The sequence below is a fragment of the Dendrobates tinctorius genome, unplaced genomic scaffold, assembly GCF_039654945.1.
Source record: "Dendrobates tinctorius isolate UK_male_01 unplaced genomic scaffold, ASM3965494v1 ptg000008l, whole genome shotgun sequence".
NCBI classification, from domain to species: Eukaryota; Metazoa; Chordata; class Amphibia; order Anura; family Dendrobatidae; genus Dendrobates; species Dendrobates tinctorius.
Genome location: NW_027361676.1, coordinates 14,222,965 through 14,367,143, shown reverse-complemented (window position 1 = coordinate 14,367,143; position 144,179 = coordinate 14,222,965). Strand labels below are relative to the sequence as shown.

Below are 144,179 nucleotides of genomic sequence, written 5' to 3'. Positions count from 1 at the left end.
CAGTTACAAACGGATTCGCTTTCCGCCATTTTGGCCGATTTTAACTGACAAGAAAAAACGGAAGTGTGAAAGAGGCCTAAGGTGTGGTACCCCACCATCCAGGTAGGATGGGAACTCCCTTTCACATTCCAACACCTGCACCCCACACACAGGATAGTTCAGCAGGGACCCATCTATGCTTTATGCTGGAAAGGTCATAGGGTGCATTTTGTGGTCCCTGGCTTCGTAACACGAGAGGTGCTGGGGAGGCGGGTGGAGTTAGATATAAAAGAGAGGGAAGGTGTAGGATTTCAGGTCAGTCTGCAGAAGAGGGCAGTCGGAGTAGAGAGACAGCCACTCGGTGAGGAGTGGGGATCCCTGGAAGGAGGGATGGAGCAAGGAGTGCTGCAGCTGCCTCAGTGACCTGAGCCAGCTGGCACGGGAAAGGAACAGAAGGAAGGAGACATAGACTGGAGACTACAGATTCCATAAGAGAGATAGAACAGATCGGAACGAAGGAGAATAGAAGGACGGTGGGAAGCAGGTTGAGAAAGAGAGAGAACCCTTCCAGTCCAGAGCGCAAAGGCTGGGGCCCAGTCCCCAAGGTTGATTGGATCTATATGTCCAGCAACAGACACCGGAGGAGTAGTGAGCCACTAACGCCTTACTCCCATCAAAGACTTGGGACACAACAGCAACTGAATAGAGAGCCGGGACGCAGTGAGGAGTCCCTGAAGAGGTAGTGGCCATCTGTGCACCTGAAGCAGAGGATTTAGCCGGACTTCCCTTGCCAGATGTCTTAGGGGAAAGAGCTCAGTTTAAAACATGGGACCAGGTACACTTGGGTGAAGACTTAGGCCCCCGGGAGAGACAGCAGGCGGAGGCGTTGTTGAGGCTGCGACAGAGGATGTTTTCAGAGAGACCGGGGTACACTCGCCTGGCACAACACAAGGTTGAGACCCAGGATCAGACCCCCCTACGACAAAACCCCTTCCGCGTCCCTGAGTATGTACGAGAGGGGATGCGACAAGAGATACAAGAGATGCTGCGTTTAGGGGTCATTGAAGAGTCAGATAGTCCCTGGGCATCCCCCATAGTGTTAGTGCCCAAGAAAGATGGGACTACACGGTTTTGTGTAGACTATCGTAAGCTCAAATGAGAAAACAGTGACGGATGCATACCCCATGCCGCGTGTGGATGAGTTGTTAGACCGGCTGGCGGGGGCAAAGTATTTGACCACCATCGATCTATGCAAAGGCTACTGGCAGATTCCCCTCAGTCCTGACGCTATTCCCAAGTCGGCATTTGTCACCCCGTTCGGCTTCTTCCAGTTTCGAGTTATGCCATTCGGGATGAAGAATGCCCCGGCGACCTTCCAAAGGCTGGCTGACCGGCTTCTGGATGGTCTCCAGGACTATGCTTGTGCCTACCTGGACAACATCGCCACCTACAGTGCGACATGGGAAGAGCATCTAAATCACCTAGAGACAGTATTGGACAGGATCCACCAGGCCGGAATCACCCTGACCCCAAACAAGTGTCACGTGGGCAAAGCAGAGGTTCAGTATTTAGGGCATTGGGTGGGAAGTGGGAAACAGCGACCAGAACCAGCCAAGATTGAGGCCATAGCCAAATGGCCCATCCCACGCACTAAAACCCAGGTCATGGCGTTTCTAGGGACAGCGTGGTATTACAGGAAATTCGTTCCCAATTACAGCAGCGTAGCCAAGCCCCTCACTGATCTGACCCGTAAGAACCAACCCCGCCAGGTAACCTGGACCTCAGAGTGTGAGGAAGCCTTCCGCCAACTAAAGGACGCCCTCACCAATACCCCTGTATTGGCCGCACCCGATCCAACTAAACGTTTCCTGGTTCACACAGATGCTTCTATGTTTGGATTGGGGGCAGTACTGAGCCAAGTCGGGCCGGACGTCCAAGAACACCCGGTAGCTTACCTGAGTCGGAAACTACTGCCCCGTGAAGTAAGCTATGCGGCCATCGAGAAGGAGTGCCTGGCGGTAGTATGGGCACTCAAGAAGTTGCAACCATATTTGTATGGACGACAGTTTTCCCTCCTAACGGACCATAATCCCCTAGTCTGGCTTAATCGGGTCTCCAGAGACAACGCCAGATTGCTGTGGTGGAGTTTAGCCCTACAACCTCTGGACTTCACCATCCACCCCAGACCCGGCAAACAAAACGGTAACGCCGATGGACTAAGTCGACAAACGGAACTTGTACCAACCCCATAAACTTTGGTCATCCCCAAACCGATCCGTTGAGGATCAGACTGTGTATGCCGATCGCGTCGCTGAAAAGGGGGAGCCGTGTTACGTGCTACAGAACCACTCAGCACCCAGAATATGTTGTGCAGTTATATGTATGTATAATAGGTTCTATGTGAGATGCATGTTCCTAATGCATCAGCTCACAGGCTGCGCCCCTGGGCAGAGGGGACACGATATTCTCCTTTGGCCGCCCTCCTCCCACCTTTGTAATTCCCACGGTAAACATCGGCAGGCTCCGGCCACCTGCGGCTTTTGTAATGCATGTCTGGCCTGCTGCTTTTCTATTGGCCTGCCCTCTGTATCTGTGTGATATATTCTGTGTCCTGTGAGTAAAGTGTTGTCAGACTGGAAATACGTGGAGAAGCAGTGGTCTTTAGTATGCGCCCATGTAACCAAGGAATTCCAGCCAGCGTCATTCATTCAGACTCCAGGGAATGCAGAGCGGACCTCCAAAATCATGGGATGGTACTGAAAGAGGTACTCCAGCTTGGTAGACCCCGTTACATCCGGGAGAACCATTTGTATGCTAAGCTGGAGAAGTGCTCATTTTTTATGCAAGAACTGTCTTTTCTGGGTGTAATTGTATCCGGGGAGGGATTCCGCATGGATCCAGGGAAGGTTCAGGCCATTACCGATTGGGTGCAGCCTCATGACCTGAAGGGGTTGCAGCGATTTCTGGGCTTCGCTAATTATTATAGGAAGTTCATTAAAGGGTTCTCGCAGGTGGTGAAACCCTTGACGGACCCCACTCTTAAAGTGGCAGATGTAAAAAATTGGTCCATGGCCGCAAAAAATTCCTTCCTTACACTAAAGAAGTGTTTTACCACAGCCCCTGTGTTGGTACAAGCTGATTCGTCAAGACCCTTTATCGTCGAGGTCGACGATTCAGAGGTGGGGGTGGGGGCACAGGGCCCATCTACCCTGACTAACCTCAAACCCTGTGCCTTTTTCTCTAAGAAGTTCTCTTCGGCCGAGAGAAACTATGATGTCGGTAACAGGGAATGGTTAGCGGTTAAATTGGCCTTCAAAGAATGGAGGCATTTTTTGGAGGGGGCCGCTCATCCCATTACGGTCATCACTGATCATAAAAACCTGGCCTATATCGAGCCTGCTAAGAGATTGACCCTCAGACAGGCTTGGTGGGCATTTTTTTTTTCTCGATTTCATTTTAGCATCACGTTCCGACCAGGGTCTAAAAATGTAAAGGCAGATGCCTTATTCCGAAGTTTTGATTCTGTGTCCCCTCCAGAACCTCCTTCCTCCATTCTTCAACCGGGAGTGGTTGTAGCTGAAATTTCCTCTGAGTTACAGAGAGAGATTCTGGAAGCACAAGCACAAGCTCCCAGAAATAAACCCCCAGGTAAATTGTTTGTACCCGAACAATTCCGTCTCACACTCCTTCAAGAATTTCATGATTCTGTGTTAAGTGCACACCCTGGTATTGCAGCTACCTGGGGGGCATTAGCTAGGAGTTTTTGGTGGCCCTTTATGGGTACTGATATAAAAAGGTTTGTAAATTCTTGTGGGGTGTGCGCATGCTCTAAAAGCTCTCAGGTCCGGCCGGCCGGGGAATTGGTGCCTTTGCCAATTCCGAATAAACCATGGACACACCTGTCCATGGACTTTATCACTAATCTTCCATCTTCCAAGGGCAACTCAGTGGTATGGATAGTGGTTGATAGATTTTCTAAGCAAGCTCACTTTGTGCCATTACCTGCGTTACCATCTGCTGAAACCTTGGCCCGCTTGTTTATACAGCACATTGTTTGATTGCATAGAGTGCCCGTGAACGTGGTGTCGGACAGGGGTGTGCAATTTGTGGCCAGGTTTTGGAGAGCGTTTTGTATGAAGTTGGGGGTCACGTTGTCATTCTCCTCTGCCTATAACCCGGAAGCCAATGGACAGACTGAACACACCAACCAGTCATTGGAGCAGATTCTGAGATGCCAGGCCTCCTCCAGACAGGAAGACTGGTGTGAGGTATTGCCCATGGCAGAATTTGCATTCAACTGTCGTATTAATCAGTCTACCGGAAAGTCTCCCTTTCAGGTGAATTATGGGTTCGTTCCGCAGTTTGGGGAATTTTTTCCGTATGGATTCGGATTGCCCTGGTGCCGAGGGGATGGTACAACAGTTAAAAACCCTCTGGAGGGAGGTGCAGGGGAACATCTCCAAAGCCCAGAAGAAGTATAAACATTTTGCGGACAGGAGGAGGGGGATGGGTCCTGCGTTAACAGTGGGGGAAAAAGTCTTGTTGTCCACCCGCAACATCAAACTTAAAATACCCTCTACGAAGTTGGGCCCAAAATTTATTGGCCCATACAAGATTGTAGAGGTGATCAACCCGGTGGCATACAGATTACAGTTGCCCACCTCCTTCAAAATATCTAACGTCTTCCACAGGTCCCTACTAAAACCTGTGGGGACAGTTAGAGAAGATCCCTCATCTGTGGCTCCACCAGTGTTGGTAGAGGGTCAACTGGAGTATGAGGTAGGGCGCATCGTTGATTCGAGGTGGGTGCGCCGGAGACTTCAGTATCTTATTCATTGGAAGGGATATTCCGTGGAGGACCGGTCATGGGTTCCGGCCAGTTCGGTGCACGCTGATTGACTGGTGCGGGCTTTTCATGCCAGATACCCTGAGAAACCTGGGGGTCCAGTGGCCCCCCATTAAGAGGGGGGTACTGTCATGGTTAATGTCCTGTTCTCACAGGGTTATCTTTTGCCGGCCTCTCTTTGGATCTGGGAGGGGTATTTATACTCACTCCAGACTAGCATTCTCTGTCAGCTATACTGTTATTCTGGCTGTGTGTCTGACCGACCCCCCTGGTGTGCGTGTATTCTGCATTGCTTGTTTGTTTCCCGTGTATGACCCGGCCTGTTCCCTCACTCTGTACTACGTCTCTCGTTTTGGTACTATTGTCTTCTCCGGTTCTGACCCTCTGGCTGGGCTATTGTTACTCCGTTGCAGTTTGTCCCTATTGTACCGTCCATTGCCCGTTCTGGTTTTCTGATCTATTGCTACGTCCTGACTATTCGCTCTGTCTAACCCTTTGGTACTGTCCTGCTATCTCGTGCTTTGATCCGGCTTGATCTGGTTTCTGTCTCTGTCTATGCCCCTTGGTAACATTGTCCTGTAGTTGCCTTTCTAGGAGTTTCCCTGCAGGTCCTAGCTCTGTGGAGCTTAGGCCACGCCCCCAGCAGTCACATGCTTCAGGTCCTGGAGCATGCATCGTCTCCACAGCTGCACCGCTCCACAGGTATCTTTGGCCCCATCTAGTCTCTCCTGACTCCAGTCACTCCTGACTTCGGTTGCTCCTGATTCCGGTCGCTCCTGACTCCAGTCGCTCCTGACTCCAGTCGCTCCTGACTCCAGTCGCTCCTGACTCCAGTCGCTCCTGACTCCTCTCACTCCTGACTCCTCTCACTCCTGACTCCTCTCGCTCCTGACTCCTCTCGCTCCTGACTCCTCTCGCTCCTGACTCCTCTCGCTCCTGACTCCTCTCGCTCCTGACTCCTCTCGCTCCTGACTCCTCTCGCTCCTGACTCCTCTCGCTCCTGACTCCTCTCGCTCCTGACTCCTCTCGCTCCTGACCCTCTGCCTTGGTTGTCTCATCCACACCTGAGCCACCCCTCTTGGTATCAGCTGTCACGGTATTCAACTCCTACAGGCCTGCTCCTAACGGTCCCTGTATAGGGGTCGGCACCACCTGGCCAGCTCGTCCCAGGGATCCCAGTACCGTGACCCAGAGGGTCCACTTTTGCTACTCGTTACAGTCAGCTGTTTGGTGCCACAGCTGCATGTGTCACGGCTGTGTGACAGTGTGTGGGTAGCCTGTTTGTTGGGAAATCCATGCATGTGTTGTGACTGTCACACAGCCACGACACATGCAGCTGCCGTGCCGAACAGCTGATTATCGGGAGCGCTTCTGGTAACCGATGCAGCTATTCAGATAAGCTCTTATCCAAAGTTATTCATTCAACCCTAGAACTACAACAGATGACATGGCTCCCCAAACCATCACTGATTGTGGAAACTTCACATTAGATCTCAACAGCTTGGATTGTGTGCCTCCTCACTCTTCCTTCAGACTCTGGGACCGTGACTTCCAAATTAAATGCAAAATTTACTTTCATCTGAAAACAACACCTTGGACCACTGAGCCCCAGTCCAGTTCTTTTTCTCCTTGGCCCAGATAAGACACTTCTGGCGTTGTCTATTGGTCATGATTGGCTTGACAGAAGGAATTGTCATGATCCAAGGTGGATCTGACAAGTAAATGGACAAAGTGAACTTTTTTTCCTTTGGCTTGGTGCCAAAGTGGGTTAATTGCCCCCGGTGGCCATTAGAATTATTACACGTGGTGTTGTTCATTCTAAGTTGCCCCGGTGGTGGTGATCGGTAGTGCAGTTTAGTTTCTTTGGTTTAATGTGCACTTAATTACAAATCATGTGTGAGGCTCTATAAAAGAGTTCAGGTGTGTTTGTTCACTGTTGGTGATATTGTGAGTTGGTCATTCTCAAGGAAGCCTGGGTGAAAGAAGGAGCTGAATGAGAGTCCTGGGCAGCCCAGCCAGACAGGTTGAGTCAGCTATGGAGTCTGCATGGAGGGCTGGCATGGCGTGGTGGAGTCGCAGTTTATGGTGTCAGCAGGAGGTGCTTGCATGGCTTGGTGGAGTGGCGACGATGGTGAGAGTTGCACTCAGCATGCTGGACTTGGTTGCTGAAAACTGGACTCAAGCATGCTGGACTTTTTGGCAGAAGCTGGACTCATCTTTGGGACTCTGTTTACTGGGCAGCTGCAACTGGTGGTGGTCTCTGCTCCAAGGCTGCACTATGGTGATGGATCCGGTTATGGTGATGGATCCGGGTGGAGGAGAAGATGCACACAGGTGGTGTGCTCTGTTGCTAGGAGTGCACGCAGCAGAGCAAAGCTAAATGGTGTTCCCCCTGTATTGTCATTTTCCCTTGTGTGTGTTTAGTGCAGTGGTGGGATTAGTTTCCGCACCGACCAATTCCCTAGTGAGGGTTTAGGGTCTGGGTGAGTCAGGGTTTTAAGGTTCCTGTGCATCGCCCGGTGCGGAACCGGCATAGGGAATGTTAGGAGTGCAGGGACTCTGGCTCAGGGGAGTGCAGGAGGTCTCCATGTCCCTATTCCCTATCGCAGGGCCCACCATTGTTAATGTTACCCAGGTTCCTCATTATTATTTACATTCGCCTTACTGGAGGCAAGGTTTCCAGACTGTTGTATAAATACGTGTAATACCTAAATTCGCCAGTTGGAGGCGGTGTATCCAGGGTCACGTGTGTCATGACCATGACAGGAATGCAACACTTGTCATGGATACATCTGTTTGTGGTGGCTCTTGAAGCAATGACTCCAGGAGCAGCCCACTCCTAATATTTGAATGGCCTTTTCTTAACAATCCTTTCAAGGCTGCGGTTATCCCGGTTGCTTGTGCACCTTTTTCTACTACTCAACTTTCCATTAATGTGCTTGGATGCAGCACTCTGTGACAGCCAGCTAAAGAGCAATGACCTTTTGCGGCTTATCCTACTTGTGGAATGTGTCAATGACTGCCTTCTGGACATCTGTCAAGTCAGCAGTCTTCCCCATGATTGTGGAGCCTACTGAAACAGGGACCTTGTTAAATGCTTAGGAAGCCTTTGCAGGCTCTGTGACGTCACTGCTAGATACTGAGCATGCATCGGCTGCTTCCATTCATTCCCCAGTAGTTTAAAGTTGGAGCGGTCGCATTAGCAGCGCTCCGCCTGTAAACTGATTAACCACCCCCCCCCCCGAGACGGATTTACGCCGTGGGATCGCCAGACAGGTATGGATATTGTTGGTTTATTACTTTAGAATTTTTTACAGAAGAACGATGGCATCGATATGGAATTAGGAGTATAATAAAGCTTTAAACACTATGTGTAGTGTATTCTTTCATTAAAATACTTTGTTCTTATTGTGTGTTTATTTAACCCTTGAATAACTCTATTATTAGCAATGGATAGGTGTCTTATTGACAATTACAATAGAAAGGTGACATTAACCCCTTATGACCCCACTTGCCACCTCTACAGGGCAAGTGGGAAAAACCCGACAAAGCTCCAGTATAGACGCATCTAATAGGTGCGCCTTTTCTGGGCAGCTGGGGGGGCCAAGATCAATGGCCCCTTACCAGCCTCAGAATAGCAGCCCCCAGCTGTGAGCTTTGCCGGGTTCGTTCACAAACAGAGGGGGACCCCACTTCGGGTTTTCATTAATTCTTTCTCTCCTGCTCGCTGTTGCCAGCAGAGCAGGAGAGAAGAATGACAGTGGCGTTCAGCACCAGCCACCAGGGAACAGCGCTTATTGTAGCGCTTCTTCCCCGGTGGCCGTCTGTGTGGTCCTGATGCAACACACGTGCGGCACACGGTTGCCATATGTGTGCCACATGGATCTACCATGTATCCACATGGACAAGGATAGCTCTGGTACCATTTTTTCCGGTATTGGAATTATCTGGACGAGTGAGACTGCCCTAAGTTGGTATGCATACAAAATTTAGGAGCTTATTCAGACTGGTCATTAATGAAACAGACAAAACTAGACCTAGAAACCAAATGGACATATACCCTGCTATAAGTAATTAAGTAAAAGCCCTAGTGCATATAAATGACATAGGGGACTTAGGGGTAAACAGTTTTTGATAAAAAAAAAAAAAAAGGGTAAAAGCCATCCACCAGTGTCAAGGTGTACCCAAATCAGGATGGTCCTAGCAGGACCGAGTCCCGAATTTGGACACCCAACAAATGGGAAGCTATATAAATCTAATGTCCAGCTCAAAGAAAGGAAGGCCACTCACCCTTACCAGTACTGAGTGCAGCAACCCGAAACTTAACTGAAAAAATAGAAAAAAAAATAAACTGGAGTATTAGTTGGTATGCATGCAAAAAAAAGCATGTTCACACTGACCATTAAACAGAGACACAACATGAACATATACCCTGCTGTAATTAAAAGCAATAGTGCATATAAATAACATGGGATACTTCGTAGACACAATTTTTTTAATAAAAAAATTACGTAAAAGCAATGGCACGAATGTTTTGATAAAAAACTGGAGTTTACCAAGTACTCCATGTTATTCGTATGCACTATTGCTTTTACCTACAGCAGGGCTATATGTACATTTTGCTTCTATCTTAGGTTTTATATGAAGAAGCAGATATATGTCACATGGCAGTGATTTAGGTCCCTGTAACACAATTTTTATGCAAGTCCTCTGCCCCGATTCATCATTACCTTTGCCCGTTTTTTGTTTAGTTTTGTACGTTTTGTACTCACTATTTCATTATTCTATGTGGGGTTTTTTAATCTATTTCATATGTGCTCGTATTTTTTTGTGATTTGTGGGTGAAGTTTAGCGATTCCAGATGTTTTTACCCGATTAATTAGATTTGTAAAAAAAAATGGTAAATTTTGTTGCAACTCTACTACAATCCTCCCCTTGGTGCATTTCTAATTATACTAAAATCTTGTCGAAATTTTTGTGATTTTTGGCTGCTTGTCACAAAAATTTCGACAAGATTTTGGTATAATTAGAAAAAAGCCTGTTTTTGACTTTGCAACAAAATGAATTACGTTCGCCATTTTAAGTAATTTTGCAAAAAAAAATAAAAAAATCAGCAACTAATAAAACAAGACAAACTTGAAAGGTGGTGCAGACCATGATCACACGTTCAATATTTGGTCAGTTTTTACCTCAGTATATGTAAGCCAAAACCAGGTTTGGAACAATCAGTACAGTAGTAAAATAGAAACACATCACCACTTCTGTATTTATCACCCACTCCTGGTCTTGGCTTATAAATACTAAAGGCAAAAATCTCACCAAATACTCAATGCGAGTATGTGGCCTTAAAAAAAAACCCTGCAAATGATAAATCAAGGCTGGAGAGCTTCAAATTAGGTCTGTGACTGCAGAGAATGCTTCCCAGGACACAATGCTTTGTGTATCTATTCATCACATCAAAAAGGTATGCCAGCAAAAAAATAAAATAAAATTAAAAAGTACAGGAAAAAATCTTACAAGCAATGCTGTAAATATGTGCAACGCCCTATTCCCAGCAATGCCAGCTTAGTGTTTATTAATACTTTATTATAAGTAACAAAAAATATACAAATAGTTTTACAATAAAGTCTCTATTAATAATCTTAGGCTGGACTCGCACAAATGTTTCATGAACTGTGATCCATATGTCATCCGATTTGAATGTGAGGATGCGATTTTCTCGCATCTAAGCATCCGTGTTACATCCGTATGGCATCCGTATGACGAGATTTTCTCACCGGCTTGCAAAATGGACATAAATTGGAGCCCAATGACAGGTTAAAACACAAACGAAAGAATAGATATATACACATAGAATACATACATATGTATATATATATATATATATATATATATATATATATACATATACACACACACACACAGTACAGACCAAAAGTTTGGACACACCTACTCATTCAAAGAGTTTTCTTTATTTTCATGACTATGAAAATTTTAGATTCACTCTGAAGGCATCAAAACAATGAATTAACACATGTGGAATTATATAATTAACAAAAAAGTGTGAAACAACTGAAAATATGTCTTATATTCTAGGTTCTCCAAAGTAGCCACCTTTTGCTTTGATTACTGCTTTGCACACTCTTGGCATTCTCTTGATGAGCTTCAAGAGGTAGTCACCGGAAATGGTCTTCCAACAGTCTTGAAGGAGTTCCCAGAGATGCTTAGCACTTGTTGGCCCTTTTGCCTTCACTCTGCAGCTCACCCCAAACCATCTCGATTGGGTTCAGGTCTGGTGACTGTGGAGGCCAGGTCATCTGGCGTAGCACCCCATCACTCTCCTTCTTGGTCAAATAGCACTTACAGAGCCTGGAGGTGTGATTGGGGTCATTGTCCTGTTGAAAAATAAATGATGGTCCAACTAAATGCAAACCGGATTCAATAGCATGCTGCTGCAAAATGCAGTGTAAATCCCCAACATTGTCACCAGCAAAGCACCCCCACACCATCACACCTCCTCCTCCATGCTTGACGGTGGGAACCAGGCATGTAGAGTCCATCCGTTCACCTTTTCTGAGTCGCACAAAGACACGGTGGTTGGAACCAAAGATCTCAAATTTGGACTCATCAGACCAAAGCACAGATTTCCACTGATCTAATGTCCATTCCTTGTGTTGTTTAGCCCAAACACGTCTCTTCTGCTTGTTGCCTGTCCTTAGCAGTGGTTTCCTAGCAGCTATTTTACCATGAAGGCCTGCTGCACAAAGTTTCCTCTTAACAATTGTTGTAGAGATGTGTCTGCTGCTAGAACTCTGTGTGGCATTGACCTGGTCTGTATTCTGAGCTGCTGTTAACCTGCGATTTCTGAGGCTGGTAACTCGGATGAATTTATCCTCCGCAGCAGAGGTCACTCTTGTCTTCCTTTCCTGGGGCGGTCCTCATGTGAGCCAGTTTCTTTGTAGCGCTTGATGGTTTTGCCACTGCACTTGGGGACACTTTCAAAGTTTTCCCAATTTTTCGCACTGATTGACCTTCATTTCTTAAAGTAATGATGGCCACTAGAGATAAGCGACTTTGCCTTTTTTAGGGTCGAGTCGGGTTTCATGAAACCCGACTTTCTCAAAAGTCGAGTCGAACGAAATCGGCCGACTATCAGGAAAAGTCGAAGGTCCAACTGAAACACGAAACCCAATGCAAGTCAATGGGGAAGCAAAGTCAGCAGGGAGTGGAGGACAGTAAACACACCTCCCATATGTGGGAGAAAACTACTGTATGGGCACACGTCAGGGCTAGGAAGGGAAGTAGTGATGTTTTTGAATGCAGACTTTGATGGAATGGTCTGCGGGTGTCATGTTGCCTTTGGAGAGCCCCTAATGTACCTAAACAGTAGAAACTCCCCACAAATGACACCATTTTGGAAACTAGACTCCCTAAGGAACTTGTCTAGGTGTGTGGTGAGCACTTTGAACTCCCCCAGTGCTTCTCAGAAGGTTATATCGCCCGGGTGTGAAAATAAAAAAATCGTATTTTTTCCACAAACATGATCATTTAGTCCCCAATTTTTTTATTTTCCCAAGGGTACCAGGAGAAAATGGACCCCAAAAGTTGTTGTCCAATTTGTCCTGAGTACCCGGATACCCCATATGTGGGAGAAAACTATTGTATGGGCACACGTCGGGGCTCGGAAGGGAAGTAGTGACGTTTTGGAATGCGGACTTTGATGGAATGCTCTGCGGGTGTCATGTTGCCTTTGGAGAGCCCCTGATGTACCTAAACAGTGGAAACCCCCCACAAATTACACCATTTTGGAAACTAGACCCCCTAAGGAACTTATCTAGATGTGTGATGAGCACTTTGAACCCCCAAGGGCTTCACAGAAGGGTGCCGGGTGTCAGCTGTGATAATCAACTGACACCCGGCCGCGATCAGCGGTGCTCACCACGTGGGCGCCACTGATCGCGCTAGACGTACTATCCCGTCCATGGGCATAGGGGCCCGGGTCCCATGGATGGGATAGTACGTCTGATGTCAGAAAGGGGTTAACAGTCTTATTTTATAACGTCATCTCCACTGAAACTGATTTATGTATTTTAAACGTGTTTAATAAAGTTGATTAATTTTAATTTTACTTGACATAAGCTTCCGATTTTTTCTCCATTGGATTTATATGTCTTATCCTGATGTGTTTCTTCATCGTTCTCCTGCGTAAGAGCCTAGTACTGGTTCCTGAGCAGTATGGGCGCTGACTGCCTCCCGATCCTCCTGCTTCTCTGGGTCACATGTTTCCATTCCTCCCTTTAAGGCTTTGTGCACACGTTGCGGATTTGTTGCGGTCCGCAGCAGATTTTCTGCGCGGAATTGCAGCAAACCCACAAATGATTGCTCAAGCAAGATTAATCAATGGGAATCCATAATTGATGTGCACATGCTGCGGAAAATTACGTCTTGATTCGCAGCGTTTTATTTTCCGCAGCACGTCAATTTTTTTCGGATTTGCAGCGTTTTTCCCCCCGTTGACTTTCATTGAGGCACTCAAATCCGCAACAAATCCGCAGGTGTAAAATTGATCAGTTTGTTTATCTTTTGAAGGGTTACACAGACAAATGGTTTGGGGGCACAGAAGATTCTGACAGGTTCCCTTGAGCTATCCACATTAATGTGTTAATCCCAGATAGTAATTTATCATCCAAAAGATGGGGGTAAAGTACTCATTGCTAGAGGCCCCCCGTGACCTCGAGAATGGCACATGCCTGACCACCATTTCATTTATTGTCTATGGAATGATGTCAGACAAAGCCAAACAGATACCGTATTTTTCGGACTGTAAGACACACTTTTTTCCTCCAAAAATGTGGAGGAAAATGAGGGTGCGTCTTATAGTCTGTATGTACCTGACCTGGCTGTGGTGGGGAGGTGGGGGAGCGGCAGCAGCGGTCACAAGAGGCAGGAGCCGGCGGCTGCGGCTAACCCCTGTGCCCACTGCTAAAGCGAAATCAATACTCACTGCATTCCACGCCCATGGGTGTGGTGGGCAGTGAATATTAATTTCTCTTTAATAGCGGAAACGCTTGTTTGCCGCAGTAGCCGGCTTTCTCCCGCTGTCGGGCTTTCGCATGTGCCCGCTACTTAAGAGAATAAATATTCAGTGCTCTCCACTCCCATAGGAATGGATTACCAGCAAACTAGAAAATGAACGTCCGTCTCTCTTCCGGCCATGTCACAATAGTCTGCTGGTAAAGGAATTGCCAAACAGCACTCCCCTACCTTGCCCTTTCTCAGTACCTACCTACGAAAACCACGTGAAGGTGAACAAGACCACATGGGATGTACAGTCTTCCACAGGACAAAGGAACATGACAAGGTAGCAATGTCCATAGAAGATAGGATGTTCTTGGACATCATGGATAGACAAATGGTCAAAGACAAATCGAACAGTTGGGTCGCACCTTTACCATTTTGACCTCAGAGAAGGCGTCTACCCAACAACAGGGAACTGGTCTACTGCCGATTCATCTCCCTCAGGCATAAGCTTCAAAAGTCACCTGAGACAAATGAACACTTCTTTACCTTCATGGGGAAGATATTCCAGAACAACCATGCAGAGATTGCGCCTGCACTTCAGCCCTCAGAGGAGTATTGGTACCTGCCCATCTTCGGAGTATACCTGTCAGGAGCCCCGCACTGCACTGGCTCACTGAGCCAGTGCGGGTGTCCTGAGTACAAAAACGGTGCTCAAAGATACCTGTGGAGCAGGGCAGCAGCGGTGACGATGCGTGCTTCAGAGTATCAGGACCTGAAGCACATGACTGCTGGGGGTGTGGCCTAAGCTCCACAGAGCTAGGAGCTGCAGGGAAACTCCTAGAAAGGTAACTACAGGACAATGTTACCAAGGGGCATAGACAGAGACAGAAACCAGATGAAGCCAGGGTCAAAGCACAAGATAGCAATACAGTACCAAAGGGTTAGACAGAATGGATAGTCAGGACATAGCAATAGATCAGAAAACCAGAACGGGCAATAGACGGTACAATAGGGACAAACTGTAATGGAGTAACGATAGCCAAGCTAGGAGGTCAGAACCGGAGAAGAAAATAGTACCAAAGCGAGAGATGGAGTACATACTGAGGGAACAGATCGGGTCATACACGGGAAGCAAACAAGCAACGCAGAATACAGGCACACCAGGGTTCAGACACACCAGAACAACAGTATAGCTGACAGAGAACCATGGTAAAGAGTGAGTATAAATACCCCTCCCAGATCCAGAAAGAGGCCACAAACACTTAACCCTGTGAGTGCAGGGCAAGAACCCTGTTCAAACCATGACAGTACCCCCTCTTAACGGGGGGCCACTGGACCCCCAGGCTTGTCTGGGTATCTGGCGTGGAAAGCCCGCACCAGACGATTGGCATGTACCGAACTGGCCGGAACCCATGACCGATCCTCCAGAGAGTACCCCTTCCAGTGTATCAGATACTGGAGTCTCCGGCGCACCCACCGGGAGTCAACAATGCGCCCTACTTCATACTCCAGCTGCCCCTCTACCAGCACTGGTGGAGCATTTGATGAGGGATCCTCTCTCACCATCCCCACAGGCTTTAACAGGGACCTGTGGAAGACATTACAAATTTTAAAGGAGGTGGGCAGCTGCAGTCGGTAGGCTACTGGGTTAACAACCTCCACAACTTTGTATGGGCCAATAAACTTGGGGCCCAGCTTTATAGATGGTATCTTAAGCTTGATATTGCGGGTGGATAGCCACACCTTCTCCCCTACTGCAAATGCTGGACCTGGCCCCCTCCTCCTGTCAGCAAACTGCTTATAGTTTTCCTGGGCCTTGGAAATATTCCTCTGAACCTCCCTCCAAAGAATTCTAAGACGTTGTGTCACACCCTCAGCTCCAGGACAACCTGAATCCATGCGGGAAACCTCTCCAAAATGTGGATTAAACCCATAGTTGATCTGAAAGGGAGATTTCCCAGTAGATTGACTCACACAACCGTTGAATGCAAACTCTGCCATGGGCAATACCTCACACCAGTCCTCCTGCCTGGAAGAGGCCAAGCATCTCAGAATCTGCTCCAACGATTGGTTCGTGCACTCCGTCTGTCCATTAGACTCTAGGTGGTAGGCAGAGGAGAAGGACAACGAAATCCCCAGCTTTTTGCAAAAAGCCCTCCAGAACCTGGCTACAAACTGTACCCCTCTGTCTGACACCACATTCATAGGCACTCCATGCAACCTAATGCTGTATAAATAAGCGGGCCAGGGTTTCAGCAGATGGTAACGCGGGGAGAGGTACAAAGTGGGCTTGTTTTGAAAACCTATCCACCACCACCCATATCACCGAGTTGCCCCTGGAAGGAGGAAGATTTGTGATAAAATCCATGGACAAATATGTCCATGGTCCATCCGGAATTGGCAAAGGCACCGACTCCCCGGCCGGCCGGACCTGAGAACTTTTAGAACGAGCGCACACCCCACATGCAGTCACAATCTTTTTAATATCGGTTACCATAGAGGGCCACCAGAAACCCCTCGCAATTGCCCCCCGGGTAGCTGCAATCCCAGGATGAGCACTCAACATAGAATCGTGAAATTCCTGCATAAGTCTGAGACGGAAACGTTCCGGTACAAACAATTTACCCCGGGGTTTACCACCTGGAGCCCGAGCCTGGGCCTCCAAAATCCCTCTCTGTAACTCAGATGAGATTTCGGCCACCACTACTCCTGGCTGAAGAATGGAGGAGGGAGGTTCTGGAGGGGACACCGAATCAAAGCTTCGGGATAAGGCATCAGCCTTGATGTTTTTAGATCCCGGGCGGAATGTGATGGTAAACTGAAATCGAAAAAAAAAAAAAGCGCTCACCGAGCCTGTCTGGGGGTCAATCTCTTGGCAGACTCGATATAGGACAAATTTTTGTCATCAGTGATGACTGTAATGGGATGAACAGCCCCCTCCAGGAAATGCCTCCATTCTTCAAGAGCCAACTTTACCGCCAACAACTCTCTATTGCCGACATCGTAATTTTTCTCGGCAGAGGAAAATTTTTTAGAGAAGAAGGCGCAAGGCCTCAGATTAGTAAGGGTAGGAGGGCCCTGAGACAAAACTGCCCCCACCCCTACTTCCGAGGTGTCAACCTCCAGGACAAAAGGTCTTGACGGGTCGGGTTGTACCAATACAGGGGCTGAAGAAAAGCACTTTTTTAATGTCATGAAAGAATTTTTTACAGCTACAGAGCAATTTTTTACATCAGCTCCCTTGAGAGTGAGGTCTGTTAGAGGCTTTACCACCTGCGAGAAGCCCTTAATAAATTTCCTATAAAAGTTGGCAAAGCCCAAAAATCGCTGCAACCCTTTCAAGTCATGAGGCTGCACCCACTCCGTAACAGCCTGGACCTTCTTAGGATCCATGCGGAACCCCTCCCCTGACACAAACAACCCCAGAAAGGATGCTTCTTGCATGAAAAATGAGCATTTTTCCAACTTGGCATACAAATGATTCTCCCTCAGTTTCATGAGAACCATCCGCAAATGGTGCAAGTGAGATTGACTGTCCACCGAATACACCAGAATGTCATCCAAATAGATAACCACAAAACGACCAATTAAATCAGAGAAAATTGCATTAATAAAATTCTGAAAAACAAAGGGCATAACCAAGTTTTCGAACAGCCCTTCAGTCGTCAGGAATGCTGTTTTCCATTCGTCCCCTTCCCGGACTCTTATAAGGTTATATGCCCCACGTAAATCCAGTTTAGAGAACCACTTGGCCCCGGTGAGTTGGTTACATAGATCAGGAATTAGGGGGAGAGGGTATGTATTTTTCACGGTAATTTTGTTTAATTCCCGAAAGTCGAGGCACGGCCGCAAACCACCATCTTTTTTCTTAAAAAAAAAGAAGCCCGCTGCCACAGGTGAAACAGAAGGCTGTTGTGAGTTCATTTTCCCCTTCACCTTTGATGTCTGATGAACTCCCTCTGCTGGTGAAGAGAGGTAGTGAAATTGATTGGGATGGGAAGAACCTGTTATCTGAACAGGCGGAGTGTGATTGGACATCTGGAATTTCTGAGTGGATATAAGGCAGCCGATGCCCTGCAGGGTTTGCTGGTGATCCTTTCTGCTCTGAGCTCTTGCATCCAGCTTAGTTCCTGTCTACTAAAAGCTAAGTTTTTGCCCTGCTATTATTCCATGAGATTTTGTCTGGTTTCCTTAGTGTTTGTATTCAGCCAGTCTTGGTTGGGACTGGCTGAATTCCATTTTTGTCTCTGATCAGATGATCTCTTTGCTCTGTTTTCAGAATATACCTGAGTGCTGATATAGTGATTTTGAAGTCTAGCGACTTCAGGGCCTTTTTTCCTATCAGACGGTTGGGACATTTTTGTAGGGTTTTTTGCGGATTGCAGCCAGCATCTTTTCTGTCCTGTCCTATCTAGTTAGTTGGGCTCCATCGTTTGCTCAGCCTGTCTTTCTGTCTGTGTTTGTGTTTTCATCTGTTTTTCACCGACAATACATGTTGGGGGCTGTCTATTGCTTTGGGGTCTGCTCTGAGGCAGTATAGATTTCCCCTTTCCTTCTTTAGGCTTGTGTAGTTCTCCGGCTGTGACGAGGGGTCTAGGGCACCCCCCACGGCTACTGTTAGTTGTGGTGAATAGGATCAGGGGTTTGCAATCCGATAGCTACCAACCTCTCCGGTTTTCTGGACTTAGCTTGTATTTTTGTTTTCTCCTCCTCCGGTGACTCATTCATAACAGAAGGCCTAATATGCCCTTTGCGGAGACTCTCGGTAATGTACTCCTTCATGGGTAGACGTTCGGGCCCGGACAAATTGAACAGGCGAGCCTTGGGTAACTTTGCTCCAGGGACTAGATTAATGGCACAATCAAAGGGTCTATGTGGTGGTAGCGCCTCAGCCTCACTTTCAGAAAATACGTCTTCAAAATCTTTCAGGTACTCCAGAATACCTTCCAGATCGACAGACGACACTGACACAGATTTTACTGGGGTGACAAGAGTTGTCACGTTACAACATAGACCGTTAGCCATACAACCCCACTGAATGATCTACCCCGTGACCCAGTCAATAGTAGGATTGTGACGTTGAAGCCAAGGCATACCCAGTACCAGTCCAGCCGGCAGATTATTTAGAACAAAACACCTTAATTTTTCCACGTGAGTGGAACCCACTTTCAGAGAAAAGGTATCAGTCATGAAACAAATTCCCTCCTGGGTGATAGGAGAAGAATCAATTGCCACGATTTTAACAGGATCTTTTAACCTGACTGTCCCTATCTTATGAAAAGTCATAACTTTGGTATCGATCAGATTAATAGAAGAACCACAGTCAACAAAGGCAGTAGTCACAACCGGACCGCCTGTAAGTTCTAGTTCCACCGGAAGCAGAATTTTAATAAGTGAGGAAAAGGGTACCTGGAAGTCTGGGCAACCTCCTCGATTGTTACCCAGACTCAGTCGTTTTCCTGACGGCTTCACTGAAGAAGGGCAAGAAGGACAGTTCCTTCTCCAATGTCCAGCGGATCCACAGTAAAAGCACAATTGGTTGCTTCTTCGGTGTCTCCTCTCTTTTTCCTTCAATGACGTGGCACCAACCTCCATGGGCTCAGGACTAGATGCAGAGTCTCTCAGATTGGAAAATAAAGGTGTCTCCTGCAGCATGACCCCTCTTGCCCGCAGCCTACGGTCCATGCGGACAGCCTGGATCATAACGTCCTCCAAAGAATCCGGTGGAGGATGAAGGGCTAGGGCATCTTTCAAACATTCGGACAGGCCTCTACAGAACAAACCCAGGAGGGCAGCATCATCCCAGGAGACCTCTGCTGCCCAGCGTCTGAACTCAGAGCAGAACCATTCAGCAGAGTGCCTCCCGTATGTCACACTCATCACCATATCCTCTGCCAGACGCACTCTATCAGGCTCATCATAAATGTGCCCCAGAGCCTCAAAGAACAAATTCACAGACATACATTCAGGAGCAGAGGAAGATAGAGAGAAAGCCCATGCCTGTGGAGCCCCCCGAAGTAGGGAAATGACGACCCCCACCCTCTGGAACTCATCCCCGGAGGAGAGGGGCATCAGAGAAAAAAAAAGCTTGCATCCTTCTCTGAACGACCTGAACTCCCTTTTTTTCCCCTGAGAAAAGGTCTGGCAATTTGACCGGAGATTCGGGGGATGCCAATGACACATCTCTATCCCTAGCACTAGGAGCCCCTGCAGCGACAGCCCCCTGCACAGTATCCACCAACTGTTGCTGGGTCTGGGCCATCGCGCGCTGTTCCACATTAAGTTTGTGGAACATTTGGGTCAGGTGCTTGACCTGATCAGCCAAAGCTTGTATGGGATCCATGAGGATAACGCTTTTTTTTTTTTTTTCCTTTAGAGGAAAAAAAAAACTGAAATGGTCAGCTATAATGTCAGAAGCCCTGCACTGCACTTGCTCACTGAGCCAGTGCGGGTGTCCTGAGTACAACAACAGTGCTCAAAGATACCTGTGGAGCAGGGCAGCAGCGGTGACGATGCGTGCTTCTGAGTATCAGGACCTGAAGCACATGACTGCTGGGGGCATGGCCTAAGCTCCACAGAGCTAGGAGCTGCAGGGAAACACCTAGAAAGGTAACTACAGGACAATGTTACCAAGGGGCATAAAGAGACAGAAACCAGATGAAGCGAGGGGCAAAGCACAAGATAGCAATACAGTACCAAAGGGTTAGACAGAATGGATAGTCAGGACGTACCAATAGATCAGAAATCCAGAACGGGCAATAGACGGTACAATAGGGACAAACTGTAACGGAGTAATGATAGCCAAGCCAGGAGGTCAGAACCGGAGAAGACAATAGTACCAAAGCGAGAGATGGAGTACAGAGTGAGGGAACAGACCGGGTCATACACGGGAAGCAAACAAGCAACGCAGAATACACGCACACCAGGGGTCAGACACACCAGAACAACAGTATAGCTGACAGAGAACCCTGGTAAAGAGTGAGTATAAATACCCCTCCCAGATCCAGAAAGAGGCCACGATCACTTAACCCTGTGAGTGCAGGGCAAGAACCCTGTTCAAACCATGACAATACCATACTAAGAAGCCAGGTCAAATAAGAGTAGTATTCGACTCAAGCGCCAAATGTGAAGATGTTTCATTGAATGATGTCCTACTGTCGGGTCCAGGCCTCAACAACAGACTTGTTCTGTTTAGAACCGCTTTTTCAGTTTTCCCAGGGCAAGGGAAGTTGTTGCCATTTTATTCCCGGATCTCTGAGTTACATGTGTCCTGCTCTCTGCAAATCATTGCTTCTGTCAAGCAGATTCCGGTGAGGGTTTAATGCAGTTATGTGTTTGTGCAATGTATCGGTGTTAGCTAGGCATTATGCAGCCCCTGTGATATGTGCAATATATTTCCAGCTAGTTGTAATGCTCTTGCACTGCATGTTAGATAGATGCATCTCTGTTTAGGGTAGTGCAATGCTGCAGCCTAAGTTTGCTTGGATATCCCTCTTAACTGCATTATGTGTTGCATTGTGCAACCTCTGTAATACCCATTTTACTGATGTCATAGCACCCTGTATTACTGCTGTTGCTGTTATCTGCCAGTACAATACTGTCTGTTTCTTTGTAGTTTTTACCCGATATCATCCACCATTGTGTTCACCGATCTCATTCACTCTATCATCCGTTATCATCTACCATTGTTGTTCTCCATTACTAAGTTCATCATCATCTCAATAAACATAGACTTAAGCACCCATAGTCTTTTTACTGGGAGTGGATGAAGGGTTTTGCCGTATGCTGTAATCCACACAGCGTCATATGTGGAAGAAGGCAGAACAACACTGCTTGCACAAAATTGAGAAATCCCTGACTACGCCTTATCACCCTCAGGGAAATGCAGCCTGTGAATGGTTCAATCGAACCTTGATCCAGATATTGAGGATGTTAGAGGAAGATAGAAAAGTACGATGGCCTGAGTTTGCGGCTTAACTGGTTTGGGAGTACAATAATCAAGTACATTGTACCACGGGGTATACACCCTACACCATGTTATTCGGCCGATTGGGACAAGAGATCGCTGAGCTGGAATTGGACCCAGAGGAGGAATACCCACGAACGGGGTTGTCTACCTGGTCCGAGAACATAGTCACTGTTTGCAAACACTACATTGACTTGTGCAGACCAAGTTCCGGGAGCTAGAACACTCGGAAACAGCTCCTCTACGAGGGACAGGTCTTAAGGTCGGAGATCGTGTGCTAGTCATAGATAAACAACCCCAAGACATGTTGGAGTACTGGTTGGAGAAGACCCCGTAGCGGGTGAAGCGAAGAATTAGCTCTGAGGGTCCCATTTATGATTCAGCTTGAAGGTGAAGAAGACGCCCCAACTCGGGTGGTACATCGGAACATGCTACGCCCATGCTTCTCAAAGGATCCTGACCAAATAGAAGAATCACCAAGTGCCCCTGAAACACTTCCGCCTGTAGTTGTTGATTCTGATGAAGAATTTCTAGATTTACTCCATGCTGATCCAGAAGAGGAACGGGGGCTGAAGCTCCTGAAAAGGCTGTACCACCGGATTTGGGCGCATCCCAGCCTTCGCCCATTCTACCTGACCCCACCACTCAAGATTATGTTGCTCATTCTGACTGACTTGGTTCTGCTGTTGCTGCATCTAGGCTTGCACCAGTTGTTTCACCAGGACCTCCATGCTGTCTGACATTATTTGCTGGTTTATAGCTGCCTTCACCCAGAACATGCATTACCTCTGTAGCCATCACATGTGTTCCCTGAAAACGCTGCCCACATTCTCCACCAATTGTGGGATTGCTACTTACTTGGGTATGTTGTGAGACAACACAGGAAGCGTTTCCATTTAAATGTCCATACTGGTTTATTGGTGCTTCATAGACCAGCCACAAGCAAATGAAAGACAAACATCCTTTTATTGCAGGTAAAACAAAATAAACATTTCTTGACAAAGTCTCTTTAGAGACAGTCCTGGTCGCACAGACTGGATAGCATCTAGTATACCAGCTCAGTCTGGAGATAACACACAGGAGAGCTTCTTCATCCATACACACAGACCATGTGTCAAACAACAGACTCCATTTTAACATCTGAACCACACTCAGAGGTGTGGGCAGCCAGACCCGCCCATCTCCAGGCTGCCTGTAAAACCTGACCTAGATGCGCCAAACAAGCCTCAAGCCTCTGGTTTATATTACAGATGACAACCATCTATCTGATACATACCTTCCATAAACAAAGTATCTGGTAGCCACCTTAAAATACATGATACTCTATGTAAACTTAAAAGCGATTTTGAAAAAAATAATAAAGCAATCATAAAGATATAGATAGATGATAGAAATATATTATATACCATAGATAATAGATAGACAGAAAAATATATAGATAGATACAGTGGCATGTGTAAACTTTGGACACCCCTGGTTAAAATTACTGCTATTGTGAACAGCTAAGCAAATTGAAGACAAAATGAACTCTAAAAGGCCAAATGTTAAAGATGACACATTTCCTTTACATTTTAGACAAAAAATGTATATATTGTAATTTTTTTTTACATTTTAAAACGACAAAAAAAATTGGCCAGTGCAAAAGTTTGGGCACCCTGCATGGTTAGTACCTAGTAGCACTTCCTTTTGACAGTATCACAGCTCGTAAACACTTTCTGTAGTCAGCCAAAAGTCTTTCAATTCTTGTTTGAGAGATTTTCATCCATTCTTCCTTGGAAAATTCTTCCAGTTCTGTGAGATTTCTGGGTCGTCTTCCATGCACTGCTATTTTGAAGTCTAGCCACAGATTTTCAATGATGTTCAGGTCAGGGGACTGTGAGGGCTATTGTGAAACCTTCAGCTTGTGCATTTTGAGGTTGTCTATTATGGATTTTGATGTGAGTTTAGGATCATTATCCATTTGTAGAAGCCATCGTCTTTTCAACTTCAGTTATTTTACAGATGGTGTTATGTTTACATCCAAGAATTTGTTGAAATTTCATTGAATCCATTCTTCCACCTACCCGAGAAATGTTTCCCATGCCATTGGCTTCAACACAACCCCAAAGTATAATTGATCTGCCCCCATGCTTAATGGTTGATGAGATGCTCTTTTCCTGAAATTCTGTGCCCTTTTTTTCCACACAAACCTTTGATCATTCTAGCCAAATAGTTCTATTTTAGCCTCATCGGTCCACAGGACTGGTTTACAAAGTTCATCAAGTTTGTTTAGATGTTCTTTTGCATACTTCTGACACTCAATTTTATGGTGAGGATGCAAGGGAGGGTTTTTTTTCGCTGCGTTTGTGCAGGCGCCTCCGAACACTAGAGCAATGTACCACAACTCCAGACTCTACTAAATCTTTTTGAATGTCTATTCAGTCAAGTGGGGATTCTGATTTCCCTCTCTAGCAATTCTACAAGCATCTGTCACTGAAATTTTGCTTGGTCTTCCATACCTAATCTTGACCTCCACTGTTCCTGTTAACTGCCATTTCTTAATTACATTTTGAACTGAGGAAAGAGCAACTTGAAAATGCTTTGCTATCTTCTTATAGCCTTCTCCTTCTTTGTGGGCCTCCAACATTTTCATTTTCAGAGTGCTAGGCAGCTGCTTAGAACCTATGGCTGCTGTTTTTGTCACAAGGTTGGAGGAGGCTGGATTTTTATAAATCTGGTTAATTTGCAGTACCTGGCCTTCCCTAACGATAATAGTGAACAAGTCATAATGCTAACTGGGTAATTAAGGTCTGAAACCTTGATCAAAGGTTTCTGAGCTCACAAATCTCTATGGCTTTGTTGCCACGATCCGGAAGTAGCAGCGCTTTGGACGCTGCGTATGTTTTCTGTGTCCATAGCGCTGCCTTGTACTGAACGCAGGTAAATCCCCATTCAACACATTTCTATTAATGTAATTTCTGTTGCGGAAACTAGTGTCTCCGCAAGAGAAATTGACTTGGTGCAGTCTTGAAAGACACACTACATGTCAGTGACCACGGGTGATCTGCATGCTTAGTGGACATGGGATTAGTAGAAATCCCATGCACTACGCTGTCACAGCAGGCTGCTGCGGGTTTGATGTTGCTTAAGTATGCAGAGTCAAACCCGCATCAGTTACTGATCATGGGCACACACCTCAAGAATGCCCAAACTTTTGCACTGTCCTATGTTTCTTTTTCTAATTATTAAAATGTAAAAGATGAAAATATGTATTTTTTTTGCCTAAAATACAAAGTAAATGTGTCATCTTTAACTTTAGGCCTTCTAGAGATCATTTCATCTTCAAGTTGCTTAACTCTTAACAATAATTTTGACCAGGGGTGCCCAAACTTTTCCATGCCACTGTATATAGGTTTCTTTCTATTTACCAATTATCTGTTGCCTAACAAATTAATATCAGACGTTATGTCCTCAATAGCACGCTATGTAGATAGTATTACAAGGTATCTTCTGTATGTGGATGGCCGGTTTTCCTATAGAATTTTGATTGCAGACACAGCTTTGCTGGATTGATTCCTCAACAATGAGTCTATTCTGCTTCCTAGTGCATTACAAGTCTGCCAGTGTCCTTTACTTCAACTGTACTTCGTCAGTCCCTGTGGTTCCAGCTCTGCTCCTTCAGTTGCCATTACTTCCATCTGGCAACATCTGCCTCTGTTGTTCCAACCGGATCACCTGCTGCACCAACGCCATCTGTCTGTGAACTGGTCATCTGGGCCAAAGGCTTTGAGGATCCACCTTTCCAGGTCAGACATAACACTGATTTGGTCCCCAATGAAAACACAGAAAAATCAGATAAACATTATCCTACATATTGTTCCAATGTGTTTCCTCCGGTGATACAGAGGGGTCAACAGGGAACCATGATCCTAAAGAATAAATAACCATCCCCCCTCTAAAAATAAATAAATAAAAATTGGAAAATAATGGTCAAACGGCTGTTAGATCATTATTACAATGTCTTATCAGTCCATCAAACAATAAGTTGAGGCAGGTATATGGAAGATAGTTAGATTCATGGCCTTTTACCCCACAGTCATGAGCCAGATACTCCCAGATAAAAGATAAGGCGCAGTAAACCTGGCGCTGGTGCACAAAACTACAGACAGATATCATGCAGGGGTGGCATTTATGCACATGTAATCGAAGTACATGTATCAAAGTACTTCTGGCAGTTATAACGTGGATGAATGTGACACGCATCTCTATTCTCTTCATACAGGTAACCAGCTTTTCAAATCTCTGCTCTGAATCCACTCCTGTGTCTCCATTCAATGTAACCAGCTTTTCCAATCTCTGCTCTGAATCCACTCCTGTGTCTCCATTCAATGTCAGCAAGCAGTTAATCCTGAATGCTATGTGTTTTCAACTCTGCAAACTTATATCTGGTAACCAGCTTTTCCAAGCTCTGCTCTGAATCCACTCCTGTGTCTCCATTCAATGTCAGCAAGCAGTTAATCCTGAATGCTATCTATGTGTTTTCAACTCTGCAAACTTATATCTGGTAACCAGCTTTTCCAATCTCTGCTCTGAATCCACTCCTGTGTCTCCATTCAATGTCAGCAAGCAGTTAATCCTGAATGCTATCTATGTGTTTTCAACTCTGCAAACTTATATCTGGTATATAGTTTTTTTCAACTTACTCTGCTTGTCCCCTTATGTTGTGAGGTCAAGAAACTTTTCAAAGTGCTTTATGATCCATGTAGTGCTGGACATGTGTTTATTTGACCACAACATTTTATTGGGTCCTGGTGTCTCAATTTAGTGTGATTGATTAACGAGAAGAGAGAGCCAAAAAAAAACAAAAACTTAGCCTTAACCTCCTATATATTCAGACATAGCTAGGGGGAGCATTTATGCAGGGGTGGCATTTATGCACATGTAATTGAAGTACATGTATCAAAGTACTTCTGGCAGTTAGACAGGGCAGGAGACAGGTAAGACATTTATATACATCTACTCCCTGTACATTTGGAGTACAACAAATATATACCATATGCATTTGTGTAATGTATATCCTTGCCGCTGCATTCACACACATCCACCGCCCTGGCATTAACTCTCCACACTCCATCCATATTGGCCCCTCGCTTCTTTCCTCTCCTATGTATAGCACTCACGCTCTTTTCACATTGTTAAATTGCACAGATCCAGGCAGTCCCACCATTCAACACCAGAGACGCTCTCACAAATCACTTAACCATCTGCTCACTCTTTCTATCCTCCTTCTCCTAGTCGCAGGAGACATTGCTCCCAACCCTGGTCCCCCATGTTATAGAAAGTCAAACCCCCCCACTGCTACACTCAGAAACCCCTCTAATCTTATTAATATTCCCTGCATGCCATCTGTCTCTCTTAATTGTGCACTTTGGAATTCTCGCTCAGTGTGTAACAAACTCTCCTTCATTCATGACTTCTTCCTTTCTAATTCTCTTAACCTCCTGGCTCTTACTGAAACCTGGATCCAGCAGTCAGATACTACCGCTGCTGCTGCTCTTTCATACGGGGGGCTACACTTCTCTCATACCCCAAGATCAGACAATAGAGCTGGTGGAGGCGTTGGTCTGCTCCTATCACCAAAATGTACCTTTCAGGTTATCCCTCAAGTACCCTCACTTGTCTTCCCTTCTTTTGAGGTCCATGCTGTCAGACTCTACACCCCCTTCTCCATGCAAGTGGCGGTGGTGTATCGTCCTCCCGGCCCCTCCCATCAGTTCCTGGATCATTTTGCCACTTGGCTTCCACATTTTCTCTCCTGTGACATCCCTACCCTCATCATGGGAGATTTCAACATCCCCATTGCTCTTCCCCTCTCCCCATCTGCTACTCACCTTTTATCTCTAACCTCCTCATTTGGCCTTTCGCAGCTTACTAATTCTCCAACGCATGAAGACGGAAACTCCCTCGACTTGGTCTTCTCTCGGCTTTGTGCAGTGGATGATTTTGCAAACTCCCCTCTCCCGCTCTCTGACCACAATCTTCTTTCATTCTCTATAAAGAACTGCCAGGCTGCTCAGGTCACCCCCACTGTCCAGACTTATAGAAACATACAGGCCATTAACACCCAGAAACTTCTGAAGAACTTGCAGTCTTCATTGGCCCCTATCTCCTCCCTCTCATGTCCTGATTCTGCATTGAAGCATTACAATGAAACACTTCAAAGTGCCCTGGATGAATTTGCACCCCCTATAAATAGAACACCACAACACAGACGGCGACAACCCTGGCACACGGTGCAAACACGTTTCCTGCAGCGGTGCTCCAGGTGCGTCGAACGTCTGTGGAGAAAATACAATCTACACGAAGATTTCATCCATTTTAAGTTTATGCTTAGAACATACAACACTGCCCTTCACCTCTCCAAACAAACCTATTTCAACACCCTCATCACCTCACTGTCCAACAACCCGAAATGTCTCTTTGACACTTTTCATTCTCTACTCAATCCAAGAGTACAGGCCCCAACCACGGAGCTCTGAGCTGATGATCTGGCCAATTACTTCAAAGAAAAAATTGACCAGATCCGACAGGAAATTATCTCCAAATCCCCTCATACCATGCACTGTCCTCCCTCCCCCACTGCATCTAACTCACTCTCTTATTTTGAACCAGTCACAGAAGAAGAAGTAAGCAGGCTCCTTGCATCTTCTCGCCCAACTACTTGCACCAGTGACCCATTTCCGTCACATCTCCTCCAGTCCCTTTCCCCTGCTGTCACCCCTCACCTAACTAAAATATTTAACCTCTCTCTCTCTTCTGGTATTTTTCCCTCCTCATTTAAGCATGCCATCATACATCCACTACTTAAAAAACCATCCCTCGACCAAAACTGTGCCGCTAACTATAGACCTGTCTCTAATCTTCCCTTCATCTCTAAACTCCTGGAACGCCTGGTCCACTCCCGTCTTATCTGCTATCTCTCAGAAAACTCTGTTCTCGACCCTCTCCAATCCGGTTTCCGCTCTTTACACTCCACCGAAACTGCCCTCACTAAAGTCTCTAATGATCTGCTAACAGCTAAATCAAATGGTCATTACTCCATGCTAATTCTCTTGGATCTCTCTGCAGCATTCGACACTGTGGATCATCAGCTCCTCCTCACTATGCTCCATTCCATTGGCCTCAAGGACACCGTTCTCTCCTGGTTCTCCTCCTATCTCTCCGACCGCTCCTTTACTGTTTCTTTTGCCGGTTCCTCCTCCTCTCACCTTCCCCTTACTGTTGAGGTTCCTCAAGGATCGGTTCTAGGCCCCCTCCTCTTCTCCTTGTACACTGCCCCTATTGGTCAAACAATCAGTAGATTTGGTTTCCAGTACCATCTCTATGCTGATGACACCCAATTATACGCTTCTTCTCCTGACATCACGCCAGCCTTTCTAGAAAACACTGGCGATTGTCTAAACGCTGTGTCTAATATCATGTCCTCACTATATCTGAAACTGAACCTGTCAAAGACTGAACTCCTGGTGTTTCCTCCCGCTACTAATGTACCTATACCCGACATTGCTATTTCTGTGTGTGGTTCCACTATTACTCCCCAGCAACATGCCCGCTGTCTTGGGGTCATACTTGATTCCGAGCTTTCCTTTGCCCCCCACATTCGATCACTGGCTCGCTCTTGTCATCTGCACCTCAAAAACATTTCTAGAATTCGACCTTTTCTTACTTTTGACTCTGCAAAAACTCTTACTGTTTCTCTTATTCATTCTCGTCTCGACTATTGTAACTCTCTTCTAATCGGTCTCCCTCTTACCAAACTCTCCCCTCTCCAATCTGTCTTGAATGCTGCAGCCAGGATCATATTCCTCACCAATCGTTACACCGATGCCTCTACCTTGTGCCAGTCATTACACTGGCTACCCATCCACTCCAGAATTCAGTATAAACTTATTACCCTCACCCACAAAGCCCTCCATGGCTCAGCACCACCCTACATCTCCTCCCTTGTTTCAGTATACCACCCTACCCGCGCCCTCCGTTCTGCTGATGACCTGAGGTTAGTATCCTCAATAGTCAGAACCTCCCACTCCCGTCTCCAAGACTTTACATGTGCCGCGCCAATTCTTTGGAATGCACTTCCCAGGTCAATACGATTAGTCCCCAATCCCCACAATTTTAAGCGTGTCCTGAAAACGCATTTATTCAGACTGGCCTATCGCCTCAACACATTAACCTAACCTATCCCTGTGTGGCAGAGCCAAAAGTTTTACCATAACCAGGTTCCCAGCATCATGTTCCCACATGCTTTATGCATCCATTAGCCCTCTGTGTCTGTACTGTTACACACTTAACATTATGGCTGGTCCATACAATCAGAGCAACTGTTACCACCCACCTTTCGTGTCTACCTCTTTCCTCATAGACTGTAAGCTTGCGAGCAGGGCCCTCACTCCTCTTGTTATTTGTTATAATCTACTGTATGTGATTATTGTTATGCTGTAATGTCTATTGTCTGTACAAATCCCCTCTGAAATGTAAAGTGCTGCGGAATATGTCGGCGCTATAAAAATAAAATGTATTATTATTATTATTATCATTTACATGTTGTTGATTTCAAAATGCTATATGACATATATGCTACTTCTTTACTTACATCTTCAGTTTTCAGGCTATAATACGATCTGTCCAGATGGTGTCACTGCAACAACAGTGTACACAGCATTAGTTACTATGGCACAGGTCCACACTGTGCATCTAATTGTAGCATTGCAGCCATTGGAATCTCATCTTGGCATCATAAATTACAAATCAGCTTCAAATATAACCTGGGCTATTTTTACTATAAATTCAGCTATTATTTAATTAATTTGCTTTTGTCTTTATTACTTTTAGGGTGTAACACAATAAAAATTGTCTGTTCTCTTTATATTGAGATTAAGGGTGCCTTTACACTAGACAATTGCTATGAATGAGCTAGGTTCCTGATAATAGTGTAATATACACAGGCTGTCAATCACCTGAGGAATAAGCAAAACACTCATTCATTGAGTGTAATAATGTTTAACCTTGCTTAAATTGTAACCAACATATTAAACTTTTCATAAACTAATAATACACATTAAAACAGGAAACATTGTAATATGTTTTGTCAGAGAAATCTGCTTCTCTCTCCTACAGGGTTAATCTTTCATTCTCAGTTTCCTCAATTCACAGGTAAAATTTGCCTTCAGAGAACAGAGACTTTCCTATTACGGAGATTGGAGATGACAGTTGGTGCTCATCATTTTCTATGGAGAAGAGATTGGGAGCAGTAGGCAGGAGTTAGGAGCAGAAGCAGACTTTCTGCTGCTAATTTTACTAAAAGGGCAATTAAACTAGCTACCACAATCATGTGATGTAAACACACCTTATATCTTCCTTCTATCATCCCCATAATTGTTTTCCTTTGGTTTTGTCATAGTATCAATGATGTCTTTTTTGTTGATTTCAGTAAAGTTTAAAAGTATTTAGGAAAAAAGCATTTGTAATAAGACAATAGAATGTGCAACCAATGGTAGCAGAAGGCTCTGTCAAAGCTGGCAATATTCTTTAGATGCCCACTTCCACTACAATTCTTAATGGGTGGTGGGGTAAGGGATGAAGCTGCTACCAGTCACCCGTGCTGGTGGCTTATCTGCCCTAAAAAGAAAATGATCGGGCATATTGAAATCCCACCCTCCAGGGGCCCCAGCCAGTGGCATGCCGATAAAAGCATTATAGATGCCGATACAGTTGAAAGCAGTGATGGAGGAGAGAGCGTCAGATGACACTCTCTCCCATCACTCCCCCTCTGCTTGTGACTCAGCAGGCATGTGATGATGTCACTCATTGTTCGCCATGCTGTGCTGTGCCATCAGTGGAGCAGATGAGACCAGCAGGGCCGCCATCAGGGCATTACTGCCCTGACTGGCGTATGGGGCCCGTTGGACAGAGGGGGCCCAGTCTCCTCTGTTCACCGAGTCCCTACCGGCAAGTAAACCATTACCGGGCCCTCGGCGCTGCTGCAGCCGAAATGCTATTGACAATGCGGGCCCGCACGTCAATAGTTATCAGCCGCCAGCCAATCGGCCTCGCCGGCGTCTGACGTTAGTGTCAGTCGCCGGCTAGAGCGTGCTGCAGCATGGAGGGATGCCCGGAGCTTCGCCACTGGACCGCGGCCAGGTAATTAGAACTTGTTTTTTTTTTTGTTTGTTTGTTTCTTTTGACAGCGGCGATCCGGGGGGCCCGGGGCAGACTGGGAGACGAGGCAGAATGCTGGACTGGGGCTGACTGGGAGACGGGGCAGAATGCTGGAGACTGGGGCAGAATGCTGGAGACTGGGGCAGAACTGAACATGGGGCAGAATGCTGGACTGGGGCAGAATGCTGGAGACTGGGGCAGAACTTAACATGGGGCAGAATGCTGGACTGGGGCAGAATACTGGACACTGGGGCAGAATGCTAGACACTGGGGCAGAATGCTGGACATGGGGGCAGAATGCTGGACATGGGGGCAGAATGCTGGACATGGGGGCAGAATGCTGGAGACTGGGGCAGAATGCTGGAGACCGGGGCAGAATGCTGGATATGGGGCAAAATGCTGGACTGGGGCAGAATGCTGGAGACTGGGGCAGAGTGCTGGACATGGGGCAGAATGCTGAACATGGGGCATTTGATGCTGGACATGGGGCAGAATGCTGGAGACTTGGGCAGAATGCTGGAGACTGGGGCAGAATGCTGGAGACTGGGGCAGAATGCTGGAGACTGGTGCAGTGATGCTGGACATGAGGCAGAATGCTGGAGACTGGGGCAGAATGCTGGACATGGGGCAGTGATGCTGGACATGGGTCAGAATGCTGGACATGGGGCAGTGATGCTGGACACAGAGCAGTGATGCTGGGTGTTGGGGCAGAATGCTGGGTATTGGGGCAGAATGCTGGAGACGGGGGCAGAATGCGAGACACTGATCAAAATGGAGAAACGGGGCATGATTGGAGACAGATCGCACAGGATCATGGGGCAGGATGGATATGATGGAGATCACATGGGGAAGAATGGATACTCATGAGGGCGGGATGGTAGAACATATGGCTAAAGCCAGGAATGAGACACACGGGGGTCAGGATGGGGGATATTAGTACCATAGGGGCTAATTAAGGGATATTATTACTGCAGTGATGTATTTAATTTTTTGAGTATACTTTTTTAAATGGGGGGGTTGGTCCTGTTACTGTGTAGAGTGACACTATGTCACCTTTCTTTCTTCATGTGGTGTAATGTAGAAGTTGGGAAAAAATAAGTAATGTGTTCTGCAAGCGGAGCTCTAGATAACTGTTATTTCCTGCAGAGACAAGCCCTGGCTGGAAGACGTGATGGCGATCTGTGCTGGATGAAAGATGAAAAGCAAGGATGAAGGACTTCACCTAGAGACATCACTGGTGAGTTAGTGTGTTACCTATACACTGACACTATACATTGTATACTATATACAGAGGTCCTGTGTATAATGTCACCAGTGATCACTGTGTTACCTGTACATTATATACAGAGCTCCAGTGTATAATGTCATTGATCAATATATTACCTGTACACAGACACTGCATACTAAATACAGATCTCCTGTGTATAATGCCACGTATGGTGATAGTATGTTTTTTTATTATTAATCAGTATTGTAGTATTCAGTCACCATGTGGTGGTAATATGTGGTCTGGGCATGGTGCGGTGGTATTTGTCCCTTGTATGTGCTATTATTTGGTCACTTTGTGGTGGTAATATGTGGTCTGGTCATGGTGTGGTGGTATTTGCTCCTTGTATGTGGTATTATAGGTCACTATGTGGTGGTAATATGTGGTCTGGACATGGTGTAGCGGTATTTGTTCCTTGTATGTGATATTATTGGTCATTTTAAAAATTGAAAAATGAAAATATACCTAAAGTGTATTGCATATTTTAACAAATATTTAATAGGTTACAGTAGAGTAGAGCCCGGTAAAAAGTGTCTACCCTGTTATGGTGGCGGCTTAAAAACAATCCTTTGTCCAAAGCAAAAGCTGCCGGCTATATGTGTGATCTGATGATGGGAACTGTTAATGTGTGATAAGTGAGAAGTGGAGTTTTTCCAAGAGAGAACGGTGGGACTGTGGACAGTTTGAGGGGTGGAGCCTGGGCGGAGTCTCAAGGGGGCCCCGAAAATTTTGCCAGTATGGGGCCCTGAAATTCCTAGTGGCAGTCCTGGAGATCAGATCAGTGCCTGGAGCAGCGTGGGGAATGAAGAGGAGACGTGAGGGGTGTGTGAGTGTTTATGTGTTGCATTATACTGTGTGGGAGGGGCTGCATTATACTGTGTGTGTATGCATGTGTATATATGGGTATGCATTATACTGTGTGTGTGTGTGTCGGGGAAGCTGCATTATACTTTGTTGTAGGGGGCTACATTATACTGTGATGTGGATACATTATACTGTATGAGGGGGTCACATTATATTCTTATGAGGGGGGCTGCATTATACTCAGAGAGGACTGCAGTATACTCTGAGTGGGCTGCATTATACTCTGAGGGGACTACATTATACTGTGTGTTTGTGGGGCTGAATAATACTCTCTGGGGGGCTGCATTATACTCTCTGAGAGGGCTGTATTATACTCTGAGGGGGCTGCAGTATACTCTGATGGGGGCTGTAGTATACTCTGAGGGGGCTGCAGTATACTCTGAGGGGAGCTGCACCATACGCTGACCGGGGTTGCAGTTTACTCTGATGGGGGCTACAGTATACTCTATAGGGGGGCTGCAGTATACCCTATCAAGGACATCGAGGACTATCTGTCCCCATCATTCTTCCTCAGCCGGTGTAAAGAAACTCAGTAACTATCAACACGTTCATTTAACTGCCTGAACTCAGCGCATGTAAATACAACCAAAATGTTTGAGTGATGGTGCAATAAGTTAGCATTTGGGGCCCCACTTTAAACTTTTGCCCAAGGGCCCCACTTTGTCTAAAACTGGCTCTGTTTACAGCACACTTTTATGGATCCATATCAGTACTTTATACCCAAAGTTGTCAACCTATTATACGTGTACTTCAAGGGGTATACACTTTGCAGGGAGTATAGAAACTGTCTTCATGCTGTGCTATTACTGTGTAGACCACTATGATCATACACTTTTGGTGTGCTTTGTAGTATATTGTTCAGATAGGTGGTACTTAGATTTGGGAATCCTGCACTATACAGCAGGTACAAGGGATCAGATCCTGGTATAGGTACTGTATGTACGGCATATTGCAACACCTTATGACAGAGGTGTGCAAATAATTTTCCAATTGGGCAACATGAGAGACCGTAACTGTGGCTGAAATTTATTCTGCTAAATACTAATATTAATATATTAATTATATTTTACATTAAATATTGATTGTATCTCTTAATATTGAGCAGAATTAAGCTGACATCCGCCTATATATCGCTTGAGCCTACACACAGTCCCCTGTATAAAGTATGAGCCTCCACATAGCCTCCAATATAAAGCAGGAGCCCAACGTAGCCTCCCATATACAGTGTAAGCCCATCCCAGACTCCCATATACATCGTGAGCCCCACTTAGTCTCCCATATACAGCACGAGCCCCACATCCTCCCGTATACATGAACCACACATAGCCTCCTATACACAGTATGAGCCCAACATATCCTTTCATATACAGTATGAACCCCACATAACCTAATATATACAGTATGAGCCCCATATAGCCACTGTATATACAGTATGAGCCCCATATAGCATCTCTATACACAGCATAAGCCCCACATAGCCTCCAATTTACAGTATGATCCCCACATAGCTTTCTTTATGCAGCATGAGCTCCACATAGCCTCCCAAATACAGTATGAGCCCCACGTAGCCTCCCTATATACAGCATGAGCCCCCACATAGCCTCCTATATACAGTTTGAGCCTCACATAGCCTCTTATATAGAGCCCCAAATAGCCCCCATATATATAATATGAGCCCCACATAGCCTGGTGTATACTGTGTGAGCCCCATATAGCCTCCTATATACAAAAAAAATCTTTCACATGAAAAAAATACCACATAAAATACCACATAAAAAAATGACGTCATCGCGTCAGCTGTCTCACACGCTGATTTGTGGAAGAATCAATGTATTCACACCTGTCTTCATCCCGAGGATCCAAATAGAATTGACAGCAGGTCTTGGTGGATGGATGGAAGGCGGCAGAGGGCAGGGTGCGGCTCGTGGACCACTGTTTCAGCCCTTTGGCTGTTTTGGTCCGCAGGCCACATTGGAACAGCCAGTGGGATGGATGTGGCCTGTGGGCAACACTTTGCTCGGGTTTATGACATACATTACTTTCTAATGATTTTCTGGCAGAGGAGCCAGAAGCTGCAATGAAAGTTATCTGTTTTCCTAGTCAATTTTGAGCTAATTTTAAAAGTATAATTATGACACAATTTCTTTTTCAAAATTTCCCACAAAAAGAAATTGAAGAAGGTGAATTTTTGAAACTGTGCTCCAAAGTGGGCTTTTCTGGGAGACTTTGTGTGCATTTGTTGCAGGATTGAGTGGGTCTTAAAATGTCCCATAAAGTGGGAATCAGAAGTTGAGGGGTATGCTTTGGGATATTCTCTTATTTGAAAGCTATCCGCTATCCATTTTTTACCACTTCCATCTATAGCCGGTGTCTTACCCTATTTGCTTACACAGTTGATAGCATTGGTGGCTTCTGTCTTGGAAAAGTATTATATTTTGTAACGTTAAACCATTAAAGAACAACACAATAAAACAGCTTTCTCTTTGGAATTGTGCTCAGATTGAATGTGATCTAAGGAAGGTCTGTGAACACAATAAATTATGGTAATATGTTACTACAGTATTTAAGTCATCTGTGCATTTGATACAATTACCTCATTTATAGGATTATGAAAGAGTCTGATGGTCTCCAAGTATGATGTAAGTGGCTACATGAGGACAGCACACACCAGATGAGTCACTGCTATCTCCAAGCAAAGAGCAGTAGCAAATAAAACAAGCAGTGCAAAAGTGAAATGATGTAGGCGTATGTACAGTACGATTGCCAAACAAGCTCATTTATGAATGGGAAGAAAGCATGTAGCAGATAAGTGACCGTAAGGAGAGTTTCGGAAGTATGAATAATTATGAGATAACAATCCCGCAGCACCTTTTTTTTTTTAGTGTTAATAATAATTTAACAATAATTTTTGTTTTTATAACACCAACATATTCCGCAGCACTTTATAGTGTTGTGCCGTTCCATAACGACTTCTCCTAGAAATGTAATAGTACACTCCCAACTTTGAAATTGTAACACCAGGAAGGAAAAGTTGTGGAATTATGAAAATCACAAGATGGATGGATATATTAGTAATATGTAAATGATAAAACAATGGAAACAAAATTTCAAAACAACTTGAATTAGTTAGTATCTGGTATGAGCACCACACGAAAAAAAATACACACACCCTTGGCATTAATGGTTGTCTGAGGAAAGTTCTGCCACCTTGCACTTGAGCACACAAATCAAGTTCCTCTGCTGGCAGCTCCCTTTGCAATTGCTAACGACAGATGTGCTCAATAAAACACAAGTCCAGAGATGCTATGAACCATGGTAGCATATTTAGGTCATGTAGGCTGATCATAGCAGTACAAGTAACATGTACCTGCTCCTGGGGCACTTTGTGGAACTGGCTGCACAACTGATTCCACAACCAAATCAATGTAGCGTCATGCTGTTAATGTACCTCGACTGGAATCTAACGAGGTCTGGATTCCGTGCATTATGTCACATTTTCATAATTGTAGAAATATTGAAATGACAATGCAATGCAGTTTTGGTCCAAACATGTGCAGATTTTATTGCATTCATTGCACCAACATAACAAAATCGTAAACATAAAAATCTAGCCTTGTCCCTGCGCTAACTAAACAGAACCTGAATACTTGAGATAGTGTGTATATATATATATATATATATATATATATATATATATATATATGCGCTATGTTATAATTTTTTAATGGTATAAAATATGAAAGATAATCATAAAAACACTTGATGTTTGCCATGACAGTTTGTCAGCACAATTTAAAAATCATCACAGTCAAATTAAATCATTCATTTACGCGTTTCAAGTGAGTACACCCTTAGTCATGATGGTGACTGCAAAGTAATACTGACATGTGGATAGTGTCACCATGGATGGATGGCAGCGCTGGTTCTGTAAGTTGGCGCTGCACGGCTCCCTGTATCACACATAATAGGATTAGCTATATGGCCTGTCATACAATAGAATTATAGACATGGCTCAGAAGACTATGTAACACATGAAGGGCTTAGATACATGGCTCTGCAGAGTGCATCACACATGACAGGTTTAGCTTCATGTCTCAGCGGACTGCATCATGCATGATGGGCTTAGATATGTGGCTGCATCACACATAATGGGCTTAGATATGTAAGGGGGATGACGAGACCGCGGGTACCTGAGTATCGGGTCCAGAAATAGAAATGCTGCATCACCTGTTCCCTGGGGGAAGCTTTAGTGAGGTGGACCTTCCCCTTTAGCCTGGGGGAAGTTTGAGCGAGGCAGACCTTCCTCCTGACTGAAGGGGGCGGGGGGATAAAGGAGAAAAGCGCATACAGCAGAGGAGTTTGGTGCGATCGGAGGGCAGCGCGCAGTCAGGTGAGCGTCTCGCGCTCCGCTTCCCCTCCCCACAGAGTACCAGCGCTGCCACCGTCCCAACCGTCCAGAGAGAGACCGCTACCAGGAAAGAGGCCCAGCGTTCAGCAGTCCAGAGAGGGACCGCTGCCAGGAGAGGAGCCCAGTGTTCAGCAGCAGCCAGGCAGAGGAGTGGTCCTTCCTGGGAGCATCAGCGGCGTTCAGGCCATTGTCCGCTGTCTCCCGCCGCCAGCAGCGGAGACCAAAGATGGAGAGGAACGTGCAGTGTGTGCCCGGTGACTAGAGAGAGAGGTGCAGTGTGCCAGTGACTACCAGAAAGCAAGGCGCCAAACATTCCGTGTCTGTGAGTACAGCACACCTGCCCCATAAGGCTATGTGCACACGGTGTGGATTCTGCTGTGGAATTTTCAGCGCAGATTTTGCTAAATCTGCAGGTAAAATGACCTGCGTTTTACCTGCAGTTTTAGTGCAGTTTTTGTGCGGATTTCCCCTGCAGTTTTCACCTGCAGATTTCTATAATGGAGCAGGTGGAAAACTGCAGCAAAACCGCACAAAAGAAGCGATACGTTTCTTCTTTTATTATTCCGCACCAAATCTGCACAGAAAAATCTGCAGCATGTGCACAGCGTTTTTTGTTTTACATAGCCTTAGGCTATGTCCACACGTGGGAAAAGTGGTGCAGAATTTTCTGCACAAAATCCGCATCTCCTGGCAGATTCCGCAGCCGCGGATTTGCTGCTTTTTTTAAGCGGATTTGCCGCGGAATTGATGCAGATTTTTTGCAGATTTTCTGCAGTTTTTGCCACTGCGGATTTCTATCATGGAGGGGTCCAGAAATGCTGCAGATCTGCACAGAAGAAGTAACATGCACTTTTTAAATCCGCAGCAATTCCGCACAGCTTTTTTTTTTCCATTGATTTACATTGTACTGTAAATCACAGCGCGGATCTGCAGCGTTTCTGCGCTTAAAAATCCGCTGCGGATCAGCAGCAAATCTGCATCGTGTGGACATAGCCTTAAGGCAAAGTCCACACGTAGATTTTCCTCCTGCGGATTTTTCCGCGCAGATTTGAAGAAATCCACAGGTCAAATGACCTGCATTTTTCCTGCAGATTTCTTCCTTTTTTATTGCGGTTTTCCACTGCGGTTTTCCCCCTGCGGATTTGGAGAATGGAGCAGGTGGAAAACCACACAAAAGAAGTGACATGCTGCATTTTTTGTACCGCACAAAAACCGCAGCGTCTGCACAGCGGGGTTTTTTTGCATTGATTTACATTGTACTGTAAATCACTTTGCGGATCTGCAGTGTTTCTGCGCGGTAAAATCCGCTGCGGATCCGCAGGAAAAATGCATCGTGTGCAAATGGCCTTAATGGTACTGTACATCACGTGCAGTTCTGCAGGGCCAAATCTGCTGCAGAACTGCACAAAATCTGCACCGTGTGCACAGGGCCTTAGAGTGACAGGGGACAGGACAGACACTTGCACCCTGACTGTGCCAGTAAATATTTGCCGAGCCACGTTGGGCTTGTACAGGACTGTGCCCCGTACCCTTGTCAGACACTGCAGCAGTGACCAGTGAGTGCTTCGGTGCCAGAGCATCCGTACAGGGTAGGCCCGCACCCAAGCACCGCTGACAGACTGTGAGGAGATTTGCCGTGGCCCACGCTCCGGCCACAACAGTATATGGACTAGGGCTCAGCGGAAGGTCCCAGGAACCGACTGCTGCTGCCAGAAGGGACAGTGACACTCACAGGACCCCTTTGGAAAAAACACCACGTCAGCCATTGTCGGCGCTGTACATTTCATGGACTTAGGAATCACTGACTCTCAACAGAACTGCCGTTATCTGAACCGTAGTTCTTCAACTCACAATATCCTTTGCCATTGAACTTAGTCCCCTGTTTAACCCTTTACCTCCCTGCATGGAGTATTCCCTTGTTATTAAACTTGTTAACCCTTGCTCTGCCTCCTGTCCGTCACTGCATCCCACAACTTGCTCACAGATATGTCAGTAAAAACCCTCATTCAGATGTCTGTAATGGAGGGATGTCTGAATGAGTCTTTCCACTGGCTGAGCAGAGCTAAGTCAATATTCAGAGCAAAGAATTGTGCTGATTACATTGCTGTGCTCTAACACTGTGGTGACAGCAGCGGTGAGCACAGGCCAGCAGCCTGAAATTGTACTATAAATACCAGGCTATCAAACTGTTCTCACCACTGTAAGAAGTCACCTTCGAAGTCACCACTCAGAGCAGCCCGGCGATGGTAAGGACTTCCAGCGGTGAGAACAAATCAGTAGCCTGGTTTAGTGGTGCAATTGCAGGCTGCTTACCTGCGCTCCCACCGCTGTCCGCCATTTCCTGTCATTGTTTGACGCTGAACTCTGATCAGCAGGGGAAAACTGTAGCTCGGAGCACAGCTCTGGGCTATGAACAATGGCACCTGGCACCTCCCAAAACTATGGACTGGACAACCCACGTGGCATGCCCAGTTGTCAGGGATGGCAACCACAGTGTAGGACATCATCCATGCTGTTGGATACTGACTGCAGTCTCCTGTGGCTGTGTTATATGTGGTGTCGTACTCAGTCACTTACCCATCAGCAAATAAAAATTACAGCCTCCATTGATTGCAAAAAAATTGAATGAATACACGATTCAATACATTTTTTACCATTTTTATTTTATAAATTGTAGTGCCACGGTAGCACACTTACGCAGTGATGAGGCAGTGACCCACAAAGTTCAAACACAAAACTCCTTTAATGCGTTACTTCATGGCATTAAAAGTCCAAATCACACACAAGTGCATATGATATTAGTGTCATTCCACAGCATTACATACTACACGGCATCCTTTAGACCACAGTCACTAAACACACTGGACCTCCCTTTGACCTGATGCCGTGGGCGACTGCAACACCATCAATGTCTCTTTACTCACAGCATAACACAGTCCATGATATCCTCCGTGTCGCTAACGGGAACCATATCCTCCTGTTTTCAGGCACTAAACACGCCAGTCCTTTTTTGGCCGGTTGCTGTGGGCATCTGCACAGCTGTGTATGTTGTGGGTGCCAGACCTTCCAGCTGCCTTGGTTGATCGGCTCTGCTTGCCTGTGTTGCTTCACACACAGCAAGAGCTATGCAGGGCTTCCTGCTCTGCACTCCCGCCGAACACCAGACTCACATTGACATTACATCTGACACACCCACACCCTTTCAGGCAGGGCTTTTAACAGAGAAACTTGTGGTCTTCAGCCATATGGAAAATCCGTGCCTGGAATGAAACGGACTGCACTACTATCATCCTGCATTCTGTTTCACAACATAACATCCCAGAACAGGTTTTCCCTACATCTGCCTTGGACACTAGCATGTCCAAGACTAACACTTACTTTTATTATTTCTAGTCTGCATTGCAGCCACGGCTACGCCCGTGACTGCCATGCACTCCTATGGCCTTCATATGCCTCCAAGCACATCCTGGGGAGAACACACAGTGACCCCTACCTGTGACATCGATCAGTTTTACCATTGCAATTACAGCTACACCTGCGACTGCAGTATCCCCACATGACACCCGTCAATGCCTCACAAAATGATTATATAATTAAGAATGATTATTGCAAAAATCAAAATCGTGACACATTTCCTTTAAGCACAGCAGAATTTCTACACAGAAGGCAGCAGAAAATACACAAAGTTTACGCTCCAAAGGAATATGACCTTATAGAGCAACTCTCTGTTCTGGCTAATGATAGGGTGGATTTTGAGCTATAGACCCTCTCTTTGATGTTTACATTAGATAATCCCTATAAAATGTTTATACACATTGTGAAATGATTTATTAAAACATTTCCATTTCTGGAATAAAAACGTAGAAATAAAATGCTATGTTATACATACATAAACACACGGCGTCAGAAGGCTACAGCTCTTGCATCCATAACAATGACCAATAGTAATATTTAGCCATTATGTGGTCATCTAAGGTGAAATTACATTAGGGAATGTTTTTCTCCCGTGGGTTGTGCACGATGGACAAATGCAGCCCCTCATCTACTGGGATCCATCACTGCCTCTGTACAAGGAGCAAGCTTTCTTCTGTGCAGAATGTATAAAATATAGTTTCCAGAAACTGAAGTTATTTTAGCAAAAAAAAACCTCTATGAGCAAATATTCTTTGTGCTGCTGCTTTGAAAACCATAAATGCAAATATACTTTGTTGGCGTTTAACCTTCTCAAGACAAACACCTTATATAATGCCCTGACTGGTATCTCGATGGCACAGTAATTACAGAGTAACTGACGGAAACTATCAGAGGGAAATAGATCTTTGACTAATATCACCTCATTGTGTTCGCTGATAGGGAGTGACGTCTGTGTCATGAAAGTTTGGCATCTGAGCTTAGATCATAGGGTGAGTCATTTAACCCTGAACACTCATCTAATGATATGATGAAATAAGATATATCTTTTATTATTTAATGAGGTATACATTTCTATGGCCAGGTATTATTAAAGCTAGGCAATGACATTTACTGGAAAGCAATGTCTGTGTAGTGAAATTGCATCTTCTTTACACAAATTTACAACATAGGCAACAGTGCTCTAAGCATGGAGTGCACCCATAGCGTCACATTTCTGTCTGCTGAATATACCGCTGCAGGGACTTGGATCAGGGACCATGCCAGTTACAGCTGTCGTATAGTTTATATGCTGAGGTCAGAAGTGACTGTGGCACCTAACTGGTGGGAGGAGATCATTCCGATTGCTGGTCGGGCAACCGTGTGGCTAACAAAGCTCCACAGACAAGTCTTTATGAATATTGGAATCTGCTTATTACCATGAGAACAACTTTATTTTGATCGTGTAAATATCCTAGTGGTCCTCATCACTCAATTTTATGTTTGATATAAGCTTTGTTCTTTCAATCTCCAGGTTGTGAGTTGCACCCAAGCTATATCCAGGCCATTTGGACTGTGCTTTGTGAGTAGATGTTTGACTGGTAAAATCTTCCGGTAATCACCCCTGCAGCAGCAACTGAATCTATGTCCTCTTGGGCCAAACTAGAACTATTAGAAGCAAAATGCTTGTCCTTTCTTCTACCCGGGAAATCATTAGAAGATGAATACTTAAGCTAGTTATAAAATCTTACAACACTGAAATGACATCTGTGATCCATGGCTTGTCTTGCTTATGCCGTGAACCCAACAATGAAAGCTTTGTGTTTGCCCTGCACAAGCAGACTAACAGAATTCGGCCTTGTGTAAGTACAATATATGGGCCTTTTACAGTTCAATAGCTCATCATAATGCACAATTCCACCTGCTTTGGATGTGGAAGTGGACCCCCTTACCTCTTTGGCCCCTCTATGCCTGTACTGGTTGCACCAATAATATGTACACCCGGGTATATCCATCCTGCTTGCCCCCTTATATCCATCCTGGTCCTTTTTTCCTGCCCACATATATCCATCCTGCTTGCCCCCCTTATATCCATCCTGGTCCTTTTTTCCTGCCCACCATATATCCATCCCGGTTCTTTTTTCCTGCCCCCCATATATGTTAGTACCCTACCTCGGCTTGTCTCTAGTCCGGCACAGAGATCGCTGCTGAGTCACAAGTTTTGTGACGTAATAGCGATCTCACCAGCGAGATCGCTGCGTATGACAGCGATCAGCCCTCCTGCCGGTATCGCTGATCGCTGTAGGAAAGCCCTGGACATTTTTTTGGTCGCTGGTCTCCTGCTGGCCAGCACGCATTGCTGCGTGTGACATGCGGGAGACCAGCGATCAGCTGGTAACTAAGGTAAACGCAGGGTTTCTAAGCACTGCGCTGTGCTTAGAAACCCTCTGTGTACCTTAGTTACCAGCGCGCTGACGCAGGGAGCTGGTAACTAAGGTACACATCAGGTTTCTAAGTGACGCATGTCCCTTAGATACCCTCTGTGTATCTTAGTTACCAGCTCCCTGCATCAGCGTGCTGGTAACTAAAGTACACAGCGACGCCGCGTGCTCGGCGTCGCTGGTCCTGATCGCTGGTGAAGCTGTTTGACAGCTCACCAGCAATCATGTAACGACTCACCAGCGATCCTGACACAATGATATCGTTGTCGGGATCGCTGGTGAGTCGCTATGTGTGACGGGGCCTTTATTGTAGCACTTTTCCAGCCGGAAGCAGAACTGCAGGGCGTGCGGCGTGATGTCATTTTTACCAGACGCGGCTGAGGCAGTGTCTCTGTCTGCTAGCTGTGAGCCTGTAACGCTGCTGTGCGTGCAACCCCAGCTGTTCTCCTGCTCCCTGGCCCTGCTCTCCTCTGTATAGGCATCCCGGCTGTCAAGCTGCGTGTGTGCGCCCTCGTGCTTTTAAAGGGCCCGCAACATTTTTTTTTTTTTTTTTTTTAATAAATTATCTCCGCTCTCCTGCAAGGGCCCACTGGGTATTTCCCTGGCACCCTGCCAGGCCAGACCAACCCTGCTCATCAGACTAAACATCAGAATAGATCATCCCACCCAGTATGTTTTGTGTGCACTTTTAATTTGTATTCTGTTTTGTACAGAAAAAAAAAACAACATATGAAATGAAAAAGTGTTATGTGCTATAAGAAATAATACAGATGTACACAAGTGCTATGGGATGGGAATTATTAAACATGTATAAAAATTACCTGGTGTGGTGCCAAGTAATGTCCCAGTTATAGAACAAATACATAAATCCACCAAATGATCCACTAAACCAGTGGTCCCCAACCTTTCTGACCTTGAGAGACACATTCAGCTTACAGAGAGGGTCACGAGCCACATTCAGCACAGAGAGGATCACAAGCCACATCCAGCGCCCAACCCCTTCAAAGTAGTGTCAACCAAAGCCCCCATTAGAGGTATAATGATAACCAAAGCTTTTCCACAGAAATCACTCCAAAGCAGTACACTGAGATCCAGGGGTTCCCACAATACCCCCATTCAGTATTCCCCCAACACACTGTCACATCCAGCTTTGAGCACCTCCTCTAACAGGTAGTACCATCCTCCAGCGTTCCATACCTAAAACATCTCTAAACCCCTAAGACCAGTAAATGTGCATCCAGGTCAGAATTTACCATTTTGAGATGTGCTCTTCATACCTGTTTGCTAGACTTGGACCTATTGCACCAAGCTGGCAGACAGTTGTGAGCCACAACTCATGGGACCGCGAGCCACATGTGGCTCCCAAGCTACAGGTTGGGTACCCCTGCATTAAACAATACATTGTGATGATAGTTCTGGGTAATTTGTCCATGATTAGTACACAATAACAATCAATGTAGCTCAAGTAAGAGAAGTGCCAGTGGTGTGAAATTCTGGATTTTAGTGCTCAAACATTTACATGCTATAGCAACAGTTTCAGACATTGTTCTGTTCCAATATCATACGTTCCTTATACACAATGAGACTGGGAAATGCTCTAGAAATACAGTGTGCCTGTAAAGTTATAGTGCACTTTTGACGTATCACAGAAAAGTATACAGTATACAATAAATCCCCGAATCTGACGCCCTTAGCCTTTTGGGGTTACGTGAAGCAACATGTGTACATTGAACGTATCAACGACATTAATCACAGATGTTATTCACTCTGTTACACCAGACGTCTTTACCCGTGTGTGGCAAGAACTTCACTATCGTTTGGATGTGTGTAGGGCAACAAATGGGGCCCACATCGAACTGCACTGAATAGGTATGACACTGGGAGAGTTTTTTATTTGGAGCAGATTTCACATTTCTATTGTCTTTTGTTGCTTTCCAATGACTGGTCAAAAGTGCACCATGACTTCACGGACACACTGTACTGTGGAAACTATATAGTCATCTTAAAAATGCTTAGTATGTTATATTATACTTTGACTATAAAGGCAGGGTCGGACTTGGACAAAAAAAGCAGCTATGGCACACAAACCCAAACAGCCTGAGTACTATAACACTCCCTCACCCATCAAGACACAATGCAAAGTTCAGTAAAATTTGCATTACTTAGTCATTCCCCTCATCACTCCCTTGAAGGAATTGTGTCAAGTTTAGAAATTATATCCTATCCGAGGTATAGGGGATAACTTCTCGTTCGCTGGGACCCCCACCAATCCTGAGACTGAGGCCGGGTGAATCAAGTGGAATTTTATATAATCGACTATAGCTCCATTCACATGGGCTTTTCAGATTCTCAGAATTGGTGGGGTCCATCCAACGATCGGAAGTTATTGCCTCTCATGAATAAGGGACAACTTCCAAACTTTAGATATCTCCTTTAAAACAACTTGTCCAGGATTAATTTATATTCATCCACAGGCTTGTACAGTGAAGGAAATAAGTATTTGATCCCTTGCTGATTTTGTAAGTTTGCTCACTGACAAAGAGATGATCAGTCTATAATTTTAAGGGTAGGGTAATTTTAACATTGAGAGAGAGAATATCAAAAATAAAAACCAGAAAATCACATTGTATACATCACATAAAATTTATTTGCATTTTGCAGTGAGAAATAAGTATTTGATCCCATTGGCAAACAAGACGTAATACTTGGAGGCAAAACCCTTGTTGGCAAGCACAGCAGTCAGACGTTTTTTGTAGTTGATAGAGGTTTGTGCACATGTCAAGAGGAATTTTGGTCCACTCCTCTTTGCAGATCATCTCTAAATCATTAAGATTTTGAGGCTGTCACTTGGCAACTCGGAGTTTCAACTCCCTCCATAAGTTTTCTATGGGATTAAGGTCTGGAGACTGGCTAAGGCCACTCCATGACCTTAATGTGCTTCTTTTTGAGCCAATCCTTTGTTGCCTTGGCTGTATGTTTTGGGTTATTGTCTTGCTGGAAGACCCAGCCACGATCCATTTTTAATGTCCTGGAGGAGGGAAGGAGGTTGTCACTCAGGATTTTACGATACATGGCTCCATCCATTCTCCCATTGATGCGGTGAAGTAGTCCCTTAGCAGAGAAACACCCCCAAAATATAATATTTCCACCTCCATGCTTGACAGTGGGGACAGTGTTCTTTGGTTCATAGGCAGTATTTCTCTTCCTCCAAACACGGCAAGTTGAGTTATTGCCAAAGACCTCAACTTTTGTCTCATCTGACCACAGCACCTTCTCCCAATTACTCACAATCATCCAGGTGTTCATTGGCAAACTTGAGACGGGCCTGCACATATGCCTTCTCGAGCAGGGGGACCTTGCAGGTGTAAGGTTCAGCCAGGACCTTACTCGTGGCCAAGGACTCCGGAGTGATGGAGTCCTGGCCTCCCCTCACATAGACATGACAGTTTTCTGTCTGCATACCTGTTGCTTTCTCCAGCTCTCTCTCAGGGCCTTCTGTTATGCGCTGCACATTCTCCTCAGATGATGTGGAACAAACAGAGTCACAGTCCTGTTCAATTCTTGAACAATCAACTTTACTGTTTCCTTTACACAGCATATACATATTCACATTAGCATCAGGGTTGGTTGGCAATGGACATTTTCTCCTCTGTCCCTGTCTTTCCCTCTGTCCCACTAAGCTCGCTTCCGGGACGGACCGTGCTCTCTGGTCTTCCAGCATCAACTCTGCTCAGTCTTATACTCCAATAGGGGACCCTCTTAACCGTTTAGCCCCGTTCTCAAGAATATCCACAGTTGAAATAAGCCGCCACATTCTGAGTGACCTGCTCGTACTGCTTAGTCTTCTTCTGGCAACTGCAGAACCACAAATTCTGCACTCTCAGCACTTCTCTTAGTATTACTCCCCGATGAGATACTGACCCGAATTCTGTATGACTGGGCTCTTGACTTTAACTTTACCGAGCCAACAGCCCTGTCAGGGTGTTCCCGCCCAACTGATTCAAATTCCAGATGCTCCCTGGTTTAACAGCTGTAAGCCCCTCCTACTTTAACTATTTACAAGCTGAACATCTCTATCCCCATCTAGTGGGCAAACTAGTGTACTACACTTTCCCTATCTATATAACAGTGTCCAATGTTAAATACATATAACAGATGCAATAAATAGACATTTACATGGCATGTACAATAAATACGAATAACGTTAAAGAGAAAGGGTACATAACATCCGACATTAAAGATATATATATATATATACACGTATATATCTGTACACTTACGGACACTCCTTTGTGTCCCTTACACAGGCACTGCAGGATTTTAAACCTTTACGTCGTAATGTGCTACCAATGGTTTTCTTAGTGACTGTGGTCCCAGCTGCCCCAGATCGATGTCGATTGACAGTCATTTTGTATTTCTTCCAATTTCTTACTATTGCACCAACAGTTGTCTCCTTCTCAACCCGCGTCTTATGTATGGTTTTGTAGCCCATTTCAGCTTTCCGCAGGTCTCTTGATCTTGTTCCTGACATCCTTAGAAAGGTCTTTGGTCTTGCCCATGTTGTAGAGGTTAGAGTCTGACTGATTGAGTCTGTGGACAGGAGTAATTTATAAAGGTGACTCTGTAAGGCCTGTTTCACACTTCCGTTTGTCACCATCAGTCAAAATCCGCCATTTTGCAGAAAAAACGGATCCGCCATTTTGCTTGGTGGATCCGTTTTTTTCCCCCATTGAATTGCATTACCAGCGGATCTTGACGGATGGCCATCCGTTGCATCCGTTTTTTTGCGCATCCGCCATTTTTTTTGGCATCCACCGACATGCCCGGATGGACCATACAACGTTTTTTTGTGCTGCAGGATCCGCATTTCATAATGCGCATGCCCGGGGGAAAAGAAGTCAGCCGGAAATTTAACCCTGAAATCATTTCTGGCGGTCGAAAAAATTCTCTCTCTCCCCCAGATGCGGTTCCTTTAAATTTTTTCCATCGGCGGATCCGTACATCCGCCATCCCCCGTTTCTGTCAATCCACCTGCGGATCCGTTTTCGGCTATTTTGGCTGATTTAGACTGACAGAAAAAAACTGAAGTGTGAAACAGGCCTTAGACAGCTGTCTTTAATGCAGGTAATGAGTTGATTAGGAGCATCTAACTGGTCTGTAGGAGCCAGAACTCTTAATGGTTGGTAGGGGATCAAATACTTATTTCTCAAAGCAAAATGCATATATATATATATATATATATATATATATATATATATATATATATATATACACACACACATACAGTTATGGCCAAAAGTATTGACACCCCTGCAATTCTGTCAAATACTCAGTTTCTTCCTGAAAATGATTGCAAACACAAATTCTTTGGTATTATTATCTTCATTTAATTTGTCTTAAATGAAAAAACACAAAAAGAATTGTCCTAAAGCCAAATTGGATATAATTCCACACCAAACATAAAAAAGAGGATGGACAAAAGTATTGGCACTGTTCGAAAAATCATATGATGCTTCTCTAATTTGTGTAATTAACAGCACCTGTAACTTACCTGTGGCACCTAACAGGTGTTGGCAATAACTAAATCACACTTGCAGCCAGTTGACATGGATTAAAGTTGACTCAACCTCTGTCATGTGTCCTTGTGTGTACCACATTGAGCATGGAGAAAAGAAAGAAGACCAAAGAACTGTCTGAGGACTTGAGAAACCAAATTGTGAGGAAGCATGAGCAATCTCAAGGCTACAAGTCCATCTCCAAAGGCCTGAATGTTCCTGTGTCTACCGTGCGCAGTGTCATCAAGAAGTTTAAAGCCGATGACACTGTGGCTAACCTCCCTAGATGTGGACGGAAAAGAAAAATTGACAAGAGATTTCAAAGCAAGATTGTGCAGATGTTGGATAAAGAACCTCGACTAACATCCAAACAAGTTCAAGCTGCCCTGCAGTCCGAGGGTACAACAGTGTCAACCCGTACTATCCGTCGGCGTCTGAATGAAAAGGGACTGTATGGTAGGAGACCCAGGAAGACCCCACTTCTTACCCCAAGACATAAAAAAAGCCAGGCTGGAGTTTGCCAAAACTTACCTGAAAAAGCCTAAAACGTTTTGGAAGAATGTTCTCTGGTCAGAGGAGACAAAAGTAGAGCTTTTTGGGCAAAGGCATCAACATAGAGTTTACAGGAGAAAAAAAGAGGCATTCAAAGAAAAGAACACGGGCCCTACAGTCAAACATGGAGGTTCCCTGATGTTTTGGGGTTGCTTTGCTGCCTCTGGCACTGGACTGCTTGACTGTGTGCATGGCATTATGAAGTCTGAAGACTACCAACAAATTTTGCAGCATAATGTAGGGCCCAGTGTGAGAAAGCTGGATCTCCCTCAGAGGTCATGGGTCTTCCAGCAGGACAATGACCCAAAACACACTTCAAAAAGCACTAGAAAATGGTTTGAGAGAAAACACTGGAGACTTCTAAAGGTGGCCAGCAATGAGTCCAGACCTGAATCCCATAGAACACCTGTGGAGAGATCTAAAAATGGCAGTTTGGAGAAGGCACCCTTCAAATATCAGGGACCTGGAGCAGTTTGCCAAAGTAGAATGGTCTAAAATTCCAGCAGAAGGTGAGAAACTCATTGATGGTTACCGGAAACGGTTGGTCGCAGATATTTTGGCTAAAGGTTGTGCAGCCAAGTATTAGGCTGAGGGTGCCAATACTTTTGTCTGGCCCATTTTTGGAGTTTTGTGTGAAATGATCAATGTTTTGCTTTTTGATTCATTCTCTTTTGTGTTTTTTCATTTAAGACAAATTAAATGAAGATAATAATACCAAAGAATTTGTGTTTGCAATCATTTTCAGGAAGAAACTGAGTATTATCTGACAGAATTGCAGGGGTGTCAATACTTTTGGCCACAACTGTGTATATATATATATATATATATATATATATATTTTTTTTAAACAATTTGATTTTCTGGATTTTATTTTTGATATTCTATCTCTCAATGTTAAAATTACCCTACCCTTAAAATTATATCACTTTGTCAGTGGGCAAACTTAGAAAGTCAGCAAGGGATCAGATTATTTCCTTCATTGTATATACATCTTAGACAGTATATTATACACACATACACAGAGTGATTAATACAGATACTGAGCATTACACCCAAATATTGGGTATCTAAAGAAAGAGGAAGTGACATCTGTGCATTAGAAAAATCTAAAGAAATTTTTTTTCCTCCCCTCCTTGAAAATATTAATACTTTATGGAGTGTGCCATTTCGATAGATATACATAAGATGTGATCTAATATTTATTCCTTTTGGAGTCAATGGATCTAAATTAAAGATGCAGGAAGCCTCTCGGTTTTTAAATATGTGATATACCTCCTTGAGGGTTAATGCCATCGAAAAAGTATACACACCCAAAGTACCAACATCCCCTTTGTGAGCATGTAGGAGACATTGAGAGGGACTCGAGAGACTTTGTGTGCTTTTATTTTGAGCATCATATATGTGTTCTGATAAGCGATATCTAAGTGGGTGCGTAGTACACCACACATATTGTAATTTGCAGAATTCACATGTATTAACAAATATTGTGAGTAGTACTACAATTAATGAAGGAATTAGCTTTACATTCTTTATTAGCAGAAGTGGAAGTGCAGGGCTTTGTGTTGGCCATATAAGTACATAAATATCAAGCTTCTTTGCCACATTCGTAGGAACCATACGTGGATGACCAGTTTTTAGAAGTTTTGTTTTTATTTATATTTTTATTACTATGATCACTTGGAGATACAATGTCACCTATAGTGGTTCCACATTTATACACAAATTTGTAACCTGTTTAAAGAATTTTCAGTGTTCAAAATAGGTACATATTCAGGATTGAGAGTCCTCAGTAGTTGATACCTTTTAATGGCTAACTGAAAAGATGGTAATACATTGCAAGCTTTCGAGACTACTCAGGTCTCTTCATCAGGCTAGACTAATACAAAATCTGAAGTCACATATTTATGCACAATACAGCCTAGAAAAAATGCAATAGATAAGACAAGTGACGTGAAGCAGAACTATCAATATGGGAGAGGGAGAAACATAAATATAAACATTGGACCAGTTCATAGATAAGGAGTCTGGATGTTTTATGGTCCTCTGATTGGGGTCTAGTTCTGTGTTGCCCCGCAAGGTTTTAAAAGGAAATTCCTTAATTGATGTAAAAAGACATAAATCCATAAATCCATAAATCCAAAATAGGTACATGTTTTTTAATAATGTTGGTAATTTGAGGGGAAAAAATTACAGGATTATTTTCTGTACATTTTGTCTTATTATTGTATTTGTTCAAGATATTGAATTCGGGATTTGAAATTAGCCATCTTTTTGCCCGGGTTAAAGTTTGTTCAGAATATCGTGTTTTCAAAATGTATCTATAATAGAATATTTATAAGAATATTGTCTATATATATATATATATATATATATATATATATATATATATATATACGGTCTTGTGCAATATATATCTGTGTATATTCAGTCATGGCCGACAGCAGGGCTGCCACTAGGAATTTCGGGGCCCCATACTGGCAAAATTTATGGGGCCCCCCTTGAGACTCCGCCCAGGCTCCACCCCCAGCTCCGCCTCCACCCTAGCTCCTCCTCCACCTTGCGAACCTTCCAAAATCCCTCCGCCCTTTCTTGGAAAAACTTCACTTCTACACCACACCCTCACCAATCTCACATCAACTCCATATCACATACATAGCCATCAGCTTTAGTTTTGACCAAAAGATTTTTTAAGGCTGCCACCATGACAAGGTAGACTCTATTGACAGGGCCCTACTCTACTCTAACCTATTAAACATTTGGTAACTTTTTTTAACCATTATTGTGCATCCATCTTCAGACAATGACCAGATGATACTGAGTCAGTGCCCATCTAACTCTAACATACTCCAGCAAGGTGGCAAAGGCAGTACCTTATATTAGGTTGGTCACATATTAAGTCAATGTAATTGTACCCCCCATGAGACCCCCAGATTCTGTTCCCTCTCCCGTCATGGCTCTTTGGGCACCGCCACCATGCCACCGGAGACGGAGACATCGGAGAGAGTCAGAGACAGACAGTCTACTCACCCTGCTCGCTCGCCGCCTCGTGACTGGTCTGCCAGTGCCTACCATCTGCGCCTCGCCATCCACCGTCCCGCTGCCGTCCACGGTCACCATCTTCTGCTCCCAGCCTGGTCCCACCACGTGGTGCGCTGGCACAGCCTATGGGTGATGGTCACACAAAATCCCTCATGCTCCATTCAAACATGGCTTTAGGACCCCAACTTCTCAGAAAAGGGCTTTTGGCTGCCAGCTATGTAAGGTGTATGTGCACCCCAAAACATGAGATCGCAGATATCAGCACTTCAGACCAGACATTCTTCTGTAGACACGGACTGTGCTAACAAATCGCCAGTGATCAGCACTGACACTGGTATCCGAGGTCCCAGCAGTCAAAGATGACAAGATGAGAATGGAGGGGCTGCCATGTCCCTGACTAATATGTCCCCACTGCTACAGATCTGATAGTGAACTGCCAATCAGATCAATTTACCTGAATGACATTGACATAGGGGAACTGGAAAATCCCCAATGTTCAGCCCTAGACCTGTAGTGAGGGTCAGCCCTAAGAGTAAGCGCACGAGCAGCACATTCAATGTGGACTTTCCTCAACAAAATCATGTGGCACGTGTGGATCTTGTCACATACAAGTGACACACTGTGGATTTTAAAATGCACATTTGAGTGGGAATCTCCCACTCATTTGTATTTCCTCACACATTTCCTGGAGGAATAGAAATGCATATTTATAAGTATCTAATGGTCCCAGGACTGCGCTTTATGTTACATTACCATCAAAAATCTGTTCTGTCAAAACCCTGCAAAAGAGCCCTGACCCTAAAAATGGCACAGAGTGGACTGAGAACCAGTGGGGCTATAAATCCCCCAGTCAATTTTACACTGCAGACTTCTCCGCTGCCTTGCACATTGTGAGAATACAGCAGGTGACTTTATAAGAGTTGTCAAAAGGTGACCCCAAAAAATCCCTGAGGTAAGAAAAGACTAGATAATATTACCCCCTCCCCTATGTCTGACTCTGAACCCTTCAGCTAGTGCAGGGGAGGGAGAGGACTGGGGGGCTTTATTTACTGTATTGGGAGTCATCTGGGGACAAGTGAAAGACCCCTAGAAGATGACATCTCATGCACATAGGGCAACCTGAAACAGTAGGGTAAGTGGGAAGAAGCCGGCTCTGCAGCAGAGAATATAGGGCAGGTGGGTGGGAGTCTGCCCCTGTGGGGTACAACACGGGGATGTACCCTAAGGCTCCCAACCCCACAATGGCACTGCAGCCCCTCAGGGGGAGACAGGTTTATTGAGCTGGTCGGAACCGCTGCCCCACAGAGCCTTGCTCTCCCAGCATGAGAGCCGCAGTCATATCGCAGCTGCTGCAGAACTCCTATCTGAAGCGCGGTTTCCCTTATCCCCTTCACACGGCCATAAGCGCCCGCCGCCGACGTTGCATAACAACTTTCTAATGGGCCCCCCAATGCCAAAATGCACAAGCGGCTCTGTACACCTCGTACACACGGCTCCGCTCCGTACACCTCGCACACACGCGGCTCCGCTCCGTACACCGTGACCTCGTACACACGGCTCCGCTCCGTACACCTCGTACAGACACTGCTCCGCTCCGTACACCTCGTACACACACAGCTCCGCTCCGTACTCCTCGTACACGCACGGCTCCTCTCCGCTCACCTCGTACACATGCGGCTCCGCTCCGTACACCTCATACACGCGATGCTCCGCTCCGTACACCTCGTACACACACAGCTCCGCACTCCTCGTACACGCACGGCTCCTCTCCGCTCACCTCGTACACATGCGGCTCCGCTCCGTACACCTCATACACGCGATGCTCCGCACACCTCGTACACGCACGGCTCCTCTCCGTACTCGTCGTACACGCACAGCTCCTCTCCGCACAACTCATACACACGGCTCCTCTCCTTACACCTCGTACACGCTCGGCTCTTCTCCATACTCGTCGTACACGCACGAGTCCTCTCCGTACACGAACGGCTCCTCTCTGTACTCGTCTTACACGCACGGCTCCGCTCCGTACACCTCGTACACGCACGGCTCCTCTCCGTACACCTCGTACACGCGCGGCTCCGCTCCGTACACCTCGTACACGCGCGGCTCCGCTCCGTACACCTCGTACACGTGCGGCTCCGCTCCGTACTCCTCGTACACACACGGCTCCGCTCCGTACACCTCACACACACAGCTCTGCTACATCCACCCTGTAAACCCCTCCTGAACCCACACAGAAACTTTACCTCATCCAGCAGTACACCATGACAACCAGCACAGCAGAGTCCTGCAGACATGAGGCCCCTGATCATGTGACCCCTGACTCCACCCCTCCTGTGACCTCATCACAGGTCCTGTGCGCACACAGCAGACGGAGCTGGAGGAGCCTGAACAAAATGTAGGGGGGCCCGGGCCGAGCGTGGACCGGGCTGCCATTGTTCTCAGGCGCCGGGCGGGCATCGGGCCCCCCTAATCACCAGGGTCCCCGCACAGAAACTGTACCTCATCCAGCAGTAGACAACAAGCACAGCAGAGTCCTGAATACGTCCAGGGCCCTGATCATGTGACACCGGACTCCTCCCATCTTGTGACCTCATCACAGGTCCTGTGCGCACACAGCAGACAGAGCTCGGGCTGCCAGTGTGCTCGGGCGCCGGGCGGGCCCCCCCTAATCACTGGGGCCCCATACACTTGTAAGGGCTGTCATGCCCTGATGGCGGCCCTGGCCGACAGTGTTGGGACCCTTGAAATTGTTCGAGAAAATGAAGTATTTCTCCAAGAAAATTATTGCAATTATACATGTTTGGTATACACATTTATTTTCTGTGTGTGTATTGGAATGACACACAAAAAAAAAAAAAAAAAAAAAAGGGGAAAAAAAAAAAGGCAAAATGGACATAATTTTACAGAAAACCCCAAAAATGGGCTGGATAAAATTGCGGGTAAATTGTGATGCTCACTCAAACTCACCTGAAGCCAGAAAAGGGGAGAAGTTGACTCAATCTTTGCATGTTTGTGTGTCTGTGTGTGCCAAACTAAGCATGGAGAACAGAAAGAGGAGAAGAAAACTGTTGAGTACTTGAAAGACAAAATTGTTGAAAAATATCATCAATCTCAAGGTTATAAGTCCATCTACAGAGATCTTGATATACCTTTGTCCACGGTGTGTAACAGTCAAAAAACTTGATGAAAAATTGATGAAAAGTTGGAACACAGGGGAATCCGAATGATGGATCAGCAGCCCCAATCATGTTCCAAAGAAATTCAAGCTGTCCCGCAGGCTCAGGGTGCATCAGTGTTAGCGCGAAATATAAATCGACATTTGAATTAAATGAAACGCTATGACAAGAGACCGAGGACGACCCCACTGCTGAAACAGAGACATAAACTGCATGAGACCAGGATAGAGCTTTTTGGTAAAGAACATCATTCTACTGTTCATCAAAAATGGAATGAGGCCTATAAAGAAAAGAACACAATACCTACAGTCAAATAAGGTGGAAGTTCAAAGATATTTTGGGGTTGATTTGCTGCCTTTGGCACTGGGTACCTTGACTGTATACAAAACATCATGAAATCTGAAGATTACCAAAGGATTTTGAGTTGCAATGTATTGTCTAGTGTTAGAAAGCTGGGTTTGCATCCTAGATTATGGGTTTTCCAGCAGGACAATGACCCCCAAACATAATTCAAGCAGCACCCAGAAATGGATGGAAACAAAGAGCTGGAGAGTTCTGAAGTGGCTAGCAATGAGTCAGGGTGCCAACAATTTTGTCCAGCCCTTTTTGTAATTTTTGTGAAATCATGTCCAATTTGCCTTTTTCTTTGTTTTGTGTTGTTCCAATGCACACAAAGGAAATAAACATCTGTACAACAAAACATGTGTAATTGCAATAATTTTCTGGAACAATTTCATGGGTGCCAACATTTTCAACCATGACTGTATGTATGTATATATTAGACACACAAATACACAGAATAGGAGCATATACTGAGAATTAAACTCAGCATAAACTACACAGCTCCACATCCTACACTATTTGTGTGGCTTATACCAATACGTTAACAATATTATAGTAGGTAAAGGATAGTAAAAGGAGCACTCACCACTTAGCATTAAAAATTTCTTTATTTTTGGTTCTACATAGATAACCAACCTTGTCTCAGCAATATGTTACCAGCTGTTTCACATGGAGTTCACGCTTCCACTGAGCCTTTACTCACAAGGGGACTGCTTTCTCTTGTAAGCATCACCTGAGCTATATTGTCGCTAGGAAGGGCATGATGTAGTCTATGGCTACCACCTTGTTGTGAATCAAGGGAACGGTGAGCAGTTTCAGATCCCTTTTCTAGTTGCATTGGAAATACTATATTATATACTGTGTATATATTATACTAGATGGTGGCTCGATTCTATCGCATCGGGTATTCTAGAGTCTCTGTTAAAATAAAAATAGTGATATACTCACCTTCCAATGGCCCCCGGACTCTGTCCCTCCTCTCACCACGCACCCGACATCTTCAGGTCCCAGTAATGCTTTGCGCGAAACACAGCTGATGTCGCGCTCTCGCGAGAGTGACGTCATATCCGGCCCCTCTCGCTAAGCATTACCGGGACCGGAAGATGTCAGGCGCGTGGTGAGAGGAGGGACAGAGTCCGGGGGCCGTCAGAAGGTGAGTATATCACTTTTTTATTTTAACAGAAACTCTAAAATACCAGATGCGATAGAATCAGGCCACCATCTAGTGTATTATACTCCTGTTACACTGTTCTGCTGTTACCTAATGTATTTTAATCCAGTTACAGCCATAGCTGCAATCACTGTTCTGCTCTTACCTAATGTATTGTACTCCAGTTACACCCAGAGCTGCAGTCACTGCTCTGCGGTTATCTAATGTAGTGTACTCCAGTTACACCCAGAGCTGCAGAAAAGGTTCTGCTCTTACCTAATGTATTGTACTCCAGTTATACCCAAAGCTGCAGTCACTGTTCTGCTCTTACCTAATGTAATGTAATCCAGTTACACCCAGATCTGCTGTCACTGTTCTGCTCTTACCTAATGTAATGCACTTCAGTTACACCCAGAGCAGCAGTCACTGTTCTGCTGTTACCTAATGTATTGTGCTCCAGTTACACCCAGAGCTGCAGAAAAGGTTCTGCTCTTACCTAATGTATTGTACTCCAGTTACACCCAGAGCTGCAGTAACTGTTCTGCTCTTACCTAATCTAATGTACTCCAGTTACACCCAGAGCTGCAGTCACTGTTCTGCTGTTACCTAAGGTATTGTACTCCAGTTACACCCAGAGCTGCAGTCACTGTGCTGCTGTTACCTAAAGTATGGTACTCCAGTTACACCCAAAGCTGCAGTCACTGTTCTGCTGTTACCTAATGTATGGTACTCCAGTTACACCCAAAGCTGCAGTCACTGTTCTGCTCTTACCTAATGTACTCCTGTTACACCCATAATATTAAAAAATAAAAAAGTCTTAGTTAATCACCGGTTAACAGTATTTTTCGGAGTCCATGACAGCACCACCTGAGAGAGGGGATCCGCCCTTTACGAACAGGAAACCTACAGATACAAAAAGGGCGGCACCTCTCCCACGCATCAGTTGGATTACAGAGCACAGAGGACCATCATGGTTAATAGCATAACTTATCCATAATACTATACACAATTTAAATTACCCGTGTACGTATATAAGAGGAAGAAGTGCACACCCAAATTAAACTAAAGGGAGGGAATATACGGGTGCTGTCATGGACTCCGAAAAATACCGTTAACCGGTGAGTAACTAAGACTTTATTCGGTCGTCCATGACAGCACCACCTGAGAGAATTACAGAGAGTAATAACTACTTTAGGGAGGGACTACAGCCTGCAGCACCCTTATCCCAAAAGAGAGGTCTGTGGAAGCACCCAAGTCTAGCCTATAATGACTATAAAAGGTGTTCGGAGAGGACCAAGTAGCCGCCTTACATATCTGGTCGATGGAGACTTCTGATCTCTCGGCCCACGAGGTCGCCATGGCTCTGGTGGAATGTGCCCCCTCAGCTTCCCAGGTGGCGACCTGCCTTTTGAGGTGTATGCTAAGGCAATCGCTTCTCTAATCCACCTGGCTAGTGTATTCTTTGATACTCTATAACCTTTCCTAGGGCCTTGGTAGGAAATAAACAGGGCATCATCTTTCTTCCAAGGATCGGTAGCTGCCACATATTCTATAAGGCACTTCCTAACATCCAGGGTATGTAGTTTCTCTTCCTTCTTATTAGCCGGATTAGGGAGGAAGGATGGAAGGACTACTTCCTGAGTCCTATGAAAGTTAGAAACCACCTTAGGTAAATACGCTGGATCAGGTGTGAGTATTACCGTTTCATTTTTAATCTGTATATAAGGAGGACTCCTAGATAATGCCTGGATGTCGCTAACTCTGCGAGCTGAGGTTAGAGCTACTTTGAGGGACAGGTTTTTTATGGAAGCTGATGAAATAGGTTCGACTGGAGCTTCCGTCATGGCCGTGAGGACTAGATTCAAGTCCCATGGCATGAATCTATCCTTCACTACCGGCCTGGATCTTCCTGATCCAGTAATTACCCGCGATGCTGCAGCTAAAGAGGGCCCCTAAGGCTGCTACTTGTACTTTAAGGGTACTAGTGGAAAGCCCCATGTCCAGACCTTTCTGAAGAAATTCTAAGTTCTGATTTATAGGTGTTGAACCCCCAGCGATTATTCCCGAGCTCTGAAGGAATTTTTTCCAAATTCTAACATAGATTTTGGTAGTAATGGCCTTTCTACTTTTAAGAAGGGTATTAATTAAGTCTGGGGAGAAGCCTTTATCTTTTAAGAGTGCCCGCTCAAACTCCACGCCGTCAGATGTAGGCCAGCCACCTGAGGATGGAAGACTGGGCCCTGGGATAGGAGATCCGGGATGTCCGGAAGAACCCAAGGATCGGATACCGACATGGTCCTGAGGCAAGAAAACCAAGCCCTCCTGGGCCAAAATGGGGCGATGACTATAACCCTTGCTCTGTCTTTCCTGATCTTTCTCAACACCAAGGGTAGTAGCGATAGGGGAGGGAAGGCGTATGCTAGCCTGAAGTCCCACTTTATCAGAAAGGCATCTACCGCCAGGGGGTTCTCTCTGGGATTTAGGAAGCAGAATAGTCTCAATTTTCTGTTTTCTTTGGTGGCGAAGAGGTCTACCTCTGGCTGTCCCCACCTTTGCACAATCAGGTGGAAGATCGAAATGTTTAGGGACCATTCTCCTTGCCTTAGCAGATTGCGGTTTAAGAAATCTGCCATAATGTTTTCTTTCCCTTTTATGTGTAGCGCTGTCAAAGATAGAAAATGCTGCTCTGCTAGTTGGAACAACCGTTCTGCCACATTCATCAGGGGTTTGGAACGAGTCCCGCCTTGGTGGTTGATATAAGCCACGGTGACCTGATTGTCAGAGAGCAATCGGACATGATGGCCCTGCAGATACATAAGTAGCTTCTTAGCTGCCTGTTCTACTGCTGACAATTCTTTTAAATTAGATGACATATTTATCTGGTGCTGGTCCCATAGGCCCTGGACCACGACCTCACCCATATGAGCCCCCCAGCCAGAAGGGCAAGCATCCGTAGTGACTATGCGGGATATGTCGAATTCCCAGGGAACTCCTCTGGATAAATTATCCTTGTCCAGCCACCACCCTAGGGACTCCCTTGTGTTTCGGGACAAGGTTAGCTGGCCTTCTAAGTAGCCTCCGAGGATTCTTTGATGCAGTAAAACCTCGCCCTGAAGTGTTCTTGAATGAAACTGGGCCCACTGCACTGCTGGGATACAGGAGGAAAGGGAACCCAGAAGGGACATGGCTTTCCTGAGGGACATGGTGGGGTTATTGGAAGCATTTAGGACCCGATAGTGTAAGCGAACAAGCTTCTCCGGAGGCAGACGGCATTCCTGTTTCTCAGAATCTAGAATCAGGCCTAAAAACTGCTGGATTTTCATCGGCTGTAACCGAGATTTTTTGATATTCAGCAGCCATCCTAACCGCTCCAGGGCAGACATTGCTCTCTGTAGCTGTTCCGTACAATGTTTTGCCGTTTTTCCTATAATCAGGAAGTCATCTAAGTAGGGTACTACTAGAATGTCAGATTCACGTAGATGGGCCATAACTTCCGCTACTACTTTGGTAAACACACGGGGAGCGACTGCCACCCCAAAGGGGAGGGCCGCATATTGGAAATGTTCAACTGATCCATTTAACTGAACCGCCACTCTGAGGAAGCGCTGATGAGCTGCATGAATGGGTATATGGTAGTAAGCATCTTTTAAATCCAACACCACCATAAAGCAGTTTTGAAACAATTTTATTGTTGAATTAATTGTTTCCATTTTAAACGGGCGTATAACCAAGAATTCATTGAGGGACTTAAGATTAATTATAGTTCTAAAGGAACTGTCTGGCTTGCGGACCAGGAACAGAGGGGAGTAGAAACCTTTCCCCCTTTCTCCTTCTGGAACCACAGTTAGGACCTTCTTAAGGCAAAGATCATGAACCTCGGCCTCCCGGGCAGCTTGTTCTGATGTGGAGGACCTGATTGGGGTGACCCTAAATCGATCATGGGGAACCCGGGTGAATTCCAGTTGTAGACCCGTAGCTATCACCCCCCGTATCCAATTACTATCCGAAATCATGGACCAGGTTGGGTAGAAGGCAGCTAGTCTCCCCCCTACCGGGGCCTCTAGTCATTGGGGCGGCTTTTTAGTGTCCCGTGCTGGACCTTCCTGGCGCCCCTCTCCTCCGAACATGAAACCTGTACCTCTCCTTCTTTTATCATCCCATCTGCCCTGATCTCTGGACGACCTTCTACGGAAATATCCTCTCCTGGTAAAGGGGCGTCTATAAGAAGGATTCGGGAGGTTCGGAAACTTCTTTTTATCATCCCCGGCTTTCTCTAACAGTTCATCCAGGGCAGAGCCAAATAGATATTCCCCCTCGCAAGGGATGGAGCAGAGTCGTGACCTGGCCTGGATATCCCCTGGCCAGCATTTTAACCATAGGGCCCTTTGAGCTGCGTTAGATAACCCTGCAGATCTAGCCGCCATCCTTGCAGAGTCTGCTGAGGCATCAGCCAGGAAAGCAGCGGCACTCTGGATGATTGGTAGGGTTTTCCGAATGGATGCTCTCGAGGCTCCGTCTCTCAGATGGGAATCCAGTTGATCTAGCCAGACCATCATGGATCTGGCTGTACAAGTGGCAGCTATCGCTGGTCTTAGGGTGCCTGCTGACATCTCCCATGTTCCTTTTAGAAAGGAATCCGCTTTTTTATCCAGCGGGTCTTTTAGGGAAGCCATGTCATCGAAAGGGATGGAAGATTTTCTGGAGGCTTTGGCTACTGCCGCATCCAGCTTAGGGGCCTTATCCCATCTGTTCACCACTGGGTCATCAAATGGGTCGGTGGCAAGGAGCCTCTTTTTTCGGGTTTTTTCCACTCCCTATCTATTAAGCTCTGGACCTTATCATTTAAAGGGAAGGCCCTGCGCTTCCTGGGATCTAGACCTCCGAACATCACGTCCTGTGCCGAAAGTTCTGATTTTGAGTCCGTTACTCCCATGGTGGACCTTATTGTTTTAACTAGTTTGTCCATCTGGTCTAATGGGAAGCAGAAACGGCTCGAGTCTTCCTCCGAAGAAGACGAAGTGGAGGCCGGGGAATCCGAGGAGTCATTGTTCCTAGGAGCAACCGAGGACTCCGAACCTGAGAAGCTAACTTCTCTCCCCCTAGAAGAATCCCTTTTTGACAGGGCTTTCATTTCTGTCCTGATTATTTCTCTCAGGCTTGTGGTGAAATCCGGCGTTTCTTCTGCTACCTGTAAGGATGGGGGAGAATGTAAGGGCCTGTCAGTCTATCCCTGGCCCTCGTTCCCTTCCAACCCCTACCGTTTGTCGCACACATGGCTGACAATCTTTTGGGGTGGCCGTCTGGCAAGGGGCAACTACAGAGGGCACATTCCCTGTGCTTCTGTTTTCCCGTAGCTTTCCTCCCCTGCGAAAAAAAATACATAAGGGAACACTGCATCAGGGTACAATCACGAAGATCTCTTACCCATGCAGATGAGGCAGGTACCGGATCACGGAGGGAGGCAGGAGGGTCCTTTAGCTGGGAGGAACTTCCGCGGCTCTGTTCACTCGATTGTTTTTTCTTCTGCTGGCCACTCGCATGAGGCTTCGCCACGGCCTCCTTCTGTGGCCGCTCCTGTATCTCGTCCTGCTGCTCTATGGGGGCTTCTGTCGTATCCATCGCTGGGCCTTCAGAAGCACCCCCGCAGCGTTGCCTCTTGCCTTTTAAGGCCTCCCTGTACCCGGGTCAGCAGGGTTCTGGCACGGCACCTCCCCAGCATCCGAGACCCCCCCCGCATGCTCCGCCTACCCCCCCGCCACGGGCACAGTGCGTCCCCCCGGACAGCCGCGCACACGCGGCGCACACTGGAAAGCCGGCCGGCACCCGACTTCCGGTTTTGGCGTCCCCCGCCCCGCCCCTTCCGCCGCGTCACTTCCGCCATGCGTCAGAGACCGTGGGAGCGCGCGGAACGGAGCCGGCAGGGCGCCCCCGGCTCCGGTGTGCCCGCCGCCCCCATATGCGCCCGCCTGTGCCCGCCGACCGGGCGCGACCGCCGACCCGGACGCGGGAGGATGACCGGACCCCGGGGGGAGACTCAGGAGGGGCCTGCATACGTACCTGGTGCCCGCACTTTGGAGACGGCTGTCCACCGGACCCTATGCTCCACCTGCTCCAACCACAGCCGTGGTGACCTACCCGGCCCCACCGTGGTGCTTCCAGGGACCCCGAACTGGACCGAGGTAGGAGATCCCCCCGCTACCTGAGTCGGTCAGCCGGCCTGGGAATCCCTCGTCGACTCCATGATGGACGATCTGTAAGGAGTCCTGTCCTCTAGGAACAGGAAACCAACTGATGCGTGGGAGAGGTGCCACCCTTTTTGTATCTGTAGGTTTCCTGTTCCTAAAGGGCGGATCCCCTCTCTCAGGTGGTGCTGTCATGGACGACCGAATAAAAAGGTTATACTCACCTCCGATCTTCTTTCCACGCGCCCAACCTCGCGTAATGAGCGACGCAGCAGTGATGCCTTTAACGGCTGTAATGTGCCTGTACAATAAGCAATGCGGCTGTGTTGCCGCGACGACTAAGCAACTGTCGGATTGGTCGCGGCAGTTAGGCCGCGACCAATCAGAGAGACGGGATTTCCATTACAGAGACAGAATTAGACAAGTAGATATAGATGGTGTATATACAGTGAGTACAGAAAGTATTCTGACCCCTTTAAATTTTTCACTCTGTTTCATTGCAGCCATTTGGTAAATTCAAAAAAGTTAATTTTTCTCATTAATGTACATTCTGCACCCCATCTTGACTGAAAAAAAAAAAAAACGGAAATGTAGAAATTTTTGCAAATTTATTAAAAAAGAAAAACTGAAATATCACATGGTCATAAGTACTCAAACCCTTTGCTCAGTATTGAGTAGAAGCACCCTTGTGAGCTAGTACAGCCATGAGTCTTCTTGTAAATGATACAAGTTTTTCACACCAGGATTTGGGGATCCTCTGCTATTCTTCCTTGCAGATCCTCTCTAGTTCCATCAGGTTGGATGGTGAACAGCCATTTTTGGGTCTCTCCAGAGATGTTCAATTTGGTTTAGGTCAGGGCTCTGGTTGGGCCAGACAAAAATGGTCAGAGTTGTTCTGAAGCCACTCCTTTGCTATTTCAGCTGTGTACTTAGGGTCATTGTCTTGTTAGAAGGTGAACCTTCAGCCAAGTCTGAGGTTCAGAGCATTCTAGAAGAGGTTTTCATCCAAGATATCTCTGTACTTGGCCGCATTTATGTTTCCTTCAACTCCAACCAGTCACTGCAGCTGAAAAACACCCCCATAGCATGATGCTGCCACCACCATGTTTCACTGTTGGGATTGTGTTGGGCAGGTGATGAGTATGCCTGGTTTTCTGCACACATACCTCTTAGAATTATCACCAAAATGTTCTCTCTTCGTCTCATCAGACCAGAGAATCTTATTTCTCATAGTCTGGGAGTCCTTCATGTGTTTTTTAGCAAACTCTATGCAGGCTTTCATATGTCTTGCACTGAGGAGAGGCTTCCGTCGGGACACTCTGCCATAAAGGCCTGACTGGTAGACGGCTGCAGTGATAGTCGACTTTGTGGAATTTCTTCCATTTAAAGATTATGGAAGTCACTGTGCTCTTGGGAACCTTTAGTACTGCAGAAATTCTTTTGTAATCTTGGCCAGATCTGTGCCTTGACACAATTCTGTCTCTGAGCTCTTTTGTCAGTTCCTTTGATCTCATGATACTCATTTGGTCTGACATGTAAGCTGTGAGGTCTAAGGGTACTGTCACACTTAGCGATGTACCAGCGATCCCGACTAGCGATATGACGTGGTCAGGTTCGCTGGGACATCGCTAAGTGGTCGCTAGTGAGCTGCCACACAGGTAGATCTCACCAGCGACATCGCAGGGGTCGCTACTTACCTGTCAGACGAGGCGATCCTGACGTCCTCCCTCCCGCATCCACACGTCGCTCGTCATCACAGCAGGAAGCCCAGCAGGAAGCAGAAGACGAGAAATGGCCCAGGACGTTCTCGCGCGATCAGCAATAACCAGCGGGGGAGCCGGTCGGAGGTAAGTATCAGACATAGCGATATCGCTATAACGTCACAAAAACCAGTGACGTTATAGCGATATCTCTTAGTGTGACAGGCCCTTTATACAGACAGGTGTGTGCCTTTACAAATCAAGTCCTATCAGTTTAATTAAACACAGCTGGACTCCAATAAAGGAGTAGAACCATCTCAAGGAAGATCACAAGGAAATGGACAGCATGTGACTTAAATATGAGTGTCTGAGCAAAGGGTCTGAGCGCGGTCATCTGCTGATACTCCCCTATATTGACAATTAGGGTGCACCACGTACCTGTAGTCAGGATTACCTGTTTAGGGACCCACTCCAATTTTTCGCCCCCCCCCATGTCTCTGCTATGCACTTTAGTGTGTCTATAATGTTTAGATATTGTATACCCGTCCATCTTACATCCGCTTTCTTGCAAGAGTGGTTCTAATCTATCGGATTAGATCTGTTATTGGCTGTAATGTTTATTTCACATTAACAGTAAAAGTAGAATTGCTCCAATGAACGTGTGTTCAGGTCTTTGTGCCCTTTAGAAAACCAACAAGATCTCTTTAAAGTCGTGCTCCTATTTCTATACCTTTGGCTGAAACTCTGCTTCCTATAGAAGGGGTGTAGCTGCCAAATGCACTGCTCAGTCCAAATATCCAGACAGGAGCGGGAGGAGTAGGAAGCGACTTGGCGCATTATCTTCTCATACAGATCACACCCTCAGCAGTCTTGTTTGAACAGGCCTTTACATTGTCAGTTTTATTGAATGTAATTCAGCAACAAACAGCTACCTGTATCTGAACAAGGGTTCCTGAGTATTGATGTCCAATCTCCCGACGCTGCAGTGAACAAAGCACAGACAGCTATCTCATCTAGTGAAAATATAAGTTCTTTATGGCATCTAAGTATTGCCAGAATAAAGTAAATTCACAAGGTAACTACACATACTGAAATGGTAAGAGAGGCTTATATAATGCTGTACTTAAAGGGTTAGTCAGATTTATTTATTTTAAATTTTTTTTTTTTAACTCAACAGGCTTGCACTAACTAAAAAACAAGTCAATGACCATTACTTACCCACTGCTGCCCCACATCGTTGTTGACACAGCTGCAGTCATGACATCAAGAACAGTGCAGTACTTGGCATTCAAGCTACCCTATGTGCTTTGAATTGTGACACCCCCTACTGGTAAGTCAGACTAAAAAGTAGCCATACCATTTCTATAGTAGTTAAGGTTCTAATACACATTAGCCTAACGTCAGCCGAAGTTAATGTTATCTACAGGTTTGGCCAGCAGAATAATGCATAAGGGAGCCCCTGACTGATGATTGTTGGGGAATTTAAGGATCCGGGGTGACCGATTTTGGACTGCAGATCCATTTATTATGTAAAAGATAAGCCGTTCTATCATAGAGAACACAGGGGTGCTTGGCAGATTGAGTGGTTCTGTGTATGGGAGAGTCGGGCGAGATAGTTGCCGGTTGAACAATAGTTTGGCCAACAGCTCTCTAAAGTGTATGGGGGTCTTTAATAAAACACTTGTTCAGCTGACATGTATGGTCACATTCAGATGGCTGTATTTTCAGTCTTTGCGTTGTTCATGTGCTTAATGGACAGCACACAGACCCTAAAATTATCTATTAACAAGTTTGACAAAGGATTACTTCATCTACAGTAATACAGCACCAGAACCACCTTGAGTACCTGATTTCAGCAAGAATCAATAGTATAGGAATACATAATCAGAATCACAATCAGTAAAATAATATATCAACAGAACCACCATCAGCAAATGAGTAAATCACCTGAACAATCATTAGTATGTGAATACAACATCACAACGATCTTCAGTACATGAATAAAGCATCAAGCTTAGTACAACAATTAATTGCACTGTCAGGTCAGCCTCTGCCATATTCAATTGTATTGTATAAAATCAGAGCTGTGGAGTCGGTAAGTTAAACCACCAATTCTGACTCCTCAATTTTCCTGACTCCCAACTCTGATTTCACAGCACTGCCTCACTACTAAGCATGTACATACACACAGATTCAGGCTTACATCATCATGTATAAAGAAGAGAACCAGTGAAAAAAAAAAATCTATATTTATAATAATAATATCAATCTTTATTTTTATATAGCGCCAACTTATTCGGCATCGCTTTACAGTTTCCAGGTGCGTCAGAAGAAGTGACGGTGAAACGTGCGTTGGGTTGAGGGGGAAGAGCCTATCCATCCGCTTGTGTTCCTACTCATAACCAAAGTATTATACACCAAACTTGCAAATAATTATCAGCTTAGCACCTTTAAAGTCTTTACCATTGCTCAGGTCTCTTGTTGTGCCTGTCCCTTATTGCTTGTAGAGTTTTCTTGAGTGCACATCTATACTTTACTCTGAGGTATTAGACAAACAAATATAGAGAGGTTGTCCTCGTTATGGACTCCTTGTAAGGATTCTGGATGTTCCTTCAAGCCTGTTTTATCCTTGTACAAAATGGAGTCAGGTACTTTGCCCTGCTCTTGAATTTCCTGTCTGTCCTGCTATTTTAGTCCGGATCAGGAGATCCTCCTTGCCTGAGTATTTTGTTGCTGTTGGCTCCTGAGCTTCTGCCTGTTTCTTCTGGACTCCTTGCTGCTGCTGCGCATTACTAGGTGCTCTTCCTCTCCATGTTCTCCTTCCTTCAGTCCTCTGTGCTGCTCCTTGATCCTGACTGGAATTACCTATTGCCTCTGGAATTGCTGTGGTCAGTAAGAAATTCTGACACCATTAATTCTTCCTGGACTGTGTCTGTTGTGCTGCAGTGCTGGACTTGAGCGGGACTTTTCAGTCCAAAAGGTACATTTAGAGACCTTCTCCTGCTAACGCTCCACCTATGTATTGCTGGACTTCCATGTTTAAGTGCTGTGCGCATTCTCACTCATATTATTGCTGGACTTCCATGTTTAAGTGCCATGTGCACTCCTGAATCAGACTACTGCTGGACTGGTTCGTATTAGCAGCCACGCCCCTCTATTCAGTTGTTGAACATTTCTATATTGTGCTGTGCACTTCGTTACAATTGCAGGAAGATCTCCGTTTTTGTTTCCACTTCTTACTTTCCGGAACTGCTGGGGCCGAACCTCCTGTTTCTGGGGGGAACGAGATTGCAGCCGGAGCAAGCCAGTAACCAGGCCAGTCAGTGTGAGGTAAAATGGGTTGTGTGACAATGGAAGAGGTTTTCCCACCAGCACGCTGATGAGGTACAGACCCACAAATGCTGATAGGGGAGCGACAGGCCACGGAATGAAAAGAAAGGGCGGCACAGTGAGGGACTCACCGAAATCAGCGGGTGCACAGTGGAGCGTTTGACCTACGGAGCATCGCAGCTCTAACATCCAGAGAGGCGCATGTCAAGCAGAGCATTGCTTCGCAGCCCTTCAGGTGACGCCGGCTGCTCAAAGAGACACGCACTGAGAGGAATCCTGCAGAGAGCTCTATTATCTTATTTCACAGATATATGGACTAGGGGCTCAGCGGGCAAAACCGGAGACCGCCTGCTGCCACCAGAAGTAGGACCGTGTGCTCGGCGAAGACTCCACACCGACCGCCGCCAGTATCCTGCTACTCACGGGGGTTTCAGCGAGTGGCAGGTTGCGAACCCACGATAAGTGAACTGTTAACCAGAGACTGTTAAACAACCAAATATTCAGTTTAGTTTTGTACTCTTTTACCCTGCTATCTCCCTGCCCGAAGTTCCCTACTGTTGATTAATTAAATATAGTTAACCCCTGTTCTGCAGTATTTGTGTTACTGCGTCCCAGCACCTGCATATTATATGTACATAGATTAATCTCAACTAAAAGTCTAGATCTGGAATAGAACAGACATTTATAGGACATTTTATAACTCAACCTAATTATGAAAACATGTACAGCAGAACCTGCACTGAACTACGGAACCCAATTTATTCTATATTTTAGGAGTCGTGGTCAGTCCATTTTATACCGACTCCACTGCCCTGGCTACAAACCTGCAACTTCCAGTATATCCTTAACAACAGAGTGGTGTGGAGATGATAGGAGTGGCTGTAAGCAGCCATCACCAGACTGCCGACTATACAGGAGCCATAGTACTAATTACAGTACATTCAGCCAGTGGCACTATTAAACATTTAAAAGATACCTTATATTTTTTTAGGCCCTTTATTTATAAGCAGATTTAAGCTATAGTTAGGAGTCGCAGGAACCAGACCAGGCCAAGTCCATAGCAATAATGCCTTCATCATGCAGGAACTGCTGACACTTCAGCCACATGAGGCCTAGCATTGTCATGCATCAAAAGGAATCCAGGGCACAACTGCACCTACATATGGTCTCACAATGTATCTGATGATCTCATCCCGGTACCCAAGGTGAGTCAGGGTACTTCTTGCTTATTACAATGTATAAATATATGTGGGGACAATACAAAGACCTTTCTAATGATCTTTGTACTCAGACGTGTGACGGGGACAAGGGGGGCATCCTCTACGTCTGGAGGAAAGAAGGTTTAAGCATACTCACAGACGCGGATTCTTTACTGTAAGAGCAGTGAGACTATGGAACTCTCTGGTATATGATGTTGTAATGAGTGATTCCCTAATAAAATTTAAGAAGGGACTGGATGCTTTTCTTGAAAAGTATAATATTACAGGGTATATACACTAGTTTCCTTAATATTGCGTTGATCCAGGGAGCTAGTCTGATTGCCGTATGTGGAGTCGGGAAGGAATTTTTTTTCCCCCCCAATGTAAAGCTTACTGTTTTTGCCACATGGGTTTTTTTGCCTTCCTCTGGATCAACATGTTAGGGCAAGTTAGGATAGGATATGGGTTGAACTAGATGGACTTAAAGTCTTCCTTCAACCTTAATAACTATGTTACTATTTAACATGGAGGGCTGTTTGACCCTCCAAAATGCCATCCCACACCATTACTGACCCACTGCCAAACCAGACATGCTGGAGATTACAGGCAGAACGTTCTACAGCGTTTCCAGACTGTCACATGTGCTCAATGTGAACCTGCTCATCCGTGAAAAGCACAGGGCGGCAATGTCGAATGTGCCAATCTTGGTGTTCTCTGGCCAAATGACATTCGCCCTGCACGGTGTTGGGCTGCACATCACTCACTTGTGGACGTCGGGCAAACACATGGATTTTAGTGGCCTGCTGGAGGTCATTTTGCAGGGCTCTGTCACTGCTCCTTCTGTTCATCCTTGCACAAAGGAAGAGGTAGCAGTCCTGCTACTGGGTTGTTGCCCTCCTACAGCCCCCCTCCATGGCTAATGCTATCTGCTCCATGCTTTGGATATTGTGCTGACAACCACAGCTACCCTTCTTGCCACAGCTTGCATTTATGTGCCATCCTGGATCAGCTGCATTACCTTCTATAGGTTATACAGTAGACAACACCTTATGCTACTGTACCTCTAGGGATGGGAGCAATGACAAGGTGCGAAAGTGACCAAAACTACAGTTAAGAAGGATGAGAACAGAGAAATGGTCTGTGGTCACCCCCAGAAGAACCATTCTTTTATAGGGGTTGTCTTGCTAATTTCCTACTTTTTCTGCCTGTTGTCTGTTCCATTTACACAACAGCAGGAGAAACGGATTCACAATCAGAGTTGCTTCATACTGGACAGGTTGATTTCAGATGCGTGATTGACTTGGAGTTATTGTTTTTTTTAAGTGTTTCCTTTATTTTTGGGGGCAGTGTATGAACATGCCATGATCTTTTTCATATTTTTGTAGCATTCTAAATTAACAAAAATCCATAAGGAACTTTTTACCTATGTGGTGGATTATGAGTTTATTGGCATCTACTCATCTGTACTAGAAATGGTTCCAAATAGTAAGCTTTTTTTTCTTCCTTGTCTTTCTATACTTTAGAAAGTTCATATGAGGCAGAACTTTTTTCAACCAGTTGCAAGAAAGGTAATGAATTATGTGGTTCATAATCCTCTATATTTACTGTATCTCAATTTTTGTTTAAAAGGGCTGTTCAGTGAAAGGAAAATTATCACTCATCCATAGAATGTGCAGAATGGGGAATTTTCATCCTCGATAGGTACCTTTCTCCTCGTTACAAAATTGAGCAGCAGATGGGACACTGGACCCCATTGCATTCATTTTCTGCCAGGAAAAACAAGTGCAGCCCCATAGTAAATTAATGGAGCAGTTGTTGGGAGGATGGGCACTGCTACTTTATAATGATGGTGATAAAAGTGCCCCATAAGGATCCCAGCCGTCAAACCTCCTTAAAAAAAGTATATGTACAAAGTGCAAGACATAAATTGTCACCAAATAGTGCAATGATTGTAGTACTGAAGCATAGATACAGTATAGCCATTTGTACTATAGATTTATATTTAATGTAGTTCTACCAATTATAAACTGTGCATATTCGATTTTGGACTTTATAAGGTTGTACAGAATTAGAAATAAATGGTTGTTTTCCTCCAAAAACAATGCTACACGGTATAATCCGGTATGGTTACTACTCAGAATCTATTGTAGTAAATTGCACAAACCATGGACAGGTGTGGCTGTGCAATTATCAAGCACCAGCTATGGTTTTTTGGTTTTTTTTTATTGTGTACAAGCCCTTTAAATTTGGATTTGTAAAATAAAATGGCGTGATGAAACAAGTATAACTCCATGATTCATGTTTACCCTGTTTTGGCCCAGATACTTTGTATGATTAATGGACCCATCTTGATCAATTCTTGGCTCAAAACATGCCTGTGTAGAAAGACATTCCATATCCTCTATATAAAAAAAACAAAAAAACACATGAGTTCTAGATGGGGCAGAGGTTGTATTTGTCGACTGAGTCTTTCTTCACAGCTGCACCTTCACCAAAACTCGTGGTGTCATAAGAAAATAAATTTAGCGAGGTCAATCTCCCCATGCCATAAACAATAAAGGTCTGGTATAATATACGTGCCAGGAGTAATTCGGGGTGTCCAGCTTCAGGAAAAATTGGTTTTACTGCAAGGAGAAACTTAAGGAGTCAGGACACTGATCAATTGAAAAAGCATACACACAACCTCATTTCCACTGTGTGAACAGCGAATATTTCCCTGGGTGCTATAGCAATCACAAATTAGTGAATAGAGAAGAGACATGGTTTACTTAGGCCTGGGAACGCACTCGATGAGAGCTGCAGATGATGTAACAGTTTAAGAAGGTTAGGATTAATTAGTTCCCTTGTCATACTCTTATAAATTACTACGACAACCACATCCCATTCTTAGATGCAAATGCTCTGCTAGACTTGGAAAATCTCTTCATGTATATCCATCTCCTTTCCATGGTGACTTTTTCATTGATTTTTTTTAAATTTTATAATAGAATTCTTACTAAAGACTACTTAGGTCTACACATTTACCCTACACTATATGGACCAAGTCCCATTTCCACCTGTGTATAAAATCCAGCACATCTCCATGCAGTGTGCCTTTACCAACATTTGGGAAAGAATGGCTCATTCTAAAATTCCAGGGAGTTGGTACTGCAATAGGATGTCACCATTGTATTCATGATATCTCCTTCCTCCTAAATATTCCATGGTCACCTTTGAGTGGCATTATTGAAAACATTTTAGGAACCACTGGAACTCAATGTGGCAGACAACATAAAGTTACAGAAGGGGTTGCCGAGTTTTGAGATGCAAAATGCATAAAAGTTGTCAATGCCATCAATAAAAGTGAATTGAGAGAAGTCGGCTGAGACTACTCGGCACACAATTCCAAGCATGCAATTTGCATAGAAGCGGTTACGTGGCCACCACACTTGCAGGCAAATCGTGACAGTGTGCACATAACACCCTGACAGAAATTCTCTAGTTGCATAAAGTGACTGCAGGCTGATTCTTAGGCTACACAACTCCTTTAACATCAGCCCCAAAACTGTGTGCCAGGAGCTTAACGACAATTTTAACATAGTCCATCAGCTGTATGCAAACCTTCCGGCGTATGTAGTGATGCAAAGCACAGTCACTGGACTCTGGAACAGTGGAAATGTTGAGTCTAGGTTTGGTGAATGTCAAGAAACCATTAACTGACTGCACTGTGGCAACTGTAAAATTTGCTGGATGAGGGATGCTAATGGGTGGTTTTTCAGCAATTTTTCAGTGACTGGCTCAAGCCTCTTAGTTCCAGTGAAGGGAAATCTTAATGCTTCAGCGTACCATGAGTTTTGTGAGAATAGTTTATGAAAGGCGCTTCTCTGTTCCAGTAGGACTGTGCCCTAGTGAAAATAGAGGCCCTTAAAAGGAATGGTTGGACAAGGCTGGTGTAGAAGAACTTAACTGGTCCACCAGAGCCCTGAACTCAACACCAGTGAACATCCTTGGTATGAAAAAGGAGAGATTGTGAAACATATCTTCTAAATCTACCCTTCCGAGAAGAGTTGAAGTTGTTGAGTGTAGGTGATGAGTGTTGATGAGTGTAAGGGACCTAACGTTTTTTTTTTCTTTTTGTCCACATGTATCTAAATAACTAATTTAGGGGACATTCTCCTTGAGCACAATTAGGATTATCCATTAGGAGACAAGCTTTAGACTTTTACATGCATTTGATCCAGGCTTCCTGGATGCTTTCCCTGTCCTTACAATGTACTACTGTTCCATATTATATGATGTGTTAGTATTATCAAAAAAGATTCTTGGGCTTTATTATATGCCCTTTGCTTTCCTCATTGTTTCAAAAGTCTATTTAATGTAGTAATCTAATCACTTTTGTAAAATACTTTAAATATTTTGTTCCCTCTCTACTCTTTTTTTTTCAATAAACTTCCACCTCGATAGCGTTTTGTATCAGAATCCCCAATGTATGCTGTTATACTCAAACAGGCCATCATGGGGAGAGGATGCAGCCAAGGGAAAAAGTTTGGACCATAATGAAATTAAAAATCTGAGAAAGAAGACCCAGGAGTGTTGAGCAGCTAGAATAATACATCAAACAAAAAAGGGGCAATATTCCTCTCCTAAAACTCCAACAATTGGTCTCCAAATCTCCCAGACTGTTGTAAAAAGAAGAGGGGATGCTACGGACATGGCCTTGACCCCATTTCTTTTAAGATTGTTTTCTACATAGCCTGCATACATTGGAAAAAAAAAAAAAAAATAGGTCCATCAAGTTCAACCTATCCCCACCAGCTATCCATCTCTAGATGATTAATAACCCACAATGCCATTTGTTGTGAGAAAAGCATGTGTTTCTACCAATGTCATAAGTTTTTCAAATGGAAAAGAAAAATAATCTAACATTCACCTTTTGATCTGTGTTCTATGTTTTGCTGTGAATAAAATGTGGCAATAAGATTTCCAAATTATTGCATTCTGGTTTTCTTTACATTTTAGACAGCGTCCCAACTTTTTTTTTGGAATCGGGATTGTACTACAATTATTCAAACAGGAAGAAAAGAAAGGACAAAACAAAAACACTTAACTTCAGTTGAGAAATTTATTAGCAAACTATTCTGAAATATGTAAAGATCCTTTAAATACATATTGGCTATGTACATTGTACCTTCTAGTATACAAATTTACATTATTAAACATACTTAAATAAATCTTCGCCATCAGAAAATGGTAGTAAATATACAGACAAATAAGAAAACACGTACAGCCTACCAATGAATCCTGTTCCTGAATATCTGCTTTTATATACACTAGGTCTGATACCTCGACAAGGGAAAAAAGGACCTGTATATTCTAACATGATACAGGGGGTCAACTTTAATTTAAAAAAAAGCCAAATCTTTTATCATACTCGCAATTATTGTTTTGCACAGAAGATACCATTTACACATCCATCTTATGTGCAAATGCAAAGTACACTTTGTGTTCATGTTATCCACTTTGGCAGAATGAATATCTGAATTACCGTAAGATATTGTATTAGCAAATTAAAAATGTATATCTATTGTTTAACGAAATGCATAATATATGGGCCTCCACATTAACATAGCAAGATCCCAGAGAAGTCTATTATATGCTGTGGCTGAACGTCTGTGCTACTAGTTTATAATTAAAGGGACTTAGTCAGCCATGAAATATTGCACAGTCTATGGATGACATGTTAGAGCAGGAGAGGCTGTACAGATTGATACTTAGTTAAGATTCAGCAGATCTTGTATTTTCATCATTGACATACCTGCACACTCTGGGCTTACCAGTCAAGGAGGTGGTCCAAATCAGTGACAACCTTTCCCGATTAGGTACCGTCGCCTTGACTGCTAAGCCCGGAGTCAGCAAGCATTTCAATGATTAAAGTACAAGTTCTACATAATCTGTTCCCACTCACCCACACATTAGTCTGTTCATTTATTTCTGCTCTAGAACAATCTTCTGGCAGATCAGAGGCAGTGTTCCATATGACAGGCTCTCTTTAAATACTCCAGCAATGAGGTTTTCATAATCAATACTAAAACTTTTTCTTTCTTTGGGGCATAAAAAGAATGAAACCCTAAAATATTTAACTGCATTAAGGCATCAAAGCGTAGATGTTTAAATCCTTATTACTTCACCCTGGAGGAAACCCGATAATTACGGAGGCACTGGGTGTGTCTGGATAAAAGTGGAACTTGGGCGTCCCATCTCATTGCCTTCATACTTGACGCATTGTTTTTACACTAGAACTGAAAGCCTGAATAGTTTTTTCTTTGAAGACATACTCTGTCAAACTTTATTTTGTGTTTTTACAAAATGCTCACAATGGTTAAAAAAATAAACATAACAGTAGCAATACTCACGTCATCTATCTGCTCCAGCTCTAATGCTGTAGCGATGACGACCTGACACAGGGACATGGAGCCACTGCAGCTAATCACTGGTCCACTACACTAAGAGATCACTTCTCTGAAGTAGGAGTCAAAATTTGATCAATAAATTAGTGAGGAGAGTATTGCTTCTTTTAATTATTTAGCATTTTGTACATTTTTACTCACCGGACAAACCTTCAAAATGGTAAGCATTAACTCCTTATGCCCTCCGTAGTGGAGATGACAGGTAACCAGCATGTAATCTTTTGAACATATCTCTAAGCAGAGAATTTGGAACTTTGTATGAGAAAAAAAAGCTCCACCCACGATTAGAATATATTAAGATGAATTTAGGTTGTAAAAGCATTCGTAATGACAAAAAGGCAAGGAGAATCAAAGATCACTTCAAGTTTGGCAAAAATCCCCTACCTATTGGATAGGATATAACGTCATGATCGCTGTGAATCCAACAGCTGGGACCTTCACCATTTGCGAGAACCGGGAATCTGAAGAGCCTAGTGTGAAAGGATAAGTGGTTGATCATGTGCCCTACCACGCCATTAAGTCTTAATGGAACTGCTGGAGATAGCCAAGCACTGCACTTGGCTAGTCTTCGGCACTGCTATAAGACTGAATAGTTTGTTAGTGCTTATGATCGACTATGACTCAATTTACACATCCCCAGTTCTTGACAACATTGGGTGTTCCAGAGGACAGACTCTCCAGTGATCACCAAGTTATCCTTATCACCTGGATAGGAGAATAACTTCCAAACTTTAGAATACCCCTTTAAGTTACTTGCATTCTTTTGGCACTGGGTGTGAGCTGTTTCTTTGGGATTTTAGGTCTTTCTTAGATAGTAAAATGGTCAAATAGATACAAAGCATAAATTTTTAAATATCTGTCATACCATATTATATAGTGTCTGTCTATACATTGCCAGATATATGGATAAAATTCTCATAATATTTCTAACATGAACAAACTTAGAAGATCATGTTATCAGAATATAAATCACTACTCATGATAAGTCCAACTTCGCTTGCCCATCAGGTAGTGGAAAATGAACAGACTCTTTTAGAACCTTACATGATCGAAGCCTAGCAGCAGAATTCCTGTGTGAACAGTAAAGGCAAGAGTCACAGTGAGTACACAATGAATGGACGAAGTGCTGTCAACAAAAGTTCAATCTTTATGTACAGAAAGGTGACCCCATTCATATACTTTATAAATACATGGCACTTCTGTGTTCAAAGTATATAGTTCTGTAAGTAACAGCATCACAGAGTCTTCCTCTCGCTTTTCCTTGTAGTGTAGAGAAACACCTGTGGCAGTCAATGCCATAAAATCCAAAAATTTAGGAGACTCCTCCCAGCAGAGTCCCCACCATCAAGCCACTGGCAGTGTGATCCAGTACTCCTTTAGCCAGCCATATTAACCAATTATTAAATTGTACCTTTGGAAAATGAAAAAAATTCTAACCAGAGTCCTCAAAAGTTCTTCGAAAAATGTTTTTTTCAGGAAGTGGTTAAAGCGGATACAGATTTTCAATTAAGCACTCTTTTAGGCCAGCTCAAAGACTATCACAACACAAATTCCTTCATGAGGCCGCATAATGCACTTGCCGGAAAAAGAGTAGTTAATGGTCGCAACAGTCATCACAGTCTATAGAAAAAAAAAAATCTGCACTGCATGAGCACAGCTTGTCAGAAGATTTAATTTCACCCAAACGGGGTTTGTCGAATTAAACCGTCTCTTTAAATATACACCTACTTCAACAAAGGCTTCAGTATTTTACCTAATGTTGCTTTGCCCGTATCCTTGAATTTCAAAGATGATTTTTCCACTATACTCTTCTCTTTTTGGGCAGTCTCAGATTTCCCATTATTAGTAGCCTCTGTCACCTTCCCATTTGACCTCATGCTATTGGTCCTTCTGAAGGTACCAACACTTCCATTTTCTTTTAAGGTAGACTCTCTTACTACTGGTTCAGACTTTCCATTAGATTGGCGCAAGGATGTTGATCTAGTTATTGTTGAAGATTTTATTGGGGAAGGTGCAGGAGGCTCTGGCTTTGCACGGCGAGAAGAGGAGGCCACCGTGTTTCTGGCAAAACTTGGAGTAGATGATGAAGTTTTCAAGGTATTGGATGGTGGAGGTTTGTTTACTTCTGCAGGTGGTGGATTTTGTTTTTGAGTTGTCCGACAGATCTTCGTTTCATCAAGTTTCGGCTTACTAATATTTCTAACTGGCTTTGCAGCTGGTTTTTTGACTGAACTTTTTCTCTGAATCTGATCTCTTTGAAAGCGTCCACTGCTGGAAGTAAAACTGGCTCCTCTTTGAAACTTGGGTTCCTCAGTAGCAATGCTAGATCTTGGTGAAGACTTCTGCGTATTATCAGATTTTACTCTTAGAGAATTACGTTGTGTCTGTTTGAGCTCATCTGATTTTGCCTCATCCTTAACTGAACTCCTGAGTTCTGTACGTTTTATACTTCCAGGTCTGTTGGATTTAGAAATGGGCACAACTTTTCTCATTGTAATATGCTCAGAGTCATTCAACATACGAACAGGTTTTGTAGTGCCAATGTTACTTGGCCGAGTAGCAGTTGTCTTACTGATGCTAGGGATTCTTTCTTTCAAGGAGTTATGTCTCTTGGGGTCGGTAGGAACTTTATTTTTCAAGGCACTCTCCTTGGAAATACTGTTCTTTCTACAACCATGTTCTGAGGTTTCAGACTGATCGGAAACAGAGGTATTTGATCCTATTCCTCCATCAGATTCATCGATCTGCACACTTTCTTTCTCATATATATCTTTGCTTTCTGATCCATCGAGTGTTAAAGAATTATCTGTACCATCTTCGACAAAAAACAACGGCCTATGCTCTTGCTTGTTACCTGTGTGTTCGGACAGCCGACTACCAATGCTGTATAGAGGAGCTCCAGCTTTTTCATCTGAAGTGCTTAATGAAATAAATGAATTGTCTTTGGTAGTTTCACTTAATGGCATACTATCATCTATACAGCTAAAGGAACCCAAGTTTAACTCGTCAAGCATTTCTATGTCTGAGAGACATGAATAATTAGCGTTTTTGTTTCCAGATCCTTGGAGTTCAAATTTTTGCAACTTTTTAACTAGCCCTCGTTCTTCTACAGTGACGGTTAGAGGACTTAATGCTGTCTTATTGTGCTTGCTGTCCAACATATTCTGGCAGCTTAGTTGTTGCTGGTTGTTATTTCTGTCTGTTTTATCCTTTTTGTAATTCAAGTTAGAAATGGCAGTGTGGTCAGGTGCCTCATCTTCCAAACTAATAAGAACAGTAGGCAATGGATGTTTACTTTGAGTGGTGTCATCCTTATTCAAATCCATAATATTAATGTCCTGGTCCTTTATCTCCCTTGTTTCTATCCATGCCACCGTGGGTCTTGGCTGGTGAGAGTGAGATCTGGGCAGACTGTTAAATTTGTTCGTTTTATCATCATGTGGTGCTTCCAAGTACATCTGCAGTTCTCGATCTGCTGTAACTCCTAGTGATAGTCGGGATCTCCTTGAGCTAGAGTTTCTGCTTAATGGACTTTGTGGTCTTTGTTGCAAAAAAGGCAAAACATCTTCAAGTCCTTTTTTTGCTAATAACTCTACATCGCCTTCACTGCTACTCCTTCCAAAGCCTCCGTTCTCTCCAAAGATCCAGGAGCGTCTTTTAAGTTCCATTTCCTTTTGTCTCTTCTGAACCCGAAGATCTTGAATTTCCCTCTCTTTATTTTCCTATTCAAATAAGGGAACAAAATTAAAAACATATCCATATGCCTGTCTCACCTAAAAGGAGTTTTGTAAATCTGATTTAACAATCCAGAGAGATATTTTGTATCCAAAATGTAAGACAAAAAATCTAAAACAATTGAGCACTTTACAATTACAGTTAGGTATGAGGGTCTTACCTTTACAGCTTTGTTAAACTTTTCACAAAAGTCTCGAAATATTTGGAAACATTCATCAAGTTTCATGGTTTCTTTGTCTTCACAGAAGAAGTCAATTAGAGTGTTACCCTCCTTTTGTAATTCTACTTTGTGTTTTTCCAACTCTTTTAAGTCTTTCACAGAATTCTGAGATACAATAGATTAACGTCACATATAAAATACAAGCAATTACTGTTCACTACATAGCACTATGTACCAACATTTAAGTTTATCATGCAAACCTTCCTTACGAGCCACTCTTATGGTGAGGGTCTCTTCACTACATGCATGTTGATAAATTACGTACCTGAAGAAAGTGTTCCATTTGCTGAGACAACTCCGCGTCCTTCTTGATCTGGTCTTTGAGGGTTTTCGTTTTTGTTAATAGTGCACGAAACTCTGCCTCCATATTTTCTGTAGACAACCTGTAAGGTCAAGAAACACAATTACACAACATGTTGAAAGCCTGTGTTGAGGAATCATTCTGTAATGTTTGAACAGTTCACCAAACACCTCAATGTCAAACATAGCCTTGCCTGGTTGTCAAATTCAGAAAGCGGATAAATTGGGTGGAAGCGAGTTATCACACAGAAAAAGAAGGCTTGTTACAGGATTATCAATGACTAATGTCTCACAGAATACACTATGCTATAATGTTCTGAGGTCACTTATTCTTGTGGAATGGTTAGTAAAGTCATGCTGACGTGAGCGACGGGTTAATCTATGCTACAAGTGGTTGCATTTATTAAAGATTTATAATGCTTTGTTCAAATTGCGTTGGCATATTTACAGGGTACTATGCTTTTTAATATAGTAGTATTTAAAGCGCAGGCGCCCAAACAGCTTTGCAAAATGTGATGTGAACAGGAATAAATAAAGCTACTGCCTCGGCATACAATAGAAAAATATGCCAACTAAAACAGTCTACATTATAAAGGCAACCAATCAAGCGCTGACTGCCAAGTTCACAGATGGCTATCATGATCTGAAGGCAATGTCCCATATTAAACCTATAAATAACATACTTTAATACGTAAAAAAAAAATAATATTTTTTAATAAGGAATTTATTCTATTCAGGGCACTGGTTAGAGACAAGCAATTCGATCCGTTCTTCTCTGGTCAGGTATCCAGTCTGGGCCTAAAATTATCAGTCTCTTATAAGATGCAAAAATTAAACTGAAGAGGGAAGAACTGACAGAAAGTATCAAAACTGTCACTTGGATTTATAAACAGCAGTGGATCGACACTTCGAGTGAACCTTTAGTCCGTATGATTGAAAAACCAAGCAATCTTCACCACTGGTAAAACCACACAAGTTCTCACTACAGGATAAGTGCAGCTACACAGCAGATGTATGGAAGAAAGGCGACTGATTCTTTCATCATGCCAGTTTACATGGTGCTGCTTTTCTGAAGACTTTAGTTTGCTCAGGACTGAAGTACAAGCTGGGCTTTTGTGCATGAATCAGCCTTTTGACCCGGCTTTCTCTGTCATAGTAACAAGTGAAAGGGAACTCCAGTAGTAATGTGGGAAAGCCAAGCACCTGACACAAAAAGGTTAAATTCTTGCTCTTTTTCATGTTCTGCAACTCCGCTTTGGGCATAGAAACTAAAAATCTCACTGACAAACCATGACTGTAACACAGAATATAATGCTGCATTTTAGTTAATAAAACAGAGAATTTTACCCTTTGTTACTTTGTTCCAAGAGAGTGCACTGGATTCCTTACTAGCACTGTAGGTCATTAGTTTTGCATAATAAGCAGAAATATATTTATATATTTTAAAGTAACTGCAAATAAAAATGTAACAATATAGTTTTTAACATGGATTGACCCATCCTGTGAAAATTAAGAAAATTTTATTTTGACATATTTGACACTCCTTTAGAACTAAAGCATTTTATACTTAAAAGGGGTTTCTGCAAAAGCATGAAACTAGGATTATATGCAGAGAAAAGCATAATCACCTTCTTATCGACTTCCTATTATGCCAAGAGACGTGGAATACCTATCCTTCTGCTGTGGGGTTATATCTTACAGACGCCTTTCTATAACTAAGCCGTGGGCTTGATGTCACCGGACAATACAAAGGTGACAACCCCACAAATATGAACCTCACTTGCCACAGAGCAAGTGGGAAGAGCTGGGCCGAGCGCCAGAATTGGCGCATCTAATAGATGCTCCTTTTCACGACTGCTGCAGGCCGCTATTTTTACCAGCCTGAGAATACCAGCCCCCAGTAGTCTGCTTTAACTTGGCTGGTTGACAAGGACCCCTCTATTCTTGATAACCAACCTTGCCAAAGCCGACAGCTAAGGGTTGAAGCCCGCAAGCCTGTCAGTTTTGCCTGGCTGGTTATCAACAATGCCACGACATTTTTTTTTTTTTTTTTAAATTATTTATCACGCAGGCGTTAGCTGATGAATACTCCCTTCAACCGCTGACTGCTATCGCTGTTATTAGCAGCAGCATGCGTAGGCTGATGGGAGCAGTAGTCTCATAAGCAGACGCCAGGGACCAGAGGTAAGTATTTTACCTTCGATCACAGCTGCGGGCTCATGCTGTCATTTGACAGCATGGGAACTGCGGCTGCCTGTGATGATTTTACCACCAATTAGAGGCAGTGTTTGCCACGCTGTCATGCACATAACAGTGTGGCAAACACTGGATGATCAGGCCCCCCATTCAAGTGAATGGGGTCTGGGCACTGCTCTAGTACCCAATTTTTTTTTTTTTAACGGTTCGGCCGGACCCGAACATCCAGGGGTCCGTCCATCTCTACTAATAAGGTCAATTCAAGCCAACAAGGTGGGTTTATATTAATATACTAAACATACGTGCTGTGACACACTATTTTTTCAACCAAATGCTTAGGTTTATTGGGATGCCCAACGCAGGAGTTGCTTACTACATAAAACCTGGGGGTTTTCTAAGGCCTACTTAACTACTTGCTCTATTCAGTATCACAGCTACAGGCACAAAGGGTTACAGCCTCATGCATTGTTCTGTGGATTGTATTAACACTAATACCATACGCTAAAATTGACAGTGAGATTTTCTAAATATATTTATGTATCCCTATGAAAAGAGTAAAGGGAATGTGTGCAGATGTCCACAAGGATGATTCTATTTACCTGGCAGCTTCATTTACATGATGCAGGGTCTCAGAAAACTTAAGTAATGCAGCATCCTTCTTCTGGGCTTCCTAAAAATAAATAAAAATAGCAATGAATATAATGCATTATATAAAAAAAATGGCAATGTGCATCTTAAGTACAATTCTTTACATAAATAAAAACTTAAGTTATTGTCAAAAATTATACCTTTGGGTTGTTGGAAAATTATTTTGTTTTGAGGCGACATCTCCTTTAAGCTCTATCAAGTCATATGTGTCTTATAAGAATGTTGATTTGCTCACTTACTAACCTAGTATTCTACGTGGATAGCTAGAACTTAGACACTAATAAGAATCACTCGATCTGGTGGACACAGTCTGCTCAGTCATTACAGAGTCAGACAGTCATGTGAATGGCCAGCTGGCAATGCTGCACTTTTCATGCAGCAGCTGCCGTCACTGACAGGTGGTAGTGGTGAAGTGGAGCTGTTCGTATGCAAAAAAATCTTCTAATTCTGAATAACTACTACAAATTGCTGAGTTTATCTGAAACATAATGGGCCACAACTGCATCTGGTAAAACAGCAAAGAAGACATAACATGCAGACCACTAATAAGAATTAAAGGCCCATTACAGCTTTAAAAAGCTGACATACAACCCATTTGCAATTTTTTTGTTCCACTTAGTGACCACTTGAAGATTAAAAGAGGATATCCAGGACTTTATAATAATAAAAAAAGGCATGTGATGTGATTGCTAAGAGAGGCAACTACTTGTCTGTTATACTCCGGGCCGGTCATTGACCGCTCCTGCCAGAGCAGCAGTTTCTCTTCCTGTTGACAGGGCGGAACTACTAACATCATACGGATTGGAAGCCAGCTTTCACCAATTAGGCAGCAGAAAGCCATCTGTCAGTCAGCATGACACCAATAGTCCCGCTGTCAACCGCAAGTCAAACTGTCAGTGGAAATCTGTGCCAGCGAAGGGCGGCGGCCACAACGGGAAGGTAGGTAATAACTACCTGCCTTTAAGTGCTTAGGCAAAATTTTTTTTGTCTTTTATAAAACTCCCGGATATCCTCTTAAGATGATCCAACATGGTGCATTTATTAGATCCATACAATGAGTAACAATCATCTGCCTAGAAAGTGATTAAGACTGGACTACACGTACCAGAGCCACAAAATGTAACAGATTCATTCCCGGTTTATTGGCCTTTGTGTCCGCCAGCCTGAGCAGTGACGACAATTTAAAACCCACAGCATTACCAGCATATCCGCCCTGGAGAGAAAACATAGGCAACGTAAGCACTGAAAGATCTCAGAAAACATGTCAAATGGGAATTCTACAGGGAACTGGGGAGGCACAAGCCGTATTATGTAAGAGATAGGTAACAATGGTAATAATCAGGAGGCTTCACACTTACTGCATTCATTATGTTCCCGGCTTGCAGGACCAAGTACAAGATGGAGTGTAGCTGCTCACATGACATTAGTTCTAAAAGAGGAAAATAATAAATCATTAAGGAGAGCTTAAAAAGGACCTCTATGAGATGTTATGGTCTTTGGGAATTGAAACCATCGTAAAAAAAGAAAAAAAAAATATGAGTGGATTTTGTGGCAACTTGACTCCAATTAAAACACATCAGAAGAAGTGTATAAAACAAAAAAAAAAAAAAAAAATCACGCTACGGGCAATCCATGCTTTTGTTAGCTCCTTGTCCCACTTCTGTACAAGCCTATGTAATACAACTCTCTGCTCTGGCGACTGTAATTTATCCCCAGCTCATTATTCATGAGTTTCATGACAGCACAATGCTTTTCGATACAGGATGAGCTAATGCCGTAGTAAACACGACTGTGGTCGGCGTTACTTACAATGGCATCATCTCCTCTCAAATTTCTGGTTCAAATAGGGGAAAAACAATTGTGAAGAACGGACAGAAGCAGTTTCCAAAGTTAGAAAAGAAAAAGGAGCTGCAAGTCCAAAGAAACATATTGCTCTTGACTGTCTCTATACAGTCAGTATGACTTATTATGTATCAGCGCATCACCTATTGTGCAGGGTCATCGCATTATCCGGTAAATGGGAGCTGAAGTCAGGAAGACTTGTCCTTTCTCCACTATTAGCATTGTTGTAGGTGTAATCTGATAATTTCCCTACACATTTTGCCTCATTTCACTGCTGTGGTTTGATGATGTCCTTAAGAGGGCAAAGTATTACTCACCAAGCCTATAATTGCAGCTTAATGAAGTCACATGCGTAATACTGATTTTTTTTATTTTTACTTTTTTTTTTTTTTTTTATGAGCGCTCATCATTAGACACATTCCTACAAATCTAAAAGAAAAAAATAAACTACTCCTGGACTGCCTATAGACTACAAATGTCTGAGCGGTCCTCACTTTACTCTGCATTGACATTTTAGAATGTCGGTGAGCAGCAATCAGCTTGCACAGGATGGTCTGTGTCCTACAGTCTGCGCACAACCACTACAGCTGCATAGACTCTCCCCACAGAGAAGGCAACATGGTTTATTACCACATTTGTCTTCTCAATCGCAGTACACACAAGATGACCTAGTGCTTGTATATATAGATTATGAATGACTGTCCGTCCTTCCTCTTGCAGACGCAGTGATCATGCGATTTGCTGGGTTTAGGGTGAGAACAAGAGCCGCTGGGTCCCTTGAGACACAGTCAGGAGGTTAATTTAACAACCTCAATTATAGGGGCAATTGGCAATCAAAAGAATGTATTAATATACCAAAATACTCCCAACGGATGGTGGGGGAGGGCATTTTGTGAAAATGCAAAAATAAATTGGGGGGGGAGGCTTAAATTAAAAAAAGTGCTAGAATTAAAACATAATTTCTTGTTCCCCACCCATGAAAAAAAAAAAAAAAAAAAAAAAAAAAAAAAAAAAAAAAAGAAGGATACGACCAATATATAAAAATTAAAAATAATTAAACGGTAATGGATTTTTTTAGCGGTTCTTTGTGGTTAAGATAAATTGTAAAATACTTTTTTTGTAAGACAGGAAAAAACAAGGGGGGGAGAAAGGAGGAGAAAAAAAAAGAAAGGAAAAAAAAACAAGAAAAGGCAGAAGGAAGGCAGAAAGACAGTAGAAAGTAAAAAATAAAAAAGTGATGAGTATAAATATAAAAAAAGAAAAGATTAAAGCCCGACATATAAAAATTTTAGGAAAAATTATTTGAAAATCCAAGGGAAAAAAAAATAAAACTTTTAAACCATTAAAAGCGCATGCATGATAAAATCCATAAACTGTGTCCGTCAGGAACAGGAAAAAAAATGGCCTGCTCTTCAAATTTTTTTTTTTTTTTCTACTATTACTTATTAGCCATTTAAAAAGAAAATAAATAAAAGAATAGCTTTTGGTCACTTCAATAGATTTTTAGAATTTTAATTTTATTTTTTACAAATCTTTAATGTGACTGCGAGTAGAATGTAAAGCTCAATTCTCAGCTTTTAACATGACTAGTGTGAACCCGACCTTATGAAAATAAAGTTTACTATTCATTAATACGGCAGATAATTTAGTGTAAATTTTGTGCCATTGAAGGTATATTCTTCGTCTTTTAGCTCAGTGTTTTGTGGCCTCTAGATGCTGGCGCGGCCCAGATGAGGAGGCCATTTCTACAGAAGTGACTATAAATGGTACAGTCTTATATGGAGGCAGCAATCTCTGGATTAGCCACATAGTCGCCTAGTTTTGTGCTTATTTTACTGTTTGATTTGTCTCTTGAACCCTACATAAACTGTGCAAGAATTATTTTTAAGGCTTTTCATCACAGATGGAGAGGCAGAGTCCTCATCTTGGTTGGTTTGGTGAGGTCTCCGTAGAAATACTCTGAAAAGCCCCGCTATTGCTCATGACCTCAATATTTAATGTACCATAAGTTATATACATTTACTATATACATCTAAGTAGTTTGCATGTTTAAGTTAGTGTCAGTTTTTTCTACCCTCCCACATTACAATACACACACCCTAACAAAATGTGGGTCAGACCCGTAATATAGTCCAAAATTATCTCTTGCAATAGCAAATGCTACTCACCATAGTAATTAAGGTCCACATATGGGTGTGCTTTAACATCTGTAAATCTGCCTTAGTGTTAAAATAAGCACTAGTATGCTAAAAATTCCCCCCCGTATATAAACGTATATGTATGGCCGTGGTGTACACTGCGCGTTCCCTGCACAGACATGGAAGGAGGCGACTATCCAGGACCATGGTGAAAATGTGCAAAAACACAAAATTCATGAGGACAAGCTGATCATCTTATATGCATATTGGCCGCCCGATCCACCATTAAACAACTTCAGGGAAAATTGCCATCTGGTAAATATTCTCCATTAGTTCCAGAACATGAGCCGCTTCAAGATGTGTCTGGAACAGTTTGCATTTTTCTCCTGATTGATGGCCATTAATGGTGGAATTTGGGGAAATACCTGTTCAGCTGACCACTATTCTCATGTCTATGTTCACCTAAAGAGGAAAACCATCAGAAAAAAAATGACCCTTTTAAATAATTTTCTATAATATATATTATTTATATATTTTTTTTTTTTATTTTTTATTTTCCAAATTCTTTTTTTTCTACTTCACAATCTTCATATATAAAAAATAGAAATGTCACGATTTACACACTGGATACTAGGACAATTTAAGACTTTACATTTACATTAGCCACAGTGGTCAGGCTCTGACCCGTTCATTTGTATTGAAGTATCTAAGGAGCGTGTGCAAATGTAAGTGTGCAGGGACCTGGCATCACTTACTGTCACTGGTGGATCCTGTGTTATCAGCTGTGTATATATGGGTTAGGCCAAGTTCACACTTGCGTTTTGGCTGGTCTGCGTACTTCAATAAGCTCCGCCTACTTCCGCATGCGTCCTGCATTTACGTGCGGCCGCCGGGCACGTCAAAACGCTGCATGCGGACGCATCCGCATACAATACATGTCCCTACATACCCAATGTTAAAGATAGGTACGCAGGACGACACAGGATGCATGCGGAGCGTAAGGGAGAAAGTACGCAGCCCTACGCAGACCAGCCAAACGCAAGTGTGAACTTAGCCTTACTCATCATTGTAATCCTGCCTCTGTAATAAGGAACCTGCTGGAAACCTCCTAGAAGAACAGGAAGTTCCAGTCTAAAAAAGCCCCACAGGCCACTGTCATAAATGTAAGATTTATTTTTTTTTAATAATCATGTTCATTTTTTTAAAAAAACACTGTCAATCAGGTTTTTATGTTGCAATAAGTTGTTTTCTGACAAGACATCTCCTTTAAGTGACAAGCCCTTACACTTGCAGCCTTTTCTACTGAAGCAGCTGTATTCTAGGGAGACAAGAATAAGCTCAGCACAAAGTTATTGTCTAGGGAAAGCAGGTCCTATAGGAACCTGTGGCTTTTGTTTTGTATACAAGGTAGAACGATCTGTATACAAAGCAAATCGCACAATCTGGGGTTTGTCGACTGGTTTCCTTTACATATATTTTTAAATATTTCTTAACTATAAAGTAAAAAAAGAAATAGCCCATACTTTGTAAATCAAAATCCATATTCTCACTTAAATCTCAGACAGGAAAACTTTCAAAATGAGATATACAGCAGTTTAGTCATTAGATTTCAAAGTAAGTATATCAGCTTCATCAGTCCCAAGAGATCTACGTAATGACGCCTGCAGTTTGTATAGTGAACTCTGATTACACTTATGCTTTAAAAGAAAGCTAATTTTCCAAGCGCATGAACAATTCAGGCTGGGATGGGACGCCATACACATCATATGAATTATAGCGGGGCCCCAGTGTCTCCCATTAAAATAACTGTGTGCCCAGTCGACCATTTAGGTGCACAGGTCAGGGGAAGATCGCTGAGGAAATATCGCTAGCTTGGTTACAGGCAGAGGATAACTTGCCATTTCAGAAAAAGCGCTTTAATGATATCTGTGTAAAGGAGACGTGTAGCCTCCGACATTGTACATTCAGGTTCACAAACAGACAACCGTCCATCAGATCTCCGTCTGGTCTGTAATCATGGAAGGGATTCTCTTTCTTGCACCAATTTGAAGCAATTTAGTTAATCTTGCATGTAGTCGTGAACCAGACAGATTTTTTTTTTTATATATAGTAAGCCGCAGACAAGAAACCCCATACAGAATCTTCAGAAGTGTTGGAATGGTTTCTCTCTCATCACAAGCTAGTTAATGGACATTGTTTCCCGACAGAACTATACATGTAAAATAATTAAACGGATATAGCGCCATCGTATTCAGAATTGTTTTACAGACATAATCATAATCACAATCTACAGGGCGGGCCATTTATATGGATACACCTTCATAAAATGGGAATGGTTGGTGATATCAATTTCCTGTTTGTGGCACATTAGCATATGGGAGGGGGAAACTTTTCAAGATGGGTGGTGACCATGGTGGCCATTTTGAAGTTGGCCATTTTGGATCCAACTTTATTTTTTTCAATGGGAAGAGGGTCATGTGACACATCAAACTTATTGAGAATTTCACAAGAAAAACAATGTTGTGCTTGGTTTTAATGTAACTTTATTCTTTCATGAGTTATTTACAAGTTTATCTTTGTTTACAGCCATTGACATGTCACAGAGGTTAACACGTGAGGAGTGGATAGAAATTGTGTTGATGTCTGGTGAACGCAGGGTCATTGCAGCAGATTTCAATGCAAGGCAACCTTACCAAGAAAACGGTCACCATTCCCATCTTATTTAGGTGTATCTATATAAAATGGCCCACCCAAAAAAGTTTGCCTCATCACGGAACATAATGTTCTGTGTAAACTGAGGGTCCCGTTCCAATTTTTGTGTTGTCCATTTTGCAAATTCAGGCGCGCCGATCTGGGTCACCAACCATTCCCATTTTATTTAGGTGTATCCATATAAATGGCCCACCCTGTACTTTCTGTATCAGCCTATAACTTTGGAGAGTGGGAGGAAAACAGAAAACCTGGAGGAAACCCCAAACAAACATGGGGAGAACATACAAACTCCTGGGAGATATTATCCAAATACTAGAGAAATTTAAAAAACCTACACATGCCATAGCTCAGTGTGAATACCAGGGCAACAGAATCACCTCCCCCGGTATCGGCATAACTGTGCTGATTGTAGCTTTTAATACATAAAAGATGATGTAGAATGAAAGGAATATGAGGGGCTTCTGATCGCTCACCTTTTGTAGCTAATCGGATTATCATCATATCCTGATTCAGAGACGAGTAAGAGGGTGAAAATTCTCTTTTTAGCACCATGGCTTCTATTCTCAAGGAATAACTGGCAAAAAAAAAAAAACAACATCTTTGTTTAAGGCTTATTTGTGTTAAAGCTTTAGTTTTGCATAAAAATAGATTTGCATTACTAGCAAATATGGCAGCACAATGAGACATTACCACACAGGTATTTTACATAACAATCATTCTTAGTCACTTGGACAGGAGCCTCATATCTGTCTGGTGAAATGTTAATAGGAACTCCAACACTTTCTTCGTACTTTAGCTGATAAACACAAGTACAAGCATCTCAGGGCCTCTGGAAATGACAGTGTATCCATCAACAAGCCAAGCCAACCCTGACTGAGTCACAGACCAACGCCTTGTAGAGCCCAGAACACAAAGTAATATGGAAACTGATGCAAGAATGTTGATAACACAAGGTGTCAATCATAGACCTAAGCAGAGGACACATTGTTCTCAGTATTACAGAAAAATCATTATGGAAGACTTGGTAAATCTTCTACACTACCATAATAATCTTATGTAGACATACCTGGACTGTCAACACGTGTCATTTCTGTCTCAGGTCGAAACAAATGTATTCAAGTAAGAAATAATCCAACTATCTGATCTAGCCTGAACTGCGAGATCTTGCCCAATTTAAAGAAAGCTGGTCACCACCCCTGACATGTCAGTTTCAGAAAATAATTCCCCATGAAACACCAGTTCTAGAGCAGCTTTTCTTATGAGCCCAAATTTCGTGGCTCCTCTCCCATCACCTCCTGGAAATTTAGGAATAAATAACAGCTGGGAGCTACCAGGAAGGGGGCGTGTCCCTGCATCAAACACTGTCCAATCAGTGGAGTCTCTGCAGGGACACACCCAAATAACATAAGCGAATGACAATACCCAGTTGTCAATTTTTTCGGAATTTTCTAGCAGGATTAATACAGGGAAACTGCACAACATTCAGTGGTAAGAAAAGCTACTCAAGAATTGCTATTTTACAAGGAAGAGAGTTATTAAGACAATCTACTCAGGATTTGACATCTACTCTTAAAAGAGAACCTCTTGCTTGATTTTTAAATTTAAACTGGGCACCTCCTCCAATTGGTGATGCTCCATTGATTCTGCACCCCTCCATTCCAAAGTTATGATATCCAGGAATAAAAGGTGAAAGTTTTCCCAGGAACCACCTGGGCGCAAACCACAAAACTTCTGTGGGTGTAGCAGTCTTTTCATTGGCCAGCATCAGAGGAGAAATAGCACATGCCTATAGAGAAGATCTGTAGAATACGCCAAGATGGTTGAATTACATCTTTATTTATGGGGGGGCATAACTTTGGAACAGTGGGCCAAAAAAGATGAAAAACTGTTCCAGAATCAGTGGATCTGTGAAAATTGGAGGAGGTACTCTGCTTAAAATTTAAAAAAATCCAGTGAAACAACAACAAATTCCTGCAGGTTAGGCTAGATGAGAACTACTTTGTGTAATGGGCTTATTTTTGAGAAATCCTAACAAAATTGTCCCACTGCTGGGACCTCCAGTGACCAGCTGTATGCTGTGGGGGAACCTTAGAATAAGTGCTCATGTAGACTGCAGCGCCACCACAGCAAAAATATACTATTACACCTTATTATTGAGACGAATAGCCTGTCCATGTAATGGTTGTGACGAGTCCTCCCCAATTTTATTGTCTGGCTTGTAGATCATTGTCCTAAACAAGTGGACCCTCTAATAAACTCAATGCCTTCAAGAGTTTTTGCAAATCTAATTTCCAATGACAATACGAAATGAAATACAAGAGATAAATGACCCAGAAGCCACCACATTTACACCACCAGTCCTTATGACATTTTGGTTTTAACTTACTTTGGCACTTGAATCAGCATGTACATGAAGGAATCCGCCAGTGACAATTTTGTGATTTCACCATTGAAGGCTTTCAACTTCTTCACCTACAAAGAAACAAAATTTAGACAGATATTATTGAATGCACATCAATACAGGGAAATCAGACAGAATAAGCACAAACATAGGAGGTATCCAGACTAAAAGCTATCAATTCCAGGTGGTTTATTTTATTCCATCGAAACAGGATAGCTCAATTGTTCCCCACATGAAAAGACACTCCCTGATGGTACAGCACACTAAGCCGATAATAGTCCTTCAAAATCCCCCCCCCCCCACATAACTCCGAAATTGTTTAATTTTTATATAAAGACAACCCTGTAAGGTGATTTGTAATCCCATATGTAGCCAACACAGCATGTTAAGACAAGATAGGGTATAAAAGTAGAAACAAAATATATACACACATAATTGGACCTAATCCCTCACATGGTATACAAAAACACAATGGGCTGCAATAATAGGATTTGTGCACAGTGTATTATTAAAGAATTATCTATACAGGTATATGTCATATTTGACATGCAAATCTTTAACAAATCTAAGAACAAATTCAGATATACTGCACGCAACGTGCTAAATTAGAGAACAAAAAAAAAAAAAATAATAAGCAGAACAGGACCTTTCTGAAGGAAAAGTAAATGGCCGTTTCCTAGCAATAGAATAACATTGCAGGATTCTCGACAAAGAAAAATTAACTGCTATGGTATTTATTAGCATTATCAAAATTTTTTGAGGGCATTTACTGCTGCTAACGCTTTTTTGCAGTAATACAGCAACAGAGGTGATCACAAAGTATAATGTATGAAAAACAAATGCCACCTACGTCTCTCCCCTCTTAGCCACCACCAGGCTTGGACTGGCCCACAGGAGAACAGGCTTTATCCGAATACTCAACAAGCGAACATTTTTCTCATTTGTAAGGCAATAGCTGGCACGTTTAGTCTATGTTTAAACGTTGCGGCCGCGTTGCATTTTTTTTTGTTACAATTGTAAAGTCTCATTATCCCCTTAAGTTACGCCCTGGTTGTATATATTTCTGCTGTGTGTATATATCGAATATATTCATGTAATGTTATTGTACTGGTAGGGTGATTGTAGCACCCAGGTTTGGCCACAAGATGGGGGTACATTTTAGTGGTAGTGTAAATAGTTAAGATAGGAGGGGCATGGTGGATAAGGTAGTACGGACTTCCGTATAGAAGTCAGTTGGGACCAGGGCGCTCGTGCAGCTCACTTGGGCTAACTAGCCCTGGGCAACACCATGTCACAATGTTGCCGAAGATTATTGCCCAGCCATTTAGTGTTCTTGGCCAGAATTTCAACAGAGGGAGCAACAGCAACAGTGCTAGCGGTACAGTATTAGTGGGACTGCAGTTGCCGGCAAAGACTAAGCAGTATGGGCAGGTCTCTCAATATGTGGCAGCTTATTGTGTGGGCTGATGCCCTCAGGACCGGGGCGAAATGGCTGAGGGAGTCCCCTAACGAAGCAAGGCTGAACAGTGAGGACGCTGTAGGATCGAAAGGTGCGATCCCATCCCGGAAGCGAGCTTAGTAAGGGGAAAGAGAAGGAGTTGTATGTTGTGAAACCTGATGTTGATGCTGAAAAAATGCGACTATGCTGTGTACCAGAATCAGTAAAGTTACCAGTTTGAAAGTTGAACTGGACTCTGGCTCATTTTGTAGAAAACCGGACCATGAAGACCTCCAGAAACGGACAGAGGACCCATGACGGTGCTGGGGAAGAGGCCACAGTTATGCAGTGTATGTCATGGGAGTGCAGAGCGTGCTAATGCAAATGCTATCAGCCACGACTACCGCCCTGTACCTCCCTCACACTATCACAGCAAAAATGCTTGGTTTTGCCAGGATTTGCCAAATTCATGGCATGGCAAAAATGTTGCCGTTTCAACACGAATGCACCAGAAACAAAGCACTGCAGTCGCTCACAGGTGGAAAATTGGGAACTTATTTTCCTATGAACACTCACTTGCTAATTATGTACTCATCATTAGGCCAAGAGTAAGGTACCAAACAATCTTTATTTTACAGAATACCCAGCACTCAAGTACTTCTGGATCACTTACATTATCCAAAAACATAGAGGCAGTCATACAATAGCAAACCAATGCAAAATAAAAAAAAGTAAAAATAATTGCATATATTTTTATTGCTTTTAAATTCAAATTTGGTACAAGGAGCTGTCTCTGCTGTAAAGAAATGAAAGAGAGTGTTAAAACAAACTACCTGGACTTCCTGTTTCGGCGCCACCATGTGCAGACGCATGTGAGGGAGCTCCTGCTGACCGCCGCAAACACTCTGCATTTACACAGAGCCCTGACTCACAAAAGGTACTGGGATAATCGTGAGATCATCCGGGACCGTCCGCAACATGGATCGGTTTGTCACGAGAGGCGCAGGGAAGGAGCAGAGGGAGGAGGAGGTCGGAGGAGGCCTGCAGAGTGGGAGCACAGTAATGGCGACGGACACACAGGCACAAACAGGGCAAGCACATAAGGAAATAGAAGGAAATTTCAGCCAGGGGGAGACAGTGGAGGTAAGAGGCACATTGGAAACGCAGCTACATGCTCATGGCTCATTAAACTTTAAACAGCTAGCAAAAGAAATGGCATCATACCTTGCTGAAGACTTTAAGCAGGCAGTGGCTGACATGATCCAATCTACCACTAAAAAGCTGCAAAGCAAGATCACTCATCAGGAGCAGAAACTGCAGGAAGCAGAGCAGAGAATTTCTGAGGCGGAGGACAAAGTTATTCAGCTAGAAAAACAAGTCAGTGACTTAAAGAAACAAGTCTCCTACACTGTGGATAAACTAGAGGATCTGGAGAATAGGTCCCGCAGAAGCAATCTGAAAATGATAGGTCTCCCAGAGACAATAAGCACACAGCAGCTAAATGATATCCATGAGGTGGAATTGCCAAAAGCACTGGGACTGTCCTATAACTGCAGAGTGGAGCGTGCACACAGGATAGGCCCCCCAGAGAGGCCTCTGAGACGGCCCTGTGCACACGGTGCAGATTCTGTGCAGTTCTGCAGCAGAATTGGCCCTGCAGAACTGCACGTCATGTACAGTACCATTTAAGGCTATGTAAAACAAAAACGCTGTGCACATGATGCAGATTTTTCTGCGCAGATTTGGTGTGGAATAAAAGAAGCAGCATGTTGCTTCTTTTGTGCGGTTTTGCTGCAGTTTTCCACCTGCTCCATTATAGAAGTCTGCAGGTGAAAACTGCAGGGGAAATCTGCACTAAATCTGCACTAAAACTGCAGGTGAAACGCAGGTCATTTTACCTGCAGATTTAGCAAAATCTGCGCAGAAAATTCCACAGCAGAATCCGCACCGTGTGCACATAGCCTGAGAGGGGCAGGAATAAACAGAATAACAAGGAAGCTCAGAGACCACACCAGGCAGTGGCAAAGTACTTGAACTTTAAAGATAAGGAAGAAATACTCAGGGCTTATAAAGGAAAAAGGCGACCACTGATAATTCAGGGACATAAAGTCCTTTTATTTGGAGACTATTCAGCAGAGGTGACACGGAGAAGAAGGGCATTCAGCGAAGCATGCACTCTGTTGGTTAAACGCAACATCAGATTCCAGCTAAACTACCCTGCAACTCTGCGTTTTAGGACAAGAGATGGTGTGATGAGGTCATTTACAGATCCCAAGGAGGCCATGAAAATTATGTCCCAGCAGCAACCTTCATCTGACCAGCAATCACCTGATAACACCAACCCACAGAGAGGAGACAGGGGGAGATGCTGAGGACGAGAGGGGGAGACCCTATCCATATAGCCTGAGGTCAGATTTGCATTTGGAAGGAGATAATGAGAGACAATGGCTAAGGAACAAAGAACCCCAATGACAAGGGCGTTCAGGAAGAACCAAACAAGACAGAATACTAAATGATCTAATGAATCATAGAATCGTAGAGTTGGAAGGGACCTCCTGGGCCATCTGGTCCAACCCCCTGCTCAAAGCAGGATTCGCTAAATCATCCCAGTCAGATGTCTGTCCAGCCTCTGTTTGAGGACTTCCATTGAAGGAGAACTCACCACTTCTCATGGCAGCCTGTTCCACTCATTGATCACTCTAACTGTCAAAAAGTTTTTTCTAATATCTAATCTGTGTCTCCTCCCATTCAGTTTCATCCCATTGCTTCTAGTCTTTCCTTGTGCAAATGAGAATAAAGTTGATCCTTCTACAATGTGACAGCCCTTTAGATATTTGTAGACAGCTATTAAGTCTTCTCTCTGTCTTCTCTTTTGCAAACTAAACATTCCCAAATCCTGCAACCTTTCCTCATAAGACAGGGTTTGCAGACCGGTCACCATTCTGGTCGCTCTTTTCTGAACTTGCTCCAGTTTGTTGATGTCTTTTTTAAAATGTGGTGCCCAAAACTGGACACAATATTCCAGATGAGGTCTGACCAAAGAGGAGTAGAGGGAAATAATGACTTCACGTGATCTAGACTGTATGCTTCTGTTAATACATCCTAGAATTGCATTTGCCTTTTTTGCTGCTGCATCACACTGTTGACTCATATTCAGTCTGTGATCTATTAGTATACCCAAGTCTTTTTCACATGTGCTGTCACTTAGCCCTATTCCTCCCATTCTATATATGCTTTTTCCATTTTTATTGCCCAGATGTAGTACTTTGCATTTCTCCCTGTTAAAAACCATTCTGTTAATGCTTATGAGATCGTGTCAAGATATATCCTGGGGTCAGCATAAGTGAAAAGTATGATTGGAATACCTCACATGATAATATGAAGATGAAAGGGAGAAATTTTTGTGGTCCAGGTTGAGCTACAGAAAGACTACTTACACTCCCAATCACCTAAAATAGGAAGACGTACAGTAATAAGGGATATCCACATGGTGGTGTACAAAACTACAAAAAGACATATATAAAGTTGGGATAATGATGACCAGATGTGATGTATATACTAGGTAGAAGACAAGATCTTCATTGAATGTTGATGGGAGTATTTTGTGTTAAATTAAGAAATCTTCCAGGGGGAAAGTATCATACAAATGCTAGGTTCACATTGGGAGATATTGCTTGAGGGGATGAAGGGGGTGGGAGTAAAGTATTTTTATACCTCTCTGACATCAAAAAGGAGAGATGGAGAAGGACTTTAAGATAATATGGTTGTGAATATTAAGATGTTAGGAAATTGATATGATAAATTAAGGGAAATAGATGTTGATCTAAGATTTCAGAGTTTCAAGGTTACATGAGGGTCAGGGCTCAGATAGAGAATGGATATAAAATAGGTACAACATGATAAGTATGGGATAATAGGCGGGCGGGAAATTGTTTCTCTTTTGGTTTGGATAATTGCGGGAAAAAAGAGGAGTCAACAAAGAGGTTGTTATATGGAGAGAGAGGGTGAGATGAGAAGGGGGGGAAGGGAGGGAGGGAAGTTAAAGTTCATGAGCTCACTGCTATTTTACTAATTAATTTATTACTGACTGAGATAACATCGACTGGCAGTCCATACCTGAGTGGGAGAAGCTGCACACGTCCTCGCAGAATAAACCACTTTGCAATTAAAAACCGTTAGATTAATAACATGGAATATAAAAGGGTTGCGCTCACCACATAAAAGGATGACGATACTTCGATACCTGAAAAGATTGAAAGCAGACATAGCCTTGCTTCAGGAGACACACTTGGGTAAAGAAGACTTTTTCAGAATGAAGAAATTATGGGTGGAAGAAGTTTATGGCTCTAGCACGGAAGAGAGAAAAGCAGGAGTCCCAATACTGATACATAAAGCATTGGCACACAAAGTTCATCCGTAGAAATGGACCAGGAGGGTAGGGTAATCCGTTTGAAATTAGCGATAAATAATGAGAGTATTACCCTATACAATATATACGCCCCGAACATAAATCAAAATAAATTTTTTATGTCCTTACAGAACAAAATACTGGCTGATAGTGGTAACAACTTAATAATAGGAGGAGATTGTAATGAGGTGCTTAAGGAGGAAGAGGACAGAAAAGGGAGCTTAAAATTAAATCCAGGAGAAGGGAAGAGATATAGGGGGAAAAAAAGGTTATTTGGAAGATATGATATCGAATTGGCAGCCGAAAGATGCGTGGAGAACGTCACACCCTATGGATCGGGAATTTTCATATTACTCTCATGCACACAAGACATGGTCGAGAATAGACATGTTCTTTGTGTCAGATAAGATACTACACAAAATGTGTGATGTCAATATTGAGGACATGGTGATATCTGATCATAGTCCTATATCTCTAGACTTAGCTGACGCACATCAGAAAGGGACGGATTATCTATGGCGATTTCCAGGAAACATGACAAAAGAGCAAGATTTTGTGAAACGGATGCAATGTATAATGAGGAGCACAAACCTAACCCTAGATTATATTGGGAAACATCATGGCTTACATGCAGAGAATAAAAAAACGAATAAAAGAGCAGTACTTAGCAGCAAGCAGTGAAGTTAGGAGCACCCTATACAAAATATAAGAACTCACTACTGGATGAGGATAAAGAATTGGATGCGGGCCAATAATTTCTTTGAAGAATGGGCGGAAAAAAGAGAGCAATTATATAGAAATCACTGGGAGGTAGAATTAAATAGGTATGGTGACAAAGCAGGGAGAATACTGGCTCATTTGGCTAGGGGAAGATATGTGGGTACTTCTATAATGGCAATTAGAGATAAAAAAGGACAACGACTGTCTAATCCCAAAGATATAAACAGAGTGCTGGGCAAATTCTGTGCTAGGTTATACAAGGATGAGGATCATCAAGATGTGGCGGGGGAGACATGGCTGGGTAGAGTTTATATCCCTAAACTGACGGAGGAGGAATTACAGGATTTAAATGGCTGCATCACGGAGGAAGAAATTAGTACGGCAATAAAAGGACTGGGGGCCAATAAGGCTCCAGAGCCCGATGGATTTAATGGTTCATTTTATAAGGTGCTGAGTGAGAAAATAGTTCCCATGCTTGAAGATTTATATAATCACATTTTGCAGGGGGAAGATATGTCAGAAGGGATGAATATGGCCTACATAAAGCTTCTCCCGAAGGGAGGGAAAGATTTGGAAGACCCTTCGGTATATAGACCGATATCATTAATAAATCAAGATGTTAAACTTCTCTGAAAAATAATGGCAGACAGGCTGGCTAGGATACTGCCTAGACTGATATCAAAGCAACAAACAGGTTTTGTGAAGGGAAGATTAGCCGTTACTAATATAAGGAAAGCCATGTTATTGCTAGACAAGATTAGAGGGAAGCATGTGGATAAGGGAGAGGATCCAGCTATGGTCACACTGGACGCAGAAAAAGCGTTCGATAATGTGAAGTGGCCATGGATGGGTCAAGTGTTGGATAAAATAAATCTGGTAGGTCCATTTAGACAATTTTTGGCGGTACTATATCAGAATCCAAAAGCAAGGGTATACACGCCGGGGTTTCTCTCAGATGCCTTTGAGCTGAAAAAGGGAACGAGGCAGGGGTTCCCGCTGTCCCCCTTAGCGTTTAATTTGGCGATAGAACCTATGTCGAGATATTTAAGTGATTGCAGTTCCTACAAAGGGATAAAGGTGGGAAATGAGACAGTCAATAATGACCTATTTGCAGATGACATAATTCTGTTCATGAACAACCCAGAGGAAGATCTCCCTTATGTTGCTCCTTGAAAATTGAAAAGTTTGGAAAATTCTCAGGCTTTCATTTAAATAAGTCTAAATGTGAGATTCTGTTTATGAGGAGTGAGGTAAAACGTGGCCAGGAGAGTAATATAATGGGTATCCCGAAAGCGACAACATCTGTAAAGTACTTGGGAATTTATTTGGGGAGAACGCCGAAACAGATTTATGATCTCAATTATAAGCCTATCATAGACAAAATAGAGGAGTTGGAGAGGTGGGGAAATCTACCCCTCTCGCTGCTGGGTCGCTGCCACCTAATCAAGATGACAAGCTTTGCGAGATTACTGTACCCAATGCAAACTATCCCAATGTTAATTTGTCACACAGATGTTCTCAGATTAAACAGGGCCTTTTCTAAATTCATCTGGAGGGGTAAAAGAGTGAGATTGGCTATAAGAACTCTAATGCACACAAAGGAGGGAGGGGGGAGTGGGATTGCCAAATATTAGGGGATATAATTTATCGTGTTTAATGAGGAATGCAATAGACTGGATTAAAAAAACGGGGCGATATACTGACTACAAATTGGAAACGGAATTTTGTGGTTTGTGGGACCTGACGGCACTGCTACATACGCCGCTGTCACATATACCGCCAAACATTAAATATTCGGTAATATGTAAAGATACCATTGCTACATGGAAGGCAGTATGGAAAAAAAAAAAAAAAAATGTCGTGGAGAGTGTCGAAACACCTGAATCCTTGGGCATTTCCTGCCTTTAGATTAGGAAGAGAAAATAAATTATACACAGATTGGTTGGGGAAAGGTATACAGACGTTAGGGGACTTACTACATCTACAAGAAGGTCGCTGGTTGACGGGATTGGAAGTGATAAAGAAATTTGAGCTGCTGAGATTTCATTTGATGTTATATAGTCAATTAAAGCATTATGTATTAGACCTCCTTCAGGATGTGAGGAAGGAAATCGATTTAGAAATATGGGAGGACTTGGTGACCAAAGACATTGGAGAAATATCTATCACCACAATATATGGGATGCTGAGGGACATATTGCGCCCTTCAGGGAAGGGCAAAATATTTCACAAATGGGAAAAACATATACATGATGAACAACTTGAGCACAAGATTCTGCGGGGCTGGGAATTGGTAAGAAAGCATATCATCAATGAACAATGGAGAGATAGTCAGTTCAGAATAATGCATAAAACAATATGTGGCTTCAATACAATATACCGCCGACTCCGCAGATTCCTGATAGGCAGACAAGTTGACCAAAATGTACAATGCCCAAAACAGACACAGAACATGGATTGTCATCATGTCCCAGGACACAAGAACTCTGGTTAAAAGTCCAGGATATTTATCTGAAGATATGTGGGATATGGGTAGAAGTGGATCCATTGTGCTGGCTGTTTCACTTTACGAAGGGTAAAACAAGAGGGGGACGGCTACATGACTTGTTTCACACCATTGCAATAGTGACAAAACGTCTAATTCTGCAACACTGGCTAGCTACGGTAAACCACTCCCAGGGATAAAAGAGATCAAGGAAGGTTTAACATCGGTCTTATTTTTGGAAGAAAGAGAAACAGAAAGAAATAAAGATAAAATGACGAAAAAATTTTTAAAAAAATGGATAGAGTGTTTTTAGAAATGTAATTGACCACCAGTGAAATTCGAGACTTAATGAGCGCCTTTGTGGATTCGGATTGGTATCTATTAGAGGATTTGAGTGGTAATCTGGGTAAACTGAAATGTGTTATATGAGCTATATGGAGGATAAAGGGGCCTTTACACATAGCGATATCGCTAAAGCGTCACCGATTTTGTGACGCAGCAGCGATATCGCTATGTGTGATACTTACCTACGACCGGCTCCCCCACTGTCGCTGATCGCGCGAGATCGTCCACGTCCATTTCTCGTCGGGCGCTTCCTGCTGGCGCCGACGAGCGACGCGTGGACGCGGGCGGGAGGACGTCAGGATCGCCGCGTCTGAAAGGTAAGTAACGACCGCTGCTGCGTCACTACATCGCTGTGAGATCTGCCTTTGTGGCAGCTCACTAGCGACCATTTAGCGATGCACCAGCGATCCTGACCGGGTTGTATTGTTGTCGGGATCGCTGGTGCATCGCTAAATGTAAAGGGGCCTTAAGGTGGAGCTGGAGATAAGGTGTCTGATTTCAGTCAATGTAATCTATGAAAATGTGTACGCAAGGGGGTTTGATAATTTTATATTTGTTACGTTTATTTTTGCTTCTATTCAGGCTTAGGTGATAAGCATGTTTAAATATGTTCTTTGTAACAATTCAATGCAACGTTTACAACTTGTAATATGCAACTTCATTACAAAATCAATAAAAATGATGTTTCAAAAAAAAAAAAAAAAAAAAATACCTAGTATATTTTTTCTCTAACAAAATATTTTTGATAACTAGTTGCATGTGGTCTACAAGTAGAAAGATGGGATATGTTCACACAGCTTTGTGTTCTACATAGGGAGCAGCCAGTAAGGTTGCATAAAGCTAACCCCTAAAGTAGACTCATAAATGCGCATAGAATACAGCTGCAAATTAAACCACATTGTAATTTAATGCGCATTTAATAAAATATGCAGACCACTTTAACAATTCTTTTAAGATAGACAGACTATAAATGTCTTTAAATATTTATAGGTTTTTCAAAGAAAAGCTATGAAAATGAATAGTGGGATGTGTTCATAATTCACGCTCATATTAGAAGCTTGCTGAATCATTTGGCATCAGGGGGCAGGCGGATGCAGGCAGCGCTGTGTGCAGCGATGAAACACGCTTGTCAGGGCAGCGATAACAGATGAAGCTGCGGGGCAAGGCTGCTGCCTCACGTATAACAAAGCAATATAGCAGCCTTTGTAGGAAGGGATTACCACTGCAGATCGAAGATCCCACAGAAAGGCTTCTGCTCATCTCACTTCCCTCATTAACAGTAATACCAAGTATTATTTTAGGTGTAACCGCATTACACCGAGCCTAGATCATGGCTAAAGTCAACCCCTACTACAGTTTCCCTCTTCTCTAAAAGGAATATATTATTCACTGTTTTTTTTCTTTTCTTTTTTACTTATTAGAGGCAAGCACATTTCTTTTATTTGTTTCTTATCTAATCTGCTCTAGATACTGATTGCAGATTTTCATTCTATGGGCCCCGTCACACATAGCAACTCACCAGCGATCCCAACAACGATATCAACTTGTCAGGATCGCTGGCGAGTTGCTACATGATCGCTGGTGAGCTGTCAGACAGCTTCACTAGCGATCAGCACCAGCAACGCCGAGCGCGCGGCGTCGCTGTGTACTTTAGTTTCCAGCGCGCTGATGTAGGGAGCTGGTAACTAAGGTGCACATCAGGTTTCTAAGGGGCGTGCGTCTCTTAGAAACCCGATGTGTACCTTGGTTACCAGCTCCCTGCATCAGCGCGCTGGAAACTAAGGTACGCATCGTCTTTCTAAGCACCGCCCGGTGCTTAGAAACCCTGCGTTTACCTTAGTTACCAGCGCGCTGATCGCTGGTCTCCCGCCTGTCACACGCAGCGATGCGTGCTGGCCAGTGGGAGACCAGCGACCAAAAAAAAATGTCCAGGGCTTGCCATCAATGATCAGCGATACCAGCAGGGGGCCGGTCGCTGGTGAGATCGCTATGTGTGACGAGGCCATATTTTCTGTACAGGATTATGGGAGACAGTGTCTTGTCCGAGCGTCAGTTAGCAGTCAGACATATGCTTTAGAGCAGCCAACTAGACATTGGAAATAATAGAAAGGAGATGTTTATTCACTTCTATGGGAGTGTGTTGTGGGCATGTTCTGTGATCTGTCGCTGAAAAGGAAGGGGGAGAAGGCGAGTTGTAACCATCACCTATTGTGAATGGTGGATCCTGTGGTGTAACCTTTTTCTGATAATGAGAAATCTGAAGAGTCATCATCTCTGGAACTGTCAGGTTATTTGTCCCAGTGGCCAAAATGAAAATAGTAAAGATCACAAAGTTCTGTGTAATTTTCTGATGACATATTCTCTTTCCATTTAGAACACAGACCAGTGAGTGCATACGAGTGTGAAGTTAAAGGGATTGTACTGTCAAAAAGATATTGATGACCAATCCTAAGGATAAATTATTAATATCAGATCGGTGTGGTCAGGCACCCAGTGCACACACACCAATCGGTTAGCCTTTCCATGTGACGCACATTGAACAGAGTTGTATTTCACAAGTCCATTCAATGTGTAGTAGCCGCTGCCGGGTACTGTAGGTCGGCTTTTATTCCCTTGATTTCTCTTGGAATTGTCACAAATTACACAACCAAGCGATATGCCGATTTGGCTCCCACTGGCCTTGCTTTATTATTACATATCTGTTCTGCATCTATGGGTGTCTGCAGACGCTGCGGAATCCGCTGCGGATTAATCCACACGGATTTTGCAAAAACCGCAGATAAACCGCAGGTCAAAAGACCTGCGGATTATCTGCGGATTAACTGCGGTTTTGCCTGCGGTTTGGTCCTGCGGATTCACCATCTCCACAATGGTGAAGATAGGAACCCGCTGCGGATTCCGCAGAAAGAATTGACATGTCACTTCTTTCTGCGGTTTCAAAACCGCAGCAAATCCGCGCGGATTTTTCCGCAACGTCTACACAGCGTTTTGTTACCATTCATTTGAATGGTACTGTACACCGCAGCTAAAACTGCTGTGGGTCCGCAGCAGCCAAAACCGCTGCGGAAACGCAGCGGAATCCGCAGCGTGTGCACACACCCTATGTGGGAAACCGCAAATCACAGCTGTTATAGTTTATCTGTGGTAGGAAAATCTGATAAAATACGTTAGTGACAGCAGCCAGTTAGCAGCTGCTGGGGGCACAAAAAGAAAGTCCCATTCTTTGTCTTATTTATTAACCAGAACTATTGTGTACCACCAAGATCAGGTAAGATCCCTCTGTGGTACAGTCCTGCTCCAGAACATCATTACTTGGCCTAGGCGTTGTGCACCATTCTGCTGGTATCTGGAGCGCACAGAGACAGTAGGAAATCACAGATGTAAGGCTTTGACCTATTGCAGAGATTTTTATGGATTTTAAAGCTTTCCGATATACAATAAATAACTTGTCTCATCCAGCTCCCTTGGAGAGATCCTATGTTCTCTATGATAGAGAGTGCCACTGTCAGAAGTCTCTGGTGCTGGCTTACCTCACTGACAACAAAAAGGATAGTCAATCTAAAATGAGACTTCCCAGATCCTTACACATCATCTATTGGGGGAGAGTCAGGAGACCCTTATGCACATCAGGCTAGCAACTGAGCCCCATGATAATCAGCAGGTTAAGGCCCCGTCTCACATAGCGAGATCGCTGAAGCGTCACCGATTTTGTGACGCAACAGCGACCTCGCCAGCGATCTCGTTACCTGTGACACTTAGCAGCGACCAGGCACCCGCTGGATATCGCTGATCGTGATCAAATGTCCTGGGCCATTCTTTGATTGCTGGTGTCCCGCTGGCCAGCGCGCATCGCCGTGTTTGACACTGATAAGCGACCTCATTAGCGACTCAGAAATCATAGACGCAGGTGGGAGTCGTCAGAATAGTTGCTGTGTGACAAGGTCCTAAGGAACGGCGAGGTCGTTATACGGATCGCTGGATCATTGCTGCGTCGTTGGGTAAATCTGACTGTTTGACAGCTTAATAGCGACCATTTAGCGACGCACCAGCGATCACTGCCAGGTCGTATCGTTGTCGGGATCGCTGGTGCGTCGCTAAGTGTAGCAGAAACCCTTAGGCTCACATTTGTCGGATGTGTGCGGGGGTCCTCAATTAGTCAACATCCCGAACGAGAGCAAACATGTATCCAAGTTTTGACATCATACTCTGCAGTATTGTAACCCTCATGTCACACTTTGATACACGGTCTGTAAACACACTATGTAATAGCAGCAAAGGTTAGCCCTTTATTTTAATGATTAGCTTTGGTGTCGCTGACAGAAATTATCTAGTCCCAGCAGGAAGGGTGTCAGCAGCTAATGGAAACCCTGGCAGTGGAATATTGTGACATCACAGGATATGATTTTTCCAACTTAAATATTCATTTTATGTTAGGTCACGCTTTAAACAAAGCACTGGGGGGTGAAAATGGGGTCCTGTACATCAGGAGGAAAACAGCAAAGTACTGTTGAGAGGACTAGATCACAAAAAACGTCCCTAGGAAAGGTTCTAAAGGGTAACAGTGTTCCTCCAATTTGTGCATCATTCTGAATAGGAAATTATGTTCAAAAAATTGTCGTTATTGAAAGTTAACTAAGTGGATAAAAGCCTGAATAATACATGTGTTCCCCATCGCCTTCTGTAATCGTATATACAGTTCCCAAGTTCACAGAATAATAGCCAAGTGTGCTGGACGCGTCAATCAATGGAAAAAGTGATGTCACTAATGCGATCACTAAGTCTTTATCACCATTACCTTCTGTGCAGGAGAAGCAGTAACCCTTTACATGTCACCCATTATACTGCTGTAGCTTCAAAGCCACCAGTCACATCAATGGCAGACGGAAGAGGAGCACAAGAAAGGCTTAATGGGAACCTGTCACTACGAAAAAGCAGTCCGATCCGCAGGCACCACGTTATAGAGCAGGGAAAGCAGATGACATTGATATATATGGGTTTGTGAGAAAAAAATGCAGTATAACTTGTACAGCTTTCTTTGTAAAAGTGGAAATACAGAGACACTTGTCACTCACTGGTCGCACCGCCTGCTGGACCCAAAATCCAAGAAACGGCAGAGGATTCAATTAAAAAACACAGGTTATACTGAGTCTTCTCACAAAACTAGATATCTAATAACCTATATACAAAACAGAACCAGTCATACAATACTAATAAATGAAAAACTTGTCTAAATAATACATAGAAAAACAAATGATACAAGGAAGAGAAGTCACGAAGAGTAAAAAGACAGTGTCGCCAACTTATAAGGGAACCGGTTACAGCTCATGAACAAAAATAATGAAAATGGAAATACAGCTCATAAGATGGTTATGGTGCAGAGTAGATCATTGTGGCATAAGATAAATACATATTATGTAAACCATTATATCTCCATAAATATAACCATTATGAATCATAGAAAAATGTAAAAGAAAAAAAACTGCAATACAACAATGGAGTATTCATATAAAGTGCATACTGCATAAAATTGTTCAGTATTTTTTGTTTGTGAGCTGTAACCGGTTCCCTTATAAGTTGGCGACAGACTGTCTTTTTACTCTTCGTGACTTCTCTTCCTTGTATCATTTGTTTTTCTATGTATTATTTAGTCAAGTTTTTCATTTATTAGTATTGTGTGACTGGTTCTGTTTTGTATATATTATCAGTATTTTTTATTCTATGTATTCTTTCAAAAAGTTTTTGCACTATTGTTATAGTATTGTGTGAATTGTTCTGATTTTTATATCAGTTATTGCCCAATTGTGAACCTGGTTTACCTGAAGGAACATCTCGGTTTACTATATATCAATCTACTCCGCTCCTCTTGCTCTATAACATGGCTACTGCAGATTGGATGGCATTTTCATGGTGACAGGTTCTCTTTATCATGACTATAGATTTTCAATGTACTGTACATGGATACGTCATACCTCTTCAGCCTCTGGAGACAACTTTAGAAGTTCCTGAAGGGCTTCGGAGTCATACAAATCACACTTTCCCTTTCGGATATCTTCAATAATATGTTCAGCAGACCTATTCGCAAGTAAAAAAATATTTACATAAACCATATAATATATCTCTCTGCATGCATACATGAATTTATCTACCCATTCATCACGGTGTTTAGCAGCCTTCAGAGGTGGGTGCAAAAATAATCCTCCCAGAAATAAGGCTATGTTCATACGTTGCGTTTTTTTCTGCAGGCAAAACATACTCTCTTCGCAGTAAAGAAACGGCTTGCAAAAAGCAGGTTTTGCTGTGTTTTTGGCGTCTCTTATGCATGCTGATAACGTTTAGTGCCCCCTCCCCAAAAAAGCATGATGCAACTTCCTTTAGGTTTTTGCACCATAAAAGGCACCAAAACCATATACCTGCGGTTTTTGCTGCCTTTTTGTACTTACTGCTTTCTATGGGTGAAAAAAACACTGAAAGAAGTGACATGCTGCAGTTATCCAAAACAGGGGAAAAACAAAAAAAACGAAACGTGTGCATGACATTTCTGAAGTCTCATAGCTTTTGCTGGTATTGTAAAACGCAGCTTAAAAATCAGCATCAAAAAACGCAATGTGTGAACATGATCTAAAGGCGATCAAACAAAAACAAAATGGGAGAGGCAACACTCTGAAGGTCCCAATATAAGAAAGTGAATTTACTAATTCTGCAATATTCTAGATGTCATTGCGTGCTTTATCTAGCATTGTTTATTTGATATAGGCTGCATTGAGACAGAGGAAATGTTGCATATTTGGTGAATAAATTCACTTTCTTTCATTGGATCCTCCAGAGTGCTGCCTCCATCTCCATTATACAGCTCTGGCAAAAAATTAAGAGACCACTTTCAAATGTTCAGTTTGTCTGATTTTTCTCATTTTAGGTATATTTCTGAGTAAAATGTAAATTGTCCTTTTAGTCTATAAACTTCTGACATGTCTCTGAATTTCACAGCAATAAACTTTGTATTTTTTTTCTGACAAAGAAAAATGGTCAAAATTAAAAGAAAAAAAAAAAACCCCAGTGCTTTCAGACCTCAAACAATGCAAAGAAAACCAGTTCATACTCATTTAGAAACAACAATACTAACGTTTTAACTCAGGAAGAGTTCAGAAATCAATATTTTGTGGAATAACCATGATTTTTAATCACAGCTTTCATGCGTCTTGGCATGCTTGCCACCAGTCCTTCACACTGCTTCTGGCTAAAAAATGTAAGCAGTTCTTTGTTTGATGGCTTGTGACTATCCATCATCCTCTTGATTACATTCCAGAGGTTTTCAGTGGGGTTCAGGTCTGGAGAATGGGCTGCCCATGATACAGTTCTGATGTGGTGGTCTCATAATTTTTGCCAGAGCTGTATGTAAATTAGATAGATGTGATATGATAGTTTTGGAAACCACAGATCTAGTGTTAGATGTTTTATGATACAACCTTGGTATAATTGATCCCCCTCGGCATTTTAGCATGGGGTGCCAATACATGCTGAGGAATGTTATATACAAGGCATTTTTATGACCACTTGTCACACGTTTTTACAACAGCTTTTTTTTTTTTTTTCTTCTTTAAATGATCTTTTTTATGGTGCTTCCTTTTACCGGATATCAGAAAACGAACAATTAGAAGCCATTATGAATAAAATTTAAAATACCGGTAGTTTCGTATGTGCACAAACTATGGCAGAACTCACTTTTTAAATTGTTTCAGAAATATCCCAATATTCATGCTTCGCTTGGAATCCAGCAGAGAAACCTAGAAAAACAGAAAGCAAAGTTTATTTGTAGAAATGAACATCCACAATATCCATCTTACATTGGGTGGATGTGCACATTGCGGCACGGTGTGTGAGACGCATTTGTTATTTATAACTTGGCAGCAGACCGTCCTGTAACAGAAGATTTCCCCTTCCATGATAAACCAGTAATGAACAGAGACCTTTCTTCTATTGAGTTTTAGCCACCAGACACCTTTACTTAAAAACACCCATTTCTTAAAAGAACATGAAGCATTAATCTCCGATCCAATCACCAGAATAATGGGGGACTAGACTTCCCAGGTCTCAATGAAACTGGGCATGCAACCCGCTACTCTATGGCAGGGTCAGAGACACCCTAGCATTTGTCACATTTCTCTTGGATAGGTGATAAATGCTTCTGAATAGAAGACGCAATAAAGGGAACATGACTCAGACACTGGTTGCCTGACTGCAGTTGCATATGTTTTATTCCGACAGGTCTCCATTTAAACATAGTCAGAGACCTGTCAATCAAGCGGAACTGGGAGAGGAGAAACGAACAGGATCGGCCTTGGACCAGTCATCCGAGAGGCACAGTCGCCAGCCACCTTTTCAAAGTAGGTTCTCTCTGAACTGCAGCAGTAGTTGAGGCAAAGGTAAGGAAGTGCAAATTGCAGCAGAAGGGAAAGCATACAGAGAAGACTTCAAGAGCAGGACAGCATACTGGCTGTGGAAGCATTTACTGAATTGTCCCCAAGGACTTAAAGGGAATCCGTCACCAGGTATTTTCTACCTGATCGGAGAGCAGCAAAATGTAGAAAGAGAGACCCAGATTCCAGCAATGTATCGCGTCTTTTACTGGGTGCAGCAGTTGCGACACAATCTGAAACCTTTAGACGCAACATGAAGCAGAACTCAGAGCTGCCTGCGCCTACACCACAGCTTTCTGTGTACAGTGTCTATTGACAGTGAGCTGCTTATTAGAGAGGGGGCGGAGTCAGATTAGCATGCACATGAGCACCAGACCTGGCAGTGATAAACAAACAGCACATAACTGACACATCGCAGAATTCTCTGTTTCAGCCCTGATCTCATGCTGTCCACGAATTACATAGGAAAACCTGCTGAAAGATTCCCTTTAATATTTTTAAATTGAAATAAAAACTCACTTTCTAATTTTTTTTTTTTTTCCAAAGGGACTTCATTGAGGCCATTTTAGGTAATGGGAAAACTACATTAACTACTAGTTTCTTAAAATATTCCCTGCTTCTTGCTTCTATTCCACACAGGACACTACAGACAAATGTATCCAGTGCTCCTAAATAGTCTTAATTCAAAATCCAAACACCTAAATCAGTGGCTTTATCTAGTGCACTGTCCCTCCTCCATGCTTTACACTGCATTTAAGACTTAAAAATAAAATGAAATAAATCCACAGGGAAGTAACAAAAATGACACGTTCTTATAAACCCGATGCCCATTCTCTCTGGCACAGTTTGTGTCTTCTACGTGTCCTCACCCATTATATGTCTTACAGGACAGGAGTCAGCAAACAACTTTGGAAAAGTGACGATGCGTATAATCATTACAGGACTTCTACTAACCATAACATCACCCAGCAGCTATCAGTTAAAGGAGCCATCACATAATATCGGAGCCTTGTACCACGTAAATTAAGAGAGTCGGTGCCCCTCCTGCACTATCATCTTCCTGCCGCGCCATCACCACTTTCTAACTCTGTCTATGTATAGTCTCTGAAAACAGGTCTTTATCTGGGGCAGCAGGACAAAGCACAGGATGTACGCTCTCTAAAGAAAACTATGCCTGATGAAAAGCAATCTTATTTTATCCAGAATAATGCAAGATATATCCAGGAACACTGGAGAATGAGACAATCCAATGTTCCCTACCATCAGCTCCTTGCAACACAGTTTTTGCTTTTTATGATTCTGGACTATCCAGACAATAAAAATAATAAATAATAATAATAATAGTGAGGAAACTGAAGTTCCCAGAAAAAAAAAAATCCATTAACGCACAGCAAGAACGTAATTCAAATTTGACCTTAGGTTTGCTTTGAACCCATGGCCACAGTGCAACATACCGGCCACCACGTGGCCAACAAACCAAGATCCACAAGTCCCCGGTGAGAAATAAAAATGTTAAGTGTTTGGAAAACATTTAAGTTCCTTTGCACCCTGCAATTTGGAGTAGAACTCACGAGTAGAGCCCATGTAGCCTCACACCGCTCAGTCAGTTCTTCTGATTTCACGTGCTGATGACCGGATTAGAGGTCAACTTCTCTTACTACTAAAAACATATGAAGTAATCGGGGCTCTCCTTGTAACCTGAACAATGCCTTCACTGGTACATCACGGGGCTGGCTCTAGGCATACAGTAGCAAAGCTTCTCGGTGTGGTCACGTGTTGTCGGCGGATGCCAAGGATCACACAATAAACAGTAAATAAATACTCGGAGAACATCCGCGTATTGCACTCAGGTTCAGAAGCTGCTATGTCACAGTGGGTACACACTGTACCGTTCATTAACCCATTACAGATGGGGAGAAAGTCCCAGCCAGTATGTAAAGCTGACCTTTTCTACCAACAAAGGCAAGAGACAGCAATTATCTATTATTTGTACCTGTATCACTAACTGATGTGCCTGGAGTGAGTAATGTTCCCAAGGAAAGTCCCACAGTGTACCCACGAACACAACGCCAACATGAAAACATATCTCCACATCGAGTCCTCTATGGCCAGTTATATGGATCTGTAAATATGAGCGGCACCACACAATGGGAACGATTGATCGTTCACTAGTTAAACAGAATGCCCCAACATTATCGTACAGGGAAACCTCGTCTTTTATAGATCTTAATCTGGTTACAGACGCCCTTGCAATAAATTAACATTACACTATGGCTGACTGATGAGCAAGTGTATACACATCTCTAGCACACACACGTCAGCCATAGCATAATGTCCACTTATTGTAAATACACATGTTGAGGGGGAGGAAATATTAGGCAGCAAGCATGGTCAGTTACTAATGTCAAGATGTTGGAAATGGAAAAATGGGCAAGAATAATGATATTAGAGACTCTGACGAGGGTCCTATTGTGACAACTGTATCGAGCATCTCCGAATGCCAAGTCATGAAGGGTGTTCCAATTACACAGTGGTTAGCACCATGCAAAGGTGCTCCAAGGAAGATCAACTTGTGACCCAAAGGCAAGGACCATTAATGCAAGTGAGATGCGATGGCTAACTCATCTGGCCCAATCCTACAGAAAAACTACGGTAGGACAAATTGCTGAAACCGTAAAGCCAAGTGCACACTGAGTATTTGGTGAGCTTTCCACCTTTAATATTTGTAAGTCAAAAACAGGAGTGGGCGAAAAATGCAGAAGTAGCGACGTGCTTCTATTATACTTTTCCTCTGATTGTTCCTCTCCTGGTTTTGGTTACATACACCGAGGTAAAATACTCAAATACTCAACGTGTGCACGTGGCCATAGTGTCAGATTGACAGACAGCTGTCACATTAAACAGTGCATCACATCTTGCTTCTTGTAGTGCTATATAGCTGGAGACTGGTCAGAGGACCATTGCTGAACCCACTCTACCGTGAAAAAGGCTTACAATCAAAACTGGACAATTGAAAAATGAAAGAAGGTGAATGTCTAATGAATGGTTAGTGCAACATGTGTGAGAACAAGTCTGATCCATGGAGGCCCCACCTCACAACGTGCAAGATCTGACTCACGTCTTGGTGTCGGATATTTTATTTTATACGTTTGGTAAAGTCCATGTCATTACAGGTCAGGACTGCTTCTGCACGAGGGGGGCGGGACTTACTTAAGGATACAGTATATCACAAAAGTGAGTACACCCCTCACATTTTTGTACATATTTTATGATATCTTTTCATGGGACAATACTGAAGATATGATACGTTGATACAATGCAAAGTAGTCAGTGTACAGCTTGTATACCAGTGTAAACTTGGTGTGCCCGCTAAATAACTCAAATCGCTGGCAACAAAAGTAAGTGCATCTGGGACGCCCCCGCGCTGGCTTCACCCAGGGCTGCGGGGCACTCGGTACCGGGCCGGTGTCAGGGGGGTGATGTGTCACAGCAGCGGTGACCCGGTCCGTGGCCCTGGGCGCCCAATATCAATGGCGGTGATGTTTGTAATGTAGTTTATAAGGGAAGTTCGTGACGCCACCTGTGGTGTTTGGCAAGTAAGATGTTAGCCAACGCTGCGTGCAGATCCTCTGGGGCTGATGGTGTGTTGCAGCTTAGATGGTATAGCTCCCCACAGGTGAAGCTGTAACCCCAGGGCAGTGGATAGGTGCGATGGAGGAGTAGAGGCACCGAATGGTGTAGATGTTGATACCCAAATGTAATGGTGCTGATGCGGGAATGAATGGAGGACACCAGAGCTTGCAGTTTCAAAGCTTTACTCACAATTCGTAGTGCACCCAGGTGCCTGCTTCGGTACCGTGTCCTCCAGGGCAGAGGCCCAGCCAACCTCCAGACAAGATAGAACTCTCCCCGCCAGCACCCCGCCAACATGTGCCTTCCTGAACGACTCCTCTATTGTGCCTTTTAGTATGAAGAGCTCCAGTACCGTGGTTCTCTGAAGTTCCTCCTGTCAGATGTTCCTAACAACTCCACTTGTATGACAGACAGCTGTAGCCTGCGTCAAGGACTCCCGGGCTCTCTATCAGTTTGCTGTTGTGTCCCAAGTCTTTGATGGGAGTTACAGCCGACTACTCCACCGGTGTCTGCTGCAGAACCATAAGGGTCCATACAACCTCGGGGACCGGGCCCCGGCCTTGCACGGAGAACCTATAGGCAGGGTTCCTATCCAACCCACTCCTCCTCTCTGTTGTCTCTCTTTTTCGTTCTGTACTTGTCTCTCTCTCTCTCTTATGGAAATGCAGGTTACAGTTCTACGTCTCTCCTTCTCTTTCCTTTCCCGTGCCAGCTGGCTCAGGTCACTGAGGCAGCTGCAGCACTCCTTCTATTCCTTTCCTCGAGAGCTCTCCACTAAGACCAGTCCTCAGCTTCTCCTGACTGACTTTCCTCCGCCTGAACTCCCGACAGGCTGACCTCCTGTCAGCCTGCTCTCCTCTGGGATTCACCCCAGACTCAACTGTCTCTGACGGCCCCCTAAGGGACTGACCTGTAATTCTATCTTTCCCCTTCTTTTATACTAACTCCACCCTCCCAGCACATCTCGTGTTACGAAGCAGGGTCCCACGAAAGGTGCTCTGCTACACCCTGAGCCTAAAGCTACAATGTGGTCCTGCTGAACTATCCTGTGCGTGGGATGCAGGTGTTGTAGTGTGGCAAGGAGTTCCCACCTTACCTGAATGGTGGGGCACTACACCTTAGGAGAAGGTGCAGTACCTCTGTGGCGACTGAGCCTCAGGGGCGCCACACATCCCTATACAAATTTGGTGTTGCCGTAATTGTACCGATCAGATCATGTTGACAGGTCACTTTTACTGCACATTAAACTCAGTAAAAAAAAAAAAAAAAAAAACGTCAAATGGCAGAATTGCTTTTGTCACCGTTTCACCCCACTTAGAAATTTTTTTTGCTCGTTTTTCAGTCCATTGAGGGAGGGATGGTATGTAGACAGAAAATAAGTTATGACTCTTGGAAGAAAAGAGGGGAAAAAGATTAAACTGCAAACTCAAAATTTATTGCAATGGCTAAGGATTAAACTGAGCGCTTTCAGCTACCCACATTGATAGGACGGGTTCTCTTTCTAAATCAGGAGGGAACTTGGTCATTTCTAAAACTTCTGAGCCCCTTATCTTAGGACATAGAAGCAGACAGTTGGACCAATTAAACAAAATGGAGCACATTTATAATAGAATACCGTGGCGGAGACGCACCCAAATACTTATTTTAACAAAAAAAAGCAACAAGGTGGTGTACCTAAAGTCTCATAAAAACTAGATCCTTTATTGAAGTAAATCAATAAATAACGAAACCAGATAAAAAGCAGAGACACACAATGGGAGAACCACTTACGCAAACGTATAGTAAATAGAGTTGAGCAAATTTGTTCGGATTCGGTTGCCGAATCGGATTTTGCCATATGGGTTCCTTATTCGAATGTATGCCTTATGATCGCTTCAGAACATATTCGGTAATTTCTGCTCCCATTGACTCTGCCGACGTTCGGCTGTGTTTGACGAATATTGCAAAAACAATATTTGCTGCCGATGGTATTTGGAACCGAATCCGAACAAATATTAGTAAAGGCTTACAAGATGTTTAGTAATAGCATGCTTCCCAGTGCCTATAGTATCACATACTACATGATGCCTCCTCTCAAAGCTAGGGTGAAACGCGTGTAGGGGTGCCAGGGCCACAAGGCAATTAGGTCTTCACATGATGTGTTTTTAATTGTTTACTTCATTTTTGTATTTTCCACTGTGATACATACTACAGGCACTGGGAAGCATTCTAAGCGACTAATAAGCCTTTACTATACATTTGCATACGTGCAGCCTGTCCCAGAATACAGGACGATGCTTCATGTGGACGGGGAGGGCCTGTAGCTATGGAGGGTGGGGTTGTTGCTATAGAGGGCATGTTTGGAGTAGAGTAGGAGGTTACGACTAGTTCTCATTTCAATGCCATAACACCCCCCCCCCCTTGGACGTTCTGTTCAGAATATCTAGAAAACCGTGCAAACTAGTGACAGAAAGTAAATTACTTACTGTCATATTTCTGCAGCCCAGATATGTACTGTGTCACATCGGCATGCAGATAAGAGGCGCAGGGACCTTCCACCTTACCAACCTGGCGACAAAGTTTGGCTGTCAACTAAGTATATCCGTTTGAAGTTGCCTTCTTACAAACTGGGTCCTCGGTACATCGGCCCGTTCCAGGTCTTGGGACTCATTAATAACGTGGCTTATAAATTGAAGTTGCCGGCTTCGCTTCGGGTCCCTAATGCCTTCCATGTCTCGCTCCTTAAACCTGTTGTGCTGAATCGGTACTGCTCAGTTCCCCCTTCTCCTCAGCCAGTAGGGGCTGATGATGTCTTTGTGGTGAAAGAGATTCTTGCCGTGAAAAAAGTTCGGGGGCGTACCCTCTACCTTGTTGATTGGAAGGGTTTTGGTCCCGAGGAGAGGTCCTGGGAGCCTAAAGAGAATATTAATGCTCCTCGTCTTTTAAAGAGATTTTTGTCTAACCTCAAGAAGGGGAGACGTAAAGGGGGGGGGGTACTGTCACGTTCCAGCAACGGCGGGGCCCGCCGCCGCCTTTACTTACCTGCGCTCACCGCGCCGATCTGTGCCCGCCTCCTCTTCCTTCTCCTCCGTCCAGCGTGTGCCGGCTTCCTGCGGGCGCCTTAGGCCGCGGGCGCGCGCTCTGCAGATCCTTTAACCCTGCAGCGCCGCCCAGCGGTCTGAGCGCCCAATCAGCCGACTTCTGCAGGGTATGTCAGGCGTCTCCAACATGGTGGAGACGCCCGATTATCGCGTGGACTTCCGTGCGGTATCCTGGCCTGGGTGTTTAGGGGTTTCTCCCCTTCTCACTCCTTACGTGCCTCTGCCCAGTCCTGTACTGTACTCCGTGCCTCTGCCCAGTCCTGTACTGTACTCCGTGCCTCTGCCCAGTCCTGTACTCCGTGCCTCTGCCCAGTCCTGTACTCCGTGCCTCTGCCCAGTCCTGTACTCCGTGCCTCTGCCCAGTCCTGTACTCCGTGCCTCTGCCCAGTCCTGTACTCCGTGCCTCTGCCCAGTCCTGTACTCCGTGCCTCTGCCCAGTCCTGTACTCCGTGCCTCTGCCCAGTCCTGTACTCCGTGCCTCTGCCCAGTCCTGTACTCCGTGCCTCTGCCCAGTCCTGTACTCCGTGCCTCTGCCCAGTCCTGTACTCCGTGCCTCTGCCCAGTCCTGTACTCCGTGCCTCTGCCCAGTCCTGTACTCCGTGCCTCTGCCCAGTCCTGTACTCCGTGCCTCTGCCCAGTCCTGTACTCCGTGCCTCTGCCCAGTCCTGTACTCCGTGCCTCTGCCCAGTCCTGTACTCCGTGCCTCTGCCCAGTCCTGTACTCCGTGCCTCTGCCCAGTCCTGTACTCCGTGCCTCTGCCCAGTCCTGTACTCCGTGCCTCTGCCCAGTCCTGTACTCCAGTGCCTCTGCCCAGTCCTGTACTCCAGTGCCTCTGCCCAGTCCTGTACTCCAGTGCCCAGTCCTGTGCTTCGTGTCTCCGTCCCGCACTCCGTGTCTCCATCCTGTACTCCAATGCCCAGTCCTATACTCCAGTTCTCAGTCCGGCACCCTCCACTCAGTCCTTCGAGCCGCCCCTCTTGGTTCTAGCAGTCGCGGTATCTGTCTTCTGAGGGTCTGCCCCTAACGGCCCCTGTATAGGGGTCGGCACCATCTGGCGCGCTCACCCCTGGGAGCTCCAGTACCGCGATCCAGAGGGTCCACTCTCGGACGTAACCTATTTTGTTATCTCAGCATACGTCACAGCATAATCAGGCCATGGACCCTGCTAGCGCCTCAGCGGCCACCCAAAAAGAATTGCTCTTTTTGTGTGAAAATCAGACTAGAATAATGTCTTTTATGAAGTCCATGGACACCCGCCTTTCCGCCTTACAAACCACCGACCCGGGGAACGCCCCGTTGCTAGCAGGACTCCAGCAGGAGCTCGCGCAGCAGCGTGACGCCCAATCCCACATTCTTAGCTACATGGCTTCCGTGGACGACCGACTCCAATCGCTACAGTCCTCTGCTGCCGCTTCTGCCCTACCTCGGGATCCCCTATCCCATCCTCCACCACGCTTGGGGAAACCTCCCAGGTTTAGCGGTGACCCCAAGTTGTGTCGGGGGTTTTTGAACCAGTGCCGTTTGCACTTCGAGCTCCTGCCTCAGCAATACCCCTCGGATCGGACCAAGGTAGCTTTCATTGTGTCCCATTTAGAGGGAGAGGCCTTAGCCTGGGTAAATCCCCTCTGGGAGAGAGATGACCCGGTGGTATCTAGCATCCACAACTTCCTGGATACTTTCCGCAGGGTATTTGATGAGCCTGGCCGTGTGGCCTCCACCACGGAGGCTCTTTTCAATCTTCGCCAAGGCTCCCTCACCGTCGGTCAATATGCTATCCGCTTCCGGACCCTGGCCTCTGAACTGGGGTGGAATAACGAGGCTTTGGTTGGGGCCTTTTGGAGGGGACTCTCGGGTAAAATAAAGGATGAGCTGGCTGGCCGGGACACCCCTACCACTCTGGAGGATCTCATATCCCTAGCTACCCGTATTGATTTACGGTTCCAGGAACGCTCCTGGGAGTCAGTTAGGGAGAAGAGATCTTTTCGGTTATACCAGGCGCCCATTCCCCGCTCTCCAGCGTCTTCCAGTAATTCCACTCCTGAGCCCATGCAAGTAGACCGTGTGAGGTTGTCAGAGCAGGAACGCAGGGAGAGAAGGACACAGGGCCTTTGCCTTTATTGTGGCGGGGCTAACCATTTTGTGCGCATGTGCCCAGTGCGGCCTCCGCCTAGGCCAGGTAAGAGAGGCCTCCCTAGGTGACACCGATTCCTCTCTACCCCTTACTATTTCGGCTTTGTTTCAGGTCAGGAGCGCAGATCTGTGGAGGCGTATGTGGACTCGGGTGCGGCTGGTAACTTTATCTGGCTCAAGGAAGTGGACCAGCTGCGAATTCCGGTTGTGACGTTAGAGAGTCCGCGCTCCATCGCTTCCGTGGATGGCAAACCGCTACCTGAACCTATCACCATGGTCACTCTTGAGGTAGAGATACAAGTTGGAGCTCTTCACCGAGAAAAAAAAAAAATAAAAAATAATCGCCTTTTATGTTTTGCCCAGTTTGTCTCATGCCGTGCTCCTCGGCTTACCCTGGCTTCGTCTACACGAGCCCGTTCTAGACTGGCATTCCGGGGAGATCCTCCGTTGGGGACACTTCTGCCATAAACGCTGTCTGTTGCCGGTATCTCTCCCCAGTCTGCAGCAAGCTCCTATCGATCTTCCTGGGCTTCCTACGGCTTACCACTCGTTTGCCGACGTCTTCAGTAAGAAGGAGGCTGAGATTCTACCGCCGCATCGTGCCTATGACTGCCCTATTGCGCTGTTGCCAGGAGCAATCCCTCCAAGGGGAAGAATTTATCCCCTGTCGCCGGCAGAGACCGTGGCCATGTCTGAATATGTCCAGGAGAACGTGGCTCGGGGTTTTATTCGAAAGTCATTTTCTCCTGCTGGAGCAGGGTTCTTTTTCGTCCGGAAGAAAGACGGATCCCTTCGGCCATGTATTGACTACCGAGGCCTGAACAGTATCACGGTCAAGAATAGGTATCCCCTGCCGCTGATCTCAGAACTCTTTGACCGCTTGAGAGGGGCCCGGATCTTCACCAAATTGGATCTGCGGGGAGCCTATAACTTGATCCGAATCTGCTCCGGGGATGAATGGAAGACGGCCTTCAATACTCGGGACGGCCATTACGAGTATTTGGTTATGCCCTTTGGTCTCTGCAATGCCCCGGCGGTTTTTCAGGAGTTCGTTAATGAGATCTTCCGAGACCAACTGTACTCTTCTGTCGTGGTATACTTAGATGACATACTCATCTTTCCCCCCCCCGACTTATCCACTCACAGAAAAAGTGTTCGGCTGGTTCTGCAACGTCTACGGGAGAACAGACTCTACGCCAAACTAGAAAAGTGTCTGTTCGAGCAGTCCTCGTTGCCTTTCCTAGGGTATATCATCACGGACTCCGGAATAATGATGGATCCCGAAAAATTGGCTGCCGTGCTCAAGTGGCCACGTCCGGTTGGAGTAAAAGCGATCCAGCGGTTCCTGGGTTTTGCGAACTATTACAGACAGTTCGTTCCCTTCTTCTCCTCGGTAACCAAGCCCATCTCTGCCCTGACCAGGAAGGGGACCAAACCAAATGCCTGGACTCCAGAGGCTGAAGAGGCCTTTCTTGCTTTGAAGCAGTCCTTTGCTACCGCCCCGATTCTACATCGACCGTTGGTCAATAGGCCCTTCATCCTAGAAGTCGATGCCTCTTCTACTGGTGCGGGAGCGGTGCTTTCTCAGCGGACGACTTCTGGTCAAGTGGTACCGTGTGGATTCTTCTCTAGGTCGTTCTCTCCCGCAGAATGCAATTATGCCATTGGGGACCGGGAATTACTGGCCATTAAGATGGCCCTGGAGGAGTGGCGGTATCTTTTGGAAGGGGCGGTTCATCCATTCATAATCTTCACTGACCACAAGAACTTGGCATATCTTCAGTCCGCGCAAAGGCTCAACTCCAGGCAAGCCAGGTGGTCGCTATATTTCTCCCGGTTTGACTTCAAACTCCATTTTCGACCGGGGGAAAGAAACATCAAGATGCTCTGTCCAGGTCCCTACAATCACCTGAGGAGGGTTCATCTCACATCATTGAGCCTGCCAAAATTGTCACCGTGGCGCCCGTGACGCTTTCTCCCATCCCGCCAGGCAAGACCTTCGTTCCACAGAATAAGAGATCTGAGGTCCTGGATTGGGGGCATTCTTCCAAGGTTGCGGGTCACGTCGGGGTCAAGAAAACCCTCAGCCTTCTTTCGCGCTACTACTGGTGGCCATCCCTTCGCCAAGATGTGACTGATTTTATAGCCTCCTGTACGGCTTGTGCTCTGAACATGGTACCTAGAAGTCTGCCGTCCGGCCTGCTCCACCCTTTGCCTCCTCCTGAAGCCCCTTGGTGACAAATTGGTATGGATTTCATCACCGATCTTCCACGTTCTTCCGGATGTACTACCATCTTAGTAGTGGTTGATCGGTTCTCCAAAATGGCCCATTTCATCCCTCTGCCCGGATTACCCACGGCATCTGAGCTGGCCAAGGTCTTCATACACCAGATCTTTAGGCTTCACGGACTCCCCCAACGAATTGTCTCCGATCGCGGAGTCCAATTTACCTCCCGTTTCTGGAGGGCACTCAGCAAGCTCATGGGTACATCTCTGGACTTCTCCTCTGCTTATCACCCTCAGTCCAATGGGCAAGTTGAGCGAATCAATCAGGTATTAACAGCCTACCTGCGTCACTTCTCGAACGCCCTTCAAGACAACTGGGTGTCTCTTCTGCCGTGGGCAGAGTTTGCCCACAACAACCACCCCAGTGAGTCCACCACCAAAACGCCGTTCTTCGTGGTTTCCGGACAGAACCCTGGTGTTCCACTACCTCTCCCTACGCCTTCTGGTGTTCCTGCAGCAGATGCCCTCGCCACCGAATTTTCTCAAGTCTGGAAGGAGACCAGAGAAGCTCTTGAAAGATCCAGTATCCGAATTAAAAGACATGCAGATAAGAGGCGCAGGGACCTTCCACCTTACCAACCTGGCGACAAAGTTTGGCTGTCAACTAAGTATATCCGTTTGAATTTGCCTTCTTACAAACTGGGTCCTCGGTACATCGGCCCGTTCCAGGTCTTGGGACTCATTAATAACGTGGCTTATAAATTGAAGTTGCCGGCTTCGCTTCGGGTCCCTAATGCCTTCCATGTCTCGCTCCTTAAACCTGTTGTGCTGAATCGGTACTGCTCAGTTCCCCCTTCTCCTCAGCCAGTAGGGGCTGATGATGTCTTTGAGGTGAAAGAGATTCTTGCCGTGAAAAAAGTTCGGGGGCGTACCCTCTACCTTGTTGATTGGAAGGGTTTTGGTCCCGAGGAGAGGTCCTGGGAGCCTAAAGAGAATATTAATGCTCCTCGTCTTTTAAAGAGATTTTTGTCTAACCTCAAGAAGGGGAGATGTAAAGGGGGGGGGGTACTGTCACATTCCAGCAACGGCGGGGCCCGCCGCCGCCTTTACTTACCTGCGCTCGCCGCGCCGCTCTGTGCCCGCCTCCTCTTCCTTCTCCTCCGTCCAGCGTGTGCCGGCTTCCTGCGGGCGCCTTAGGCCGCGGGCGCGCGCTCTGCAGATCCTTTAACCCTGCAGCGCCGCCCAGCGGTCTGAGCGCCCAATCAGCCGACTTCTGCAGGGTATATCAGGCGTCTCCAACATGGTGGAGACGCCTGATTATCGTGTGGACTTCCGTGCGGTATCCTGGCCTGGGTGTTTAGGGGTTTCTCCCCTTCTCACTCCTTACGTGCCTCTGCCCAGTCCTGTACTCCGTGCCTCTGCCCAGTCCTGTGCTCCAGTGCCCAGTCCTACACTTCGTGTCTCCGTCCCGCACTCCGTGTCTCCATCCTGTACTCCAGTGCCCAGTCCTATACTCCAGTTCTCAGTCCAGCACCCTCCACTCAGTACTTCGAGCCGCCCCTCTTGGTTCTAGCAGTCGCGGTATCTGTCTTCTGAGGGTCTGCCCCTAACGGCCCCTGTATAGGGGTCGGCACCACCTGGCGCGCTCACCCCTGGGAGCTCCAGTGCCGCGATCCAGAGGGTCCACTCTTGGACGTAACCTATTTTGTTATCTCAGCATACGTCACATACTGAGATTATGTGAAAAGCCCGGACAACCCCTTTACTAATTCCTTAGTGCACCATCTTGTTGCTTTTTGTTGGTATAGATGAGCAGTTCAGTAACCAGAGGACAACTCTTGGGATACTCCGTTATGACGGCAGGTGCATTATGTAATTTACACACTGCCCATTATCATAAGATGATTGATGATGGAGACGTTGGATACTTACCAAAAATAATGCAGAAAGAAAGTCTGAAAAACTCAATGCCGAAATGGTCATGTTTTTTGTCAAACTGAAACGTGCGTATACACAAACTACGATCAGTGGAATGGGACAGAGGAAGACATTTCGGACACTACGTCAGCAGGAGACCTTTAATGGGAGTCTGGTGACATTCCACTGATTTATAGCCGTCTCTTACTAAAACAGGGGTCTGCCGCATGAACAAAACAAGGGGATGTTCCATGGACTGCTCAACACCCATGGAGGTCCGCACCCGATGTCATTTTACCATATTGCCGCAAAAATAAAACGTTTTATTGCACATTTATGGTATGGCAATGAACAAGGACGAGTTACTGTTAGTCTGGCGCACAAAACTGGCTCCATGGTGACAGGGCAATGAATATAGGGCCATCAGTGCAGTCTACTCAAGTAATAGGGGCAGCCTTGTTACACGATGTCTGTAAAATAGCCAAGTCTGTGAGGAGATGCTAAATACAACATCTCGGAGCTTCAATATTACATCTTTTTTGCGGCAATAAAACCATTTGATAGTGTAACCAGCGGATCTGGGAAATGCAAAGAAAAGCATGAATCACCTTCTAGCAGCACAAGCCAGAATAAATTGTTCTTACACCCTGTACGCTTTCCGACATGTGCAACGCCTGTCATTATCTCCACCTTCAAACACGATCACACCTAAGACCACAGTCTGCACCAAAACAACCAGACGAAGAACACAGCTCATGCGTCTTGGGAAGCCCGGGGCTCTTCCAAATTGTACAAATAGTACCAAGGACCAGTGTGTCCTATCCAGCACAGCATCTACTGGAAAATTACAGTAAAGCTGGCCAATTACACATTTTTCTACAACTGAAAAGGATGATTTAGGGTATGTTCACACTGTTTTTTCACTCGTTTTTTTTCTGCCTTTTCTTCCAAGAGTCATAACTTTTTATGTCTACACATCAATATGAAGTTTGTTTGACGGACGAGATGTACCGTATTTATTTTTCCATACAATGCACAAAAAAAACAAGTGAAATAAAATTCCAAGTGGGGCAAAATAGTGAAATGTTCACACAGAGTTCCCCCCACCCTCAAGAGTCCTTGAAGTAGAAACCAAACTTGTGGGTTTTTTAAATCCTAAGGCTTTTGGAAACTTCGTTCGAAAAATTCCTGAAAAAAAACAAATCTTTGTGTGAACATACACCTAGGCAACTTTCTAAAGATCACTAGGGGATTTTTGTGGTAAGCCGGACATATGCCACCCATAGTTGATCTGCTGTGTTAGATTTTTGGGGTTATTTTCATTTACTGGAACTGTAAAGTGGTTCATGGTGAAAGCTAAATCTGCATCCCATCAATGCTAGTCCAGACTAGGCCAACGATCACCAGAGACTGATTTGCAATTTGTCCTTTTACCTTTCAGCATTGTTGTTCATGACAACAATCTTTACAATGGCCGGCTTTAATGGCAGGATTTGTTTATTTATCTGCCTGAGGCTGTCCGAAAATTGACCCATCCTTTCAATTGTCCTTAGGGCTAGAGAAATGAGCTCTGGATTCATAGCCTTTTAAGCTACGTTCCCACAATGAGTTTGGGGAGAGTTTCTGATGCTGGGTATTTTTAACAAAAAGAAAAAGTATCATATCTTACACTTCATAGGTGCAGAAATGAAGCAATAATATATATATACACACACACACATATACATACATACATACACACACACACCACTAGCAATATAGGCCATCTTCTGACATGAGAAAAAAAAATTTTTTATTTGCAGGTGTCCACACCAAAACGGGCAATGAGTTTTTCCCCTTTTTACGTTGTTTTGGTGCACATCTGACTCAATTTTTACTTCATGCTTTATTAGTACAGAAACGGGAAAAATATGCACCAAAGAACACACAGTTCAACAGCGGCCACGAGTTTTCATGAAATCACGTCCACTTTGCTTGAACTGTTAAATTTTGTGCACAGAAGAGAAAAATGCAGCATTTATGTTTTGTGTGAACACAGCCTAAATCTGCATGAGACTGATTGGGATCCTATTACTATTAAATATGGATGGCAACAGATAGTGACTATTGCGTTGCAGCGAGATTATTTGGCATCTTCAATGTGAATTAGAGCTGTGGACTCAGAGGCAGTTTTGGACGCAGGTGTAGTCAGTACACATATACCGTACATACATGTGATGCTAAAAATTATACTATAGTAAAATTCTTCATTCTAATTATTATACATGAGACATTTATAAAGAATGGAATCTGGAAAAAGAGCTTTGGTTATCGGCTACACAGCCTGGGGAAAATAGATTTACTAAAAGAAAAAAAAAAAAAAAAAATTACTTTATGGAGGTTGTACCTATTTCAGTAAATGCAGCAAAAACAACAATACCCTAGATTTCTACACACTCCTGTGAATGAACAGCTTGCCACCTGGCCAACAACCCTCACTATGCTTGTAATATTTACCAATTTATTACCTGTATTAATCATCATTGCAAGCATATACTTGTTCTACTTCTGTTCAGCACATGGGATGAGTTAATAGCATTTCTTGTTACCAGCTGGCTGCCAAGTTAGGATCTCACTGCATCTTATGCCTTTACCAACAAGATTTATTTTTTCCAGGGCTGTCAGGTTTCAACAAATATTACCCTTTGTCCAAAGTTAGAGTGCTTTCACATTGCATTCAAGCACTGGTTCGGTAGCTCTGTTGGGGCTTATGTCCAACCCCCCCCCCCCCCCCCAAACCGTGATTCGGACGTATGCGCCGACGGGGCCATAGACTATACATGCGCTCTGCTGTGCATCATTTTCGGGTGTGCACTCCTAACTAGAGGCGGACACTCAGACGCAGTCTACTACGTCTGAGTGTCCATCTCCAGGTTTCAGCAATGTGACACTTAGGGTACCGTTACACCTAGCGATGCACCAGCGATCCCGACCAGCGATATGACGTGGTCACGATCGCTGGTGCATCGCTAGGTGGTCGCTAGTGAGCTGCCAAAAAGGCAGATCTCACCAGCGACATCGCAGGGGACGGGGGTCGCTACTTACCTGTCAGACGCGGCGATCCTGCGTCCTCCCGCCCGGCTCCACGCGTCGCTCGTCGGCGCCACAGGAAGTGACCGACGAGGAATGGTCCAGGAGCTTCTCGCGCGATCAGCGATAACCAGCGGGGAGCCGGTCGGAGGCAAGTATCACATGCAGCGATATCGCTAGCAATATCGCTGCAACGTCACAAAATCGGTGACTTTACAGCAATATTGCTAGCGATGTCGCAGTGTGTAACGGGGGCTTTATACTGTGCGCTGTTTCCATTCAAAGAATGGTTTATCACCAGGAGATTATCACTTCCTGGACCACAGTGAGCCATGGTCCAACTCCGCCCCCTCATCTGATAAGCAGCTAACTGTCAATATACAATGAACACAGAAAGCTGTGGTGTGGGCAGGGTTAGCCCTCTGAGTTCAGCTACATGCTACATCTAAAAACTGTCGTAACTGCTGCACTAAGTAAACTAAGTGATACATGTTTGGGATCAGGGTCTCTTTTCCTACATTATACTGTTCTTATATAAGGTAGTAAAATCCTGGTGATAAAATCCCTTTAAATTGAGCTTATGACAGAAGAACAGCAATAATACTAACATGTAGATCAACAAATCTGTTAATTTTCCATCGGACATCAGAAAGAGTCTGGTGCCCCCATTACACATTAGATGGGTGGTCGATCCCACCAAAATCATTGGGTTCAGATTAATGAATCTGCAGCAATATCTCAAGCTGTAGCAGCATCAGAAAACAGCTACTCAAACAATGTCAAAAGTGGGCATTGTTTTTTGCAACTTCTTCTGTACTGCCCAAAAAAGTGCAGCCATCTTTTTTTTTTGCTGGAGTAAGGACCAATAGTATTCCGATAAGAAAACCAAATGCAAGGAAAATAAGTGAAAGAATATCTACTGTGGTATGTTACATGACCATTGCAGCTTTAGTTCATGCTAAATCAATAAGCTCCTCAAACAATTAATCCTTTATATAGTCTAAAAAGTTACCTCATCCTTCAGCTCACGAAATGACGACCTCGAGCTTCCCGATCTCTTGAGTACTCCTGACTTTTGATCCTCTTGTTGCCCAAACAATTCCTCAATTGTCTTTGAGTCGATCTGGTACGGATGTTGTCTAGCAGCTATAGTCCAGATATTGGTTTTACCCTTGACCTGCTCTTCAGGGATGGTTTTCCAGAAAAAATTCCTAATTTTCTTTTTCTTGTTGTTACTGCCATGTCCATAAATACCGTTTTGTAAAAAAGGAGGTGGTGGGGGAGCCCCAGGTGGGGGAGGTGGTGGTGGTGGCCCTGGGTGAGAACCATGATTCTGAAAGAGAGGTGGTGGGGGAGGTGGAGGTGGGGGAGGAGGTGGTGGTGGTTCTGATGTTTCTGTTAATCTGTTATCAAGCATTAAGTCACTAATGACCACATTGCAGTCTCCATTCTCCTTATCATTGACCAGGGATACGCAGTTCATAACATGCATCTTGATGCAGACTTGTCGCCAACAGGGTCATCACCAATGCTGGACCTCGGAGCCGTAGAAAAGCATCCTAGCCCAAAACATCACCGCCATACCCATGTATGTTACGTGTGCAGACCTGAAATGGACCAATAGTAGAATTATTTTCATGTTCTAAAACAGTAGTAAAAGCAAAGAGTTGGAGTTTTGAAAGAACAGGATAACGATACATTGGAGACCACTGCTGTAGACCCATTCTCATGATATTTTTGCATAGGTTACATAACTTCGTTTCGTGGTAAGAGCAAAGCCTTTACGAAAGAATTTCCACTACCACATAGACGGTATGAAAGGACATCAATGACAACAGTTACCTTCGTTACTCTTTAGCTGCCTAATGCTTCGCGTGTTTCCCCACCCACCTACATATTGACTTTCCAGCAGGATAAAGGATATTGGACACAAAGGCACAGTGACGTAAAATTACTCCTCCCGCTATCATTTTTCCACGATCTAGAGAATCTCTTTACTTGGATTATTTTTAGACAAACACATATACATCCTGGAAATGTACCTGCTGCCATGTTTTCCAGTGCAGAGCTATGAACAAAGCAAATAGTATAGCTCCAAGGTTGTGCAGACATTTCTCGTCTCTGCTGAGAATTTGACTTACAATGTGTTAGCCATTTCAGCTATTTTCATTCAAGAATGAATAAGGTCACGTTCACACATTCAGTAATCTAAGAAGAAACACCCACAAAAAAATAAGAATGAACAAACAAGATAAAAAAAAGTCCCATTATTTGCATTTTGACCCTTTAATACACCTTGAGTGTCGGTTATCATAAATCATTTTGCACTCGGTTTTTGACCAGTTTTCACAGGCTAACAATGTGTACAGAGATCACTAATACGATCCTTCTATCCCAATACATATGTCAGTAAATCCCCAGTTTACCAACATCAATGATTTTTTTTTTCTGTCACATCAGATCATCTGACGAAGGAGCTTTTTGATCATTCAATCATGTGATCGCCATTATGATTACTCATAATAGGGATTGAGAGTTTCTATGAATGCTCCTCCTGTTGAAGTGCAGCTTAAGGCTCTGTTCACACTTTAGGTTAGATTTTTTCAATTACGAGATAAAAACAGAGGATTTATTTTGGTCAGAGTGTCACCAGTTTTTCTTGAAAGTGGAGAGAAAAATATACACATAAAAAGTTTCTCCATCTTCTCCTGTGTGACAGTCAGTGAACATCGGAACATAGGACTATTTTTTCACGGACCCATAGACTTGCATTGCTGATTCTAACTTGACGCTCGGATTAAAATCAGACATCTTCGCCATTTTCCATACACGTGCATGTCCCCATGGACTATCAACGGTACGAGCACTGTAAGTGAAAGCCATAGATAGCACTTGTATGTGAAAAACATACGTCTGAACGAGGCCCAAGTCATGGCTGCAGATTGCAATAACTATGCTAGCACACTTACCAACAGATATTAGCAAATGCTCATGGCCCCCCGTTTCATCCAATAGATTGAGTTAGGATTTCTGCCGAGATTTGAGCTGCGGACTACACATGCAAAAACCAAAACAAGCCACTAATGCAAGTGTGATCAGAGCTTTATGAATAATAGGGTCTAAGGCCAATGTAATCAACAGTTTAGTGCTTTGAACACGGTTACACAGACTACAGCTGTTCTGACACGTACATATGACTATGTGTGACTACTTGTCAGCCATTTCTTGATCTATGATGGCTTGATGACAACTTAGTATTATAGGTGGGAGGTTTCTATTCTAAAACACTATGTAAATACCCACAAACCTAGAAACATGTGGTTACTGACACTTTCATCCAATGGAGCCCTTGCATTTACAGTCTTGTCTTTGTCAAACCTTCTCCCCTACAACTCCATGTGTGGCCATACCTGACCCATCTCATTCTCATAGCAAGTCAATAATGGAAGTACATTTTCCAGTAGTATCAGTTACAAATCAGCTGCCTACAGAAAACAGAGCTTTCAAATACCAGTGGGATAGAAAAAAAAAAAAAATTACTTCCTACACTACAAAAACCTTCAATAATTTACGTAGAACTTTAGTAGAAGGGATCTTCGCTTCGCATGCCAGCAACAATCCTGAGTACTTGTATCCTGTTAAAACAAATAGGCTGCCTTTGTCTCTTTTAGACACATCAATTAGTGAGTGGTGTCTATTTGTCTAATGGAGTAATTATGGTACAGATGCAAAGACAAACACAATTCACCTTTAAGTGACAAAAACCAGAAGACTTTAACCACCCAGATGGAAAAGTCCTACTCCTAGCTCATTAAAGCCCCGCCGCACAGTACACCTCTGATAAATGTTGGCGGCACGCTCCGATATCAACAGATTCGGCTGACACCAATTTGTATGGGGGCTCTGGCCAACTGATTATTGGAGGGGGGAAATGTGTCGATAGAGTATGTCTGATTTCAGACTGCCAATAATATAGTTTATCTGGAGACAAGTCGCCCCCAGAGAGGTCTATCAGTGGCTTACTCATACAGAACATGGCAGCGCTTGACTGAACGAGTGCTCCTGTGCATGGGTGAGACGACCAACACATTTCTCCATTACAGAAAACCTCATTATATAAATAAATAATAATATTGGACATAATTTTCGGATTTATACACCTTATTGAGACTTGCAGCAAGATGTATTCGACTATGCCATGCTGTCCAATAGGCATATACTGCCAATATCGTTAATGGCCACATCCTGTTTTGCAGGGCTTCATATGCAAGCCTCGAAGGAGCCAATGAAAGTAGGGTCACCAGTGATGTGAACAGCACCTGGCACACAGGATTCAGGCTGTGCCTCCAATTTCTCCTTTGGACTTGCAACAACGTGCTGCTGACGTCCAGCAAACAAGCGTAATGTTTGGGGCTTTTGTCACATAAAATCCATAGCATGCTCGCTATACGTTAGTGAAAGTTGACCATGCGCACCTCCACGCCATTTAAATGAGAGATGTCAACAGAAAATGAACTATTGCTTAATTCAAGCTTTCATGTTGCATGTATTTTTAAAGGAAATTTTGGGAACGACGTTATTAAAAATACATTAAGAGTCTTTCCATTTTCACACAGGCCACAAACTTTAGACTTTACACCTCCTGTCCTTCAGGAAGAGTTTGCAGCAATGCTTCTCATAAAAGGCAGAATTACAATGACAAGGAACATCTCTATACACAGCATCTATCATTATAGGGACATTTACACTGCACGAGTATCAGAAAACACTCGTTTCTCTATAATTGTACAGATGAAACAGGCTCCTGAGCACCCAACAAATGACCAAGACACTCGTTCAACAGTTGAAATATTTTTGAGGTTTGCCCAAAAGATCATCATTCTCACAGCACATTATCCTGTTTATGATCATTATCCTGTTCTGCCGAGAATAATGGCACCCTATACGCACTGAACGACATAGTAAAGATTGTTTAGTGCGCATCTGAGCTGCTGTTTGCTTTTATATTACCATTGATCAGCATATGAAGAGCTGTAGTAGGTACTTAGTGCCTCACATTTTCTAATGTAAAAACAAAATTCTGATTTAAACAATAGTTTTTTGTTTTTTTTTATTACACATTCCCTTTAAGACAGGTTTCTGCAGGATCTGGGTACTTAGGATATATAGCACCAGTATACATAGGGGTTCCAGGGCTCGGATACCCAGTGATCAGTACGTTGTCCTATAACCTATTGATAGGACATAAGTTTAGATCCTGAGAACGCTCGTTTAATTAACACGAATAATGGTGTAAAATCTCCTTAGCAAGTCACAAACCGTAAAGCTCCATCTTGTAGCCACTCTGAAGAGCAAATCATTATCGGAACTAAGGCCACTTGACTTCCCTACAGATACAAGCCATTTAATCCCCCGTTTCAGGCTGCTAGAGGGAACAGCAGCCTAGAATTTGCAGGAGATGTCACATAGAAACTGTTCTCCCATATTTAGTGATGTCAATCAGCATACAATGGTTTGGTAAATGAGGTCTAGATGTTATTCCAGGTAAATACACTAATATTAAGGTGAAGACAATGAGGTCACCTCATTTACAACTTTAGAGCTACTTTAAGAACAATATTATATAGTACGTCCTTGCAATGAAGTCCGGTTATATGAAGCCAGCACTGTAATCATACTGTAGATTTCATCATAATAACTAGGTAAAACAATGACAACATCCCTTCTTCACCAGCAGCTATAGGAGGAGCGGATATAGGGCAAACGTTCAACATTAGCCAAGATTAAAAAGTAGCCCATATTTAGGAATGATAAGCAGTTATTCCCACAAATCTAGCACTGATGATGTTAGGCTTTATGATCAACACGAGATTCAATAGATAGGATAAAGGCCAATACACAGACTAAAGTCAGTCAACTTCAACAGGACAGGCCAAGGTAGAGTGGCCTTCTGACTCTTCCCCGATAGGTATCGGGGAAGGGAATGATCAAGCAGGGTCAGTTGGAAATTCAATGGCTGATCATTTTCTTTTCAGGGGAGATAAGCTGCGACTTTCTCTCATGCCCCCATCCCCATGGAAAATACATGATCAGCGCTCATGTTTATGGGGGATTCAGGAGAGTGGGGAATGCTCAGTTATCCTGAGTATGATCAGCTTTGGCGAGAATGATCTCGTACAGGACAGCATTATTAATGAGACTAGGCAACAGGCGGCCCCATCTCAGGCGGCCAGTGAAGATGCTATTCGGCTACATCACGATTTTCCATCTGGATTTTCAGACAGAAAGTCTGCAGTGGATTATAGTATTTGGGAAGTGGAGGAGTTGTAGACAAATTCTTAATACATGCTATGATCAACAAGCCATGGAAACATGACAAAATAGCCTATGAACGAGTAACACTTAATCACTGACCGATCGAATTGTGTACGTGGCCTAAAAATCATCGTCGTCAATAGCTGATCCCCACATATAAACAGGGGACATGCTGCCCACAATATGCAAGCTGTATGGGAACCGAGTCCTAGTGTTAATGATCTTTCAGTCCCTATACAGTTTGGCAGGAGACTCATGCTGCCTGAGCCATGGGCACTGAAATAGCACAGAAAGAGGACTTAAAAATCCTCCAATAATAGAAGAAAACAGCAAAAAAGCAGAGAGGTTTACCCGTCCAGGCCTCCAGACAAATGCACTATCAGGATGCAGTGGACCCATATAATTAAGATGGCAACACAGGTGCAAGAATACCGATGTAAAAAACCGCTCACAGCCTACCAATACATGGAGGGGGCGGTTGCCTGGTATGTTAATGCACAATAAAAAAAAAAAAAAAAAAAAAAAAAAAAAAACAGCACCGCATACAAGGTTTTTATTGTGCATTAACATACCAGGCAACCGCCCCCTCCATGTATTGGTAGTTTCATCGGTATTCTTGCACCTTTGTTGCCATCTTAGTTATATGGGTACACTGCATCCCAATAGTGCATTTGCCTGGAGGCCTGGATGGGTAAACCTTTCTGCTTTTTTGCTGTTTTTTTCTGAGCATGGCACTGACTGACAGCAACTCAGCATTACAGAGGGTGTATTCAAATGATTGGCCCCACCGAGAAGCACCGAATGGGGTGGGGGGACTTAGTTTGAACAGTGATTCCCCTTAAAGAGAACGTAGATTGTCTTTAAATGCCATTGATAAGTTCCCTGGAAGAGCTGAAATTGATCTGTATGGCCAATCTTTATCCCTTACCGATTTTATTGTCCTAGAGGATTATATATTCTGAATTACAAGCATTATATCAGTGCAATTAAAGAAGACACACTTCTCCTATACAGTCAAGGCCCTGTCACACACAGCGAGATCACCAGCAAGATCGCTGATTTTGTGACGCCACAGTGATCTCACCAGTGATATCGCTGTGTGACATGGATCAGCGACCAGCCCCCCTGCCGGGTATCGCTGATCGCGCTCGAACGTCCTGGGCCGTTTTTTGATCGTTGGTCTCCAGCTGGCTAGTGCGCATCGCTGCGTATGGCAGCGAAAGAACAGCGAACAGCGACGCTGGGAGCTGGTTTCCAATGTAAACAGTGGGTATCTAAGAGCTGTGCGGCTCTTAGGCTACTTTCACACATCCGTTTTTTTAAATCCGGCATGATGCGGCGAAATTTGTGTAAACCGGATCCGGAATTGGATCCGGTTTTTTCACATAGAATATAATGATCGCCGCATCATGCCGGATGGACATGCGCCGCCAACATGCGCCGTCCGGCGTCTGCAAAAAACGTTGGCTGCAACGTTTTTTTGTAGCGCCGGACCGGCTTTTTCAACTGCGCATGCCCGGCACTATGAGTTTTAACCCCACAAGTGCCCGGCGCGCATCTCTCTCTCTCTCTCCCCCTCCCCTTCTCTCTCTCTCTCTCTCCATACGCTCCATACCTTTCTTTGGCTGGCTCTCTCGTCCCCCTCTGTCTCTCTGGCTGCTCTCTCGTCCCCCGCTCTCTCTTCGGCTGTTCTCTGGTCCCCCGCTCTCTCTTCGGCTGCTCTCTCGTCCCCCGCTCTCTCTTCGGCTGCTCTCTCGTCCCCCGCTGTCTCTCTGGCTGCTCTCTCGCCTCCCGATCTCTCTCCAGCTGGCTCTCTCGACCCCCGGTGCTGCGGCTCCTTTAAATGTCCTCCAAGCCGCATCAGGGGCCGCATGTACATCCGGTGTCACCGCTGCAGGCCGGATCCGGCGGCCCGGCTATTCGCCGCAGGCCGCCGGACCCCTGACACCGGATGTCTGAAAGAGGCCTTAGTTACCCGCTGTTTACATTGGAAGCCAGCTTGCTCGCTGGTCCTGATCACTGGTGGGTCTGTCTATGTGACAGCTCACCAACGTTGAGCTAACTATGTCCCAGCGATCCCAACCACGTCGGATCGTTGGTGGGATCGCTGGGACATTGATAGGTGTAACTGGGCCCTTAGTCCTAAACAATTGTAAGGGTTGGCCAAAAGTTAAAAATCTGCCCTGCAGAAACCAGATTTACATACGATTAAAAGAGCCAATCAGTGGACTTTCTGTGTTAATCTGTAATGATAAAAGCTATAATGGGTTTATTGAAATCTATCCAATGAATATCAAACATTGAGACAATACTGATGTATAGGGCAATGTTTGACTCACCCTCTCGTTTTATAATCACACATTGTGGCACTTGGGCAATCATAGCTACATCCTGGGAAAAGTGATAGCATAGGTATAGAAAAACCTCTCATCCAAGACCCCAAATCAATTCTATAACATCCTGCCTTCAGATAAGAGACAAGTGCTGATTCAGGGAGTGGAACAAACAATGGAAAAACCCATCAAGAAGACTCTTGAAAAACAAATGCTAAGTCCTTAAAGCCTTCTGTGATTACATGGCTATGGAAGTGGTGAAGAACGAACAATGCCACAAACGGCTAATAAGAGAAATTAAACAAATCCATCAGAAAAGCACACAGACGCTCATAAAATAAAGCCACATGTTTTGGCCTGAGGGGCTTCTAAGGTTTTGTTATGATATTTCAGCACATTTTATAATCTCCCTGCTCTTTAATAAATGACACCTTAATGTTAATTTAGCGTGGGTTACATAAGAGTACCTGTACCATCACATAAAAAGCATGGTAATCGTAACATGCCAGAGCTGGAAACCCTTCTGGGCACCGTTACCTTGTCTTCCGTGTACCATGTAAAACAAGCTGAACAGTAAATCAAAGCTCATCATTGATTATACAAACATGGAGCCTAATAGAGTACAGGGTTTTTAAATCCATGTTGGACATGGTCATGATCATTTTTTGAAGATCTGACCATAAATTGATCACCCTCAATGTTATGAAGAAATTCGAACTCAGGGGTGACGTTTCTCCTTATGGAAAGATCTAGCATAGGGAGACTTATGGGCCATGCAATGTTCCCTGGGGAATTTAAAACATGCAAAAAGCCTTTTCAGAGAAGAGGATAGTAACTATTGCTGCGCATTGAATGTAGCAATCGTAAAAGGCAAAACTGACCTTTAAATGAATTTGCCACATGACTTAGGATAAGAATCCAAACAAGAAACACCATTTGCAGACCCGTGTTTTTGGGCATTTGCCCCTCATCAATGCAAAGCAGGAGAGCTGACTTTACTGGGTTAGAAGCTGCTAACAGTGGAGCCAAAGGGTAAAGTTTCTCACAGTGGAAAATGCCAAGTTGGTATAGGGAGAAATAAATCATGCAATGCTCCTTTGGAAAATTAAATATGCAAATAGATTTCCTGGTTAGCTTCTTCTCCCAACTCATCTGGCCTGATATGGACAATTAGGTTTGCTACCTCCAATACGTGACACAAGAGTTTATGCCCTCCATTCTGAGATGGTGTCTTGCATTTTGTTAATATTGAAGTCTATGGAAAAATGGATCTGTTAATTAGCCACCCACTTTTCTTTCATTTGTAATGGATCCTTTTTTTTTTTTTTTTACTTATTGTATCCAGTAAAATCCATTTTCCATAGACTTCAATGTTAAAAAAAAAACAGATCCAGCAGAGATCAGTTATTTAAAAATGCACTAAAGAGTGGAATCTGCACAACTTTTTGCCAACAGATTGCTGATGGACCCGTTCTAACTGATCACCACTGAACATGTGCACATAGCCTTATAGAGTCGTTAGCTGAGCGATCATTTGATAGAAAGCTATATGTCATGACCTGGTCAAACATGTCTGTTCTTTATGAACGAGTCACTGCCAGAATCATGTTGGAGCGGCTTATGACCACATCAAACAAAAGGATCAACCGTTAAAATTCAGCAGGCCGGATCCTTCTCTCCCCCGACATCAATTTCCGGGAAAGAGCTGTAAGGCCCCCCCATGTACATTAGATGATTGGAAGATTTCCTGTAGAAATCAAATTCAGTTAACATACCTAAAATGTATGGGAGCCTTGAGAGATAAATGACCTATCCTTGGGATAGATCATCAATATCAGATCATTGGCAGTTTGACATCCGGCCAACACATCAGCTTACGTCCAGTTTCCGCAGGACCTACACTGTACAGTGCCGGGGCACCACAGCTCCAGACAGTGCAGTGACCGTTCTCAGCTCCTATCATAGGAGCTAATTAATTGGCTCCATAATTAGATTTTCTTTGTCCTGGAAAATTACAAACATTGGGTAGTCATTTTGCAAAGTCGCATAAGATTGCCCCTGACATCAACCAATCTCAGTGGAACCAGTCATGTGAAGCAGGGTTCTCAAACTGGAAACACCTTTTCGTCCCATGTTCTATGAAGAGCACACTCCTCCTCAGCCTCCCAGCTTGTTGCTTACTGACAGTTTGGACCAGCAATATGGTGGTGCCGCTGTCCCGAACGGTGTTCTTTCCGATGCTGCAAGCAGAGGCAAATTAACCTCTGCAGCATCGGAGACGTGCAGGAAATGGCTGGACCCAGCTTCAGAGCAGTGCTTACAAGCTCTGCCCCTCTTTGCCAATGAGACTGGCCACCAATGATAGGCTGCGGCGGTATCTAGTAACCTAGACAGCGACTTGTAAACAATAACAGTAAAAATTCCTCTGAGAATGGAAAGGATTATTTAATAATATTAATATAAGAAGTTGAGACAAACCCATTAAGACCTCTAAGGTCGGGATCACACATGCGAGAAACTCCGACGAGTCTCACATCTTAATACTCTGCACTGCTGCCGGTACTCGGACAGGAGCGTACGGCTCCATGTATTCCTATGCGGCCGCACGCTCTGCTCCCGAGTGCCGGCAGCAGTGCCGGATATTAAGATGCGAGACTCGTCGGAGTTTCTCGCATGTGTGATCCCGACCTTAGGCAACTCATTTCCCGTGAAAAATATAATCTCAAAACAACATTGCAATGTTTACTTGCAATTTAGTGGTGGAGCTTTCTTTTTGAAGAAATATAATAGGATTGGTCTATGGAAGAAACAATTGTGAGCAATTTGTGATCATCACTGGTAATGCTTCATGGTCATTAAATTACAGACGCATTATTATGCATAGAATACCACAATTTCATGCAATCTAATGTAACAACATCAGTGCAATCATCGCGTGCACCAGAACCCCAGCAAAATATGTAAAAGATGTGCGATAAAGCCTGGAAACGGCAGACGGAAGGCTTTGCAAACACAACCACAACATGGAAAACCGCCTAATGACATAACTATGATGTCAGGTCGTGGCTGAAGCAGGCTGTGCGTGTGAAAGACGTTCCCTGAGAGCAATCAAATATATCCAATCTGAAAATAACCCATGATTGATACAAAAGCCCACTCCTGATCAAAGCACCGATACCACCATGTGTCTGCTGCACACACAAACACCGCATTCCTACAGGACTTTACCTGCAGGACTGGAGGATACTTGCTAACTCTCACCTGTTAAGAGTTTGGCATAGGGATTTCAAGGTTTCTAATTTTTAGTTTAATGATGCTAAAGATCAGTCTACAACTGATCACTAGAGAAGCCCCACGACCGACATATTTGTATAGTAAATTAATATTGAGGCTTCCTCAATACATGTCCAGATTACATGATAAGGGAAAATATAAAGCAGCAGTCCCAAAGCTTTTTTTTTTTTTTACCCTGAGAGCCACACTGAACTCTAAGAGATGGTCGTGAGCCACATCCAGCCCTCAACAGTAGTGACACCCAGAACCCGCCATGACAAGTATGATGATGCTTCCCCAAAGAAAGCAAATTAAGACCTTGTGCCTCCCTCATAGTCGTGTACTTACATCCAAGGTTCCCATTTTGCAGCCATTCGGTATTCCCGTGTCTTGCACACTCGCCACACTATAGCCGTCCAGACAAGCTTCAAGTACCTGGTGTGACGATCAGCATCATCCTACCTCCAGCTTACATCAATTCTCCTCCACATCTTGCCTGCCAGTACATACACATCCAGATCAACTCACAAAAGCCCCCATCTGGAGACCTTCCCTTCTAACTAGTTACTAGACCTAGTGCTAATGCACAAAGTTGGTAGACAGCTGCGAGCCAACATCATGGGCCTACAAGCCACATGTGTCTCCATAGCCGCAGGTTGGGGACCCCGGACATAAAAGGCTAAACAGCTCATATTTATTACATATTTATCATTTTTGTTCATATTAGTCTAATCTGTTTGTAGCCACTTTGTAAATCCCCTACACAATGGCAGAACAATAAAAATAGTGAAAGGTCACAAACCTTTCAGAATCTGTGCCAGGCTAGAAGATGCAGGAATTACATTACTACAATATAGACAGTATTAGTAACCCAAGAAGGGTCATACGTACCTCACTGATGGGTTACAAGGACCACAAGTCAGGATCGCCGCACTTCTACACGGATGTCATCCTGAGACGCGTCAGGCACCCCAGGTTCCCCAATTATTTTGTTCCACACTACCGAAATGGAAAAGTCACCTTTGCACAGACACAGGCAGCACAACAGGTTGCTCGACAGCTTCCCTGGGAAAACCAATTAGTAATGCTTGTGATCGTGCTGGGATGAGATCAGCCTCCCCAGCCCTCCTCCCACCCAGGACACTTTCCACTGTCCCCTCCCTTTATTTTACAATGCAACGCGTATTTGATGTCACTTGCCAGCGCTCCCATTGAATGATCCTGGGTGGCGGATAGTGTCTGCGTCCTCCCCCTCCAAAGCCACTCAGTCTCCAAGGCTGGGACTTATAATGGGAGTTTATAGCTCATACTTGGAATCAATGGGGAATAAAGACTTGCAACCATGGCTCCAGGACTCCAAAGCTCCAGCATGCAAAGGGTATCAATCACTGACCACAGAGAGGGTGAACTCCAGGGACAATAGCACCACACACACAATGGCATGTTGGACACAGTCTATATTCTGAGGTTTGCACAGAAAAAACTGCCCATAAAACACATAATCCAAGATGGGCTAAGATTCAGCAATATGAACATCATTGCCATAAAAATAAGACAGCAGCAGCATGTGAGGTGCAATCATTGCAGATACTAAATACGCTTGTGTCTACAGCAGGGACAGAGATTTTTATTTATTTTTTTTACAAAACCCCAGATGAAAGGAGCAGTCACTGAAACGTCAGCAACAGATCTGCCACAAGGAGACGTCACGTACGGGCAAATTATTATTATTATTATTATTATTATTATTAGCCAGCGTTTAGGATTTGAGGCAAACTATTTCTGCAGAAAGTTACCAGGAAAATCCACATGAAAACGCATCGTAGGATCATTTTGATCCCCCTTTAGAAAAAAAATGAAATGTAACGATAAAAAAAAAGTAAATGGATTTAAAAATCAGCACTATTCCTGCAGAATCGCAGTAATCCGCAGCAAAATCTGCAACACTAGATTACTTGAGCATTCGATCACAAATTCCTACTTTATTATTAGGGCGAAATCCCACGCTGCAGATTTCATGCAGGAAATTCTGCACCTGGAAATCAGCCCACTGGTCCAGATGAATGGGACGGGGCAGTCGCAGAACTTTCTGCATCAGAGTGTAGGTGGAACCTCAATCAATAAGTCATTATACTGTACTGGACGCCGGCAACGCGCACCATGCACGCCGGCAACGCGCACCATGCACGCCGGCAACGCGCACCATGCACGCCGGCAACGCGCACCTCGGCAACGCGCACCATGCACGCCGGCAACGCGCACCATGCAACACAAGAACATATATGTAATACTAGCCATCAGCCAGCACTCATGGGACATTACTATTTCATTACGGTCAGAAGTAACAGAAGTGCAAGCTGCACACAGATCTACAGATGTAGCAGAGCGGAAGTGGTCACTTGCAGGGTCTTACCACAAGTTTATTAGTCCTGATAATGGGGTTGCCAGCACAGGAGGACCACTCTCTAATAAGGCGAATTTAGTTTCACCACTTATTTCTAGAACTTCTGACAAATGACGAGCTCGGCTCTGCTACATCTCCAGCACTAGGGTCATTGGATGAGATGACTGCAGGTGCACCTGCCCCATCCCCTGGGAGGACGGGACCCTCTGACTGGTGCAGATACCGACTTCCTACCTGCAGCTCAGTGGCAGTGTCCGGTACATGGACTCCTCAGCCCGGGGATGTAGTCGCAGCCTCCGTCTCCAGCAGTCGCTGCTGTCTTCTGCCGGCATCCGCCGATCTCCGCACTATTACAGCGCTGCTAGTGGAGCGAGGAGCTGCGCACATGCGCAGTAGGCTGATCCCAGGGCAGGGAAGGTGCAGGTACAGCGGTCTGCCCCGCCCCTCCAGGGACTGGCAGGTCAGCGGTGGACATTACCTTCTCCCGGTCACGTGACTGGTACTTGGGAGGACTGTTCTGGGGACTGCACAGATAACACCACACGATCTCCACACAGCATGCGCGCCTATTATACAGTAGTACTGTGATATTGGTGCCACCATTATAGCCGCATGTAAAAGAGGAGAAAGTGGACGGTGTGAATGATGATTATTACTGGGATAGCAGTTATTGCCGGTTTTAACCCTTCCTGTTGGGTCCGGTTTTTTTTCACGTTCTCATTTTTGCTTTTTAGTTCTCTGTTTTCGTACACATGTGAGGGCTTGGTTGTAGTTTTGCGTGACACCATTCATTTTACCATGAAATGTACAGAAAAATCTGAAAAATATCCAGTTGGGGTAACACTTGATTTTTGGATTTTGCTTTCTTCCGTGCTCAGAGTGGGGTAACAATGATTCTCCAGGGCCGCACGATACAGCGATCCCAAATGTCTATTGTGTTCTTTTATTTATTATTATTATTATTATTATTATTATTATTATTTTTGAGGTAAAATAGAAGTCATCATGTGGCCGGATATAGTGGGCTCGATAAACGGCAAAATATACATGAAAATGACCCCGAAAATCATCAGAGGATACAGATCGCCCGTCACAGGCAATAAAGGCGCAAAACTGGAAGCCATCCAAAGCCCAACAGCTTCAGTGCAGAGAACATGCAGAATGTGGACCCCTTTATATTAGGATAAAAATAGATACAAAAAAGTCTGTTTTTTGTTTTGTTTTTTTAAGGGTGAGGGAGAGAAAATTGGGTTGAAAATATTAGGGTTTATTATAAGGAATAAATGAATAATAAAAAATATTCAGAACTATGTGAAAAAAAAATCATAACTAATATTTCTTTTGATCGAGTTGTGACGGAGCGCTTTTAGCATAAAGAGCTGTTATTTTTAGTGGCACAGTTTTGGGATCCTTGCAGCATTTGATAGCTATGTGTTGCATTTATTGCTGGAGGTGAACAAGCTCTGTTCCATCCAGAAGGCCACGTTCACACTGTCAGTATTTTACCTCAGTGTTTGTAAGACAAAACCAGGAGTGGAACAATCAGAGGAAAAGGATAATAGAAACACGTCACCACTTCTGGATTTATCACCTACTCCTGGTTGTGGCTTATGAATTCTGAGGTAAAATACTGACCAAACACTTAAAGTGTGAACGTGGCCTAAAAGAAAAAGATGGCAGCAATGGGGGCATGCCAACAGGCCCTCTTCGCCTGCAATCAGTGCCCACGTTAGCGTTTTAAACCTGATACAAAACACTTCTCCTTCCCAGAAAACGCGCATTTTTTCCGCGCGTCTTCTGGACTCATAGGAAAACAAAAAGCAAAAAGCAAAAATATCCTGAAATAAAAAGTAAAAAATAAACTGCAAATAATGCAAGAAAGTAATAATAATAACAATAATAAGGGTATTTAGTAAACATAATTTTGATCAAAATAATGTACAAGCCATCCCGCCACGTCACGGCAACCCTTGTGGGACAGTCCCTACTCTAGTATTTAAAACTTACATTGTGCATACACATTAATTTACTTTCTCAGTTCAGACTCCAGTTTTTTGGACTCATAGGAAATAGCTAAAAACGTGGACTAATGCGGAAAATAATGAGCATGCTGCGTTTTTAGCTGCTAAGCGTTTCCAATGCGGAAAAAAACGCAGCAATTGGCACAAAAAGGCCAAAATGCATTAAAATTAATGGGATGCTTTTTTTAAGCATTTCTGCAGCGTCTGATCCGGCACAAATGCTCCAAAAACGCTTAAAAAAGCGAAACGTGGGCACACGGCCTAAAGTGTTAGATGCAGCTGTCTGTATAATACAGCCGGCACCATGTATGCTGTGGGCTCAGATCCTGACATCCACTGTACGTATATTGGGAAGGGTTTACATTTCTAATATTTTGAAAGTGTTGTATACATGGTCAGTGGGATCCACGTAAAGGTACTGTCACACTTAGCGATGCACCAGCGATCCCGACAACAATATGACGCGGTCAGGATCGCTGGTGCACCGCTAAGTGGTCGCTAGTGAGCTGCCACACAGGCAGATCTCACCAGCGACATCGCAGCGGTCGACGGTCGCTACTTACCTGTCAGACGAGGCGATGAAGACGTCCTCCCGCCCGCGTCCACGCATTGTTCGTCGCCACAGCAGGAAGCGGACGACGAGAAATGGCCCAGGACGTTCTCGCGTGATCAGCGATAACCAGCGGAGGAGCCGGTCGGAGGTAAGTATCAGACACAGCGATA

The 144,179-nt window shown here is 44.2% G+C and overlaps 1 protein-coding gene across 2 annotated transcripts; it reads right to left on the bottom strand.

The window, feature by feature from the left end:
- Positions 1 to 75,694: 75,694 nt before the first annotated feature.
- FHDC1 (FH2 domain containing 1) lies at positions 75,695 to 141,872 on the bottom strand. Of its 2 annotated transcripts, none has more exons than XM_073576377.1 (12): positions 141,670 to 141,872; positions 128,123 to 128,717; positions 110,361 to 110,422; positions 108,611 to 108,713; positions 93,231 to 93,316; positions 91,318 to 91,418; positions 85,511 to 85,581; positions 85,258 to 85,365; positions 84,104 to 84,174; positions 81,274 to 81,391; positions 80,949 to 81,113; positions 75,695 to 80,775 (listed from the first exon to the last, which is right to left on the bottom strand). In XM_073576377.1, exons 2-12 carry the CDS (start codon positions 128,600 to 128,602, stop codon positions 78,778 to 78,780), a joined length of 3,363 nt encoding a protein of 1,120 aa, XP_073432478.1. In that variant the 5' UTR covers positions 128,603 to 128,717; positions 141,670 to 141,872; the 3' UTR covers positions 75,695 to 78,777. The 2 variants fall into 2 exon arrangements, with proteins under 2 accessions (XP_073432478.1, XP_073432479.1); XM_073576378.1 differs by lacking the exon at positions 141,670 to 141,872 and adding an exon at positions 139,923 to 140,134.
- Positions 141,873 to 144,179: the final 2,307 nt, after the last annotated feature.

What these genes read in the sequence shown, in the direction of transcription:
- FHDC1 (XM_073576377.1), bottom strand. Translation starts at nt 128,602, where the DNA reads ATGCATGTTATGAACTGCGTATCCCTGGTCAATGATAAGGAGAATGGA. An exon ending in AATCCGATTAGCTACAAAAG is followed by an intron (nt 85,582 to 91,317) that starts GTGAGCGATCAG and finishes TTCCTCTTTTAG; the next exon opens with AACTAATGTCATGTGAGCAG. An exon ending in TGTTACATTTTGTGGCTCTG is followed by an intron (nt 84,175 to 85,257) that starts GTACGTGTAGTC and finishes ATTTATTTTTAG; the next exon opens with GAAGCCCAGAAGAAGGATGC.